General features: G+C 45.6%; 2 protein-coding genes across 2 annotated transcripts; one reads left to right on the forward strand and one right to left on the reverse strand.

Annotated features, from left to right (window-relative positions):
* Window positions 1-7,086: 7,086 nt before the first annotated feature.
* Window positions 7,087-70,045, forward strand: RELB (RELB proto-oncogene, NF-kB subunit). The gene is made up of 11 exons (XM_069746820.1): window positions 7,087-7,258; window positions 17,614-17,649; window positions 41,479-41,753; window positions 43,431-43,591; window positions 44,446-44,537; window positions 58,893-59,024; window positions 59,260-59,364; window positions 59,632-59,847; window positions 60,670-60,735; window positions 60,816-60,890; window positions 69,257-70,045. The coding sequence occupies exons 1-11, from the start codon at window positions 7,237-7,239 to the stop codon at window positions 69,562-69,564; spliced, it is 1,488 nt and encodes a 495-aa protein (XP_069602921.1). The 5' UTR covers window positions 7,087-7,236; the 3' UTR covers window positions 69,565-70,045.
* LOC138661874 (proton-coupled zinc antiporter SLC30A1-like) lies at window positions 69,989-77,755 on the reverse strand. Its single transcript, XM_069746821.1, has 3 exons — window positions 77,546-77,755; window positions 74,863-75,246; window positions 69,989-71,677 (listed from the first exon to the last, which is right to left on the reverse strand). Exons 1-3 carry the CDS (start codon window positions 77,601-77,603, stop codon window positions 71,106-71,108), a joined length of 1,014 nt encoding a protein of 337 aa, XP_069602922.1. The 5' UTR covers window positions 77,604-77,755; the 3' UTR covers window positions 69,989-71,105.
* Window positions 77,756-144,179: the final 66,424 nt, after the last annotated feature.

Genomic DNA, 144,179 nt, shown 5'->3' on the forward strand with positions numbered 1-144,179 from the left:
CATTTTTCGCAGGTTTGCCGCTATATCATTGCACTGGGAACCTCCACAAATAAACGCACAAAAAAAAACGCGAAAAAATCAGATTTCCTGCGAAAGTATTCCGGATTTGCAAATTCTGCAAACTTTCCTGAACGTGTGCACATAGCCTAAATCTATGTGATCCCTTTACATGGTTAGGTTAATAAGGAGGGGCCACGTTGTCCCGTCACCGCTGCAACTGTAACACCCCAGGTAACCGGTTGTTACAGTGGCACTGCTGTCCTCACGGGGAGGGTGATGTCACACTTGGAAGCAGGGAAGGATCCATTTAACAGGTAATCAACACACACCACACCATTCTGACTTCAGGCCAGAAGGGGGAGCTCTACACCCGACTTCAGGGGAGCTGCTCTCTCTAGTCAGGAGGAGTCAGTTGCTAGGCAGTTAGGAAGAGTTAGTAGTTGGTGAGAGGAGAGCCACGTGTGAGGAAGAAAAGCTGGAGCCCTGCAGAGGAGTGATTCTGCAGCTCCTGGGAAGGAAAGACAGAGCAGGGCAACTGATAAAGAGACTGAAAGTGAAAAGAGGCAAAGGTGAAGTTAAGACCAGAGGAGAATAGCTGCAATTGAGCTACCTCTTGACAGAGCGCAGACACCGGTGGCCGGAAAACCGAGGTTGTGAGGGGCTCTAAGACTCACAGCAGAAACCGTCAGGACAACTGAACTACAGGTCACTTGCCCACCCTAACACCTGAAGACACAGTGGCGTATAGGGCCCGAGTCTTGCTAGAGACCCTGTGAAAAGGCTTGAGCTACCATACAGGTTAGTGTCCCACTTACACAAAAGGACAGAAACCTCGTGAGGACCTTGTTGGACAGCTATAGTCAGCAAGGAGCTACACCACAGCGCTAGAGGGAAGGTTTCTAACCCCACCTGGTAAGGGGGAAATTCCAACTTCCAAGCCGGACGGACCACCACAGCACATGTGATCCGGTATCCTGGACTGTGGCTGCCTGAATTGCTGCAGCCAGCCAGTTGTGATGCTGGCATTGATGGCATGTCATTAGAAGCAGAGCATAGACTAGTAAGGGCCCAAATGACCGACGTAGCTGGAGGAGTAGGTAAGTTAAAGGCTATAAAGGCACAGATGATTGGCCTCTGGGAGACCAAAACATCCAACACCACGGAGACACCATCACGTGTTTCTCAACGTAGTGATTCCAGAACACTGCCCCCATCCCTTATGGGAAATATGCAGATGCATCTAAAGAAGCTGCGGAGACACCATCACGTGTTTCTCGACGCAAGCAGTGAATAGCCAGGCCTTTCCCCGGGAAGGAACAACCACGGGAAGGGCAGCATCCTATGAAGGAAAGCCACCTATGCCAAGCATGGTATCCATCCACAGACAGCTGTTTCGGGGTTTTTGCCCCTCATCAGTGTGGAGTAGGAATCTGGCTATTAGGAGCAGTGCCTAGTAAAAAGGCTATAAAGGCACAGATGATTGGCCTCGGGGAGACCAAAACATCCAACACCACGGAGACACCATCACGTGTTTCTCAACGCAGTGATTCCAGAACACTGCCCCATTCCTTATGGGAAATATGCTGTTTCGAAACAGCTGTCTGTGGATGGATACCATGCTTGGCATAGGTGGCTTTCCTTCATAGGATGCTGCCCTTCCCGTGGTTGTTCCTTCCCGGGGAAAGGCCTGGCAATTCACTGCTTGCGTCGAGAAACACGTGATGGTGTCTCCGCAGCTTCTTTACATGCATAGGTAAGTTAAAGGGGCGTACTATTCAACCAAATCTGACACTAGATGTGGAGGGCCGTAAGTGCACTCTGATAAGAGGGTAAGGAATGATATGTATTAAACTTCTTTAAAGGGGATGTCTAGTGAAAAGAAGTTCTCACCTATCCACAAGGTAAATGGCAGCTTAGTAATCGGAGGAGGTCCCATAGCCAGGACCCGCACGAATCGGCAAAATTTGGAACTTTTATCCCTGTGCATGCTCGATCAATCGCCATCAGGCTGTGGGAAAAAGCGGAGTGCTACACTCCCTAAGGGAACGAATGGAGCAGTGGTTAAATGTGCGCATCCTAATGGGGAGAAAAGTGATATCGTCTAAGGCAGGGGTGGGCAATTAATATTCCTATCTGGCCACATGAGAGACCGTCACTGTTGTGAAGGGCTGAACCAATAGGCTTGGTGGTGTCTAGTGAAATAGGAGTTGATCTGCAGTACTTGGCAGCCGCTGCTACACACAGTATAGAGCTGTGGAGTCAGCGCCATTCAATGCTCTCATCCAGCTGGGGGAGCAGAAAAGAGCTGATCTATCCTCCCCTACAGACAACCCATTTAAAGAGATTGTTTCATCTAAAAATACAAAGTGCTTGTAAAAAAAAACCAAATAACTTTGCAATATACCTCTTTATTAAAAATCCTCTCCGTTCTCAAGAACTGAGACGTTAAAGTCTATGAGCCTGCTTTTGTCATTTGCATTTTTTAAACCACTTTTCCTTTTTTTTTTATCCTTTTGTCTTGTTGTATTCTTTAATAGCGTAGGCAGGGGTGGATTAAGGGTAGCCAGGGTCCTGAGCTGTTCAGACTCTGTGGACCCCCCGGTCATGTGACGGGGTCATGCGACGGGGTCATCATACACCTGAACCAGATTATTCCAGAAAAATAGTTGCTGAGTGAAACTCCACTTCTCACCTATCACATATTAACAGTTCCCATCACCAGATCACACATATAACCGGCTGCTTTTGTTTTGGCCAAAAGATTTTTCAAGCCGCCACCATAACGCGGTAGACACTTTTGGCCGGGCCCTACTCTACTGTAACCTATTAAATATTTGTTAAAATATGCAATACAATTTAGGTATATATATATTTTTTTTCAATTTTTAAAATTACCAATAATATCACATACAAGGAACAAATACAACACCATGTCCAGACCACATATTACCACCAGTGACCGAATAATACCACATACAAGGAACAAATACCACCGCACCATGACCAGACCACATATTACCACCACAAAGTGACCAAATAGCACATACAAGGGACAAATACCGCAACACCATGACCAGACCACATATTACCACCACATAGTGACTGAATACTACAATACTGACCAGTAATAAAAAAAAAAACAATATTATCACCATAAGTGCCATTATACACAGGAGATCTGTACTTAGTATGCAGTGTCTGTGTAGAGGTAATACAGAGATCACTGGTGATATTATACACAGGACCTCTGTATATAGTATACAGTGTATAGTGTCGGTGTATAGGTAACACACTGACTCACCAGTGACGTCTCTAGGTGAAGTCCTTCATCTTTCATCCAGCACAGACCGCCATCACTTCATCCAGCCAGGACTCGTCTCTGCAGGAAATAACACAGTTATCTCGAGCTCCGCTTGCAGAACACATTACTTAATTTTTCACAACGTCTACATTACACCACATAAAGAAAAAGAGGCGACATAGTGTCACTCTACACAGTAACAGGACCGCCCCCATTTAAAACAGTATACTAAAAAAATAAAATGAATACATAACTGCAATAATAATAATATCCCTTAATTAGCCCTTATGGTTATAATAATATCCCCCATCCTGGCCCCGTGTATCTCATTCCTGGCTCCAGCCATATGTTCTCGCATCCGGCCCTCATGAGTATCCATTCTGCCCCATATGATCTCACCATCCTGACCCATCTGTCTCCATCATATCCATCCTGCCGCATGATCCTGCATGATCTGTCTCCAATCCTGCCCCATGTCTTTTATTCTGCCCTGTGTCTCCAATCATGCCCCATATCTACATTCTGCCCATGTCTCCAGTCCTGCCCCCAGTGTGTCCAGCATCTCTGCCCCCAATGTGTCCAGCATCTCTTCCCCCAGTGTCCAGCATCTCTGCCCCCAATGTGTCCAGCATCTCTTCCCCCAGTGTCCAGCATCTCTGCCCCCAATGTGTCCAGCATCTCTGCCCCCAATGTGTCCAGCATCTCTGCCCCCAATGTGTGCAGCATCTCTGCTCCCAATGTGTCCAGCATCTCTGCCCCCAATGTGTCCAGCATCTCTGCCCCCAATGTGTCCAGCATCTCTGCCCCCAGTGTCCAGCATCTCTGCCCCCAGTGTGTACAGCATCTCTGCCCCCAGTGTCCAGCATCTCTGCCCCAAATGTGTCCAGCATCTCTGCCCTAAATGTGTACAGCATCTCTGCCCCCAGTGTCCAGCATCTCTGCCCCCAATGTGTCCAGCATCTCTGCCCCCAATATGTCCAGCATCTCTGCCCCCAATGTGTCCAGCATCTCTGCCCCAATGTGTCCAGCATCTCTGCCCCAAATGTGTCCAGCATCTCTGCCCCCAATGTGTCCAGCATCTCTGCCCCCAGTGTCCAGCATCTCTTCCCCCAGTGTCCAGCATCTCTGCCCCCAGTGTCCAGCATCTCTGCCCCCAGTGTTCAGCATTCTGGCCCGGGTCCCCCGGATTGCCGCTTTCAATAAAAAAAACAAAAAACGAGTTCTTCTCACCTGACTGCGGTCCCTCCTCGCAGTTGAAGCACGCACTCGCCAGCGACTGACAATCACGTCAGACTCCGGCGACGTGCGCGCTGCGGCTGATGTCAGCTGCCAGCCTCCGATTGGCTGGCGGCTGTTAACTATTGACATGCGGGCGCGGGCCCAGACGTCAATAGCGCTAAACTGCCACAGCGCCGGTAGGGGCCCGGTGAGCAGATGAGACGGGGCCCGATGCGGGCCCCCTCTGCCCACCAGGCCAATACGCCAGTCAGGGCAGTAATGCCCTGATGGCGGCGGTCAATCTGAGCGGTAGCCCTGGGCCCCCCCACACCACTGGGCCCTGGGCTGCCGCCCAGATTGACCTCATTGTAATCCGCCCCTGAGCGTAGGCAGTTCATGAATTTTGCGCAAAATAAAAATGCTTTTTATTTTTGTCTTTACCAAGTTTTGCAACCTTTAGCACAAACAGTTGCACGTTCCACTAAAATGTGGCAAAAACTGCAACAAAATTTCAGGCGTACAAAAATAATAAATAAATCACATACCAGTGTATATTTGAGTCATAAGTTGCAATTCAAGAATCGGCTGAAAATATCTGGAAACCCTGACCACAATGATGAACACAATACAAAAAAAAGACGCTAATTAAAAGAATAAAGGCACAATTGGAAAACGAGCAAAAAAAATGTAAAAAAAATTAGACAAAAACGGCAATAATATAATCACGACTTCTAGTTTGCTCTACCTTATTGGCAGTGGCTGGTTTCCTAGGCATGAGTGTGCGCTTACAAGCTGTTTGCGCTCTGTAGATGGTGGACCTGGACAACTTTGATGCGCTTGTGCTTCTTCCACTCCTGCCGTTACCTTGCAGAACTGTCAATCTTCAAGAGCGGCCCTCCCCACAACCTTCAGCAACCAGGGGTCTGGGGAACTGTGCGCCCCTGAAGATAGAAGACCCCTTCAGGCTACGTTCCCATGATGAGCCCGTAGCGAGTTTCTCATGTTGCAGATTTTCTGCACCTATTTAGTCAATTTGGTTAATTATATTTTTTTCATTGCGTTTTTTTTTTAAACGTTTTATTGCATTTTTGACGCTGCAGATTTTGCCGCTTGTTGGTTTGTCAGGTTTTTGATGCTTCCTGGTATTTGACCAAATTTCATAAATATAGTCATGCGCGGATTACACGGGATTGATGTGCCTCCACTACAGAAATTCACTAAAAACGCATCCAATGCAAGTCGGTGACAAAAATCTGCATAGAACGCTCTGCATATCCGCAGGAGAGACGGACACGGTGCGGATTTGTAACACATTACGCTGAGTGAAAAACAAATAAAAAGCGCAGTGGGCAGATTTCTATAAATCCCATCCTCTGTGCTAGGACTGTCGGCCGCCGCCGCGGCGCTACGGATGCAGCAAAAATACGCAGCGTTAAAAACTCACTAAAAGCTCAAGGTGGGTCTGACAGCAGAGGTATAAGCCAAGCACAACTATTACAAAAAATTAAATTAAAAATGTTTTTATTTATTATCCCAAAACACAAGAGAAACATTTGCTGTGGCCAATACTGTACAGAAACACTGAAAAAAAGTTATTTTTCCCTTCAAAGTGGACGCTGTAAAATCCAAACCTTAAACACCCCCAAACATTGTGCAATATCCTTTTTCGCCATTCCATTTTTTTTATTTTTTTTTAGTTTTTCGTATATTAAACTGTGAAAGAATAAAAACCTTAAAGGGAACCTGTCACCCCCGTTTTTTGAGATTGAGCTATAAATACTGTTAAATAGGGCCTGCGCTGTGTGTTCCTATAGTGTATGTAGTGTACCCCGATTCCCCACCTATGCTGAGAAATAACTTACCAAAGTCGCCGTTTTCGCCTGTCAATCAGGCTGGTCTGGTCGGGAGGGCGTGGTGACATCGCTGGTTCTTCCTCAGCTTTACGTTGGTGGCGTAGTGGTGAACAAGCAGCGCGCGATCTGCGCTGTCATCCCTTTCGTCGGTGGGGGCGGCCATCTTCCTGGGGCCGCGCGTGCGCAGATCGAGTGCTCTGCTGCACGGGGCTTCAGGAAAATGGCCACGGGATGCCGCGCGTGCGCATTAGAGATCGCGGCGGCCATTTTCCCAAAGCCGAGATGCAAACACCCTCCCGACCTGACCAGCCTGATTGACAGGCGAAAACGGCGACTTTGGTAAGTTATTTCTCAGCATACATGGGGAACCGGGGTACACTACATACACTATAGGAACACACAGCGCAGGCCCTATTTAACAGTATTTATAGCTCAATCTCAAAAAACGGGGTGACAGGTTCCCTTTAAGCAAGAATCCCAGAGAAAGATAAAAGCCGTGAGTGTGAGGAGGCCGGCCGCCTGGAATAATGAGGCTCAGTCTCCGCCCTCAGTGCACCAGCGCTGCACTCGCCGTCTCTCTAGCCCACGTGGTCACAAATACGGGAAGTCACGTGGTCTCCCCCACTCAGAGGGGGGAATTCCTGGCTCCGCCTCCTCCTGCCCTTTTCATGACGTCACCGGGAGCCTCCACCAATCAGCGCGTCGGCCACGGCACCGGGGAATTCCAGACTTTGGAGAGGAAGAAATCCGGAGAAGTTTTTTTTTTCCGGTGGAGTTGTCACTTCTGCACTGGGGGCGCCGCGCCCACTGCCCGCAAATCCCCGCTCTGCAGTGTGCCCACCTGTCACCTGTGCAGCCAGCAGCATGAGGCATCCGGACAGGACAGGTAGGAGTGCGCGCCGCACCGGAGCTTACTGTGCAGTCAGAGCATGGATAGCTGTAGAACTACACGTCCCAGCCTGCCCTGACAGCTGCATGATACATGATGTCACTAAATATCATGGGGGTCACAGTCAGGATTGGGAGGGGTTTTCACCTTTCAGCCAATTAATGTCATTCTTTGTAGAGTGTAAAGTCCTACAATGTCCCCATATACTCTGTGCACCGATTCTTTATGGATTCCCAGATCTCTGCCCCCCCCAGGACCCCTCATTGTTGACGTCTGGGTCATGTGATGCCCCCAGGGGCGCACGGCTGACACCTGTCGGAGTCCTGCACCTGCCTGTGATCACATGACCAGGGCTCACCGTCACCTCCTCACCGTAATCATGACGACGGCGAGCAGCGAAGACCGCCGGGGAAAGATGTATACACTATACAAAGGATGATGCCCTCACATTGTGCCACTTAAAGGGATCTTGGGGCGAGTGCTTCTCAGTGGTCGTTGACTTAAATCATAGGCATCAGCCTCCTGCAAGATATATAGTGGGCTCATTGACGTCCGGAGACGGTCGTGGGTCAAGGAACTGCTCCACAAGACGGACTCTTGGGCACAGACTTTTTCCTGCGCTATGAGACGTAATACTTTGTTCTGGAGGGGTTCGGTTCCCATTAATACAGACGATGGCCACGACAGCAGATCCCTTTAATATATACAATGGCCATGACAGCAGATCCCTTTAATATAGATGACGGCCATGACATCAGATCCCTTTAATACAGATGATGGCCATGACATCAGATCCCTTTAATACAGATGATGGCCATGACATCAGATCCCTTTAATACAGATGATGGCCATGACGCAGATCCCTTTAATACAGATGATGGCCATGACAGCAGATCCCTTTAATATAGACGATGGCCATGACAGCAGATCCCTTTAATATAGACAATGGCCATGACAGCAAATCCCTTTAATATAGACAATGGCCATGACAGCAGATCCCTTTAATATAGACAATGGCCATGACATCAGATCCCATTAATATAGACAATGGCCATGACAGTAGATCCCTTTAATACAGATGATGGCCATGACGGCAGATCCCTTTAATACAGATGATGGCCATGACAGCAGATCCCTTTAATACAGATGATGGCCATGACAGCAGATCCCCTTAATACAGATGATGGCCATGACATCAGATCCCTTTAATATAGATGATGGCCATGACATCAGATCCCTTTAATACAGATGATGGCCATGACAGCAGATCCCCTTAATACAGATGATGGCCATGACAGCAGATCCCTTTAATACAGATGATGGCCATGACAGCAGATCCCCTTAATACAGATGATGGCCATGACAGCAGATCCCCTTAATACAGATGATGGCCATGACAGCAGATCCCTTTAATACAGACGATGGCCATGACAGCAGATCCCTTTAATACAGATGATGACCATGATATCAGATCCCCTTAATACAGATGATGGCCATGACAGCAGATCCCTTTAATACAGACGATGGCCATGACAGCAGATCCCTTTAATACAGGTGATGGCCATGACAGCAGATCCCTTTAATACAGATGATGGCCATGACAGCAGATCCCTTTAATACAGATGATGGCCATGACAGCAGATCCCCTTAATACAGATGATGGCCATGACAGCAGATCCCCTTAATACAGATGATGGCCATGACAGCAGATCCCTTTAATACAGATGATGGCCATGACAGCAGATCCCCTTAATACAGATGATGGCCATGACAGCAGATCCCCTTAATACAGATGATGGCCATGACAGCAGATCCCTTTAATACAGACGATGGCCATGACAGCAGATCCCTTTAATACAGACGATGGCCATGATATCAGATCCCCTTAATACAGATGATGGCCATGACAGCAGATCCCTTTAATACAGACGATGGCCATGACAGCAGATCCCTTTAATACAGATGATGACCATGATATCAGATCCCCTTAATACAGACGATGGCCATGACAGCAGATCCCTTTAATACAGACGATGGCCATGACAGCAGATCCCTTTAATAAAGATGATGGCCATGACAGCAGATCCCTTTAATACAGATGATGACCATGATATCAGATCCCCTTAATACAGACGATGGCCATGACAGCAGATCCCTTTAATACAGGTGATGGCCATGTCAGCAGATCCCTTTAATACAGATGATGGCCATGTCAGCAGCAGAGCCTCCATTGGGCCCCTGTCTTCTCTGTGTGGCCCCAGGCCTGTACACACACTGTGGATGCTGTAGGGGCGCACGTATACCAGGAGCCCAGAGTGCAATCATACCCGGATATTAGGGCCCGTTGGCACAAAAGACTGTTATTATTAAAGGCCTGTGACAATTGGGGGCTGTTGAACATTTTGCATTAGGGCTTACGAGATTCACGTTACGCCACTGATCACATATCTGCCAACACAGACAATGGTGCCAGACTGGGGCGCCTAGGACCCTCGGGTTAATTCTAGGGTCCCACCATCTCCTGGATAACATTCCCTTGACATTTTCTGACCTTGTGCATCCAGTAAGGTATAGCATGTATAACATACCTCATTCTCCTGATGAGCGCGTTCATTATTCTCACGGTGGCGGACATGTGCCTCACGGTGGCGGACAGGCGATAGCAAGCGAACCTTAATAGAAACAGGTAGCACACGTGAGAAAAATGGATGCACAAAGGAGGTCTAAGGGGAACTACAACTGCCAGCAGGTCCTGAAAGTCTGCAGATGTCATGGCAATGCTGGGATTTGTAGTTTACCGCCACATCGTGGGGAACAGAGGATTTTCAGTAGGAAAAAAACCTTCCGGAAAGTCATCTGCGTTTGCTAGACGAGATAAACGAATATTCAGCATGGCGGTCCCGCGGGAACGTGCGGTCCGGCTCCTTTTTTCGGACTTCATTCTTTAGGTCTTATTTGAACCTTGTCCATGTGAAAATAATTTTTGCATGCACCGTTCTCTTCCATATGATGGATGAGACTACTTATGGGGTCCATCTTGTTTCCGTTTTTTAGAACAGATGTAAAACTTTTTCATTCAGTTTTTGTCCGGTTATAAAAAAAAAAAAATGGATATCAATTGGACCCCATAATAATCAATGGGGGGCCCACTGCTTCCGTTTGGGTCACTGTCTGTTCCTAGAATGTAAGCCCCCCCGCCGAAACACACAGAAATATGCCGGGGGTCTCGTGTCCACATATACCCTAACCCCCACTTTATTCTTCCTATGTTACTGGGGAGAAAATCTTGAGGTAATGGTAACCGGTGTGCTATTGATAGACTAGCCGGCTCTGACCAGTGGTTGTGCGCCCTTTTATTGACAAATTTTGATTGGCTGGTAACGGTTTTGGCGGTATTTTTCTGTGATATAACCCCGTGTCAAGCTCCGGTCACCTCAGTCTGCGGGCGCACGAAGAAAGCAGAGCCCACCCTCCCTCCCTTTATTTATTTGTTATGAGTTGTCGTATGGTTTTATTCGTGGGGTAAAATCACTCAGTTATGGGTGGATTTGTTTTTTTTTGGAAATTTGGAACTTATTGGAATTTTAATATATGGAACATTATTTATTGGTTATTTATTAATTATTTATGTAACCCAAAATAAAACCTCACGGCCATTTTATTCCATTACTTTCGTCTCTGTGTGTATTTATTTGGGAATGGGTTTTATGGGGACATGATCTGTCGGCACAGACACGTAACCTGAGTCTCCTGATAAATGTCTGTCAGCTCCTTCGTCTCAGGACGGGTGAACTTGTGTTTTGTGGTTAGAACTTCAGTTTTCGCGTGAGAATCGGCAGCCGTTTCTCATTTGTGAGGGAGACGCGGAGCACAGATGTAAATGTTACGAGCGGATGAGAAATCTTTGCCTGCGCAGCCATTGTGACACGTGCAGAGACTTTAATGTCCTGTTAGCTATTAGTGATGCTGAAATTGTGGGAAGTTCGTCCTTCGTCTGCTTTGTAGACATATTTAAAGGGAACCTGACAGCTGATACATGGTGCCCGATCTACGGGCAGCTTGTGTCACACACCGGCTGCCCGATTACGGCCAGGTATACGCAGGGATAGAGCGGTCACTGACATATGGCTGGAATCATGCCGCCAGAATCTGATACATGCTGCCCGTGGGTCAGCTGTCAGGTTCCCTTTAAGGTTATCACCCATCCAAAGGATCAGAGGGATCTGACTACTGGGACGCCAAGAACAGGACTATAAAATACCCCCATCGTGACATGCCCCCCACCACCGCTCTCTGTGGAACTGCCGGAGATAGTTTAGTGCTGAACCTTTTGAAGGGGTCGTATTGTTTTTATTCACATGGACCTGGGGTCTATCTGAAACCTAATACAAAATCCGGCACTCAAAAAGTCACGAAGAACGATTTTTCCTCCTACTCATTAAATAATAGAAAACTTCCAGCACTTTGGATGACACTGTGATGTTATCCTTATACTGTCTGGTTTTTTTTTTTTCCTACAGACCCCTTCATTTGAATAGGCGAGCTTGATTCATGACTCGAGTCAAAATCAAATGATTCTCCGTTTTTTTTTTCCCACAAAAAAATACGGACTTGTTAACAGCCCCACAGACTATAATGTGTACGTTTAATGGATGTTTGAAAGCGTCCTAAAGCTTTTTTTAAAAAAAAAATTCTGTTGACTTACATCTAACATCTGGTTTCAGTATTTTTTCCCAATAAATGCTTAAAATAAAACCAGAAAAAAAATACCCCCCCCCCCCCCAAAGAAAAGAAAAGTATGTTTCCTAACAATACTATGTGTAAAGCCACCCAAAGGGAAGCAGTGTTGTGGCCGTGGACCAAAATAGAAAACCCTACAGTCTTCATACTAAGGCTAGAGGCACATGAGCTTATTTTTTGTCATCCGAGAAAATTGGATCAGTTATGCTAATTACACTCTGATCAGTGTATGATCAGAATATGATCAGTGTATGATCGGAATATGATCAGTGTGTGATCGGAATATGATCAGTGTGTGATCGGAATATGATCAGTGTGTGATCGGAATATGATCAGTGTGTGATCGGAATATGATCAGTGTGTGATCGGAATATGATCAGTGTGTGATCGGAATATGATCAGTGTGTGATCGGAGTATGATCAGTGTGTGATCGGAATATGATCAGTGTGTGATCGGAATATGATCAGTGTGTGATCGGAATATGATCAGTGTGTGATCGGAAAATGATCAGTGTGTGATCGGAATATGATCAGTGTGTGATCGGAGTATGATCAGTGTGTGATCGGAGTATGATCAGTGTGTGATCGGAATATGATCAGTGTGTGATCGGAGTATGATCAGTGTGTGATCGGAGTATGATCAGTGTGTGATCGGAGTATGATCAGTGTGTGATCTGAGTATGATCAGTGTGTGATCGGAATAAGATCAGTGTGTGATCGGAGTATGATCAGTGTGTGATCGGAATATGATCAGTGTGTGATCGGAATATGATCAGTGTGTGATCGGAGTATGATCAGTGTGTGATCGGAGTATGATCAGTGTGTGATCGGAGTATGATCAGTGTGTGATCGGAATATGATCAGTGTGTGATCGGAATATGATCAGTGTGTGATCGGAATATGATCAGTGTGTGATCGGAATATGATCAGTGTGTGATCGGAGTATGATCAGTGTGTGATCGGAGTATGATCAGTGTGTGATCGGAATATGATCAGTGTGTGATCGGAATATGATCAGTGTGTGATCGGAAAATGATCAGTGTGTGATCGGAATATGATCAGTGTGTGATCGGAATATGATCAGTGTGTGATCGGAGTATGATCAGTGTGTGATCGGAATATGATCAGTGTGTGATCGGAGTATGATCAGTGTGTGATCGGAGTATGATCAGTGTGTGATCGGAGTATGATCAGTGTGTGATCGGAGTATGATCAGTGTGTGATCGGAGTATGATCAGTGTGTGATCGGAGTATGATCAGTGTGTGATCGGAGTATGATCAGTGTGTGATCGGAATAAGATCAGTGTGTGATCGGAGTATGATCAGTGTGTGATCGGAATATGATCAGTGTGTGATCGGAATATGATCAGTGTGTGATCGGAGTATGATCAGTGTGTGATCGGAATATGATCAGTGTGTGATCGGAGTATGATCAGTGTGTGATCGGAGTATGATCAGTGTGTGATCGGAGTATGATCAGTGTGTGATCTGAGTATGATCAGTGTGTGATCGGAATAAGATCAGTGTGTGATCGGAGTATGATCAGTGTGTGATCGGAATATGATCAGTGTGTGATCGGAATATGATCAGTGTGTGATCGGAGTATGATCAGTGTGTGATCGGAGTATGATCAGTGTGTGATCGGAGTATGATCAGTGTGTGATCGGAATATGATCAGTGTGTGATCGGAATATGATCAGTGTGTGATCGGAATATGATCAGTGTGTGATCGGAATATGATCAGTGTGTGATCGGAGTATGATCAGTGTGTGATCGGAGTATGATCAGTGTGTGATCGGAATATGATCAGTGTGTGATCGGAATATGATCAGTGTGTGATCGGAAAATGATCAGTGTGTGATCGGAATATGATCAGTGTGTGATCGGAATATGATCAGTGTGTGATCGGAGTATGATCAGTGTGTGATCGGAATATGATCAGTGTGTGATCGGAGTATGATCAGTGTGTGATCGGAGTATGATCAGTGTGTGATCGGAGTATGATCAGTGTGTGATCGGAGTATGATCAGTGTGTGATCGGAGTATGATCAGTGTGTGATCGGAGTATGATCAGTGTGTGATCGGAGTATGATCAGTGTGTGATCGGAATAAGATCAGTGTGTGATCGGAGTATGATCAGTGTGTGATCGGAATATGATCAGTGTGTGATCGGAATATGATCAGTGTGTGATCGGAGTATGATCAGTGTGTGATCGGAGTATGATCAGTGTGTGATCGGAGTATGATCAGTGTGTGATCGGAGTATGATCAGTGTGTGATCGGAATATGATCAGTGTGTGATCGGAATATGATCAGTGTGTGATCGGAGTATGATCAGTGTGTGATCGGAGTATGATCAGTGTGTGATCGGAGTATGATCAGTGTGTGATCGGAGTATGATCAGTGTGTGATCGGAGTATGATCAGTGTGTGATCGGAGTATGATCAGTGTGTGATCGGAATAAGATCAGTGTGTGATCGGAGTATGATCAGTGTGTGATCGGAATATGATCAGTGTGTGATCGGAATATGATCAGTGTGTGATCGGAGTATGATCAGTGTGTGATCGGAGTATGATCAGTGTGTGATCGGAGTATGATCAGTGTGTGATCGGAGTATGATCAGTGTGTGATCGGAATATGATCAGTGTGTGATCGGAGTATGATCAGTGTGTGATCGGAGTATGATCAGTGTGTGATCGGAATATGATCAGTGTGTGATCGGAATATGATCAGTGTGTGATCGGAATATGATCAGTGTGTGATCGGAATATGATCAGTGTGTGATCGGAGTATGATCAGCGTGTGATCGGAGTATGATCAGCGTGTGATCGGAATATGATCAGCGTGTGATCGGAATATGATCAGCGTGTGATCGAAATATGATCAGCGTGTGGTCGGAATATGATCAGCGTGTGATCGGAATATGATCAGCGTGTGATCGGAGTATGATCAGCGTGTGATCGGAATATGATCAGTGTGTGATCGGAGTGTGATTGGATTTTCTTGGATGTGGAGAAGATACAGACATTTTTTTCTCCATCTTCTCCAGTCAGTCTGTTGAAATCGGACTGCACTCAGATCTCCTCTTCCCCTAGTGTCCTTCCCCTTAAACCACGGATTGATGATAGTATCTGTAACTATATATGATATTAGATTGCTGCTTCCAAGTTAATAAATAATATTGATCAGTTCCTCTAATTCCTCCTCCTTCTTTCTTTTCCAGAATCCAATCAGCCATCTCGAGATTTGTGTGGGGGGGTGGTAGACCCTGGATCGACATGGGTACTTTATATAGGCACAAAGGCTCAGGGGGCGCGGGTCTTCCGAATTTCAAATGGTATCACAGAGCAGCGCTATTGACACGCATGCTAGACTGGCAGGTCCACAGTTCTGACAAACAATGGGTGGGAATAGAACAAATTAGCTCTACAATTCCACTCCATAACCTCCCCTGGATCAGGTCTGAAGCTGCCTTCCTTAAAGATACACTTAGAGGATGGGATCTGGAGACCCGCAGAGGCTCTCTGTCCTTAGGCAGTGGACCGCTTACGCCTCTCTTCTCTAATCCGGAGTTTCCCCTGGGGGTGGAAAGGGCTCGTTTTCTTGGGTGGGAGAGAGGGGACAATACCAGATGCTTTCATATCCTCAAGGGTTTGCCCATGGCGGCTTTCGAATCAGTGCAGCCGTTAGAGGGAGGGGGCCCTTCTGATTGGTTGGAATACCCCCAACTAAAATCCTTCCTCTCGTCTCCAGAGGGCGCAGGCTCATACTCCTCCCTTCCTACGCCATTTGAAAAGCTTTTCCTGTTGGGGTCGCCGCCTGCGCATGCTGTCTCCTTACTATATGCTCTTGTGAACCAAAATACCAAAGCCGAGTTCCCCAAGTATGTGGCGGGGTGGAGGGGTGAGTTGGGAGTTGCTGTATCGGAGGCGGAGTGGAGGAAGGCGTTCGTATATTCACATAAATTCTCTATTGCCTGTGCCGCACAGGAAAAGAATTACAAAATTCTCACCAGGTGGTATTGCTGTCCTGATGTCTTACACGCCGCTTTTCCCTCCGTCTCCGATAGGTGCTGGCGTTGTGGAGTAGAGAGAGGCACCGTGCTACACATTTGGTGGGGATGTAAGCATATTAAGCCATTTTGGGATTCTGTCTCTAAGGGTATGTGTCCACGTTCAGGATTGCATCAGGATTTGGTCAGGATTTTATGTCAGTATTTGTAAGCCAAAACCAGGAGTGGAACAATTAGAGGAAAAGTATAATAGAAACATATGCACCACTTCTGCATTTATCACCCACTCCTGGTTTTGGCTTCCAAATACTGACATAAAATCCTGACCAAATCCTGATGCAATCCTGAACGTGGACACATTATCAAGCCATTAGCGGTCATTTGGTGACCAACTCCCCCCAGGTGGCTTTATTATCTATCCTCCCGGGCTCGTTTCGCTTCCAGAAAAAGTGTCTCCTAAGATTCTGCTTAACTGCTGTGCGCGCACTGTGATCCCGAGACATTGGAAGTCCTCCCAATCTCCTAATGTGTCTGAATGGGTCAAGGAGATGACCAGCCTTCAAAGTATGGAGGAATTGTCCGCTGAGGTTAACGGTTCAATGGAGAAATATCTGCAGGTTTTGGAGTCCTTGGATTTTATATATGGACTCTCAGGATTTTCAATCCCTCTTTTCTAAGCCATAAGGAACAATACGGGTTAGACGGACGTCATTATAGGGGTGCAAGTTGCCCCCTTCTATATCAGACTCCATGGTTCCTCCCCCTCCCTCCTTTTTTTTCATCCTCTCTCCCCCCTATATACCTCTTCTTTCTCATTCTTTTCTTTCGTGTTTATACCATTATTACTTGGAGTGACCTAGCTCCTCTTGTTTGGGTCGCTCTCTTTCAGCGGATACCTCATATGTATCACCAAAGGTCATACCTTCTCTCTGGATAGGGGATACCTACATCCGCCATGGATTTTTTTCTTTTTTTCTTTTCGGACTTGATTGAAAATGATTTTGACCTGAAAGTTATACTATTTCGGGACTTGTTGGTTACAGGTCTTGATATACAGTTGTAAATTAAATTTCTTTTTGTACTCAATACTTTTTATGTTGCTGAATCCTTTGTCACTTGTTTGTTTTGAAGTTCTTTTGAATAAAAAACAAATTAAACATAAATAATATTGATGAGTAAATTGACTCTTAAGGTGCCGCCTATCTGACCAGAGGATCCATCAATTTGAGCTTAGAGATAAGTGGTTGTCAGACACATCTGGAATCAGCATTACCTGACCTGGATGGACTATTGATCCTCTACCAGGTCTCTTGGTGGCTAGATTGCCAGGTATTCTTGTCGGGATTGGTGAGATCTATCAGAAATGTAATGTCTGTGACCCTCGGAGCAGCCTCTTCTTCCGCATGATCATATCATGGCTTCCTGACTCTCGGACGTCATTTTGTAATACCCCATTGCGGTTCGTGTGTTTCCACCTAGATGTATCCGTCAGGCCTCTAATTCCAGTTTCTGGAGCCGGGACATAGGTGTAAGGATTTATTTTTTGCACATTATTGGTTCCAGTCAATATTAATTGCTAATATTCTCCTTATATTTCAGGTTCTAATGGTCTTTCCCAACAAACCCCAACACTAGGTAAGTGCCCGATGGCTTATATAATCCTATATGTAGAGTGGCTTGCAAAAGTATTCGCCCCCTTGGCTTTTCACCTATTTTGTTAAATTACAACCTGTGTTTAAATATTTTTGCAATTCGATTTGTGTGTGATGCATCAGCACTAAGGCTATGTGCGCACGTTGCGGATTAGGCTTAGGAATTTTTGGTGCGGATTCTGCATCTCTTGGCAGAAAACGTAGGTGCGGATTTGACGCGTTTTTTTGTGCGGATTTACTGCGTTTTTTACCCCTGCGGATTTCTATAATGGAATGGAATGAGTACAAAAACGCTGCAGATCCACAAAAAAGAAGTGACATGCTACTTCTTTTAATCCGCAGCGTTTCCACATGGAATTTTCCACACCATGTGCACAGCGTTTTTTTTTTTCTGATTGATTTACATTATACTGTAAATCACTTGCGGATCTGCACCGCAAAAAACGCTGCGGATTCGCAGGAAGTCCGCAATGTGTGCACCAAATGGAAAGAACACAGTACCACAACAAACCTGCCAAGAGAGGGCCGCCCAGCAAATGTCTCAGTCCGGGCAAGGAGGGCATTAATCAGAGAGGGAACACAGAGACCAAAGGTAACCCTGAAGGAGCTGCAGAGTTCCCAAGCAGAGACTGCAGTATTTGTCCATACAACCACAATAAGCCGTGCACTCCATAGAGGTGGGCAGAAGAAAGCCTTTACTTACATACAAAAATTGTAAGGCTCGTTTTAAGTTTATTAAAAAAACATGGGAAACTCCTCAGATCTGTAGAGGAACATGCTGTGGTCAGAGGAGACCAAAATTGAACTTTTTTGCCACCAAGGTAAACGCTATGTGTGACACCAACCCAACACGGCTCATCACCCAAAGACCACGATCCCCACAGTGAAACATGGTGGTGGCAACATCATACAGTGGAGATGTTTTTCAGCAGCAGGGACAGGGAAAATGGTCCGAGTCGAGGGGAAGATGGATGGTGCAAAATACAGGGATATTCTTGATCAACACCTGTTTCAGTCTGTAAGTGATTTGAGACTGGGAAGGAGGTTCACCTTCCAACAAGACAATGACCCAAAGCAGACTGCTAAAGCAACACTCGAGTGGTTTAACCCCTTAGCGACCGCCGATACGCCTTTTAACGGCGGCCGCTAAGGGTACTTAAACCACAGCGCCGTTAATTAACGGCGCTGTGGAAAAAGTGTATAGCGCCCCCCACAGGCCGATTTTCTCCGGGGTCTCGGCTGCCGAGGGTAGCCGAGACCCCAGAGAACATGATTCGGGGGTTTTTTAACCCTCCCCGCATTTGCGATCGCCGGTAATTAACCGTTTACCGGCGATCGTAAAAAAAAAAAAAAAAAAGCGATCTCTTTTTAATTTCTCTGTCCTCCGATGTGATCGCACATCGGAGGACAGAGAAAAGGGGTCCCAGGTGGCCCCCCAATACTCACCTAGCTCCCCCGATGCTCCTCGTGTCTCCCGGTGGGCGCCGCCATCTTCAAAATGGCGGGCGCATGCGCAGTGCGCCCGCCGGCCGGCACCGGGAGAATCTTTGGGGTCTCGGCTGCCTGGGGTAGCCGAGACCCCAAAGAGCATGATCGGGGGTCGGTTTTAGCGACCCCTGTTTTGCGATCGCCGGTAATTAACTGTTTACCGGCGACCGCAAAAAAAAAAAAAAAAGTAAAGTGTAATTCTCTATCCTCTGATGTGATCGCACATCAGAGGACAGAGAAATAGGGAGATTCGGGGACCCTAGCATACTCACCTAGGTCCCTGGATCCTCTTGCTGCTCCTCCTGGCCGCCGGCAGAAGAACATGGCGGACGCATGCCCAGTGCGCCCGCCATCTGTCTCCATCCGCCGGCCGGCAGGAGAACAGCGGTTAGGGCTAAAATTAGGGTTAGGGTTAGGGGTAGGGTTAGGGGTAGGGTTAGGGGTAGGGGTAGGGTAGGGGTAGGTTAGGGGTAGGGTTAGGGGTAGGGTTAGGGGTAGGGTTAGGGTTAGGGTAGGGGTAGGGTTAGGTTAGGGGTAGGGTTACGGCTAGGGTTAGGTTAGGGGTAGGGTTAGGTTAGGGTTAGGGGTAGGGTTACGGCTAGGGTTAGGTTAGGGGTAGGGTTAGGGGTAGGGTTAGGGGTAGGGGTAGGGTTAGGTTAGGGGTAGGGTTAGGTTAGGGTTAGGGGTAGGGCTAGGGTTAGGGGTAGGGTTAGGGCTAGGGTTGGGGCTAAATTTAGGGTTAGGGTTGGGGCTAAATTTAGGGTTAGGGTTGGGGCTAAATTTAGGGTTAGGCTTCTTTCACACTTACGTCGGTACGGGGCCGTCGCAATGCGTCGGCCCGACATACCGACGCACGTTGTGAAAATTGTGCACAACGTGGGCAGCAGCTGTAGTTTTTCAACGCATCCGCTGCCCAATCTATGTCCTGGGGAGGAGGGGGCGGAGTTACAGCCACGCATGCGCGGTCAGAAATGGCGGATGCGACGTACAAAAAAACGTTTCATTGAACGTTTTTTTGTGCCGACGCTCCGCCAAAACACAACTGATCCAGTGCACGACGGACGCGACGTGTGGCCATCCGTCACGATCCGTCGGCAATACTATGGGCAAAAAACGCATCTTGCGGGCACATTTGCAGGATCCGTTTCTTGTCCAAAACGACGGATTGCGACGGAATGCCAAACAACGCAAGTTTGAAAGTAGCCTTAGGGCTAGGGTTAGGGTTTGGGCTAAAGTTAGGGCTAGGGTTGGGGCTAAAGTTAGGGTTAGAGCTGGGATTAGGTTTAGGGTTTGGATTAGGGTTGGTATTAGGGTTAGGGTTGGCATTAGGGTTACGCTTGGGATTAGGGTTAGGTTTGGGATTAGGGTTAAGGTTAGGGTTGTGATTAGGGGTGTATTGGGATTAGGGTTAGGTTTGAGGTTAGGGTTGAGATTAGGATTAGGGGTGTGTTGGATTTAGGGTTTTGATTAGGGTTATGGTTAGGGTTGACATTAGGGTTGTTTTGGGGTAAGGGTTGTGATTATGGTTAGGGTTAGTGATTAGGATTATGGATCAGGTTGGGATTAGGGTTAGGGGTTGGAGCTAGAATTGGGGGGTTTCCACTGTTTAGGTACATCAGGGGGTCTCCAAACACGACAGCCAATTTTGCGCTCAAAAAGTCAAATGGTGCTCCCTCCCTTCTGAGCTCTGCCGTGCGCCCAAACAGTGGGTTACCCCCACATATGGGGCATCAGCGTACTCGGGATAAATTGGACAACAACTTCTGGGGTCCAATTTCTCTTGTCACCCTTGTGAAAATAAAAACTTGGGGGCTACAAAATCTTTTTTGTGAAAAAAAAAAATATTTTTTATTTTCACGACTCTGCATTCTAAACTTCTGTGAAGCACTTGGGCATTCAAAGTTCTCACCACACATCTAGATAAGTTCCTTGGGGGGTCTAGTTTCCAAAATGGGGTCACTTGTGGGGGGTTACTACAGTTTAGGTATATCAGGGGCTCTGCAATCGCAACATAATGCCCACAGACCATTCTATCAAAGTCTGCATTCCAAAAAGGCGCTCCTTCCCTTCCGAGCTCTGCCGTGCGCCCAAACAGTGGTTTACCCCCACATATGGCACATCAGCGTACTCGGGATAAATTGGACAACAACTATTGCAGTCCAATTTCTCCTGTTACCCTTGTGAAAATAAAAACTTGGGGGCTACAAAATCTTTTTTGTGAAAAAAAAAAATATTTTTTATTTTCACGACTCTGCATTCTAAACTTCTGTGAAGCACTTGGGCATTCAAAGTTCTCACCACACATCTAGATAAGTTCCTTGGGGGGTCTAGTTTCCAAAATGGGGTCACTTGTGGAGGGTTTCTACTGGTTAGGTACATCAGGGGCTCTGCAAATGCAACATAATACCCGCAGACCATTCTATCAAAGTCTGCATTCCAAAACGGCGCTCCTTCCTTCCGAGCTCTGCCGTGCGCCCAAACAGTGGTTTACCCCCACATATGGGGTACCAGCATACTCAAGACAAATTGGACAACAACTTTTGGGTTCCAATTTCTCTTGTTACCCTTGTAAAAATAAAAACTTGGGGGCTACAATATCTTTTTTGTGGAAAAAAAAAATATTTTTTATTTTCACGGCTCTGCATTATAAACTTCTGTGAAGCACTTGGGCATTCAAGGTTCTCACCACACATCTAGATAAGTTCCATGGGGGGTCTAGTTTCCAAAATGGGGTCACTTGTGGGGGATTTCTACTGTTTAGGCACATCAGGGGCTCTCCAAACGCGACATGGCGTCCGATCTCAATTCCAGCCAATTCTACATTGAAAAAGTAAAACGGCACTCCTTCTCTTCCAAGCTCTGCGGTGCGCCCTAACAGTGGTTTACCCCCACATATTGGGTATCAGCGTACTCAGGAGAAATTGCACAACAACTTTTGTGGTCTAATTTCTCCTGTTACCCTTGTGAAAATAAAAATTTGTGGGCAAAAAGATCATTTTTGTAGAAAAAATGCGATTTTTTTTTTTTCACGGCTCTACGTTATAAACTTCTGTGAAGCACATGGGGGTTCAAAGTGCTCGCCACACATCTAGATAAGTTCCTTAAGGGGTCTAGTTTCCAAAATGGTGTCACTTGTGGGGGGTTTCCACTGTTTAGGCACATCAGGGGCTCTCCAAACGCGACATGGCGTCCAATCTCAATTCCAGCCAATTCTACATTGAAAAAGTAAAACGGCGCTCCTTCACTTCCAAGCTCTGCGGTGCGCCCAAACAGTGGTTTACCCTCACATATGGGGTATCGACGTATTCAGGAGAAATCGCACAACAACTTTTGTGGTCTAATTTCTCCTGTTACCCTTGTGAAAATAAGAATTTGTGGGCAAAAAGATCATTTTTGTGTAAACAAAAGCGATTTTTTTATTTTCACGGCTCTACGTTATAAACTTCTGTGAAGCACTTGGGGGTTCAAAGTGCTCACCACACATCTAGATAAGTTCCTTAAGGGGTCTAGTTTCCAAAATGGTGTCACTTGTGGGGGGTTTCCACTGTTTAGGCACATCAGGGGCTCTCCAAACGCGACATGGCATCCAATCTCAATTCCAGCCAATTCAACATTGAAAAAGTAAAACGGCGCTCCTTCACTTCTAAGTTCTGCGGTGCGCCCTAACAGTGGTTTACCCCCACATATGGGGTATTGGCGTATTCAGGAGAAATTGCATAACAAAATTTATGGTTACATTTCTGTTTTTACACTTGTGAAAATAAAAAAAATGGTTCTGAATTAAGATGTTTGCAAAAAAAAGTTAAATGTTCATTTTTTCCTTCCACATTGTTTCAGTTCCTGTGAAGCACGTAAAGGGTTAATAAACTTCTTGAATGTGGTTTTGAGAACCTTGAGGGGTGTAGTTTTTAGAATGGTGTCACACTTCATTATTTTCTATCATATAGACCCCTCAAAATGACTTCAAATGTGATGTGGTCCCTAATAAAAAATGGTGTTGTAAAAATGAGAAATTGCTGGTCAACTTTTAACCCTTATAACTCCCTAACAAAAAAAAATTTTGTTTCCAAAATTGTGCTGATGTAAAGTAGACATGTGGGAAATGTTATTTATTAACTATTTTTCGTGACATATCTCTCTGATTTAAGGGCATAAAAATACAAAGTTTGAAAATTGCAAAATTTTAAAAATTTTCGCCATATTTCCGTTTTTTTCATAAATAATCGCAAGTAATATCGAAGAAATGTTACCACTAACATGAAGTACAATATGTCACGAAAAAACAATCTCAGAATCAGCGGGATCCGTTGAAGCGTTCCAGAGTTATAACCTCATAAAGTGACAGTGGTCAGAATTGCAAAAATTGGCTCGGTCATTAAGTACCAAATTGGCTCTGTCACTAAGGGGTTAAAGGGAAACGTGTAAATGTTTTGGAGTGGCCTAGTCACAGGCCAGACCTTAATCCAATTGAGATTCTGTGGTCAGACTTGAAGATTTCTGTTCACCAGAGGAAACCATCTAACTTGAAGGAGCTGGAGCAGTTTTTGCCTTGAAGAATGGAGAAAAAGCCTAGTGGCAACATGTGGAAAGCTCATAGAGACTCATCAAAAGCGACTTGCAGCTGTAATTGCTGCAAAAAGAGGCTCTGCAAAGTACTGACTTTAGGGGTGAATAGTTATGCACACTGAGGTTTTCAGTTATTTTGTCCTATTTGTTGTTTACTTCGCAAAAACAAAAGAAAACCAAACATTCACATTTGTAGGTGTGATCATTACATGAACTGACGCTAACCCTCAGAAAAAAATAGTTGTGAGGTAGCAACATGCCAAGAGGGTGTGCATATTTTGGAAAGCCACTGTACCTATGTACCGTAAACATCTCTCCTGACATGGTTTGGAAGACATTGTCTTTGGTTTGTGCCACAGGTGCCCAATCTGTAGTACAGGTAAGCTGGAAGGTGTCTCTGGTGGGTACTTAGGACATTTCGAGTCTGTTCACATCATTTTCATACAGTATCAGAATTTTTTTTTCAGTGTGGCTTCCATCTAAATCTATTTGTGAGGATCTACTTTTTTGTCTTTTTTGTGTGTTTTTTTTTCTAAAGGAAAGGCAAATTGAGACCGTGTTAATTTGGTGTCCTATTGAACAGCAGTATCCTGTGCAATGAAATTTTATGATAGATAAATGCTATCAGATTGGTGGAGGGTCCTACTTTTGGAACCGCCAATATCAACTGAGATAAGGCTTGATTTCTTTGGAAGTGGCCCAGCTCAATACTTTCTGTAGTGGCCATAATTGGTACTGCGGCTCTCTCACCTGTACATGTATAGGACAGTGAGAAGTGGCAGACACATGTTGGGAAATGAGGGAAAAGGTGGTTTCTGCATCTGTAGGGCTGTTAGAATACTGAAAAGCAAACATAAGATTCCCCTATAAAAATGATAAATTTATTAGATATTGTGAATGATATGGGGGAATTTAATGGAAGCTTACAGTACTCCTTCAGCATTTGTAGCTGTAACAGGACACCAGGCACAGCAGGTGGTCCAGGATCACCAGCCTAGTATCCAGGCTCATACAGGTTGACCACCTGTGGAGTTCACTCTGTGTGACTGCTTCATTCAAACTTCTAACAGTCAGGTAGGGTTTCATAAGGAGAATATGGAGTCTTCGTACGTCCAAGGCACACACATTTTAGAAATCTCTGGAATGGGCTGAAAGCCTTCTAGGGTTTCGATCCGTTCAAGCACCCCAGGGTGGCCCAAAAATAACCTCTATTCATATATTCAATTAGGCCATGTATAGGAAGATTGGTACTTATCGGAGAATGTATTGAGTGGGTGCCTCAATGTGTTTCCCCATCTGGTGATTTGATATAGATAACACATGTCAGTTCATGATATTCAGTTTAGTGTGTCAGACACATGCTGGGAGATGAGGGAAAGGGTAGTTCCTGCACCTATAGTGCTGGTAGAATACTGAAGAATAAGAATTGGTCACTGAAAAAGAGTAGATGGAATGTTACAAAGCATAGGAATCAGGGCAGTTCTTGAACATGTTAGACTCGTATGTGCACTTAAAGCAGTTTTAACTTGTTGGGGTTGATGAAGATTATGTTTTACTACAGCTTTTGTGTGAAAGGTGAAGTACCCTCTAAATTTGATGGCTGCATCGGGAATCAGCCCATCATTTGTTAAGACAGACCCTAACTCCAGGCCAAGCTTCTATAATCCATTGTTCTGTACTGCACATCATTCATGAACGACTAGTGTAAAGATTACCCTTCCCAGAATGCAATTCACCAGATCCCTCAAGTCCTTCATGCAAAAATTGCGGTGCCATACTATGGGTGGCAATCCACCAATTTAATCCTATAGTCTTCTGCGTTGGGGGACAAAATGCCATAAGATCTTCATGTCCATGACCAGCTTTGGTTGGCATCCTATGTTATTGACCAGGGTGCCCCACCTATGCCACTGCAAAAACAACTCCTGGCTAATTTTGTAGGTCTGAAATAGCTGTAGCGGAGAGCCCGGCCATAAGAGACTAGAATCCTAGAATGTTAGAGTTGGAAGGGACCTCCAGGGTCACCGTGTCTGACCCCCTGCTCAATGCAGGATTCACTGGACCATCCCAGACAGATGTCTGTCCAGCCTCTGTGTGAAGACTTCCATTGAAGGAGAACTCACCACCTCTCGTGGCCGCCTGTTCCACTCATTGATCACCCTCACTGTCCAAACTGTCAAAAAGACCTGCTGATGACGGGCAGATGACATGTAATGGACGGCCATGACGGAATGGTTTAAGTGTGTGATAATGGAGGAATCAAAACATAACAACCTGTTGGGAAAGCAATAGTGTATGTTTCCTAAATTAGCCGGGGAGTTACCCTCCGAGGACAGGAAAGTCTGAGCCAAAAATGATTGCACCACAAAAAGAGATTACATCCTCATTCTGTAGCCGGCAGAGACATTCAGGGCAGAAGTATTCACTAGATTGTGGTGTTAGAAGGGTTCAATACTGGTGGCCGTTCAGTATCAGATCAGTGGAGTTCCCAGTCTTGGCACCGGCACAATCATCTGATTGCTCCGGCTTTGGTACATCAGATATGGCACAGCTCCATACATTGGTACTGCAGATATGGCACAGCTCCATACATTGGTACTGCAGATATGGCACAGCTCCATACATTGGTACTGCAGATATGGCACAGCTCCATACATTGGTACTGCAGATATGGCACCACTCCATACATTGGTACTGCATATATGGCACAGCCTCATACATTGGTACTGCAGGTATGGCACAGCTCCATCTATTGTTATTTTGGTTTTGGCACAGCTCCATACATTGGTACTGCAGATATGGCACAGCTCCATCTATTGTTATTTTGGTTTTGGCACAGCTCCATACATTGGTACTGCAGGTATGGCACAGCTCCATCTATTGTTATTTTGGTTTTGGCACAGCTCCATACATTGGTACTGCAGATATGGCACAGCTCCATACATTGGTACTGCAGATATGGCACAGCCTCATACATTGGTACTGCAGATATGGCACAGCTCCATACATTGGTACTGCAGATATGGCACAGCCTCATACATTGGTACTGCAGATATGGCACAGCCTCATACATTGGTACTGCAGATATGGCACAGCCTCATACATTGGTACTGCAGATATGGCACAGCCTCATACATTGGTACTGCAGATATGGCACAGCTCCATACATTGGTACTGCAGATATGGCACAGCCTCATACATTGGTACTGCAGGTATGGCACAGCCTCATACATAGTTATATCGGATATGGCACAGTTCCATACATTGGTACTGCAGATATGGCACAGCTCCATACATTGGTACTGCAGATATGGCACAGCCTCATACATTGTTATATCAGATATGGCACAGCTCCATACAATGGTACTGCAGGTATCGCACAGCCTCATACATTGGTACTGCAGATATGGCACAGCCTCATACATTGGTACTGCAGATATGGCACAGCCTCATACATTGGTACTGCAGGTATGGCACAGCCTCATACATTGGTACTGAAGGTATGGCACAGCCTCATACATTGGTACTGCAGATATGGCACAGCCTCATACATTGGTACTGCAGATATGGCACAGCCTCATACATTGGTACTGCAGGTATGGCACAGCCTCATACATTGGTACTGAAGGTATGGCACAGCCTCATACATAGTTATATCGGATATGGCACAGTTCCATACATTGGTATGGCATATCGTTGAATGGACACCACTGTGGTGGCACTTGGGGACATTGAGCCTCTGCTCTCCTTACAACTGATTTCTGGGGGTCCCAGGAAGGTGAAAACCTTTTATTTTTACAATCCTTAACAATTATTTTGTGACTTTTTTGTCTTTTGGATTTTTGTGACGTTCTTGTCTCAGAACCTTGTAGGTGATGTAGCAGCGGCATACCCTGATCTTTAACAGCATAACTTGTCGTGGCACAAGTCGTCATGAAGGTCCAACCTTGGGGTATGTGCACACTGAGTCTTTTTGCTGACATTTTGGAGAAGAAAGTGAGCAAAAACTCCCAAGTTTTTGCGGACGATTTGCAGCTCAACTTATGCTCCAAAAACCCCTCAAAGAACTCCGTAAACAGGCCATTCAGGGTTTGTGGATGCGACAGCTTTTCAACGTCAGCATACGCTCATTGTTTTTGGAGCCGAAGACGTTTCATGAAAACACTGGTAATGTTTTTCCCGAAACGCCTTTTATGAACTCTTGTTGAACGTCTTTTTTTTTTTTTATCTACAGTCTAAGCAAAAAATGGTGGCGGCTTCTGCCTTGGACAGACTGTTTACTTCTAGAAGCCACTTCACGGCTTTCGAAGATTGAAGGAGTTAATGAAAATGACAAAAGACGGAACTTGTGCACGGCGAGTTGTTTTGACATTGCTGTCCGTGTGTTAACTCTTTTTGTAGTGATTTTTTTAGCGCTTTTATACAGATGAAAACTGCTTGAAAAAGGCGCCATGTGCACATACCCTTACCACGGCGGCCGCCAAGAGCGACCTACAGTCAGTGCCATTATAAACCATCTGCTTCCAGGTGTCTTTGTTTTGGCCATCACTTTTGAGTTTAGAGTTGGAAAGACACTTTTCCCACTATTCCAATTCTACCTGATATACAGTTAGGGCCAGAAATATTTGGACAGTGACACAAGTTTTGTTATTTTAGCTGTTTACAAAAACATGTTCAGAAATACAATTATATATATAATATGGGCTGAAAGTGCACACTCCCAGCTGCAATATGATAGTTTCCACATCCAAATCGGAGAAAGGGTTTAGGAATCATAGCTCTGTAATGCATAGCGTCCTATTTTTCAAGGGACCAAAAGTAATTGGACAATGGACTCTAAGGGCTGCAATTAACTCTGAAGGCGTCTCCCTCGTTAACCTGTAATCAATGAAGTAGTTAAAAGGTCAGGGGTGGATTCCAGGTGTGTGGTTTTGCATTTGGAAGCTGTTGCTGTGAGCAGACAACATGCGGTCAAAGGAACTCTCAATTGAGGTGAAGCAGAACATCCTGAGGCTGAAAAAAAAAGAAAAAATCCATCAGAGAGATAGCAGACATGCTTGGAGTAGCAAAATCAACAGTTGGGTACATTCTGAGAAAAAAGGAATTGACTGGTGAGCTTGGGAACTCAAAAAGGCCTGGGCGTCCACGGATGACAACAGTGGTGGATGATCGCCGCATACTTAATTTGGTGAAGAAGAACCCGTTCACAACATCAACTGAAGTCCAGAACACTCTCAGTGAAGTAGGTGTATCTGTCTCTAAGTCAACAGTAAAGAGAAGACTCCATGACAGTAAATACAAAGGGTTCACATCTAGATGCAAACCATTCATCAATACCAAAAATAGACAGGCCAGAGTTAAATTTGCAGAAAAACACCTCAAGAAGCCAGCTCAGTTCTGGAAAAGTATTCTATGGACAGAGGAGACAAAGATCAACCTGTACCAGAATGATGGGAAGAAAAAAGTTTGGAGAAGAAAGGGAACGGCACATGATCCAAGGCACACCACATCCTCTGTAAAACATGGTGGAGGCAACGTGATGGCATGGGCATGCATGGCTTTCAATGGCACTGGGTCACTTGTGTTTATTGATGACATAAGAGCAGACAAGAGTAGCCGGATGAATTCTGAAGTGTACCGGGATATACTTTCAGCCCAGATTCAGCCAAATGCTGCAAAGTTGATTGGACGGCGCTTCATAGTACAGATGGACAATGACCCCAAGCATACAGCCAAAGCTACCCAGGAGTTCATGAGTGCCAAAAAGTGGAACATTCTGCAATGGCCAAGTCAATCTCCAGATCTAAACCCAATTGAGCATGCATTTCACTTGCTCAAATCCAGACTTAAGACGGAAAGACCCACAAACAAGCAAGACCTGAAGGCTGCGGCTGTAAAGGCCTGGCAAAGCATTAAGAAGGAGGAAACCCAGCGTTTGGTGATGTCCATGGGTTCCAGACTTAAGGCAGTGATTGCCTCCAAAGGATTTGCAACAAAATATTGAAAATAAAAATATTTTGTTTGGGTTATGTTTATTTGTCCAATTACTTTTGACCTCCTAAAATGTGGAGTGTTTGTAAAGAAATGTGTACAATTCCTACATTTTCTATCAGATATTTTTGTTCAACCCTTCAAATTAAACGTTACAATCTGCACTTGAATTCTGTTGTAGAGGTTTCATTTCAAATCCAATGTGGTGGCATGCAGAGCCCAACTCGCGAAAATTGTGTCACTGTCCAAATATTTCTGGCCCTAACTGTATGTTTCAAAAATGGAAAAAAATTAAGTAAAAATGAGGCATCTCTTCTGCACTCAGTCACTCTTTTCAGTTCTGCTCCCGGAGCCGTTCTCCAGCCTTATGTCATATACGATAAGTGAAGATCCACATCGCTGTCGGCACCTGAACTTCAGGGGTACTTTCCTACTTTCCTACTCCGTGTCACAAGCTCCTGTTACATAATTAAGGGGATTTCTGCACTTACCGTCTCGGCATCATAGATCTTCTTCGTATGTTCTTGACTTGTAGCATAGTTAGGTAAGGCCAGAAAGGGGATTTTCTGTACATGGGAACTGGCAAAGGTCCTGGAAATTTGGAAGATGGAACTCACCGACATGTTGATTGTGTGACAGCAAATGTTTCATTATTGGTTTTCGGTGTGTTGCGTCTCCTTGTTTTCCCCGGAGAACTCCTTTATCTCCTATTTGCAGGATAAGTGATAACTTATGGGGTCCGGCCGCTGGAACCTACACCGATTGGCATACCAGGGCACTTTTATCCCCATTAGAATACAATGCATAGTGGTAAAAAGTTCTCCATCAGGGATAAAAAATTTCCGTTCTGCCAATCGGTGCAGATCTGATCATTAAATTTGTAAGCAATTTTTGAGATAATGAAACTTTTCCTGTTTGTCTTTGGAAACCGACCACCGCTGCTAAACAGTAGTACCTGTGCAGTGCGTACAAGTTCTTTTCTATTGAGCTTGTAAGCATTGTTTTGATGCTGGCCATGATCGCTAGAGTGCACTATTACCTCCTAATCGATGCTGGCCAGGATCACTGGAGTGCACCAATTCCTCTTAATCGATGCTGGCCAGGATCGCTGGAGTGCACCAATACCTCCTAGTCGATGCTGGCCAGGATCACTGGAGTGCACCAATTCCTCTTAATCGATGCTGGCCAGGATCACTGGAGTGCACCCTTACCTCCTACTCGATGTTGGCCAGAATCGCTGGAGTGCACCATTACCTCCTACTCGATGCTGACCAGGATCGCTGGAGTGCACCCTTACTTCCTAATCGATGCTGACCAGGATAGCTGGAGTGCACCATTACCTCCTACTCGATGTTGGCCAGGATCGCTGGAGTGCACCATTACCTCCTACTCGATGCTGACCAGGATCGCTGGAGTGCACCCTTACTTCCTAATCGATGCTGACCAGGATAGCTGGAGTGCACCATTACCTCCTAATCCTGGCCAGCTTCAGAGGAGTGCTTACATGCTAGACAGCAGTGGTGGTCGGTCTTCCAGGCAATGAGCTGTAAACAAAAGTAAAGTGTTAAACTCTCAAGAACGGCAGCAAATTGTAAAAAAGTAAATTGCAGAAGTGATTGTGTTTACCAGCTAACAAAGTACATTTTAATTAATAGATCTCGGAGTAATAATATGTTCCACAATTGAATATGATAAAAAATGTTCTTGTGTGAAGATAATCTTATAAATGTGTCCCTGCTTTGTACTGTGTAATGGCCATGTCCGATCAGGTCAATTCCTGACCAGGGGAGAAAGCATAAGTCACTTATAATAAGAAAGAATACAAATGACAGCAGGAGCTTAGAATTTGTTTCTGTGGTAACATAATTCCCTGCCTGTTTTAGCACAGGAACGAGTGTTTTTGCTGCATCTCCAGCCCTCCGAGCTCATTATAGATCAAGTCAGTGATATAGTAGTCAGAGATGTAGTATATTTCGACTTCAGCAAAGCATTTGATAAACTACCTCACACTATCCTTTTTGAAAAAATGACCAAGCATGGGATTGACAAGGCTACAGGTAGGTGGATTCATAACTGGCTCCGTGATCGTACTCAAAGAGTGGTAATAAATGGTTGCACATCCAACTGGAAAAGTTTCAGGTACCACAAGGCTTTGTCCTGGCCCCAGCGTTGTTCAACATTTTTATAAATGATCCATATAAGGGAACTGAAGGTAAACTAATCAATTTTGCAGACTATACAAAGCTAGGAGGGATAGTTAATAGTGATGAGTAAGTATACTCGTTACTCGGGTGATCTCCGAGTATTTGTGAGTGCTCGGAAATTTAGTTTTCTTCGCCGCAGCTGCATGATTTGCGGCCTGAATACATGTGGGAATTCCATAACAAACAGGCAACCCCCACTTGTATTCAGGCTGTCTAGCAGTCGAAAATCATGCAGCTGCGGCGATGAAAACTAAATCTCCGAGCAAGCTAAAATACTCAGAGATAACCCGAGCATGCTCGGAAATCTCGAGTAACAAGTATACTCGCTCAGCACTAATAGTTAACACTAGGGATGACAAAGAAAGGATTCAGAAGGATCTAAATAAGCTTGAACAATGGGCAGCGACTAATAGAATGGTATTTAACAGGGAGAAATATAAGATTCTACATCTGGGCAAGAAAAACAAAAATGACATCTATAGAATGGGAGGAATAGAACTAAGCAACAGCACTTGGGAAAAAGACTTGAGCATACTAATAGATCACAGACTGCACATGAGTCAACAGTGTGATGCAGCAGCAAAAAAAGGCAAACATAGTTCTAGGATATATTAAGAGAAGCATAGAGTCTAGATCACGTGATGTAATTATCCCCATGTACTCCTCCTTGGTCAGGCCTTATCTGGAATACTGTGTCCAGTTTTGGACAACACATTTTAAAAAAGACATCAACAAACTGAAGCAAATTGCTACCAGGATTTGGAGCAGACGGCAAAGTATGCCCTATGAGGAACAGTTAAAGGATCTGAGAATGTTGGGCTTGAAAAAAAGAAGGCTATGAGGAGATTACATAGCCATCTACAAATATCTGAAGTGCTGTCACAGTGTAGAGGGATCATCATTATTATCATTTGTACATGAAAACACGAGAAGCAATGGAATGAAACTGAAAGGTAGAAGATACAGATTAGATATTAGAAAAAACTTTGACTGTGAGGGTGATCAATGAGTGGAACAGGCTGCCACGAGAGATGGTGAGTTCTCCTTCAATGGAAGTCTTCAAACAGAGGCTGGACAGACATCTGTCTGAGATGGTTTATTGAATCCTGCATTGAGCAGGGGGTTGGCCACGATGACCCTGGAGGTCCCTTCCAACTCTAAAATTCTAGGATTCTATGATTCATTGATAGCTCCGGAGCCACTGATCTCATATGTCATTGATTTAATTTATGATGAGCTCAGAGGGCTGGAGATTCAGCAGAAACACTCACTCCTGTGATAAATCGGGCAGGGAAATGTGTTAACTCAGAAAGTAGCAAATGCGATCCTCACTGTCATCTATATACTTTCTTATCATGACTTAAGTGACATTAAACATTAAGTGACTTAATGTTTCCTCCCCTGGCCAGACACTGTGGTATTTGCTGACCATGAACTGGAGCAGCTCTACATGGTCAGGCACAGACATCTCACAGCACATAGAAGGGGCATATTTATAAGATTTTCTCGGCACAGGAACATTTTTTAAACGCATCAAATTATGGAACTTATTTTTCTTCCAAAAAGTATTGATTAAAATGTACTTTGTTCGTGGGACAACCCCTTTACAGTTAAAGGGATTGTACATATTAGGCTGATTTATTATTTATTTTTTTGAAAACTTCACCGCACCTGACCATAGTTTGTATGTGGTATTGCAGTTCAGCTCCACTGAAGTGACTGAAGCTTTGCTGCTGTACCACACACAACCTGAGAACAGGTGTGGCACTGTTGTATAACATTGTAGAAAAGTACATATGGCAGCATATCGAGTTGATAGTCTCTTGTATATAATTGATGGTGGCTATATAAGGTTAATGGACGGGCTGCATTCCTTATGTGTTAGTGAAACCCCCATTTTAAGAATTGGCACCCTTCTAGTGACACGCATCATCTCAATTACTAGGTTACGATGAGGTAAAAGCCATACGAGTCCTGGAAATATCACAGTCCCTGGAAAGGCGATCCTGACTCAGTGGAAAAAGTAAAACAGTCATCACTTTTCCAGAGATGACAGATCGTGTGCGGTTCTGAAATAGAGTCAGAATAAAGGGGAATTCTCATCTTTTCGGAGGAGGATACCAGTTAATGAGATTTTTTTTATCAAGAAATCCTTGCAAATTATGTATCACTCTCAGTTCTCACTTTTACAAAAAGGGAATAGAAAGTAAAGAAAAGGGGTATTCCCAATCCAAAATGTCATGCCATATCAACAAGATATGCCATAAACGCCACCTCGGGCACCCTGACCTCCATTAAAGCAGTGGCCGCTTGCATTGTTCATTCCATAATTCCCATAGACTTCAGTGGAGAAGGCCTCACACAAAAAATCCCAACTGTTTCTGACTTTTTGCCACTTACTTTTTGTTGTCCCAGTACTTTTTTGCAGATTCCCCATTCACTTGCATACTATGCTCACTGTATAATGAGGGGTGATTGTTACCGCTCCCAGGACCGCCCCAATGACTGAAAGCAAGCGGCTGCAGGGAGAACATAAGTCCATTTTCTTCTTGCAGCCGCTGCTCTAGTAAACAGGGATGATTTCTCTATCGCCTCTCTTTGGGGGACACAGGAACCATGGGTGTATGCTGCTGCCACTAGGAGGCTGACACTATGCACAAAAAAAGTTAGCTCCTCCTCTGCAGTGCACACCCCACCGACTGGCATTATGCCCTTCAGTTTAGCTTAGTGTCAGTAGGAAGTGTACACGGGTCTTTTATTAGACCCTTATCTACCTCAATGTGCTTCGTTTTCTTACAGGTTTTCAGGAGGGATACAGGGTAAAGAGTCACACCTGTAATCCCACAATACGGACTATGAGTACGGCGTGTACTGCCAAACCGTATCCTCATATCCTCATAGATCCGACAGCAGGACCATGATCCTAGCACACAAGCGTGCTTAGAAGTTCGGTCCTAGCTCCGTCCCCCACCCACTTGCCCACCAGAGCCTGTCTGTTGGAGGAGACGAGGACGTCCACCATCAGCTCCATTGACATCTGATACCTTTCTCGATTAAGGTTATTAACGGACGGCGTGGGAGTTTTTGAGGTGACTATTCCCCCACCCCCCCCACCCGTCCCAGTTAGGAAATTAGGGATCTCTCGGCCTCTTTATTTTATTAAGGACTGACAGTTACTTGTTCGGCGGGTCCCATGGGGCAGTGATCGTCGCTGCACTGCAGCGGTCTTGCTGATCACTTCCCCTCCTTGTTTCCATCGGGGGGCTGCTCTATCTTCCTTCCGGTGCGGCGACTTTTTCAGCCGCGCTGCCTTTTTATTCTTCCAGCTGGCCGTCACTCTCTCTCCTGCTCCGGCGGCCTCTACAGGCAGCCCCGCGGCCTACTTCCTCCAGCGGCCACGTTTCTCAGTGGCGTGGCGGCCTTCGCAGGCCGCCGTGAGGTTTTCCGTCAGCGGTCGCCATCTTCCCTCTGGCCGCACCACTCGTTCCTCAGCGCAGCGGCCCTCTCCGGCGGTCGCGGGCTCTAATTTAGGCCCCGGCTTCTGCCTGGGCCTACTTCCGGTTCCGCGACTCCGCCCACTTCCGGTTTGCTCGGGCGGGCTTTTCTCCCGCTCGACAATCTTTTTCCCCGCAGTCTCCGCCAACCAGCACCATCTTGGTGCTCCCGGGTGCACGGCATATTCCACCCTCACCACTACACCGCCACTTGGCGCCACACATCGCCGCTCTGCCCCTTGCAGAGCACGCATTATGACGTCCTTCCATCTGCATGTTCCACAGCCTTCCTGCCTAAAGGGGCTACTTCTCCGGAGGTCCACCGCAAGCCGACAGCTTCCTCCATCCGTTTTTCGTCTGCCGTGAGTATCTCTGCACTGCAGACTGACACTCCCCTCTGCCCCCCTGTCCCCTAACCCTCTGGCATTTTCTTCAGGGACCCTTCAAGATGTCTACCTCTGAGGGAGGCTGCTCTCGTCCTCCTACTTCTTCCTCTACTTCTGCCTTAGTCAAATATTTTGCCTGTTCGTCTTGTAACTGCAAACTTCCCTCAGGTCAGTCCTCTCCACTCTGTCAGGTCTGCAGCAACCCGATTGTTCCCACCGCCCAGGATCCCCCGGCTGCTCCGCTTGAGAGTGATACCCACCCCAGGTTGGGCTTCCTCTCTGTCACAATCGGTAGCGGATCTAACTCGGGTGTCTCAAACTCTGGTGTCCGTGCTGGATCGATTACCCCTGCAGACTCCCGCAGTAGCCAGCGGGTCACAGGAGCCTCCGTCTGAGCCCTCCATTCTAAGCCACAAAAGGTCCAGACAGGAACGCCGGTCTGAGTCCTCTTCTCGTTCCATCTCGCCCCACGGTCCTTCTCTGCGGTTGGCTTCCTCCCGATCCTCCTCCCCTGAGTCAGGCGAGTCGTTCTCTGATGCGCCCTCGGAAGATATTTCGGAGCTGGATTCTAACCAAATCGCTACCATCAGGGATATGGTTCAGAATCTCATTTGAGCGATAAATCAGACCTGTGGCATCAAAGATACCTCTACGGAACCCGCAGATCAGGCGGTTTTGTTTGGACGGGCTAAACGACCTTCCAAGTTTTTCGCTCCTCAACCTGAATTCGAGGAGTTCATGACCAGAGAAAGAGAATCCGACCAGACGTTTTCAGAAGGGAAAGCGTCTTGGCGTTTTTATATCCCTTTTCTCCAGAACTTACCGCCAATTTGACTGATTCTCCCTCAGTGGATCCTCCAGTTTCCAGGCTGTCCACCAACACGGTCCTTCCACTGTCCGGAGGAGCATCTCTGAAGGATTCTAATCATAGAGTCATAGAATCCTTTGCAAAGTCAGCCTTTGAAGCGGACGCAGCTACTCTATGCCCGGCTTTTGCTTCCACTTGGGTTTCAAAATCCATATCCAAATGGGCCAAACAACTCCGTTGGGGCATCCTGGACAGGGCTCCACCCGGACAGCTGGTGGAGCTTGCTAACCAGATTTCTCATGCGAGTAAATACCTGGTCTCCGCCTCCCTGGATGCCGCGTCTTGTGCGGCTCAGGCGTCCAGCAATGCTGTTGCCATCCGCCAGATCGTTTGGCTCAAGGCCTGGCAGGCGGATTTGTCTTCTAAAAAGTCCCTTACCAGCCTACCCTTTCAAGGTTCACATCTCTTTGGTTCTAAACTGGACCAAATCATTAAGGACGCCATCGGGGGCACAAGTTCTCTTCTTCCCAGTCTAAACCTCGTCGCCCTCCTCCTAGACGGCAATTTCGGCCCTTTTGTCATTTCGCGGCGTCAAACTCCTTTTCCCAGCAGCAGCAGAGGCCACAGGCACATCAAGAGAAGAAGACGGTATCCTTTAGACCCACTCCTTCCTGGCGTTCCCGCTACTCCCAGGGTACATCTTCCAGGTCCAGGACTGGAAGATCCACCTCGGCATGACTTGTGGCAAGACCCCGGCCCACTTCCCAGGCTGGGCGGCAGTCTCCTCTTCTTCAGGGACGTCTGGATCTCCTCGGTAGAGGACGCATGGGTCAGGGAAGGTGTATCCTTGGGATACAAGATAGAGTTCGTTTCACGACCCCGCGATCGTTTCTTCGAATCCCGACCTCCAAGGGACCCCGCTCTAGTTCCGGGTTTCTTCGCAGCCATCGCTTCTCTCCTCAAATCCGGAGTAATTGTTCCCGTCCCAGAAAAAAAATAGTTCACAGGTTTCTATTCCAATCTTTTTGTGGTACCGAAAAAAGACTGCAAGGTTCGTCCCATTCTGGATCTCAAATTGCTGAACAGGAGAGTTCGTCTGAGACACTTCAGGATGGAATCCCTTCGTTCGGTAATTGCTTCCATGGAGGCTCAAGAATTTCTGTGTTCCATAGATATTCAGGACGCCTACCTCCAGGTCCTGATATTCCCGGGACATCACCGATTCCTGCACTTTGCGTTGCTCCAGGACCATTTTCGGTTCGCCACACTGCCGTTCGGTCTCGCAATCGGTCCCAGGGTTTTTCACGAAAATTATGGCGGCGCTGATAGCCATCTTGAGGGTCAGGGGACTGGTACTTTTTCCGTACCTCGACGACATCCTCATCAAGGCTCCGTCCGTTTCTCAGGCTCGTGAGAGCCTGTCCATCGTCCTCAACACTCTAGCCCGCTTCAGGTGGCTTGTCAACAACAAGAAATCCTGTCTTGTTCCTTCCCAGCGCCTCGTTTTTCTAGGCATGCTCTTCGACACTCGTCAGGCAAAAGTTTTCCTTCCCGAGGACAAGAGATCCATCCTTCGTCGGGACGTATGCTTGTTCCAGGGTCCTCGGCTTCCCTCCTTCCGATCGGCCATGAAGGTTCTGGGGAGGATGGTAGCAACATTGGAAGCGATTTCACTTACGACCTCTTCAGCAGGCCATCCTGTCACAGTGGGTCAGGTCTGTCTTGTCCCTGGATCGTTCGATCCGATTATTTCCTCGGGTCAAACGGTCCCTCAACTGGTGGCTGACGTCACCTCTCATCTCCCAGGGCAGGTCCTTCCTTCCAGTTCACTGGCAGATGGTGACGACGGACGCCAGCCTGCTTGACGGGGGCGCGTTGTTTCGCCACCTGACTGTTCAGGGTCTTTGGTCGGCGCAGGAGTCTTCTCTGCCAATCAACGTCCTCGAGATTCGGGCCATCTTTCTCTCCCTTCGTCACTGGGAAAGGATTCTCAGGGGTCTTCCTATCCAAATCCAAACTGACAATGCATATGTCAACCATCAGGGGGGGGACTCAGAGCTCCTTGGCCGAGGTATCCAAGATCCTCCTCTGGGCAGAGGCAACGGTTCCGGTGATATCTGCGGTGCATATCCCCGGCGTGGACAGCTGGGCTGCCGACTTCCTCAGCCGCGAGGGCCTCACGGCAGGGGAATGGTCCTTGCATCAGGAGGTATTCCTTCAGATTTGTCTTCGATGGGGGACTCCGGACGTGGACCTCACTGCGTCCCGAATTAACAGGAAGGTTCCTCGGTTCATCTCCAGGTCTCATGACCCTCTCGCAGTGGGCGTCAACGCTCTGGCCATTCCTTGGTTGCAGTTCGAGCTCCCATATCTGTTCCCACTTCTTCCCTTGCTTTCCATCCCAAGCTGTTGAAGAAGATCAAGGCGGAGGGGGTGCCAGTCATTCTGATCGCTCCGGATTGGCCCAGGAGAGCTTGGTTTGCGGAGATCGTCAATCTTCTCGTGGACACCCCCTGGCGCCTTCCAGACAGGCCCGATCTGCTGTCTCTGGGTCTGATCTGCCACCCGAATTCTCGGTCGCTCAGTTTAACGGCGTGGCTATTGAGTCCGCAGTTCTAAAAGCGTCTGGCCTTTAGGACCGGGTGATTCACACCATGATCCAGGCTAGGAAGCCTTCGTCTTCCAGGATCTACTATCATACCTGGAAGGCTTACTTTCGTTGGTGCGAGTCCAACCACGTTTCACCTATGTCCTTTTCCCTGCCTTCCATTTTGGCCTTCCTTCAGGCGGGACTGGATTCGGGCCTTGCTCTTAGTTCCCTAAAGGGCCAGGTTTCTGCGCTCTCTATCCTTAAGGCCTTCCTTCAAGGAGTAGCCCATGCTGCCCCTCCATATAGGGCCCCTGTGAATTCATGGCATTTAAATCTTGTTCTGGACGTTCTGAAGGGTTCCCCCTTTGAGCCTCTCAGGGAGGTTTGCCTGTCAGTTTTATCTTGGAAGGTGGCCTTTCTCGTGGCCATCACTTTTATCTGTCGCGTTTCCGAGTTGGCGGCACTTTCTTGCCAACCTCCTTTCTTGGTTATCCACCAGGACAAGGTGGTCCTCAGGCCTCCGCTTTCCTTCCTTCCTAAGGTGGTTTCCACCTTCCACCTCAACAAGGACATTGTTCTGCCTTCCTTTTGCCCAGCTCCGACTCATCCTCTGGAGCGATCGTTGAACAAGCTGGACCTCGTCAGGGCAGTGAGGATCTACCTGGCTAGAACGGCCGCTTTCCGGAAGATGGATTCTCTTTTCGTAATTCCCGATGGCACGCGTAGAAGCCTGCCGGCTTCCAAGGCGACAATTGCTCGCTGGATCAGAACGGCAATTTTGGAGGCTTAACGGGTCATAAACAGAGTGTCCCCTCCTGGGATAAAGGCTCACTCTACTCAGGCAGTCGGTGCCTACTGGGCGGTGCACCACAGGGCTTCCGCCCTACAGCTTTCCAAAGCAGCAACCTGGTCTTCCATCCACACATTAGCCAAATTTTACAAGGTCCATACCTACGCTTCGGCGGACGCCAGCCTAGGCAGACGGATCTTGCAGGCGGCAGTGGTGAGTCCTCTGACCTGATGGAAGTCTGTTTTTCCCACCCCAGGGACTGCTTTGGGACGTCCCATGGTTCCTGTGTCCCCCAATGAGAGGCGATAGAGAAAACAGGATTTTTGGTTGCTTACCATAAAATCTGTTTCTCAGAGCCTCCATTGGGGGACACAGCACCCTCCCATATTATTCAGTTCCTGTTGTTCTGTGTTCTATGACTGTTCTCATGTTTAAAGTTCTCATGTTTGTGGATATGTTTCATCCTTATTGTTTTTCTCCTACTGCTTTCTCACTTACTGAAGTGCATAATGCCAGTCGGTGGGGTGTACACTGCAGAGGAGCTAACTTTTTTTTGTGCATAGTGTCAGCCTGCTAGTGGCAGCAGCATACACCCCATGGTTCCTGTGTCCCCCAATGGAGGCTCCGAGAAACAGATTTTACGGCAAGCAACCAGAAATCCTGTTTTTAACACTATTAACCTGCAGATTAATCCTCTATCTACAGGTAAAGAACATTTCCCGACATGACACAATTCCCTTAAAATGGGTTTCCAAGACAGTAGCTGGTTAGTGAAGGTGTAACAGCAAGCACCCCACCCACCGATGAGCTGTTATCAGCTTTGGCAGCAGCTGAATGGACGCAATGTGTGGAGCTAGGACACCATGGCTCTGTACATTCTGTTCCCAGGTACTGTAGCTGAGCCCCCATTACTATGAATAAGTGTTGATCTGCAGTACCCAGTATTGAACCCTACAGAGCTCCATACACTGTTCACATCTGCCCGCTGTTAACAACGATTGTTGATGGGGACCACCCCATTAATCTGATATTGATGACCTTTCCTAAGAATCGATCACTCGTGATCGGAGGAAAATTGTCCGGTTAAGCACCTTATGAATTAAATAATGAATGAAATAATCTGTTATTACATGACATCGGGATGCTGATGGTCAGTGCACCGCCGTGCACTACCTGACGGTGCACCGCCGTGCACTACCTGACTGTGCACCGCCGTGCACTACCTGACGGTGCACCGCCGTGCACTACCTGACGGTGCACCGCCGTGCACTACCTGTCGCTGCCTTGTCTGATTGTGCTGGCGAGGATGAAGCTGTGTGTGACCTGGGCTTTGTGAGCCATAAGTTGTTACACGCAGGCAAGAAATGTTTTTGAGCTGTGAAAAGTGAGAGAAAATGGGATTCCCCAAGCAACGCACCGAGTAGTGTGATCTCACCTCTGAACCCGTCGTGTGTTATGACATCACATGCATTTCTTTTTTGTCCATTTTTTATAGAAGATGTAATGGATTACATCGATAGTGAATCCAGTCCCAGGTGGACATTTGAATCCATCCTCCACACAGTCATTGTCTCCTCCTCGACACCCCCAGCGGAACCTATCACCCCAAATTGGGTCCAATGCCCGAATACTCCTGAACCAAAATTAATTATTGTGGAACAGCCGAAACAGCGAGGAATGCGGTTCCGGTACCAGTGCGAGGGGAGGTCGGCGGGCAGTATCCTCGGAGAAAGCAGCACCGAAAACACCAAGACAGTCCCTGAAATTGCTGTAAGGATAATGTTGCTGTATTTTTAAACATATTTTCCATTGTTGACTAAAAATGATAGTGAAAAATTATTATTACTAATAATAATTATATATTTTTTATTGCATTTTACTACAACGCTGCATTTTTTTTTTGTTTTCTGGCTTTTTTTTTGCTTTTTACAGTACCAACAAAAGGTAAAAATCTCACGCAGGCGCTTGGTTTTTTTTTTTTCCTGTCTGGATTGGAAAATGCTGTGGTTTTGAAATCTGCAGCCTGTCCAAGTCTTTCAGTGTTTGCAATGAGAAAGTGCAAAAAAATGCTGCAGAAACCCGCACCCGTGTGTTTGTGCAGCATTTTTGGTGAATAAAACTAGCTTTATTAAACATGTAACGTAGACAAAGGTTACTTGTTAACTACACTAGCAACTATAATAGCTACTGTCATTCAGCAACTTCCTGCCCCCCGTTATTGAAGGAAGAGCAGCTCTGCAGCACAAACTTCTGCTTTTAACAAGTGAAAATGTATGCAGAATCAGGTGAGGATAATTATTTCTGAAACCTATTAAGTTTCTAATTCTAAGGGGTTGTCCCATTATTTTCAGCACGACTGCTCCTCTCCTCAGCTACCTGGGGGGAGGTCCATTTGATTCTGCATAATTGACGGTTTGGACCCCAAACTGTTTTCCCACCCCTAACTGTGCTATATGTGGCAGCTTAGCATCGGAGGAGCGCAGAAGAACTGAAGCTTTCCGGATTAGGCGCTAACGATGAACACTAGCGGCGTCAAAACAGAGTAGTGCAGCGCTTACAAGCTCCATAGAAAAGACCTTGTCAGTGCTGCACATGTGAGCCATCAACAATAAATTAAAATAAAAAAACTCAGTTTTTAAGAACCGAGATGAATTTTAATAACAAGTGAATTGACAACGTGCTCATATTTATGAGCAATTTTACTAAAATTACAACCCTTTAAATAAGGGGTACAGTGTGACACGACATCATGGCTGCCTTAGCGCATGTGCATGAGCCGACGATGATGTCATTATGTGACAGCTGCATGTAAAGAAGCTGCGGAGACACCATCACGTGTTTCTCGATGCAAGCAGTGAATAGCCAGGCCTTTCCCCGGGAAGGAACAACCACGGGAAGGGCAGCATCCTTTGAGGGAAAGCCACCTATGCCAAACATGGTATCCATCCACAGACAGCTGTTTCGGGGTTTTTGCCCCTCATCAGTGTGGAGTAGGAATCTGGCTTTTTTACTAGGCACTGCTCCTAATAGCCAGATTCCTACTCCACACTGATGAGGGGCAAAAACCCCGAAACAGCTGTCTGTGTTCTTTACATGCATCTGCATATTTCCCATAAGGGATGGGGGCAGTGTTCTGGAATCACTGCGTTGAGAAACACGTGATGGTGTCTCCGCGGTGTTGGATGTTTTGGTCTCCCCGAGGCCAATCATCTGTGCCTTTATATTATGTGACAGCTGGCACAGTCCTTCGTCTCCTGGCGTGCCGGTTTATGGTCCCGCACGTTGTATTGTTGAGGTGGTTGCCATGTGCAGGTTTGGTTTCTATTTCTTGGGTACACGGTTACGCTGTTTCTCATGCTGTAATTACTTTTACTGCTGACCCTCCTGTGGAAAGCACCTGAGATTTCTTCACCTTCCTGTCACCTTTCTGGTATTGTCACCTCTTAGCTTTTAAACTGCGAAGGAATTCATGGCGTTGAAGTCAAGGTGTGCCTTGTTTGGAAAGACCCCCCTTATCGGATCCACCCGCACGGACTGGTGGGCAAGGACTGCCGTGACGGTATATGTGAGATTACGCTGCATCCTGACGAAGGACAAACCCGTCATAGGTGAGCGAAGACGAGGAGGGGGCCACATAATAATCATATGACCGTCTGAGCAACGTACCCATACTTTATACTGCACGGGTAACTGAGAAGAAGACTATGGTTCAGCTCAAATAAAGGGATTCTGCTGCCATAATTAAAACTTAAAATCTGGGTATTATTGGCTTAAAAATGACATACTGAGTCATACTTACCTGATTTTACCCTATGAGGACCCAGCACAGGCTGCTCTGGACCGGCAGTCATAATGTTGCTGTTCTTCTGTCACAAGCCTGTGATTGGCTGCAGCACTCATGTGCTAACATGCTCTGCTAGCCACATGACTGCTGCAGCCAATCATAGGCCTCATCTGTCTTGTTACAGAAGAACAGTGATGTCATGGCTTCCCCATTTTGATCACAGAACACCGGATTGGCCTCAGCTGGATCCCCGGGGGTGAGTATATGGTACCTCAATTTGTTATTTTTAAGCCCATATTAAAGTTTTCTTTGTTAAGACCAGACACCCCCGTTAATTTATTGATTAATTTAAATCTGTAACTGCAGAGAAATGCATACCTTTAAAAAGGTAGAAAATACCTTCAATTCCTCTTTTAAAAAAAATAGTTAAACTACTTTATAGCATTCTAAATCATGAATGGACGATCCCTTTAAGTGACAAAGAAAATCCATGCTGCCACCAATAACCCCCAAAGACAAATTTCTTCTTCATTGCCTCTGCAGTAGGAGATCCTAAGTAATCGGGGATGTGAGTGCTTGGGATAGTGTTGCCTATAAAGCCCTCAATACATTGATATTTATTATTTGCACGATATGGTTAAATCCCAAGGACAGTTTGTTTTTTATTTTATCTTCCAGCTTTAATAATCTGGGAATCCAGTGCGTCCGCAAGAAGGAAATTGAGACGTCAGTCAAGAGAAGACTGAATTTGGGCATAGATCCATACAATGGTGAGTATTGAGTACCGGGTCTGGACTGAATGTGTAATGCAACGGGTATTCTAGAATATGTATAGTAGTATATAGCTCAGCCCATGCAGTATATAACACAGCCCATGTAGTATATAACACAGCCCACGTAATATATAGTACAGCCACGTAGTATATAGTACAGCCACGTAGTATATAGCACAGCCCACGTAGTATATAGCACAGCCACGTAGTATATAGCAATGTGGGCACCACATCCCTGTTAAAAAAAAGAATTAAAATAAAAAATAGTTATATACTCACCTTTCGTCAGCCCCCAGATCCAGCCCAGGCATAGGCAGCATCAATAGTAAAAAGATGGTCACACAGGGTTAATAGCAGCGTTAACAGACTGCGTTATGCCGCGGTGTAACGTAGTCCATTTAACAGACTGCTATACTGCTGTGGGGGTGCTGACTGGATGGGAGTAGGGAAGGGCGAATTCACTGCCGGACTGTGCCCGTCGCTGATTGGTCGCGGCCGGCCGCGACCAATCAGCGACGCGGGATTTCCACTACAGACAGACAAACAGACGGAAGTACCCCTTAGGCGATGCATTGCGAAATTACCTAGAAGACTTAGCGGTCTCGCGAGACCGCTAAGTCTTCTGGGTAATTTCGCAATGCATCCTGGGAACGGAAGATGACTGCAGCCGCGTGCCCATCGCCACAGCGCCGTTGGATCCCAGGGGGTGAGTATGTAACTATTTTTTATTTTCATTTTTTTTAACGGATATGTGCCCACACTGCTAAATACTGCGTGGGCTACATGGCTGCTATATACTACGTGGGCAGTACTATATACTACATGGCTGCTATATACTACGTGGGCAGTGCTATATACTACATTTGCTGCTATATACTACGTGGGCAGTGCTATATACTACATTTGCTGCTATATACTACGTGGGCAGTACTATATACTACATGGCTGCTATATACTACGTGGGCAGTACTATATACTACATGGCTGCTATATACTACGTGGACAGTACTATATACTACATGGCTGCTATATACTACGTGGGCAGTACTATATACTACATGGCTGCTATATACTACGTGAACAGTACTATATACTACATGGCTGCTATATACTACGTGGGCAGTACTATATACTACATGGCTGCTATATACTACGTGGGCAGTACTATATACTACATGGCTGCTATATACTACATGGGCAAAATAACAAAAAATTGGAGCAAACAACCAAAGTATATAAAATATATCAAATTTCACTTCGCCCCCTGAGGAAGCTGTTGTGAAACGCGCGTAGGGGCGCGTGGGTATCCCCATGGACGGGAACATAGGTAAGGTCCACTTATGGTCTTGGGTGTTTTCTACTGCATAGCCACTGTGCTGTTTAATATGGAGGGATCAATTTACCCGTGACCTAGGAGATTGTATCAGCTAGCCTTTGTTATTCAATGCACTGGGCATTCTATGGCTTTTGTTTCATTGTGTGACTCACACATGATATAGTGGCTTTATGTTCTTGTCCAGGGGGTGCCATCACTTAAGGTGCACCATTAACCCTTTATTTTTGCTCTGTGTGGTATATTGTATTGATATGCTATTTTAAATTGAATTTAATAAAATTTGATATATTTTATATACTTTGGTTGTTTGCTCCAATTTTTTGTTATTTTGAGACGTTTTAGGAGCTCCAGACGATACCATTCATCTTGGTTCCGGGCACTTTTTCTGGGCCTGTTGTGTGGTATCATAATATGATATCTGCATTTGAGATATTGTTTCTATACTACGTGGGCAGTACTATATACTACATGGCTGCTATATACTACGTGGGCAGTACTATATACTACATGGCTGCTATATACTACGTGGGTAGTACTATATACTACATGGCTGCTATATACTACGTGGGCAGTACTATATACTACATGGCTGCTATATACTACGTGGACAGTACTATATACTACATGGCTGCTGTATACTATGTGGCCTGTGTTAGATACTGCGTGGGCTGCGTTATATACAACGCATCGGGTATTCTACAATATGTATGTATGTATATAGCAGCCACATATTATATAGCACAAGCCACGTAGTATTTGTATGCTATATTCTACATGGCTCCAATATACTACGTGGCCTGTGCTATATAGTATGTGGCTGCTATATACATACATATTCTAGAATACCCGATGCGTTAGAATCGGGCCACCATCTAATATATATATACACAGTACAGACCAAAAGTTTGGACACACCTTCTCATTTAAAGATTTTTCTGTATTTTCATGACTATGAAAATTGTACATTCACACTGAAGGCATCAAAACTATGGATTAGCACATGTGGAATTATATACGTAACAAAAAAGTGTGAAACAACTGAAAATAAGTCTCTAGGTTCTTCAAAGTTGTCACCTTTTGCTTTGATGTTATGCATTATGCACAGTGCGGGGCTGGGATTTACAAGCTGGGTGGCCGCACAGGCGCAGTCTGCGAGACTGCATCTGAGGTCAGACGGGCAGCGCTCACTGCGCCTGCCCCAGGCAGAACAAAACAGCGCATGCGCCGGATTTGATTCGAAAACAGCGCGGAGGGGGCGGCACCCGGCGCCGAAGAAGCCTTGAGTGACGGCAGTGTGGCGTGTGCAGCAGGGGGGTTAAGACCTGCCTCCAGGACTAAAGACAGGTATTTTTGCGAAATTATAAAACGCTTTATTTCTGCTTTGACTACACCAATAACTAAAAGAGCCACCTTGTCAGAATGCAGCATTACTGCTGCACAAGGTGGCTCTTTTAGTTTCTAACGGCTGGAGGGGGTGACAGTGGCCCTTTAAAATGTGGAGTGGTGACATTACCTCCAAAATTAAACTATGCTCAATTCCCTTTAAAGGTGATTATCTTTTCAGGCCTGCTCTGGATGAAATTCTGGAGAAGGCCACCAATAGAAAAAAGGCCCTTCCAGAACAGATGCCAGTCAGAAGAAGGTTTTTTCGTGCCTCCCAGTCTAATACCCCTCAAACAAGAGGTAAAGGGAAAACTGGGCGATGGAGTTATGCTAACGAAAAATATCCTCATTCCCCAGCAGCAGCAGCAACAGCAGGATAAATGACTCCGTCCCGGTGGGGGGGAGGCTCGCAAATTTCATCCATCATTGGCGGGCCATTACCAACTGTCAGTGGGTTCTCAATGTTATTCAGGAGGGCCTTCTTATAGAATTCATATCTTCCCCCCCCTCGGAATCTGAGGATTACTTCTCCGACCTCTCAGGGAGCACATTCAGTGATGATGACAGGCCTTGGGTGTCTCCTAAAATCAAATGCGATCTCCCCAGTACCCACCGAAGAATGGGGTTCGGGTCACTACTCTCGTCTCTTCCTGGTAAAAAAAAAACATCAGGCGAGGCGCGAGTCATAATAAACCTAAAAGATCTCAACCGTCATATCCTATACCGCTGTTTCAAAATGGAATCGGTGAAGTCTGCTATCCCCCTGATAGGTCAAAATTATTTCATGGCAGCCATCGACCTAAAGGACGCCTAGTTTCATGTGCCGATCCATCCCCGGCACAGAAAGTATCTCAGGTTTGCAATACAGTTCAACCAACAAGTGAATAATTTTCAGTTCAACGTACTCCCTTTTGGCATTTCTTCAGCGCCGAGAGTATTCTCCAGGAAAATGGCGGAGGCCGTGTCAGGGAGTCATACAATTAGGTTCTGTAGAAGGACGTAGATCTGGGGATTTATTATGATGGAATATAGGCTGAACTGGATGGACAAATGTCTTTTTTCGGCCTTACTAACTATGTTACTATGTTACTATGAGTCTGTATTGTCCCATGCATGAAGAAAGTAGGTGTAGATTCCAGCTTCTTAAAACTTGAAACGCTTTATTAGTGCATCCAAAATATAAAATATAGCAAGTCCTTACTTATAGGTGGATGCAGACAGAGAATATAGACTACGTGTTTCGATCTAACCGATCTTACCCATTTCTAATCACTTATGTGCGGGTGATACTATTAAAGTACTATGTGACCTATCCTGATAGGATTTTAGGTCACATGATCTCAAAAGTGGAAGGTCCTAATACTCTAGCACTGCACAGTTCTAATATGTGTAATAACGTATGCTAAAATCAACTTATATTAAAACTAACAATAGTGATAAAGAATCTAATTTCTCTTGTTAAGCCCAAGAGGGGATCTGGTCTGCAAATTATAAATCCTATACGCCTCTCTTGTCAAGAGGCGTCTCTTAAAGGGAACCTGTCACCCCGAAAATCGCGGGTGAGGTAAGCCCACCGGCATCAGGGGCTTATCTACAGCATTCTGTAATGCTGTAGATAAGCCCCCGATGTTACCTGAAAGAGGAGAAAAAGACGTTAGATTATACTCACCAAGGGGCGGTCCCGGTGCTGGTCCGGTCGGATGGGCGTCTCTGGTCCGCTGCAGCGCCTCCCATCTTCATTCCAAGACATCCTCTTCTGATCTTCAGCCACGGCTCCGGCGCAGGCGTACTTTGTCTGCCCTGTTGAGGGCAGAGCAAAGTACTGCAGTGCGCAGGCGCCGGGCCTCTTTGACCTTTCCGGCGCCTGCGCACTGCAGTACTTTGTTCTGCCCTCAACAGGGCAGACAAAGTACGCCTGCACTGGAGCCGTGGCTGAAGATCAGAAGAGGACATCTTGGAATGAAGATGGGAGTCGCCGCAGCGGACCAGAGACGCCCATCCGACTGGACCAGCAGCGGGACCTCCACTGGGTGAGTATAATCTAATGTCTTTTTCTCCTCTTTCAGGTAACATCGGGGGCTTATCTACAGCATTACAGAATGCTGTAGATAAGCCCCTGATGCCGGTGGGCTTACCTCACCCGCGATTTTTGGGGTGACAGGTTCCCTTTAATATCTCCTCCCCGACTAGGGCATTTAACTTTCTCTATACCCTGGATGGTCATGGCTGCAGCATTGCCATTATGACAGGTGGCAAAATGCTTAGCTACCATAGATACATTTCTATTGCAACTACTATAATTATTAATATCTCTGATATGCTCTGATATTCTTAATTTGAGTTTTCTCGTGGTGCATCCAACATATGCAACTCCACATTCTGAACAATTTATTTTATATACCACGTTTTTTGAGTGACAATTTATGAAATCTTTAATTTTATAATTTTCAAAATTAGTAAATGTTTTACTCTGTTTACCAAATGCGCACGTATTGCAAGCAGTCGTGCCACATTTAAAAAATCCCTTACATTCTAACCATATGTTCTAGCTTTTGATATATACTGACTAGGGGAAATCTTGTCACCAATCGTGGGAGCTTTTCTAGCTACTACATTAATACCGTCTTTAAGTATATTAGACAGTATGTCATCCTGTTCCAAAATAGGTAGACTTTTATGTATAATAGATTTAATTTCCTTAAAATGGGCACTGTATTGTAGACATGCATATACGTTTTTTTCTGTTCATTTTTTTTATTTTTTTGACCTGCATCCGTTTTATTACCAGATATTAGAAGTTTTTCCCTATCTTTTTTTTTCCCACTATGTTACGGGCTCTTTTCAGGTACCAATTTGGGTATTTGCGTTTATTTTCCAAATTCTCATATTCCTTTTCTCTCTCCTCTGTCTAACTACAGTTTCTCTTTATTCTTGTAAATTCACCTACCAGGATGGATTTTATTGTATGGGCTGGATGGCCACTATCAGCATGTAGAATACTGTTCCCACTAATGGGTTTAATATATGTTCTACTGCTGATTGATCCATCATTTTCACCCCCAGTTCTAAATCAAGGAATGATATGCGATTTCTATGGAATCTATAGGTGAACTTAATACCCAGATCATTACAATTCAAATATTCGACAAAGTCTGGTATGACAGACACATCACCCCCCCAAATAATGAGGGTGTCGTCGATGTATCTGCTTTACCAGACGAGATCAGCCAAAAAAGGATTATTAACTGTATAAATAAAAAAAGATTCCCAAAACGCCATGGCGAGATTCGCTAATGATGGGGAGTACTTAGCTTCCATCGGGACTCCAGTTCTTTGTCTATATACACTATCATTGAAAGAGAAAATGTTATGCTTCAGAAGAAAAAATGTCACTTGTAATATGTAATCCACCAAATCCTGTGAATATATCCCACTGTTTTTCAAATGAAATTCCAGCGCTTTCATAGCTACATTATGTGGTATGCTTGTATACAAGGAGACTACATCGCAGCAAAGCCACGAAAAATTCCCATGCCAAGTTTTTTGGGAAAATATTTCCAGTGCCTCCTTTGAATCCTTAATATAACCTGGCATCGACGACACCCTCATGAGGAGGTTTCTGGGGGTTCTATTGCACTCAGTAAAACAAAAATTTATCCCGGAAGATCATCGTCGAGTGTTAATAAAGAAGATCGTAGATCTCAGAGAGGACAGATCTCCGACTCTACGGAAATGATGTCGGTCCTAGGCTTCATGACGTCATGTATTCAGTCGGCTGCCTGGGCTCAGGCCCATTCCAGAACCCTTCAAGCCCACATCCTTGCAAACTGAGATGGAAATCTGGGTTCCCTGAACAAAAGAGTACATACTCCAGGGCGCATAAAAGCATCTCTAGTGTGGTGGTTGAACCCAAAAAACATCCGCAGGGGTGTGAACTGGTCACAATCCCCTTCCTTGTAACGATTACAACCAATGCCAGCAAGCGGGGCTGGGGGGCAGTAATCTCGCATACTCCCTTCCAGGGATGCTGGAATCAAGGAACAAGCACCAGATCCTCCCATTTCAGGGAGTTGAAAGCAGTGGAGGAGGCCCTCCTAGCCGCAAGCGGCCTAATATCCTGGAATCAAGTAAAAATTTACTCAGACAAGACGACAGCTGTTGCTAACCTCCGAGATCAGGGGAGCTCAAAGTTCAACAGTTTAAAAAACATCTCAAATCGAATATTCTGTTGGGCAGAAAAACACCTTCTCTCTCTCACAGCCGTCCACTTGAAGGGGTCTTCCAACCTGCAAGCGGATTTCCTGAGTCGCCAGGACATTCAGCCAGGAGAATGGAGCCTGAACAGAAGAATCTTCAAGATGTTGGTAGACAGATGGGGTCTACCGTCTACCAGAGGTAGATTTATTTGCCCACCTCAGACCAAAATTCACAGGTCAAAGCCTTTTTTTCCCAGAAGCTGGTACAATCATATCATCGAACTACAGATAGACGGTCCGGTTCACCTGCCGGTAGATGCCGTCCTTCTCCTCCAGGGGCCCTTGCAGCACCAGAATCCCCAAAGATTGAACTTAGCGGCCTGGTTACTGAGGCCCAGGTCCTGATGCTGTAATCTCTACTTTGCAAAAATCCAGGAAGCCTGTCACTAATGCAATTTATTCTAAAGTGTGGAAGACTTTCTCGGCTTTCTGTCTACCTAATAATCCAGATCCACTCCATCCGAACATATCTCAAATATTGGACTTCCTTCAGCGTGGGTTAGAGGTGGGCCTTAGGCCCAGCACTCTAAAGGTTCAAGTTTCTGCTATCAGTGCTGTTTGTGGCCAGGATCTGGCCAATCACCGTTGGATCAGAAGATTCATGGTATCAGCTCTAAGATCGCAGCCTAGGAAACAACCCATGATACCCTCATGGGACTTGAATCTAATCCTCAGGGGGCTCACACAAGCACCATTTGAGCCTTTAACTTCCTGTTCTCCTCAACACCTGTCATACAAGGCTGCCTTCCTGGTAGCGATTACTACAGCAAGATGTGTGGGGGAGCTGCAAGCCTTATCGGTTAGAGAACCCTACTTGATAATAACAGATGACTCTATAATTCTCAGGCTTGATCCATCTTTTCTGCCGAAGGTGGTGTCTGATTTTCATCGTTCTCAAAACATTATTCTTCCTTCCTTCTGCCAGAACCCGGCAAACCCAAAAAAAGAAGAGTTCCATTCTCTCGATGTTAGACGGACTATTTTATATTATCTTGAACAAACTAACTCTTTCAGAGTTGATCAGAACCTGTTTGTCCATCTGTCGGGTCAGAATAAAGGAAGGAAAGTGGCAAAAATTACTATTTCTAGTTGGATCAAAAGAGCCATACATGAAACCTATCTGGCCCAGAACTTGACTCTTCCAATCAAGGTCAAGGCCCATTCTACAAGGTCTACTTCAGCATCATGGGCAGAAAGAGCAGGCAATTCCATCAAGCAGATCTGCAGGGCTGCAACTTGGTCTTCACCACATTCCTTTACCAAACACTACAGATTGGACTTATTGTCCAATAGGGATCTAGTCTTTGGCCGGAAAGTTGTCCAGGCTATTCCCCCCCCCCAGTGCAGAATTGGTTGATACTCCTATGCTGTCGTGGAAGGTGACTAGAGAAAATAGAATTAGACTTACCGGTAATTCGGTTTCTAGGAACCATCCATGACAGCTCTAATTCCCTCCCTTTCCTTGGATTAATCCTGGGTTCATTAAGGTAGCTAGTGCTATGGTATCCGTTGCAAGTCACTGGCGATTTGGAGGGAGGAGGGGCTTTTAACCTCTCGTGCTTCCTGTCCCCCATTAGGGAATGGAGACATCCTATGCTGTCGTGGAAGGTTCCTAGAAATCGAATTACCGGCAAGTCTAATTCTATTTTTCCTTCATGCTCTTTCTTCTGTGCACCATCATTTGTTTGTGGGATCCTGATCCGTCACTATCACCAACTAAATTTATTTCCTTCTTGCTCTTCTATCCTTTTTTCTTGCTTGAGAGCAGAGAGGGATAATTCTAAGGGAAAGTGAGGGTGAGTTGACGAGAGCGGGGGCGCCACATTGCATATTTATCTAGGGTGCCAACCTCCCCAGTCAGGTAGGGACGGTTTGATTAGGGTGAGTAGAGGGAGGACTATATTAGGCTTTATCGTGCCACCCCCCATCACTGAATCATGTTCAGATTTATCCGGTTTTTATTGTTTTGTTTTTTTGTTGTGATTTGAGTGTTACCGTCTTTGTAGGGCTCCTGATGTTAAGCACGTTGTTATCTAGTGTTGATCACTTTATTGGGTTCACCTCCCCCCTTTTTTTTCTCCCTAGTCCTTCCAATTACCACGGCACAAATGTTTTGTCAATTAAAGATTTTTTACCGTCTGCACTCTGCACCTCTATAGGGAACAGCAGGGTGCATTTAGGGTAAGCTGTTGGTGAACGGGGGCGCCAATTTGCGTTCAAGCTAGGGTGCCAACCTCCGCTTTAAGGAAGGGTGTATTAGGGTCCGTTAGGGCCTTATAGGGATTTGTATATGTAGGAGCACCAAATCATAAGTTTGTGCAGGCCCGGTGCCTTTAAGTGTTGTTTGTCGTTTCTCCTTCGCCTCATTGGGGGACACGGACCGTGGGTGTGTGCTGCTGCCACTAGGAGGCTGACACTAAGTGATACAAAAAAAGTTAGCTCCTCCCCTGCAGTATACACCCTCCTGCTGGCTTCTTTAAGTGTTGTTTGTCATTTTGTATTTAACAAAGATAATAAATTTTAGGCATTAGTTTGTGAGCTTGATTTGAATTCTATACCTGTGAATCCAGTTTATGGTTTATGAAGACAAAAGGGCCAATAAGTTGCTAAGCATCTCTGGGAACTCAAGTGTAATAGAAAAGGGGTTGCCGCGCTAATACCAGTGTGCCGATGCACAAACTCAGTGACTGTATGCCTGTAGTCATTGCACGTTCCGGAATTAATAGAGCGGCACTTACTTGTTTGTGCCTAGAGTCTTTGGCGATGTGGTTGGCTGAAATAAGTCCACAGTTGGGGGGCGTCCTCCCTTTGCACCGAAATGGCTCCTGAATCCCCGTCTGCAAGAACTGGTGGTTTGCCTCGGCCGAAGGCGCCGCCGTGTAGTAGCGTGGTAGTCACCTGCCCGTAGAAGACGGACATGTACAAGGGCCAAGCACGACGCGTTTTGAGGGAACAGTCCCTCTTTCTCAAGGTTGTTGTACCTGTACTATCGCTAACCCTTTATGCCCCCATGCTTTTCTTGCAGATGTGCCAATCGCACTATCTTGGGCACGCTGCTTACCAAAAACTTGCACCTGATAAATTCTGCATTACCACTGAGCTACATATGTATATTGCATAAATGTATAATTTTGGGGAAAAAGAGGAATAATCTCTCCTATGTTAAACACTTATTATATATGAGGGGCCATTTGTTTCTCCAATCTCTAAAAAACCCCTTTCGCAACAAGCAGCCATTTTAATGTACCGTATGTGCAATGGAGAGACACCCTGTCATTGCTCCAAATTCAGTGCAAATATTAAAAAACCCAACCCAAACCTAGGGAGTATTTACACACAACATTCGCTAAACCTTCCACATTCAATCTTATCAGTGAATACTCTAATGCTTTCCACACCTTTGAAACATTAGTAACTTCTGATATTAGAAAAATGAAGGGTGGGAATCCCAGATATGCCCCAAGTAATCTTGCCAGAGAGGAAAGAAATGCTCTAGTCGAAGAGGAATCCCTCTTACAAAAGGGTTTAAAGTTTGCCCCTACATCGAAATCAAGTCCCTTTATGCTATACGTATGTATGAAAAAGTTCCTCCGAAAACTTAGCCATTAAAAAATATTTCTTGAAAAAAGAACAGACAGGTGCCAAGTGTGCAGAATCAGAGTTCTGGGGAGTATTTACACACATTAGCTAAACTTTCCGCATTCAATCTTATCAGTGAATACTCTAATGCTGTCCACACCTTTGAAACATTAGTCACGTCTGATATTAGAAAAATGAAGGGTGCGAATCCCAGATATGCCCCACGTAATCTTACCAGGGAGGAAAGAAATGCTCTGGTCAATTTTCAGGACAATAATGATATTGTGGTCCGGAGTGCTAATAAAGGAGGAGGTATAGTGATCATGGATCGTAGTAAGTAACATACGGAAGCATTGAGGCTCTTAGACGATGATGTTACATATAAGAAATTATTAGGTGATCCCACTACTCAGTATATAAAAAAATTGAACTTTCTAGCCCTGAAGGGAAAAGCTTTAGGCATCCTGAATAAGAAGGAATTCCAATTTATTAATAAAACACCAAGTGTGGCAGTATTCTATCACATTCCGAAACTGCAAAAGAATTCCACATGCCCACCGGGTAGACCCATCGTATCAGGCATAAATTGCCTGACGGCTAATCTATCGGAGTATGTGGATATACACTTGCAGAAGAGTGTTACACTACTCCCAGCCTATCTAAAAGATACAGGGGATACAATACAGGTGTTAGAAACTACCAGCTGGGCTAGTAATTATAAACTGGGTACGTTAGACATTAAGTCTTTATACACGGTCATCAACCAAGAGAAGGTTTGCTTATCAGCTGAATATTTTTCACAACAATTATACTCCTACAATCCTACCCAAATTGCATACATTGTGGAGAGTATGAAATGTATTCTCCAACACAATTATTTTATTTACTGTAAACCGTTTTATTTACAAACTTGGGGCACGGCCATGGGTACAAATTTTGCCCCAAGTTATGCTAATTTCTATGGGGAAAAGTGGGAGTCACATATATATCAGAATGGCCAACTATGAAAGGGCCTAATTATGTGGCGACGCTTTATTGACAACGTGTTATTTATATGGGAGGAGACACAGTCGGATCTTAATATTTTTCAAAGATCCCTAAGAGCCAATTTACACGCATAAAACACAATTGTACAAAAGATAATGATTATGTTGAGGAATCCAACTATTTAAAGAACCAATTTGTAGAAAGAGGGTACTGTGAGACATCTCTTGAGAAAGTAAGGCAAGATGTTAAGGCCGTTCCAAGAGGGAATTTGACCCATGGAACAAAAACAATACCTGAACCCTTAAGTACAGCACAAGAAATTGGGAAAATACCATTCATCACTCAATATCATGTGAACCGGAAAAGATTCACTAATATAATTAAAAAATATTGGCCCATTTAAAAAAAGGATAGAATTGTGGGAGAATTAATATCTGATAAACCGAGATTTGTTTTCAGAAAGGCTAAGAATATTGGGAATATCATAGCCCCAACGATTAGAATGGGAATGAATGGTGGGCATATAAAACCAATAAGGTATCAAAGTTCAGGTGATGGGGGATTCACTTCTTGTGGGAGTTGCCCTTGTTGTGTATGGACAAAATGTAAAAAGTGGGTTCAAACATTGTTTTGGAATACAGAGAGGACCGAATCATTTATTATTAAAGATAGCATATCCTGCAAACTCTATGTGGGCCGTACTAAGAGACGATTGAGAGATAGGATAAAGGAATAGTATTGCCAAGGGGTTTGTGGGACACCCTTTGTCACGCCATTATGCAGAAAAACACAGCCGCACGTGTAATGGAAGGTCTTTCTGCGGTATCCAGATTGTCCAAAAAAAATCCCAGAGGCGGGGACTACTTGAGGAGCATGTCGAAAGTGGAGTCAAAGTGGATTTTTACATTAGACAATTTGGTCCCGAAGGGACTCAATTATGAAATAGAATTGTATGCCCTATGGGGGAGCAATATTTGGTGCTAACATTTTAATGATTCTAAATGATTTTTGAGTGGTAATAAATAGGGTTGAGCGACTTTTACTTTTTTAGGGTCGAGTCAGGTTTCGCGAAACCCGACTATCTCTAAAGTCGAGTCGAGTGAAATCGGCCGATTATGGCGAAAAGTCGGGGATCGACCAAAACCCAATGCAAAGTCAATGTGAATTTTTTTTTTTCTCTCTCTCTCTCTCCCTCTCTTTCTCTCTCTCCTCTCTCTCTCTCTCTCTCTCTCTCTCTCTCTCTCTCTCTCTCTCCCTCTCTCGGGTCGGGTTTCATGAAACCCGACTTTGCCAAAAGTTGGTGACTTTTGAAAATGAACGATCCGTTTCGCTCAACCCTAGTAATAAATTTAAATGTGGGTATATATAAAAACAATTAAATTAACATGGTTTTTATGTATAATTTATTTTTTGTAAACATTTTTTTATAAATATTTTTATAGGTTATGGGGGTTAATATAGTAGTTTTTTTTATATATATTCATATTTTTATATTGTTATTGTGTAATTAATAAAATATAACTTTTAGAACGTCATATGGGGTTTTTTAATATTTGCACTGAATTTGGAGCAAGGACAAGGTGTCTCTCCATTGCACATACATGAAAATGGCTGTTTGTTGCAAAAGGTTTTTTTTTAGAGATTGGAGAAACAAATGGCCCCTCATATATAATAAGTGTTCAGCATAGGGGAGATTATTCCTCTTTTTCCAAAAAATTTAACATTTATGCAATATACATATGTAGCTCAGTTGTGATGCAGAATTTATCATGTGCAAGTTTTGGGTAAGCAGCGTGCCCAAGATAGTGCGATCGGCACATCAGCAAGAAAAGCATGGGGGTATAAAGGGTTAGCGATAGTACAGGTACAACAACCTTGAGAAAGAGGGACGGTTCCCTCGAAACGCGTCGGGCTTGGCCCTTGTACATGTCCGTCTTCTACGGGCAGGTGATGTCACCGCTAACCACGCACCCCGCTCAGAACGCTACTACACGGCGGCGCCTTCGGCCGAGGCAAACCGCCGGTTCTTGCAGACGGGGATTCAGGAGCCATTTTGGTGCAAAGGGAGGACGCTCCCCAACTGAGGACTTATTTCAGCCAACCACATCGCCAGAGACTCCAGACACAAACAAGTAAGTGCCGCTCTATTAATTCCGGAACGTGCAGTGACTACAGGCGTACAGTCACTGAGTTTGTGCATCGGCACACTGGTATTAGCGCGGCAGCCCCTTTTCTATTACACTTGAGACATTTTGCTGGGCAGATTTGCACATCCTATCTGCCCGGGTGCCAGCGGCTTATACATTACAGCGAAATAAGACAGCGCCAGTGTGTTTTTGATTTATACAATCTCTGGGAACTCTTTCAAGATTGTTGGAAGACTATTCCCGGTGACTACCTCTTGAAGCTCATCAAGAGAATGCCAAGAGTGTGCAAAGCAGTCATCAAAGCAAAAGGTGGTTACTTTGAAGAACCTAGAATATAAGACATAATTTCAGTTGTTTCACACTTTTTTGTTAAGTATATAATTCCACATGTGTTAATTCATAGTTTTGATGCCTTCAGTGTGAATGTACAATTTTCATAGTCCTGAAAATACAGAAAAATCTTTAAATGAGAAGGTGTGTCCAAACTTTTGGTCTGTACTGTATATGTGTATACGTGTATATATATATATATATCTCGTTTATATACACTATAGTGAGTGACAAGTATCATGGCTTCTGCTTGCTGTTTCTCCCCTATAGCGTCTGTATATTCTCTAGTGAGTGACGAGTATCATGGCTTCTGCTTGCTGTTTCTCCCCCATAGCTGGCATGTGGCGGCACCATGAGGAGGTGGATCTGAATGTTGTCAGGTTATGCTTCCAGGCTTCGTATACTACTCCATCTGGACAGCGAATGTGTATTGGCCCAGTGCTGTCCGAGTCGGTGTATGATAAAAGTAAGTATCCTGATAATTAAAGGGTTATTTCCCATCTTCATATATGGGTACTTTGGGAGAGAGCCTGTAAACGCAAGAAATTCTGCAATTTACCGCTTATTAAAATTTTCCGCAGGTGTGATCACATGGAGACTCGAGGTCCATTGTTCTTGTGATTGGCAAAGGGGGGTCCTTGCATTTGGACCCTCCTGCATTGTCTTGTGTCGGACCTAATATCTTCCATCCATCTTCACAGAATCCACTAACACTTCGGAGCTGAAGATCTGCCGGATGAATAAAGATCACGGCCGTTGTGACGGCGGAGAGGAGCTGTATATCCTGTGTGACAAAGTGCAGAAAGGTGAGAGATCGGCACATGTGATCCCAGGAGATCCATAGCTTGTCAGTGTCTTCATGACATATGCAGTCATCATGGCTGATTTTCCTCCAGGGCCATTCTAGTGTCTACTATGTCAGATGCCCATGGAATAAGATCTGTGATCACAGGCCCCTTTGACACTGTCCTGAGATTTCTGTGCCTGGAGATATAATACCCCGATCAGATCAGTAAATGTTGAGCAGACTATCCTGCTTGTATGTTACCTTGACATTTGGTGCCTTCTTCCAGAGGATATAAAGGTTATGTTCTCGGAAGGGGAATGGCAAGCTTGTGCCGATTTCTCGCAAGCCGATGTCCACAGGCAGATCGCCATCGTCCTGAAGACGCCTCCGTATCATGATCTGCACATCAAGGACCCGGCTCCTGTGCAAGTATGTCTGCAGAGGATCGGAGACGGGATCCGCAGCGAGGCAGTGATCTTCACCTACATGCCGCGACCAATCAGTGAGTAATTACAATTCCTTCATAGCAGGATATTCTTGAGGATCACATGTAGCACAAAATGCTGTTGATTTTTCTTCCCGAATTTGCAAGCAGAAAGTCTGCGTCGGCAGCAAATTGGATTAAATAAATAATATTGGCCTGTAGATTGACATGCCATTGACGTTGACGGATTATAAATCTGCAGCTTGTCAATTTGTGTTGTGTATTGGTGACGGTTTGTTGCCTATTTTTTTTTTCCCCATCAGTTCAACAAAAAAGTGAAAATCCACAACCATGGAGGTATGTTGGGGATTTTGACTTCCTTGTTTGTTGCCCATTTCCCGCAATTCTCCCGCAAAAGAATAAAATATGGATGAACCCGCTCCAAAATCTCCATCCTTGTTATGTAGATTTGCCAGTGTGGATTTTCCTGCTGATTGCAGATTTTCTGCAGGAATTTTCCTACAGTATTTCCAATACATGCATATTGCACCCTGGGAAATTCTGGGAAGGCTAGGAGAGCGTGAATCTGTCATTTCTTAACTTTATTAATCCCAGACTAAAATTCACTCCAGTTTGTCAAGTCGACAGCACGGCAGCCAATCGCTGGACTCAGTGCCGTCTACTCGGACGGAGCTCACTGATTGGCTGTGGCGCTGACTACCTGACATCAGCGCTGCAGACAATAACACTCGGTGATCAGCGGAGACCCAGCACTGGACCCGGGGAGGGGGAGTAAAGGACGTTCTGTTTATTGTGTGGGTTTCAGAAAAAATCGTTTAACTCTCCCAAGATGTACAGATCGTTCACGCATCTCCTCATAGTTACTAATCTTTTCTCCAGATGCCTATGGATTAGGCAAAAAGCGGCAACGGCTCTCGTCACCCTTTGAGGACATTAATGGGCCAGGTATGTATAACCATAGGGGATTTATCCACAAGGCGACAATCCGGGGAAGTGACAGAATTGTCTGAATTTTCTATTTGCAGATCCACATGGGATTGAGAGTAAAAGCAATCGGCAATTCAGACCTGACTACACGGAACACTGCAACCGCATGGCAGGTACGCCCTGCCGTCTAGGCACGTAATAACGATTATTGCTGGTAAAATTAGTCTTCTCGGTCTGACCATACTCATAGCTGTCATCAAAGTCAAAGATCAGTGTGACGTGCCCCAAGGCCATTATCACTGCTAAACACAATGCCATACCTTACGCCGAGTCATAAAGTGCTTATGTACTGCATTGGGGAACTGCCCAGGGTGGGCTGTATTCTGGAAATATAAATATTGCATCTAGTGACTACAGAAGGCCATCTTTCACAGCAACCACCCCTCACCTTATTCTCATGCTCAATCTACAAGTGTAGAGTTCTGCAAAATACTGGCATCGGGCAGTATAGCTAGAAATATCTGGGAAGGTCTTCCCAAATACTAAAATTAAAATACCCCCCCAGCCATACATAATAGATAGCTGTCAAGCTCTTATTTCAAGGATAAAATAAAACCCTGTTGTCAAGAAACCCTTCCAACAAGGGAGGACAGTGCAGCAATATCACACACAAACGTTCCATGTCCCAGCAGTCGGACCCTTCCCTAGCGATCGGGAAGTTATCTCCTATTCTATAGAAAGGGGATTACTTGAAAACACCCCTTTAAGCCGTTCCATCTACATGGAACGTTTGCGTGTGATATTGCTTCAGAGGTTTTTGATTTGCACTGTCCTCCCTTCTTGGAAAGGTTTCTTGACAATATGATGATTCTTGCAATCTGCTGCAGAGGGATGAGAACAGTTTATTGGGATATTCCTCTCTCTTTCCCCTATTAACGCAATATTGCAAACAGCAGTAAGGTCGGACATGCGTTCCCCATGCAAAAATCAAATAATTGCTGCAGCTTACGGCTACGACGTGACTACTTCCTCTAGGTCCTACCCTAAAGTCTGCGCAAATGGGCCTAGAGCACATTTATTACATGCACTCGCACTGCCACCTAGGGGTTAAAGAAAAGAAGTGTTCGGCAGATAATGGAATCTTACTCTGTCGCCTCATTGGGGGACACAGGACCATGGGTGTTATGCTGCTGTCCACTAGGAGGCGACACTATGCATAATCTGAAAAAGATTAACCGTGGCTCCTCCTCTGCAGTATACACCCCTGGACGGCGTCAGCCTTCTCCAGTTTTTGCTTAGTGTCGCATAGGAGGCACACCTAAGATTTTTTTACTCCGTTTTTTTCCGGATTACAGATGAAGAAAAGTGGGTCTCCTGTGAGACTCCCGGCATGGCTCCTTCCTCGGCCCCCTATTACGAGGCGCCCGGTTGAAGTCGAGATGGCTATTCCCCATGTCGCTCCTTCCCCAGTCCATCGGGTGCTGGTTCGAAGTCAAGAACCCCCCTCCTTCCCAAATTCCTTTTGGTTTCTGGGTTGAGATCGAGGCGAGGATGAAGCCCCCTGAAGGTCATAGCTGCACCCTCCCTAATCCCCATCTGGGGGCATTAGGTTGAGACACCTCAGGTAGGGCCTGTACAGGCACCATTCTGCAGCTCCCAGCAATGGGCCAGCACACTGCGCCTGCATCCAGGGACCCCAGCCCAGCTGCGGGCTCCTGTTGGGGCCGGGGGGAGTGCAGGCAGGCATGGCACAATAGAGACACGGGCTCCCTGCGCCCTGTATCTGCGGCAGCATCAGCTCTATACTGCCTCAGGGAGACCCCAACCAGGCTCCCCCTTCCGCTTATAGCCCCACCGCCATCCTGCCTTTAAATCCGGGGGGGGGTCCGGTTCAGATCCGACCCCCTCCCGGACTTCCGCGCCAGCCTGGAGCCTTTCTGGGCATCATGCATCTAATTTAGGCCCCGGCTTCGGCCTAGCTGTAGCCGCCGCCTCCTCTGCGCCCCCCGGCCCGCCCCCCGGATGACAAATATGACACTCTACAGTGTCACAGAGGGGGTGGATCGAGACAGAAAGGGCGCGTTTTTACACAGCTTTGCCGCCTTTTTTTCCTCAGCTCTTCCCCCCCTTCTCTCCCTGCCTCTTTTTCAGTCTCCGGGGGGCACAGGCCTGTGGTTCTTCAGCGCTGGACCTAGGAGCAAACTGGTGGGGTAAGATCACAGCTGGGTCGTTTTACACGGCTGTGAATCCATATTCCCTATAAGGCTCCCTTATAAGGTTCCTCTGCATAGCTACCCCTGTAAGGTGCTCTGCATAGCCAGCCATTTGCACTCTGTGCACTATGCCGGGCTCAAGGTCCAAGAGAACCAGGCAGGACTGCTATTATGCATTCTGCACAGCCTGCGGGACCGCTCTCCCCAGCGGCAACACGTACCCGCACTGCCAGGGCTTCACTCAGACTACTGTGTCAGAGCCCCAAGAGGCACCTGCTAATGCCTCAGTGTCTAATGCCACGCCAGAATGGGTCACTCAGATGTTGCAATCTATGACGCAGTCTATAGATAACCTAACCTCCACATTGCTTTAGGCTCTGCAGAGTCATGCCGCGGCTATGACCGCTACCCAGAAAAGGGAGAGCTTGACTCAGGGACAGTACGACCCTGGCACATCCACGTCTAGGTCAGGACGCAAGCGGACCCACAGGTCACGTTCATCTGCGTCATCCCATAGCACACGGTCATCCCCTTCTAGGGAGAGACACCGTAGTTCTAGGTCACCTAGACCGTCCCCTTCCAGGGACAGACAATGCAGATCTCCGCAATCCCCGACCAGAGAAGGCCTCCGCCCCAGCTCACCCAGCAGGGGACACCTCAGTGATACACTGGATTCGGAAGGCATCTGTGACTCCGACTCAGACAAGGGTCCCTGATCCCAATCCCTCCTAGCAATACAGCGCTAGTTGAGGACATAATCTCTTCCATCCATCGGGTGCTGGACATTTCTGGTCCGCCACCAGAGGCCCAAGAACACAAGATTTCCTTTGAAGGACCTCTGAAGCCGCCTAAGGTTTTCTCTAACCACCCAGAGTTTAAGGCGATCCTTAAAAAGCGGCTTTCACAGCCTGAGAAAAAATTTGCTAATAGCAAATATCTAGAGGTGAGGTACCCCTTCCCACAGAAAGATACCAAGGAATGGACAGACCCACCCGAAGTAGACCCCACAGTCTCTAGACTAGCAGCACAGACCCTCCTTTCACTGCCAGATAGCTCAACCCTCAGGGATGCAGCAGACCAGCTGCAGGGGCATCCCTGGCTCCTGCGTTCGCTTCAGTTTGGGCCGCCAAGGCCATTCTGGCCTGGGCCAAAAATTTACAAGCTGGCCTCCAAGCATCCGCTCCTGAGCTGTCGGACCAAGCGGTTCAAATAGCAGTCGTTGCAGATTACATGCTTCATGCAGCTCTGGATTCAGCAAGGGGTGTAGCGAGGATACCATCAAACGCAATTCGGCGTATCCTCTATCTGCGGGAATGGAAAGCGGATGCAGCCTCAAAGAAGTCCCTCACGCACCTTCCCTACCTCAATGGGTGACTTTTTGGTGAACAGTTAGACACGATGATATCCAACGCCACCGGGGGTAAGAGTACCTCTCTTCCCCAACTGAAACCTCAACGCACTTACAAGAAGCGTAACCAAACTCGATTCCGATCCTTTCGGAATTCTTCGGGCTGGTCCGTCTCGCGTCCAACACAAAATCGTAACCGTTCCCCACACAGTGACAATTCACGATCAACGCAAAGGTCGGACAAGACCTGGCAGTCAAAAGCAGCCCATTCTAAGCCCAGAGGAGGAAAATCTCAGACTTTCTCCTCATTATGACTCACGGACTCCGGAACATACCACACCCGTAGGCGGCCGACTTTTGCTCTTTCATCAAGTCTGGCTGCCTATTACAGAAGACAGGTGGGTCAGGGAACTAGTGTTTTCCAGAAACAAGATAGAGTTCACCTCCAACGCACCGGACCGATTCTTCCTTTCTGTCCCCCCAAAACCACCGGCCAAGGCTCGTGCCTTCCGACAAGCGGTCTCCTCGCTTCTTCAAGCAGGAGTCATAGTACCGGTCCCCACGGCCGAGCGCTTCCGAGGGTTCTACTCCAATCTATTCGTAGTCCCCAAGAAAGGAGGCAGTGTGCGGCCCATATTGGACCTAAAACAACTCAACAAATATGTACGGGTCCGTCACTTCTGCATGGAGTCTCTTCGGTCCATCATTGCGTCCATGGACAAGGGAGAATATCTCGCTTCCATAGACATACAAGACGCATACTTCCATATGCTGATTGCACCTGCCCATCAGAGGTTTCTCAGGTTCGCAATTGACCAGGACCACAACCAGTTCGTGGCTCTCCCGTTCGGACTCGCCACGGCCCCCAAAGTGTTTACCAAAGTCATGGCAGCCACCATGAACGTCCTGCACTCCAGAGGCACAGTAGTCGTTCCATACTTGGATGATCTACTCATCAAGGCTCCCACCTTCAAGGGCTGCAAGCTCAGCGTCTCAATTACAATCAACACTCTGAGTCGCATGGACTGGTTAGTCAACTTAGAAAAGTCATCACCAACCCCGAGTCAGTCTCTGACCTTCCTGGGAATGCTATTCAACACTTCCAGGGGTCTAGTGATCTTTGCCAAGGACAAAGCACTGGCTCTCCGCCTAGGAGTTCGCACCCTCCTCCATAAACCCCCTCGATCTCTCCGGTTTGCCATGAGAGTCCTCGGGAGGATGGGGGCAGCAATAGAAGCCATCCCATTTGCCCAGTTTCGCCTCAGGCCTCTCCAATTAGCCATCCTCAAGTCCTGGGACAAAAACCCTTTCTCGACAGGGAGTTCCGGCTAACGTCGTCAACCAAGAAGTCCCTGCACTTGTGGCTCAAGCCAACCTCGCTAACAAAGGGGAAATCCTTTCTCACAGGTCAATGGAAGGTTCTGACCACCGATGCGAGCCTGACGGGTTGGGGAGCAGTGCACCTACACCACAGGGCAAGTGGTCCCCAGTGGAAGCGACCATGCCCATCAACATCCTGAAAATTTGTGCCATCCTCCTGGCATTGAGGGCCTTTCATCACTTACTGGCAGCCTCTCACATCAGAATACAGTCGGACAATGCCACGGCTGTGGCATATGTGAATCACCAAGGGGGGACCCGCAGTGCCCAGGCGATGCGAGAGGTGTCACATATCCTCCACTGGGCAGACACAGGGTCGGTTCTCTCGGCAGTCCACATTCCAGGTGTGGACAACTGGGAAACAGACTTCCTCTGCCGACAAGGAATAGACTCAGGAGAGTGGTCTCTCCATTCCGAAATTTTTCGGCAGATTTGCCATCGCTGGGGGACCCAGGATGTGGACCTAATGGCATCTCACTTCAATGCCAAGGTCTCCAACTTCATGGCCAGAACACACGATACGCGGTCGCTCGGAGCAGACGTGCTGGTTCAGGACTGGACCCAGTTTCAGCTTCTGTACATTTTTCCACCTCTCCCCCTGATATCCAGGGTGGTGAGGAAGATCAAGCAAGAGGGAGTTCCAACCATCCTAATCGCACCGGACTGGCCCAGACGTACATGGTACGCCGACATCGTACAACTTACAGTAGACGCCCCGATCTTCTATCACAAGGCCCATTCTACCACCAGAACTCAGGGGCTCTCAATTTGACGGCGTGGCCCTTGAGACCTGGGTTCTAACCCAGGCAGGGCTCTGTCGGACGTAATTGGAACCATGATCAGAGCACGGAAGCCAGCCTCTGCCAAGATCTATTACCGTACCTGGAAAGTTTTCTTTACCTGGTGCGAATCTCGTGGCCAGACTCCACTCCCTTATTCCTTACCCAAAGTACTTGGTTTTCTCCAATCGGGTCTGGAGGCCAGGCTGTCCCTGGGCTTGCTTAAGAGCCAGGTGTCAGCCCTCTCAGTGCTTTTTCAAAGGCGCATTGCTACCAAGCCGCAAGTAAGGACTTTTCTTCAGGGGGCTCCTGATTGGTTCCCCCTACAGACGACCACTAGAAACGTGGGACCTCAACCTGGTCCTGACAGCATTGCAGGAACCACCCTTCGAACCCCTTAAGGAGGTCCCGCTCCCAGAAGGTGGTTTTCCTGGTGGCAATCACCTCGCTACGCAGGGTGTCTGAACTGACAGCACTCTCCTGCAGACGGCCCTTCCTGGTTTTTCACCAGGACAAGGTAGTTCTCCGTACGGTCCCATCCTTCCTTCCGAAGGTTGTGTCCCACTTCCACCTCAATGAGGAAATTTCACTGCCATCCTTTTGTCCGGTCCCGGTTCATAGAGTGAAGAAGGCTCTGCATACACTTGACCTTGTCAGAGCATTGCGTATATATGTGTCAAGGACTGCGTCCTTCCGGAGGTCTACACACGTTTACTAAACACTACAGGGTTCATACCCAGTCCTCAGCGGACGCGAGCCTGGGTAGATGTGTTCTGCAGGCGGCGGTGCCCCAAGTGTAGCGGCCTGTCTGCACAACATTCGTCCATTGCTTCCCACCCAGGGACTGCTTTGGGACGTCCCATGGTCCTGTGTCCCCCAATGAGGCGACAGAGTAAAGGAGATTTTGGTGTACTCACCGTAAAATCTCTTTCTCTTAGCCTCCAATTGGGGGACACAGCTCCCTCCCTGTTGCCCTTCTGGGCCGTTGTTACTGTCGAGTTCTCATATTGTTTGCTTGAGCTCGTACATAGTTGCCTTCTTATAGGCATGGTTATGTTATTCATGTCACATTCCTCCCACTTCTTTTGCACAAAACTGGAGAAGGCTGACGCCGTCCCGGGGTGTATACTGCAGAGGAGGAGCCACAGTTAATCTTTTTCAGATTATGCATAGTGTCGCCTCCTAGTGGACAGCAGCATAACACCCATGGTCCTGTGTCCCCCAATTAGAGGCTAAGAGAAAGAGATTTTACGGTGAGTACACAAAAATCTCCTTTTTTGGAATGTTTAGATCTTTATTAGAAAGTCGTTCTATGTTTGTGATGTAATTATTCAGATTGATAGATCTTATTTCTGCCAGGTGTTGTGCATTATAGTTTGTCATGTGGCATTTGTTATTGGGGCTTATCCTGGGGGGTGACACCTGCCATTTGGATTGAAGGACCATTTCAGTTAATGGGGGCACAAATGGGTTCTAGACTCTTAGTAATATGCAAGGAAACGGATTCTAGGTTTAATACGTTCGCCCTCAACATCACTAGTAGTTAAAAATGCAAAGTGTTCTTAAATATAAGCAACTTTGCTATTCACGTGTTACTAAAAATCCTCTCCATTCTCAAGGTTACCATCTAGGTTACTGGCTACGTCTGCAGCCTTTCAGCTGTGGTCGATCATGACCACTTCTGTTTTCTACAGAGCTTGTAAGCACTGATTTAATGCTGGAGCATAGGTATAGCATTGCTTCTGTGCTGCCTCAATGCTGCAGAAACAAAGCTACATCTGCGTGCAGAGCTCAGACCAGACGCGCAGCCATGCCATTGGTCTGTACAATCAATCTTCTGGAGCGCATCACTTCATAGCAAAAAGGAACCCAGTATGAAGAGAAGCGGTGCACACCTGCATATGAAAGCATAAGACAACCCTTTTAAAGTGAAAAATGTAGTGAAATGTTGAAATTCTTTGTGCTTGCAGCCACCACTGGAGGGAGCTGAGTAGGTTAGTTTTGTAATTGAGTTCAGTGAGACTGTACATCCATCACATGACCTAATTGACCCTATTGACTTACAATGGGGGTCCTTCAGCTTCCTTCATGGCATCCGTCATTCCACCTGAAAAAAATAGCACTGCCTGCCTCTCTATGCAAATACGACAAAAGCTGCAATGGAATTGGACCTCCAGTATAAATGTGAACTGAGCTTAAAGTGTACGCTTTCCTAGATTTTGTTAGTGCTTCCTCCAATTGCCGCTGCTTCACGGAATCTGAAACCGTTTTTCTTTTTCTTCTGTGTCCCTCCGTTCCGAAAATATATCAAATTTCCCTTCAAGCAAACTGGGCGTTTACTACAGAACTTCTCTGGGGGCGTGTGCTTTTTCTCTTTTCATGCTGGCCAATCAAAACACAACTGCACCCAGAGAGGTTCTGTGGTACACGCCTAGTAGGCCAAAGGGAAAATTTGCACCTTTATTTCCGAGGGGCACAACTTTGGAATGGAGGGGCACAAAATAAAAATAAAAACTGATCCAGATTTAGTGGAGCAGCGGCTACTGGAGGATGTGCAGAGTGTAAATTAAAAAAATCCAGTGAAAGGCCCCCTTTAAGGAGTTATTTCAGATCAGTTTTCTAGATCTCTGGAGACCCCAACTTTAAAGCCCCCACGGATCTGCAAATTTTGCAAATAGGTGATGACTGTAAATGTTGTGAATAACATTTTAATGTAGTGATCTTCACACAGTAAGGCCAATATAACTGTATGGATTATAGCAGAATGTATTAAATATTTGTAGTAATTATATTTTATCCATTTTCATTCTATTTTTAAGATTTTTTTCCCATTCATGAACCCTTCTCTAACCTCGAAAACATGGCTGTGAACATGATGGCCACCGATGAACCTACGCTCCATGAACCTTTTCTTGAAGATTTCCCTACCAACTTCAATGCCATGATGCCATGGATTCAGGGAGAATTCAATGATTTAACAGATCCAGTCAATTTTGAAAATTTAGCGCACGCTCAGGTCGACACCGCAACAGCCAGCTTGGTGGGTGACAGCCTTGCCCTCACTGGCGAGCATGGACAAGATTTTGCCGATGTTGCTTACCCGGAGGACCCAATGGATAGGTGCTGACCTCTCAGAAGTCAGTCATTTTTCATGAATGGACTTTATTTTAAAACCCCAATAAAATCCAATCCGAGGTATTCTGAACGGAGGAAGGAGCATTGGACAACCTTGGGTTTGTCTTGGAAGATGATAGTTTTTCATTTTTAATTGTAATGTAAATATACAAGGTAATGGTGTATCCACTAACATGACAGCATTAACGTCCCCCCACAGCTCTCCACCACGCAAGAAAAATAGATGATTTATTGGACTCGGCGAGTATAAACCACCGTACAATGCTGGGATCGTGGTGACGGAGGATGGTGGTGATGCACTTTATTCATTTACCCTACGCTATCTAACAATATGGCTGCAAAGTGGTTTTGTGTTGGGAAATGGGGTTTTATATCGAAAATCTTGTAAGTAGTGATTGAGAATTTTTAAGAAAAGCAGCAGTCAATGCACTAAGTTTTAATGTAGATATTAAAAATCATATTTTTAAAAAAAACATTTTGGGTTACATGCCTGTGGTCTGAGGGTAGTCAATAGAAAGCTACGAGGGGTGAAGATCTATCGTCCTTGTGAAAAATGGAGGTCGCTCTACAGCCATTGTTATGGTTGGTTATTAGAGTTGAGCAAAACAATTTACAGGACACTGGTGCGGTGGCCACGCCGGTAGTCCTTGGCCACCGGATTAAAGTACCGCAAACTTCCTGTGGCTTAAACTGTTCCTTTTCTGATTAGTAGACCATGTGGCGTCATGCCACAATGTAATAAACTGAAAAGTACTAGTCAGTAGAGGCGCTGGGGATACCGAAGGTAGTGGGTTCACAGGGTCCTCGTCTGGTGGCCATGGATTACCAATGTGGCCATCAGACCGGAGCCTTGCAAAATTGTTACATTGCGATTGTGCATAATGTCGCAGGGATCTACTAATCATAAGAGGTGCCGGCGATGTCGATTGTAGTAGGTTCACAGGGTCTTGGTCTGATGGCCATGGACTTCTGATGTGGCCATCAGATCGAACCCTTGCAACATTATATTGTAACTCCTCATAATGTCAGAGGGACCTACTAATCAGAAGAGGCATCGGGGATGCCGAATGTAGTAGGTTCACAGGGTCTTGGTCTGATGGCCGTAGACTACCGATGTAACCATCAGACCAGAGCTTTGCAACATCATTAAATTGCAACTCTGCATAATTTCACAGGGACCTACTAATCTGAAGAGGCTTTGGGAATGCCGAATATAGTAGGTTCACAGGGTACTGCGTATGATGGTCATGGACCATTGATGTGGCCATCAGACCAGAGAGAGCCTTGCAACATAATTACATTGCGACTCTGCATAATTTCACAAGGACCTACTTATCAGAAGAGGTGCTGGGGATGCTGCAGATAGTAGAAGGTTTGTGGGGTTAATTTTGTCCATAGACTACTGATGTGGCAGCTGACCCAGTGTCTTGCGAATTTTTATGCTCAACTCTATTGGTTATGGGTTCAACTTTTTCACATTTGATAAGTTTCCACAACTGTCCATTACCGAGTGGTGAATCTCATCCATTGTCTTCAGGTGCAGACGTTGGCCAAGACCAAGTCATTACTTAACGTATGTGGAGAGCAGCAGCAGGAGTGGTGGGCACAAGCTGGTCCACAAGACAAAGCGCACGTTCCTGGGCTACCAAACTCCGGTTGTATGGTCAGCTCTCTTATGCCATGACGCTTAAAAAGTACTTTGGCCTGGGCTAAAATGGTCTTGTATTCCTCCATCCCGGAACAATGAACATGGAGAGATGCCACGCTATGGTCTGGGGCAAGGGACCATATATGAAGTTCATGATGTCCATTATTGTCGCAGATTGAATCCAGATCTTGCTTTAGACTTTGTAATTTAGCAGAGGGAGGCACAGCTTGGAGGAGAAGGCAGCCATTCTGAACGATGTCGGAGTAGGCTGAAGCAATCATGATTGCTATAGACACCAAGGAGAGAGCGGGATCCAGGTAGTGCACGGCCGGGTGACTGAGCAGGTGAAGCAGCAAGCTGCTGGCTAGGAGGAGCGATGATGGAGCGAGGGAACAGAGCATGCGCAGGACCAGATACCACCGAGGCTGATATGGCTGCAGTCCCGCTAAGCACAGACCTGGGAGGATGGGAAAAGAGGAAATGCAGTCACATGGCTGAACGTGAGCCAGCGACAACACGGACAACTACATGTAATGCTCCTGGGCGCAATGTACAGGGCCCCATCTAATTTATAATGCTGCTGGGCTATTATGTGGTGGACTGGCATTTAGGCCCGCCTGATAAAGACACCGTGTGCACATTCCCTTATGCCCTGATTTAGAAAACAGACATAAAACAGTGTGGACAGTTGCAACGCAAAGGTTGCGTGAGAATTTGACAACTTTTGGAGTTTTCACTCCAGTTTCGGGCACCTCCACCAAAAATGAATGGAGGTGGGGAGTAAACAGGGCGGGACATGGGGGTGTCTACAACCCTTCCATCAAATTTATCAAAACAAGCAGTGGTTCTTGCACAAGAAATGCTACTCCAGTCCCTGACTAGAGTAACATTTCTAGCGAGGCGCACACCACTGCTGAGCAATGCTGAATTCATTAAGGGATATGCACTAGTGAAGAGCAAACATGCTCGGATAAGGTGTTATCTGAGCATGCTCAGGTGCTAACTGAGTGTCTTCGGCGTGCTCGAAAAATATGTTTGAGTCCCAGCTGCTGCGTATCTCAGTGCCGTTCGACAGCTGCAACACATGCAGGGATTGTCTGTTAGGAAATCTCCTCGTGTGTTTCGGCTGTCGAACAGCACCGACACATGCAGCTGCGGGGACTCAAACATATTACTCGAGCATGCCGAAGTCACTGCTGGCACCCGAGCATGCTCAGATAACACCTTATCCAAGCATGTTCACTCATCACTAATATGATGAGTTTGGTGCATTTTATTACTGCATGTCTTTTACGAAGACTGGCGTAAGAAACACCATTTTTCATGAATCGGGACCTTCTATTTTTGGACAGGCACTCTAAGGCTATGTTCACACAGAGGTTTTTGAGGTTTTGGCCATTTCTATGGGAAATCCACCAGATTTCACTCAACAAATTGTGTATATATACAATTTATTACACAGATAGATATGCATTTTGTTGTGTGAAATCTAATGACAGATCTGCTTATACACTAATTGGTATTTCTGAATATATTTATTTATATATTTAAATAAATAAATATATATATAAACAGTACAGACCAAAAGTTTGGACACACCTTCTCATTTAAAGATTTTTCCGTATTTTCATGACTATGAAAATTGTAAATTCACATTGAAGGCATCAAAACTATGAATTAACACATGTGGAATTATATACTTAACAAAAAAGTGTAAAACAACTGAAAATATGTCTTATATTCTAGGTTCTTCAAAGTAGCCACCTTTTGCTTTGATGACTGCTTTTCACACTCTTGGCATTCTCTTGATGAGTTTCAAGAGGTAGTCACCGGAAATGGTTTTCACTTCACAGGTGTGCCCTGTCAGGTTTAATAAGTGGGATTTCTTGCCTTATAAATGGGGTTGGGACCATCAGTTGTGTTGATCAGAAGTCTGGTGGATACACAGCTGATAGTCCTACTGAATAGACTGTTAGAATTTGTATTATGGCAAGTGGCCATCATTACTTTAAGAAATGAAGGTCAGTCAGTCCGAAAAATTGGGAAAACTTTGAAAGTGTCCCCAAGTGCAGTTGCAAAAACCATCAAGTGCTACAAAGAACCTGGCTCACATGAGGACCGCCCCTGGAAAGGAAGACCAAGAGTCACCTCTGCTTCTGAGGATACGTTTATCCGAGCCACCAGCCTCAGAAATCGCAGGTTAACAGCAGCTCAGATTAGAGACCAGGTCAATGCCACACAGAGTTCTAGCAGCAGACACATCTCTACAACAACTGTTAAGAGAAGACTTTGTGCAGCAGGCCTTCATGGTAAAATAGCTGCTAGGAAACCACTGCTAAGGACAGGCAACAAGCAGAATATACTGGTTTGGGATAAAGAACACAAGGAATGGACAATAGACCAGTGGAAATCTGTGCTTTGGTCTGATGAGTCCAAATTTGAGATCTTTGGTTCCAACCACCATGTCTTTGTGCGACGCAGAAAAGGAGAACGGATTGACTCTACATGCCTGGTTCCCACCGTGAAGAATGGAGGAGGTGTGATGGTGTGGGGGTGCTTTGCTGGTGACACTGTTGGGAATTTATTCAAAATTGAAGGCATGCTGAACCAGCATGGCTACCACAGCATCTTGCAGCGGCATGCTATTCCATCCGGTTTGCGTTTAGTTGGACCATCATTTATTCTTCAAAAGGACAATGACCCCAAACACACCTCCAGGCTGTGGAAGGGCTATTTGACCAAGAAGGAGAGTGATGGGGTGCTACGCCAGATGACCTGATGGTTTGGGGTGAGCTGGACCGCAGAGTGAAGGCAAAAGGGCCAACAAGTGCTAAACATCGCTGTGAACTCCTTCAAGATTGTTGGAAGACCATTCCCGGTGACTACCTCTTGAAGCTCATCAAGAGAATGCCAAGAGTGTGCAAAGCAGTCATCAAAGCAAAAGGTGGCTAATTTGAAGAACCTACAATATAAGACATATTTTCAGTTTTTTCACACTTTTTTGTTAAGTATATAATTCCACATGTTTTAATTGATAGTTTTGATGCCTTCAGTGTGAATTTACAATTTTCACAGTCATGAAAATACAGAAAAATCTTTAAATGAGAAGGTGTGTCCAAACTTTTGGTCTGTACTGTATATATTTTTTAAATAATTATTGGACCTGATGAGGCTAATGAACTTACTTTGATAATCCATGGCAGAATGGCTGGTAGAGTTAAGCTTTGCTTACTTTATTATGTTTTGGATTACACAACTATTTGGATTTTCAAAGTAAGTCCACCGGTGTCATCAGGGCTAAGAGATCTTTTTACATAACGTCTATACTGTATGTACATATTTGGTCATCTAATATCTCAAAGCTTCATTGTTGCTCTGTCAACTACAAATAAAGGCCCCCATACATATTAGGCTAAAGTTGGTCACACTGGATGATAGGGGCAGCATCGGCCGGCAATCCAATGTGCATGGGGACCACCCGACTCTTCCTCGACAGGTGATTTAAAGGGAGAAAACTCGGGAGCACAACCGAGCCAAGAGTGCGTGTGTTGGGGGAAAAAGTGGAGCGCTATCTGATGTGTATGGGGGGCTATATTGCACCAAGGTACTGTACCCACCCAATTACCCTACCACCAGTCTTACCTTGAAAAGCTCCAGTAACAGCCATGTAAATGACATTGAACAGCAGACCAAGGACTCCAGCCACAAAGATGAGTGCCGGACGGTGAGAATGGTGCGGATTGACGAGATGTCCGAGTGACCCTAGGGTGAGCGACAGACAAAGGGAGGAAAGAAAGAGCGGGGAGAGTAGCGAGAAGAGAGTGGGGAGCCGGACCTTGGCATGTGGGGGCAAGGAGGGTAAATGGGTGAGGATGAGACCGGGACACAGAGCAATGACGAGAGAGAGGGTGTGAGCGGAGTCTGCCAGCGTCAGCAGGGAATCTGACAGCCTGCTAAGTACAATCTGCGCTATAAAGACAGCGAGCGAGACTGCAAAGAGCAGAAGGTGCGACACCATGGCGGCAGCTGCGCCGAAAGCGGTGGAAATATGAAGAGGAAGAGTTAAAAAGAAAAAAATAAATAGTCATAAAAAAAAGACTGACATCAAATACAACATTAGACCAAAAAGTCGTACGGTTGATCCTATATTTGCTAAGAAAATCACACGGCGATCAGCGCATCACATAGACATGGCTGATGAGGTCTTAATCAGTCACAGGTCACTTGGAAAGGAAATTCCTTCTGTGCCAACCACTGAAATGTATTGCTCTGTTCCTAGTTAAAGAGGTTCTTCAGCAGCTAAACTTAATTATACACATATTATTCACCGATAAGGGTATTTGATATTTTTTAGTCAATGTTGGACAGAAGTCTCCCTCCTGGGCGACACTTTTTTTTTAGTCTGTTGGTGTTGTTCAGACTAGAATATTTTTCACACGGACCAATTCTCTGTTCGGATGGAAAAAAAAAATTACGGATGCTTTTTCATTCACTCATTTGAACCCGGCCATCGGCTTAATTCACATGTCAGTGATGGCACACTGTTACATTAGGGTGACATTTTTTAAAGTTTTTTTTTTTTTTTGCAGCAAGAAAAGTAGCAGAATTTGGCACAAACATTGGTGACTTTGACAGCCTCTATTTGTATTTCTCAAAAGTGGAAGCGGTCAGATTTATGAATCACTGATTTTTAAAGTCACAAAAAAGTCAAAATCTCCAAATAAGCCGGGGGTGGGGTAAAAATTGGGGCAATATTTTTATAGACAAGTGTAGTATCTTAATATGTACCACATTTATCAAACCTTGTGCAATACTTTTATACATTGCAAATAACAGCAACACAGTCACTAGCAAAACTGAACTCGTTACGAGGCACATTTGGTGCATCGCTCAACAACAGGGCACCACCAGAGGCTGGTACACATTTCGGTTGTAATTTACACCAATTTGTGACCTAAGAGAGAGGGTTCAGAGAGAGAATTTGGAGAGACAGAGGGTTCGGAAAGAGAGACAGAGGGTTTGGAGAGAGAGTTCAGAGGGGGAGAGAGAGGGTTTGGAGAGAGAGTGGTGAGAGGGTTTGGAGAGAGTTTAAAAATGGAGAGGGTTCGGAGAGAGAGTTTGTAAAGAGAAGTAGAGAGAGTTCAGGGAGAGAGTTCAAAGAGAGGGTTTGGAGAGAGTTCAAAGAGAGGGTTTGGAGAGAGTTCGAAGAGAGGTTTCGTGGAAAGAGACGGTTTGGATAGAGAGTTCAGAGACAGAGAGAGAGGGTTCAGATAGAGAGTTTGGAGAGAGAAAGGGTTTGGAGACAAAGTTAAGATTGAGAGAGTGAGTTTGGAGAGAGAGAGGAAGAGACAGTTTGGAGAGAGAGCTTTGGCGCCCCCCTAGCCCTTTCTATGACCATTTTACAGCACCAAAGTTGGGGTACTCATGATTTCTATGGAGTTCGGGTAGAGTTCTGGCACTTGAACCAAACTCGGGACTAAAGTTGGCTTGACAGAGACGTATTCGCTCATGCCTATGCCACACACTTTTCAAAAAGTTGACAGAGTGGCGTAAAAAAATCAAACGTAAAATATTTGCACAACTTAAGAGTTACATAAAACGTTTGCAATATTTGCATGCAATTTTACGAATTCTGAACTGGGCTCTATGGGGCCATTCACATGTCCTGGTATTTCTTTGCCTTGACCGTTGGCCTGCACAAAAAAACAAGATGGAGGCCTGCGCTATTCTGGCCAGATTTACAGAAAGAATTTTTGTACACAAACAAATTGATTAAAAAATAAAAATGAATGGACAACATGCGATTCCATCAGTCTGATGTACATTTTCACTGACTGATTTCTTGCGTTGTCCCGCCTGGTACTGCTAATGACTGGTACATGGCTATTTGAGGGAAGGCTAATGGGTAACGTTTTTCCAAGTTGGTGTGAGGAGGCTTACAAGCCATGCAATGCTCCTCTGGAGTATATTTGAGGGAAAGAACAGGTACCTGGAAGCAACAGAATTCAGAATACTGCAACTTTGGAAAAAAACAGAATTCAATCAGTGCTTTACTAATCACTGCACAACATGCTGCAACTAGTAGTACTACAACTGGCAGAGAATTGCTGGTTGCTAGGATCTCTGTAAAAAAGAATGAAAGGACATGCGAGCACATTCCTGAGTCTGTGGCAATGCTGAAGGGGCAGTGTGAGGGGAGACAAGGGGGCTTTACAGCAGCAGCTGATGCCTTCTTCTCATTGCTGTCACGTCTGTCTCTTTCCTCCATGCATTGCTGTCTCCAGGGTTGCGGAGAATCACCTGTCCCATTACTTCATTCTCTTACCTTTCTCGCCTTCTTCCAGTGTTGGCCTCTTTCTTGCGTCCGCGGTGCCCCCCTCCATGGATCATGTGCTGGTCACACTCCCCCCTTGGTGTGATGTCTCTGGGTCACTGTCAGCGGGGTTCCTCCACCCCTCACCTCTTGGGTCTTTCCTCCCAGCTGTGGCCGACCATGTGCCTGGTTCCCTCCTCTCCAATAGTTGTTTTATTAATCATATGTCCCCTCTTTAAGCCCCTTTCTCCCCCCCCCCCTCCCAGTCCATGCAATCCCTTCTCGTTCAGCTGACAACGGCCTAACAATGGCCATTTATATACACTAAAAGGAAGAAAAAAAAAAATCCAATGGCCCGGTGACCAAAGATAAAATGAACCCTATCCCCTCATACTAGCAATAAAGTTTAATTCCCTGTGTCTGCATGATCAATTACCAGGAGTTGCGCCTTATCGACCTTCAGCTGTTCTAAGTCTAGGGATTTCTGTCGGTCAGCGTTTCTTAGCAGTCATTGTACTGTACACAGCAAATGTAAAGTGAAGATCTGCTAAAAGGGGACATATCAACTCATGGGGAAACCTGATAAAGTTAAAGAAGACCAAATATAAAGTTTTTTCCCAAATATATACAATTTGAAAAATTAAAGCATTTCCTTACCAATTTGGTGATCAAAGCGCTGGCCCTTTAAGAGGACATTGCTGTCTCACTATTTGACAGCTGTGTGAGACTTCCTGTTTGTGAGTTGGGAGATACCACTATGAAGAGGGGGGAGCCTGGCAGAATGTAGCATGTAAACAGCAGAGTCTGTTAGCTTTATGCTGAATGCTGTTCTACAGTGGATGAAAAAAATCTATACACCGCTGTTAATATTCCAGGATTTTGCTATGTAAAAAAAAAAAAAAATCATACCTAGAAAAATAATGTCAGAACTTTTTCCACCTTTAATGCCTCGACATAAGCTGTACAATGCATTTGAAAAATAAACAAATCTTTTCAGGTGGAAAAGGAATAAAAAAAGAACAAAATAATGTGGTTACATAAATACACACCCTTATACTAATACTTTGTTGAAGTGCCCTTTGAATTTCTGGTAGCATTCAGTTTGTTTGGGTCGGAATCTATCAGCACGGCATATCTAGGACTGGCAATCTTTGCTCACTTTTCCTTCCAGTAGGAAGTCAAGTTGTGAGGACATCTGTGTACAGCGCCCTCTTGAGGTCACGGACAGATTTTCATTTTGATTCAGGCCTGTGCTCTGGCTGGGCCATTAAAAAATTTTGATCTTCTGGTGAAGCCATTCTTTTGTTGATTTGGAGGTTGATTGGGGTCGTTGTCCTGCTGAAATTCCTCTAATATCTCTAATATCTTCAGCTCTTTACTGAAGATTTTGATGTAAAATTGACTGATTTTTGGAACTGTTCTCAAGTCTTCCACCTTGACTAAAGCCCCAGTTCCAGCTGCTAAAAAGCAGCCTAAAAGCATAAAACTGTCTCCACCATGCATCACTATGGGTAAGCTGTTCTTTTGGTGATGTGTAGTTTTGCCTTTGCAATTGGTTGGAATTATGTCCAAAAAGTTCAGCCTTGGTCACATCGGACCATAACGTTTTCCAACATGCTTTTGGCAGACTTAATGAAGGTTTTGGCAAAACGTAGCCAGTTTTGGATGTTAATGTTTGTCAGAAAAGTCTTCAGTCTTGCCACCCTACCCCACAGGTCAGACATATGAAGAATATGTGAGGTTGTTGTCACTTGCAGTACACAATGAGGAATTGTCAGAAATTCCTGCAGCACCTCTACTGTTGCTGTAGGCCTCTTGGGAGCCTCCCAGACCAATGTCCAATTCTAGGCAATCTCACTGCTGTGTCAAATTTAAGCCACCTTTTGATGACGTCTTCGCAATGTTTCATGGTATATCTAATGCCTTGGAAAAAAATTTGTACCCATCTTCTTACTGACAGTTTTGCCCGACGATATTCCTTTGCTGTGTTGTAAGCTGTTTACCGACCATGGCTTTTTTTTTTAAATGTAACTAATAAAATGTCATAAAAATCCACCTAGAACAGCGAATAATTCTATGGTGTTAATCAGAATCACAATAAATGATAGTAGTCAGTGCACAGCTGCCATGCAACATGACGGTAAATGTGATTGTCTAATTCTGAACACAACCACATACCCAATTAGAAAAGGGTGTTCACACTTATGCAACCACATTATTTTAGTTTTGTTACTTTTAATTTTCCCCTAACAATGATTTGTCTTTTTCTCAATGGATTTGTACAGATTATGGGCGACATTAAAAGTGGAAAAAATTTTGAAACTATTCTTCTTTTGGCATGATTTTGTTTACATGACATAAACCTGATATTTGAACTGGGGCATGTAGACTTTTTGTATCCACTGTATAAAGTGGCAAAATTACATTGATTCTTGTACATTATGGAGTTGGTGCAGGAGGAGAATAAGAGCAGCTATACAGGTAATCACTACAGCTTTTGCTGGGTGGTTTGGCTGCTGTTGTTTCTGTGCAGGATATAGTAAGATACTCAGTTTAACCCTTTAGAAGCAGCTCTGTCCTCCTATTAGCAGATGAATCCTTTATAAACCGGTATGTCCTCTTCCTTTAGCTGGCTTACAAAACACATAGGACATCTGATTACATGTATGATAAATAGCAATATTAAGTCTCAAGTAAAGTTTAGACTCCTGGTTGAAAGGAATAAACTTTTAGCCTGATTTGCGTCTCACTGATTCACTGCTCATTGGGGATACATTTGTGAAATGATTCACCTTAATTGTAAATCTGTTTAGGAGAATTTATTAAAAAAAAAAAAGAAAAAAAAAAAAAGGGTATTTGATTTTACTACTATAATCAATGGACAAACAACTTGACAAAACAGGTGAATTTATGAGTCCCCCCTATATCACTCAGAACAAATAGGTCCTATTGTTAAAGGGGTTATCCACCTTTGGGAGAATTCTTTAACTTATATGTATTAAGGTCTATAATATTTTTTTCCTATTGGGTTTCATTAAAAGTTTGGCACCCTTTGCCTTCTCCAGCCTCTGTGGTGCTCCGTCTAAAGCTGGCTGCAGAATGGGTTAACTGAGAATCCGTCAGTCAGTGTACTATGATGGTCTCAGCGGGAGTGTGTAACTCTTTTATCTGCAGTTTCTCTGATTTAAGACCACAGACCACATTGAAAAAAAAAAAAGTTGGATTTTTAATTAAACTGAATTGGAAAACTGATTTTTAGACCCAAATTGGTGCATTTAAGTTAAAAAATGTACCCAAGGGTGGACAACCCCTTTTATTGTTGTGAAAATATGAGAAATGTGCCATTTATAGGAAACATGGTCCCTGCATGGACCCCTTTTTTGTAAGAATTCCACAATTGTCCCAACATCACCAAACTATTGGAACAGCTCCCCAATCTTATCCTAATAAGTCTACACTCACCAGGACTGAGAGGAGATGACATGACAGTTCTATTCTGCCATTGAATTGACAAAACAAGGCTTTATTCACACGTCAGTATTAAAATAAAAGCAAAAATCAGGAGTGTATCCTGCTGAGAGAAAAACTATACGGGCTCGCTCACACGACTCGACTGTGGGGCAGTAGATCTGCTAATTTTCTCAGGTTGATTAGGCAAAGTGGATCACGCATATTCATTCAAGTGTAGGGGTGTGAGTAAAACATTGGACTGCACTCGGATGTCATCCAAGTGCAGTCCGATTTACAGGGCTACAGACAATGGAGAAGATGGAAAAATTAATCTCTCCATCTTCTTGACACCTGTGCTGTGATTCATGAGAGAATCGGATCACAGTAATCTGACACTTGCTTCAAACTCTGGTCAGACCCAATGTGTCCCTGGTCTAAGTTCCTTGCACATAAGCTAAATATTTTTCCCCGCTGAGTTTTTCCATGAAGAGAAACCACAGCCTATTACAGTTCCAGAAAAGTGGGATGAGATTTTTTGAAAATGCAAAAAATTCACCTGGGGTACAATTTTGATGTATGTCCGTTTCTATTGTGCGGTAAACAGGAGGTTTTTCCTAAATATGCTAGTATTATTTAAAATGACTGCCCGAAAAGAGACAAAAAATGCAGTGGAAATAACACGATAAAAACATAGTAAAGACAATTACCACATTGGTGCAGAAAAGTTGCTGAAAATCAGAAGCATCAAAAATGCACCAAATTTGCAACATAGGATAATATCTACCAATGTGAGACATGTAGATCAGGAGAGCAGGCTGTCAGTCATTACATGTCTCACATTGGTAACACCTCCTTTCAGTTAAAATAAGCTCCGGAGGCAGAGACTTAAGATCTATGTCCGGCCCATATGAAGCAATGGCCGGGGGACCACCACGGTGCAGGAAGACTACACAAGATGAGGTGCCAACAACAAAGGGTAGATTTATTGGAGGGCAAGGAATGAAGGGAATGAGGAAGATGCAAATGGGTATACAATGGCAACAGACAATTTACAAGAGCAATAAACTTTATCTTTTCCGTAAAACAGCACGGTGCTTCAGCTATTACAGACTCAAAATATGTCTAACAAGCAAATGTAAACAACAAACAAGTGATGATGCTACTCTCCGTATAACCTCCTGGCCTTTACTAAGCATGCCACACGGCTCCCATGTTCTGACTACTGAAGCCTACTCTAGGCCCTAACATGTGCACCAAACAGGAACAGACTCACGGTGATGTTGGAGAATCAGATCCAGTCCCAGGGGGCCCCCAGCAGTCTAATGCGGTGGTGCGCACGGCTTTCTGTCAGCTCTGTGAAACGTGGTCTTCTCCTTGCTTCTGGATCCTAGGGATGCTCCTGGAAACTGTAAATCCCTTTCTTTATCTTCGTGGCTCTCTTGCAGCTATATCAGGACACAGTTCTTCTCTCTTTCAGCTATCAGCACAAAAAGTCCTCTCTGCAGCAGCCTCAGCTCCACACCTGCACTCTGCTCAGACTAGTTCATTACAACGACTCTTGCAGGGAAGAAGCAGAACATTCCATCACGCCAGACAAGGGGGTGCAGCCTCTTAAAGTGACAGCGTGTTCCTTACTGTCCATAACAGCACCACCCTCTTACACATAGATCTTAACAGGTCATTTACATATTACGACAAATGTGGATTTCTCTGGAATAAGACAGCAGATCGCAGATATAAAGGTGTCATCTTATTCAGCTTGCATCTCAGCTTTGGGAAAATGGCCGCCGCGATCTCTAATGCGCACGCGCGGCATCCCGCGGCCATTTTCCTGAAGCCCCGTGCAGCAGAGCACTCGATCTGCGCACGCGCGGCCCCAGGAAGATGGCCGCCCCCACCGACGAAAGGGATGACAGCGCAGATCGCGCGCTGCTTGTTCACGTGCCCACAGTGGATTAGTCACCTCAACATGCGGACACCACTACGCCACCAACGTAAAGCTGAGGAAGAACCAGCGCTGTGAACACGCCCTCCCGACCTGACCAGCCTGATTGACAGGCGAAAACGGCGACTTTGTTATTTCTCAGCATAGGTGGGGAATCGGGGTACACTACATACACTATAGTAACACACAGCGCAGGCCCTATTTAACAGTATTTATAGCTCAATCTCAAAAAACGGGGTGACAGGTTCCCTTTAAGAAAGTCGGGCCTCACTTTGCTGAATCTATTTCATCCCTACGTTTGTCTTTTCATCCTACTCACAGTCATTATATGTGGGGGGCTGCCTTTTCCTTTGGGGTATTTCTCTGAGGCAAGGTAGGCTTATTTTCTATCTTCAGGCTAGTTAGTTTCTCAGGCTGTGCCGAGTTGCATAGGCAGAGTTAGGCGCAATCCACGGCTGCCTCTAGTGTTGTTTGGAGAGGATTAGGGATTGCAGTCTGCAGAGTTCCCACGTCTCAGAGCTCGTTCTATTATTTTGGGTTATTGTCAGATCACTGTATGTGCTCTGACCGCTATGTCCATTGTGATACTGAATTGCCTATCACAACAGTACAGGAAGCCAAAAGTGCTAATGATTCTCAATAGAGGGAAAAAAGAATTTCTGAGACCATTTTTTTTTCTTTGCACTGTGTTTTGCCTTTTTTTTCCCCTAGACATTTGGGTGGTTCAGGACACAGGTGTAGCAATGGACATTAACCCCTTCATGACCAGGGGATTTTTCGTTTTTCCGTGTTCGTTTTTCGCTCCCCTCCTTCCCAGAGCCATAACTTTTTTATTTTTCCGTCAATTTGGCCATGTGAGGGCTTATTTTTTGCGGGACGAGTTGTACTTTTGAACGACATCATTGGTTTTAGCATGTCGTGTACTAGAAAACGGGAAAAAAATTCCAAGTGCGGTGAAATTGCAAAAAAAGTGCAATCCCACATTGGTTTTTTGTTTGGCTTTTTTGCTAGGTTCACTAAATGCTAAAAATGACCTGCCATTATGATTCTCCAGGTCATTACGAGTTCATAGACACCAAACATGACTAGGTTATTTTTTATCTAAGTGGTGAAAAAAAATTCCAAACTTTGCTAAAAAAAAAAAAAAAAAAATTGCGCCATTTTCCGATACTCGTAGCGTCTCCATTTTTCGTGATCTGGGGTCGGTTGAGGGCTTATTTTTTGCGTGCCGAGATGACGTTTTTAATGATAGCATTTCGGTGCAGATACATTCTTTTGATCGCCCGTTATTGCATTTTAATGCAATGTCGCGGCGACCAAAAAAACGTAATTCTGGCGTTTCGAGTTTTTTTCCCGCTACGCTGTTTAGCGATCAGGTTAATACTTTTTTTTATTTGATAGATCGGGCAATTCTGAGCGCGGCGATACCAAATATGCGTAGATTTGATATTTTTTTTATTGATTTATTTTGATTGGGGCGAAAGGGGGGTGATTTAAACTTTTATGTTTTTTTTATTTTTTTCACTTTTTTTTAAACTTTTTTTTTTAACTTTTGCCATGCTTCAATAGCCTCCATGAGAGGCTAGAAGCAGGCACAAGCCGATCGGCTCTGCTACATAGCAGCGATCTGCTGATCGCTGCTATGTAGCAGAATTGCACGTGTGCTGTGAGCGCCGACCACAGGGTGGCGCTCACAGCGACGGGCAATCAGTAACCATAGAGGTCTCAAGGACCTCTATGGCTACAATGGAGACGCATCGCCGACCCCCGGACATGTGACGGGGGTCGGCGATGACGTCATTTCCGGCCGCCCGGCCGGAAGCGGTAGTTAAATGCCGCTGTCTGCGTTTGACAGCGGCATTTAACTAGTTAATAGGTGCGGGCAGATCGCGATTCTGCCCGCGCCTATTACGGGCACATGTCAGCTGTTCAAAACAGCTGACATGTCCCGGCTTTGGTGCGGGCTCACCGCGGAGCCCTGCATCAAAGCAGGGGAGCCGGCATCGGACGGTATAGTACGTCCGATGCCGGTAAGGGGTTAAAGGCCTGTCTTCACGTGTGGATCAGCTCACGGCAAGAGTTCAAAATATTCAAGATTTTGTGGTTCAGAATTCTTTGTTAGAACCGAGAATTCCTATACCAGATTTGTTTTTTGGAGATAGAACTAAATTTCTGAGTTTCAAAAATAATTGTAAACTATTTCTGGCTTTGAAACCTCGCTCCTCTGGTGACCCAGTTCAACAGGTTAGGATCGTCATTTCTTTTTTGCGTGGCGACCCTCAGGACTGGGCATTTTCTCTTGCGTCAGGAGATCCTGCATTAAGTAATATCGATGCGTTTTTCCTGGCGCTTGGATTGCTGTACGATGAGCCTAATTCAGTGGATCAGGCAGAAAAAAATTTGCTGGCTCTTTGTCAGGCTCAGGATGAGATAGAGGTATATTGTCAGAAATTTAGAAAGTGGTCCGTGCTCACTCAATGGAATGAATCTGCGCTGGCAGCTATATTCAGAAAGGGTCTCTCTGAAGCCCTTAAGGATGTCATGGTGGGATTTCCTATGCCTGCTGGTTTGAATGAGTTTGTCTTTGGCCATTCAGATCGGTCGACGCTTGCGTGAGCGTAAATCTGTGCACCATTTGGTGGTATTACCTGAGCTTAAACCTGAGCCTATGCAGTGCGATAGGACTTTGACCAGAATTGAACAGCAAGAACACAGACGTCTGAATGGGCTGTGTTTCTACTGTGGTGATTCCACTCATGCTATCTCTGATTGTCCTAAGCGCACTAAGCGGTTCGCTAGGTCTGCCACCATTGGTACAGTACAGTCAAAATTTCTTCTGTCCGTTACCTTGATCTGCTCTTTGTCATCGTATTCTGTCATGGCGTTTGTGGATTCAGGCGCTGCCCTGAATTTGATGGACTTGGAATATGCTAAGCGTTGTGGGTTTTTCTTGGAGTCCTTGCAGTGTCCTATTCCATTGAGAGGAATTGATGCTACGCCTTTGGCCAAGAATAAGCTTCAATACTGGACCCAGCTAACCATGTGCATGGCTCCTGCACATCAGGAGGTTATTCGCTTTCTGGTGTTGCATAATCTGCATGATGTGGTCGTGTTGGGGTTGCCATGGCTACAAGCCCATAATCCAGTATTGGATTGGAAATCCATGTCGGTGTCCAGCTGGGGTTGTCAGGGGGTACATGGTGATGTTCCATTTCTGTCAATTTCGTCATCCACCCCTTCTAAGGTTCCAGAGTTCTTGTCTGATTACCGGGATGTATTTGATGAGCCCAAGTCCGATACCCTACCTCCGCATAGGGATTGTGATTGTGCTATCAATTTGATTCCTGGTAGTAAATTCCCAAAAGGTCGACTGTTTAATTTATCCGTGCCTGAGCACACCGCTATGCGCAGTTATGTGAAGGAATCCCTGGAGAAGGGGCATATTCGCCCGTCATCGTCGCCATTAGGAGCAGGGTTCTTTTTTGTAGCCAAGAAGGATGGTTCGCTGAGACCTTGTATAGATTACCGCCTTCTTAATAAGATCACGGTTAAATTTCAGTACCCCTTGCCATTGTTATCTGATTTGTTTGCTCGGATTAAGGGGGCTAGTTGGTTCACCAAGATAGATCTTCGTGGTGCGTATAATCTGGTGCGAATCAGGCGAGGCGATGAATGGAAAACTGCATTTAATACGCCAGAGGGTCATTTTGAGTATCTAGTGATGCCGCTCGGACTTGCCAATGCTCCATCAGTGTTTCAGTCCTTTATGCATGACATCTTCCGAGAGTACCTGGATAAATTCCTGATTGTGTACTTGGATGACATTTTGATCTTCTCGGATGATTGGGAGTCTCATGTGAAGCAAGTCAGAACGGTTTTTCAGGTCCTGCGTGCTAATTCTTTGTTTGTGAAGGGATCAAAGTGTCTCTTTGGTGTGCAGAAGGTTTCATTTTTGGGGTTCATCTTTTCCCCTTCTACTATCGAGATGGATCCTGTTAAGGTCCAAGCCATCCATGATTGGACTCAGCCGACATCTCTGAAAAGTCTGCAAAAGTTCCTGGGCTTTGCTAATTTTTATCGTCGCTTCATCTGCAATTTTTCTAGTATTGCCAAACCATTGACCGATTTGACCAAGAAGGGTGCTGATGTGGTCAATTGGTCTTCTGCTGCTGTGGAAGCTTTTCAGGAGTTGAAGCGTCGTTTTTCTTCTGCCCCTGTGTTGTGTCAACCAGATGTTTCTCTTCCGTTCCAGGTCGAGGTTGATGCTTCTGAGATTGGAGCAGGGGCTGTTTTGTCGCAGAGAGGTTCTGATTGCTCAGTGATGAAACCATGCGCTTTTTTTTCCAGGAAGTTTTCGCCTGCTGAGCGAAATTATGATGTGGGCAACCGAGCGTTGCTGGCCATGAAGTGGGCATTCGAGGAGTGGCGTCATTGGCTTGAAGGAGCTAAGCATCGCGTGGTGGTATTGACTGATCATAAGAACTTGACTTATCTCGAGTCTGCTAAGCGGTTGAATCCTAGACAGGCTCGTTGGTCGCTGTTTTTTGCCCGTTTTGATTTTGTGATTTCGTACCTTCCGGGCTCTAAAAATGTGAAGGCGGATGCTCTGTCTAGGAGTTTTGTGCCCGACTCTCCGGGTTTGTCTGAGCCGGCGGGTATCCTCAAGGAAGGAGTAATTGTGTCTGCCATCTCCCCTGATTTGCGGCGGGTGCTGCAAAAATTTCAGGCTAATAAACCTGATCGTTGTCCTGCGGAGAAACTGTTTGTCCCTGATAGGTGGACGAATAAAGTTATCTCTGAGGTTCATTGTTCGGTGTTGGCTGGTCATCCTGGAATCTTTGGTACCAGAGATTTGGTGGCTAGATCCTTTTGGTGGCCGTCTCTGTCGCGGGATGTGCGTACTTTTGTGCAGTCCTGTGGGATTTGTGCTCGGGCTAAGCCCTGCTGTTCTCGTGCCAGTGGGTTGCTTTTGCCCTTGCCGGTCCCGAAGAGGCCTTGGACACATATCTCTATGGATTTTATTTCAGATCTTCCCGTTTCTCAAAAGATGTCAGTCATTTGGGTGGTCTGTGATCGCTTTTCTAAGATGGTCCATCTGGTACCCTTGTCTAAATTGCCTTCCTCCTCTGATTTGGTACCATTGTTCTTCCAGCATGTGGTCCGTTTACATGGCATTCCAGAGAATATCGTTTCTGACAGAGGTTCCCAGTTTGTTTCCAGGTTTTGGCGAGCCTTTTGTGGTAGGATGGGCATTGACTTGTCTTTTTCCTCGGCTTTCCATCCTCAGACTAATGGCCAGACCGAACGAACCAATCAGACCTTGGAAACATATCTGAGATGCTTTGTTTCTGCCGATCAGGATGACTGGGTGTCCTTTTTGCCTTTGGCTGAGTTCGCCCTTAATAATCGGGCCAGCTCGGCTACCTTGGTTTCGCCATTTTTCTGCAATTCTGGGTTCCATCCTCGTTTCTCTTCAGGACAGGTTGAGTCTTCGGACTGTCCTGGTGTGGATACTGTGGTGGACAGGTTGCAGCAGATTTGGACTCATGTAGTGGACAATTTGACCTTGTCCCAGGAGAAGGCTCAACGTTTCGCTAATCGCAGACGCCGTGTGGGTCCCCGACTTCGTGTTGGGGATCTGGTTTGGTTATCTTCTCGTCATATTCCTATGAAGGTGTCTTCTCCTAAGTTTAAACCTCGTTTCATTGGTCCGTATAGGATTTCTGAGGTTCTTAATCCTGTGTCTTTTCGTCTGACCCTTCCAGATTCTTTTTCCATACATAACGTATTCCATAGGTCATTGTTGCGGAGATACGTGGCACCTATGGTTCCATCTGTTGACCCTCCTGCCCCGGTTTTGGTGGAGGGGGAGTTGGAGTATATTGTGGAGAAGATTTTGGATTCTCGTGTTTCAAGACGGAAACTCCAGTATCTGGTTAAATGGAAGGGTTATGCTCAGGAAGATAATTCCTGGGTTTTTGCCTCTGATGTCCATGCTCCCGATCTTGTTCGTGCCTTTCATGTGGCTCATCCTGGTCGGCCTGGGGGCTCTGGTGAGGGTTCGGTGACCCCTCCTCAAGGGGGGGTACTGTTGTGAATTCTGTGGCAGAGCTCCCTCCTGTGGTCACAAGTGGTACTTCGGCTGATTCTCTCTGGGAGCTTCCGTTTGTGGAGGAAAGTGGTACTGCGGCTTGTGAGTTTCCTCCCTCAGGTGATCTGGTGAGGTCGTTAGGTGCTTCTCTACTTAACTCCACCTAATGCTTTCATCCTGGCTTCCTGTCAATGTTCCAGTGTTGGACTTGTTTTTCCCTGGATCATTCCTGTGGCCTGCTGCTCTGCATAGCTAAGTGCTTCTTTGCTATTTGTTTGCTATTTTTTCTGTCCAGCTTGTCTAATTGTTTTGCTGGAAGCTCTGGGACGCAAAGGGTGTACCTCCGTGCCGTTAGTTCGGTACGGAGGGTCTTTTTGCCCCCTTTGCGTGGTTTTCTTTATGGTTTTGTGTAGACCGCAAAGTTATCTTTCCTATCCTCGCTCTGTTAAGAAAGTAGGGCCTCACTTTGCTGAATCTATTTCATCCCTACGTTTGTCTTTTCATCTTACTCACAGTCATTATATGTGGGGGGCTGCCTTTTCCTTTGGGGTATTTCTCTGAGGCAAGGTAGGCTTATTTTCTATCTTCAGGCTAGTTAGTTTCTCAGGCTGTGCCGAGTTGCATAGGCAGAGTTAGGCGCAATCCACGGCTGCCTCTAGTGTTGTTTGGAGAGGATTAGGGATTGCGGTCTGCAGAGTTCCCACGTCTCAGAGCTCGTTCTATTATTTTGGGTTATTGTCAGATCACTGTATGTGCTCTGACCGCTATGTCCATTGTGATACTGAATTGCCTATCACAACACCTGCCCTCCGGTTTCTGCTGTGGGGCATACAGTCCCACACAGCCTTAGACTCCCGGTGTCTAGTTCCTGTACTTCAGCGTGGAGGGAGCCAAGTCGCAGCTCCCCTCCAGCTCCTCACTTCTCCTTTGCTCCTTCACACTCGCTACAGACTAATCTAAAGTCTCCTCCAAGCCAGAACATATATAGGGAAGTTTCCCTGAAACTGGGTCTAGAGCTCCCCCTTCTGGCCTGGAGTCAGAACATGTTGCAGGTATGTGCTACCTGTTAAAGGGATCCTCCTCGCTTCCAGGCATGGCATCACCCTCCCCGAGTAGAAGGCAATACCACTCTGGTACCTGAACCTCTGGGGTGCCACAAGTGTCCCTCGGGTCATTGAGGTTCTGGGTTACAGAGTTATGAGCCTCTACACAGCCACTCACCTGATCCCATAGGTTTTCTATGGGATGCAGGTCTGTAGAAAGTGCAGCCGTTCCCTAATGATGAGACCTCGATGAGCCTTGCTACAAAGGCAAATAAAATAATGGGATGCATTAAAAGAGGCATAGATGCTCATGAGGACATAATTTTACCTCTATACAAGTCACTAGTTCGACCACACTTAGAATACTGTGCACAGTTCTGGTCTCCGGTGTATAAGAAAGACATAGCTGAACTGGAGCGGGTGCAGAGAAGAGCGACCAAGGTTATTAGAGGACTGGGGGGTCTGCAATACCAAGATAGGTTATTACACTTGGGGCTATATAGTTTGGAAAAATGAAGGCTAAGGGGTGATCTTATTTTAATGTATAAATATATGAGGGGACAGTACAAAGACCTTTCTAATCATAGACCTGAGACAAGGACAAGGGGGCATCCTCTACGTCTGGAGGAAAGAAGGTTTAAGCATAATAACAGACGCGGATTCTTTACTGTAAGAGCAGTGAGACTACGGAACTCTCTACCGTATGATGTAATGAGTGATTCATTACTTAAATTTAAGAGGGGACTGGATGCCTTTCTTGAAAAGTATAATGTTACAGGGTATATACACTAGATTCCTTGATAGGGCGTTGATCCAGGGAACTAGTTTGATTGCCGTATGTGGAGTCGGGAAGGAATTTTTTTCCCCAAGGTGGAGCTTACTCTTTGCCACATGGGTTTTTTTTTGTTGCTTTCCTCTGGATCAACATGTTAGGGCATGTTAGGTTAGGCTATGGGTTGAACTAGATGGACCTAAAGTCTTCCTTCAACCTTAATAACTATGTTACTATGGAGATGATATTAGGTCGGTGGTGTTCGTGTAGAGGCACAGTGACTGGATTAATGATGTTCTTCAAGTAGTAGGGACTTGTCACGGAGTGTAGAGCAGTTCTGTATGGACCTGCCGACCTGCCCACACTGTAACATCACCAAAGGCTCGTCTCCCTGATGTCTCCAACATCGTTGGCGGCCATCATTTCTGCTCAGTGTGATTCGGTTTTCTTCAGTGAACAGTAGTGAGGTCCCCTGGTCCCTCATCCAGCGTAGATGACACCTGGGCCTGGTGGTGCGGTCAGGTGCCCTTACAGGTCATCTAGCACACAGACTTCACTGATGTAAATGGTTTTGCATGGTCTGACGTGACACTTGAGGGCCTCCCGCCTCCCTTACATGTGCCTGGAGTTGTGTGGCCTTCATCATCCGGTTCTGAAGGACATTGTTCACCATGAAGCCATCATCAGTGTGTTGATGTGGCCAAAGGACGTCCACTTCTCTGCCTCTCTGTGACCCTTCCAGTCTCTATCTCTGTGACATCCTGCTGATGACTCTGACACTCTGAGCTCAGTGGCCACCTCTGTCTGAGAACATCCTGCCTGAAGCCTCGCAATGGCGACATACTGCTGATCAATTGTTAGGTGTCGTCTTGGCCTCATGATGTCAAAATGTGAAGAGCCTGATGAGGAGGAGGACTGATTAATACCAATTCTAACTGAACCCTGAAATGTATTGGCCGATTCATGGATCAAACACCTCTTGTGAATTTTACCAATAATCTCCTTGTTAGAGAAGAACAAGTTGTGCAAAAAGTCCTGAAACATTGTACAGTTGGACGTGTGCACTCAGAAGCTTCCAGACATTCACCTGAAATGGTTAGCGGACATTTTAGGTTCAGCTCGAAATTTCATCTGAAAGCCAAATATCCCTACCGTATTATGAGTAGTGTATAATGCCGCTTCCTGTAATAATTCTGTGGCTGCATTTTATAAATGAAGTTGTGCATTGTGAGGATTATGTGCCCCCCACTGTGAGATTATCGGGGTATTTCATGTCACCTTGGAGCTTTGTGATCGTGGTATTAGAAGCATTTATACTCCTGCTACACTTAATGATTTACTATAGCAGCACAATGCAGACATTGCTGTAACATTACAGCACAGAGTTGTAGAGTCGATAAAAAAAACGGTCAAAGTTCTGAAACTTTATGTACATGATGAGTAAAACGCTAGAGTTGGCTGTAGAAAATATTGCTCTCTCCTTAAAGGGAATCTCCACCTTTAATCATTATAAACTGTATAGGTCCATGTTATTCTGTGCTGATTAATATATCTATGAAGTACCAAATCCACTGTAAGACCTTCAACTTAAAAATTATGTTGACTCCCAGTAGTCACCACTAGGGGGAGCTCACTGCATTCTGTGTTGTTATTGAGTCTGAAGCTCCCTCTAGTGGTAAATGAAGGTAGATCAATGCAGGGGTTTTGGAACAAAGAATCAGAGAAGAAAAAAACAAAACTCCAAAAAGGATAAAGATGTATAAAGAAATTATTAACCAACTTAAATAAAAGAGAAACTGCCCAAATTTATGATACTTCTGGGATATTTTCTCGAGTGGCAGGGTGCCAGTAAGGATGGAAATGCATGGCAATGGGAAGTGGCTGCAAATGACCAACTGCAACACTACTAATTCATGGTCTGGTATAAAATCCCCATCCATAGTAGCAATAATCCTGACTAAGAGCCCAATAGAGCTCCTGAGGATGCTGAATTATTGTCTCTCAACTTGCCCAGAAGCCAGGATGGAGTCTGTCCGTGCGACACACCCTGAACGCCTTTCCTTTATTGACATAAAAATCCATAAGTCTATGTGCACACGGAATCTTTTTGCTAAGGTTTCGGAGCAGAAAGTGGCTATGGATACAAAAGGTTTTTCCAGGCGTTTTTGGAGCAGAAGCCCAACAGAAACTTTCCAAATTCCTGCTGAAAAATGCAAAACTCCTCAAAAACCGAGTTTCTGCTCAGTTTCCTCTCCAAAAAATTCAGCACAAAGACTCCATGTGCACACAGCCACTGAACGGAAACTGACTTTTCTGAGATTTGGAGGAGGAGTTGAAGAATGCCTCTAAATCTTCAAAAACTCAAAATTCCTCAACTTGGAGGCTTTGCTCAGCTTTTGCTCTGTAAACTCTGCAAAATAGGTCCGTGCACAGAACAGTGATCAGAAGTGGATCCCTTATATGTAGTCCCTGTCAAAGGAACCCAATAACGTGGACACACACACAGGACCAACCAGTAATAATTAGAAGAAGGCTTAGGGGACTCTTCGCTGGTGGAAGAATGCGACTAGACGGCAGTAGGAAAAAGGAATCAATGCCATTACTAATTGAGGCAATTATCAAATTCTTACATCACGGTCACTTTTTTCGTCGGTTTCTGCTTTCATTAATTGTCCAATTCTTCACCATAGGTCGGCGCTCTATAAAGAGTTTCCAAAAGAGTTGGCAAATACCCCAAAAGCCACCAAAACGTCCGTGACATGACGAAATGTTCCATCAGGCACTGTGCCGTACACAATAACATTAAAAAATCTTGAGAACGGAGAGGATTTTTTTTTTATAACAAGTAAATTGTTTTTACCATCAGTTTGCCCATTTTGCTGTCATATAAGAACATGCTAATAACTATTTGTTAGGCCTCAGGCACATCAGACATCTACATACTTTAGGTTTCGACCCTTGTAGCACTGAAAACACATCCAGTATGACGCCGTACATGACCTCGTATCACGAGTACGGATGAATAAGAAGCGGTGTGTGTGAGAAGAGGACAAAGCCTACACTGGTGTACCAGCACAATGTACAAAAGACTCCAGATCAAAAGTTTAAAGGGAATTTATCAGCAGGATTTCACCCCACAAACATTTTATATGTACAAATAATGTATGCTTGACAAGTCCAGCCATACCTTTACACGGCCGGTCTGTTCCTCCATTACTGAGAAATCAGTGCTTGAATGGATATACAAAAGGCTGAAGAGCTATGGTAGATCTAAAGCCTGTGTCACTCCAGCTCTATTCCCTCGCACAGCTCGGCCTCCTCCTTGACCGACAGCCTCTATACTGTGTGACTTCAGGCAAAGGAGCCATCAGCCAAGAAGGAGAAGACAACATTTGGAGAGAACCTATCGGCAGGTCATGCATAGCCAGTTTTTGCTTTGATTTTATTCCCATCGGGCCCAAGTCTTCCAAGTACTGTTTTATTTAAATCTGCCATATGGTTCCAGAAATACCGTCCTTTTTATTTATTGATAAATATTATGGTCTTTACAAGGGGGCGTGGCTCACAGGTTCCTCTGGGGCGTGTCTTTAGGCTGCTCTGCATTAATTACCCTGTGAGCCCCACCCTTTTGATAAAGACCATAAAATTAGCACTAAATAAAAAGATCCATAACTCTTGAATTGTAGATTTACAAAAGGCAGAATACTAAGTGGACCAGTGGGAATAAAATAAATGCAACAGGTCTTGTTTAAGGCCACATTCACACATTATGTGTTGCCATCCAAGAGAAATGGAACTATTTTTTTCCCCCGCAGCTGTCATCTTAGTTGCATGTTTCTTTTTCCTTTTTTTCACTGAAGCAGGTAGGCTGTCTGAACTTTTTTTTTTCATCTGTATCAGTTAGAACTGATGGAACTCTGACTTATAAAGTTTGTCTTCAGCATGTCATCCACGATTCCCCATTGACTTTTTTGTCCAACTCTGATCCACAAAACAGAGAATAGGATCTGCTCTGAGAATCAGATGTTTTTTTTAAAACTTAACTGTATGGATAACTAAAACTGTATGGGTCAGTGAGTGAAGAAAATGATATTTCGGGGTGTTGGCCCTCATCAGTGCAAAGTACGAGAACTGATTAGTCTGTATGGCAACTCTAGGGTGTGAGCTCTAGATAGCACTAGAGATTAAGTCCTCTTTCTCTGAAGAGGCTATCTGCATGTTCCATTTCCCAGAAGAGCATTGCATGGCCTATAAGTCTCCTTACACTGGCATGTCACTTCTACAAGGACAGACGTTACCCCTTAGGCTACTTTCACACTTGCATCGTTCGACGCACGTCACAAAGTTGCCTGCAGGATGCGTTTTTTCTCCATAGACTTTCATTAGCGATGCATTGCGACGGATTGCCACACGTTGCATCCGTCGTGCGACGGATGTGATGTGTTCTTGCAGTCCGTCGGGCAAAAAAAATGTTGCTTGCAACGTTTTTTTGTCCGTCGGGTCAGCTTTTTCCGACCGTGCATGCGCAGCCGGAACTCCGCCCCCTCCTCCCCAGACTTTACAATGGGGCAGCGGGTGCGTTGTAAAACTGCATCCGCTGCCCCGTTGTGCTTTTACTTCACAGCATGCGTCGGTACGTCGGCCCGATGCACTGTGACGGGCCTGTACCGACGCTAGTGTGAAAGTAGCCTTAGGCCCATCAGAGATCTCTAATACTGCCAAATCAGATCTCTCACTTTGCACTAAGGAGGGGCAACACCCTGAAACACCCGTCTGTAAATAGAGATACTGGTTTGGCTTTCATCCCAAGTCATGTGGAAAGACTCATTAAAAGGGTCAATATCGATTTTAGGATTGCTAATTCCAATAGGTGGCGCTAGAATTCAGGTCCTTTTCCTCCCTGAAGAGGTTATTTGTATATTTAAATTCCCAGAAGAGCATTGCATGGCTTGTAAGTCTCCTTAGACTAGCATGTCACGCTCCACAAGGAGAGATGTTACCCCTTAGACCCCTGCTTAAAAAACAAAACGACGGTATAAGGATGTGTCACGCTCACGTGTGGATGTGCCCTAAGAAAAATGAGCTGCATCTTCCGCCAAAGTTTGCAAGCGACAATGGATAGATGCAGCGTCAGATAGGACCGTGTGATTGATGAAGTGACTGGCCCTTTAAGCCTCCCCATAAACAAGGCATCCAAGCTGCAATCAATAGCTGTATCCTAATAAAGTCGAGGTAAATTGCAACCAAGCAGCGACCCTTAATGAAATAACATACGAGATAAGTATTAGCCAAGAGCTCTCCGTACCGCAGCTCCATTAGGTCTCATTGATTAAAGATTGATCTCAGCCAAGACCGAATCACCTGAAATAATAGGCGCTAGTTCCCGCTCCATGGAGCAGATGCTGGGTTTACACGCTCCACGGTGACCCTCCGATGCTGCTGTATGCTGGTCACAAGCCAGCAGGGACTATTTCCCACGGGTTTCCTCCCTCCAGTATATTACCAGGCTGCTTACATCACAACAAGTTGCACGCAAGTGGCCCCAATTCGCCAAGATCGGCATTTTGTACTCCGGTTTTGATGAAGGGTGCACTTATTAATGAAATTGGCACAAAACGTGTCACTGCCAGAAATGTACTCTATAAGGCTACTTTCACACTAGCGTTTTCTGCAATCCGTCACAATGCGTCGTTTTGCAGAAAAAACGCATCCTGCAAAAGTGCTTGCAGGATGCGTTTTTTCCCCATAGACTTGTATTGACGACGCATTTGCGACGGATTGCCACACGACACAACCGTCGAGCGACGGATGCGTCGTGCTTTGGTGGACCGTCGGGAGCAAAAAAACGCTACATGTAACGTTTTTTGCTCCTGACGGACCGCTTTTTCCGACCGTGCATGCGCGGCCGCAACTCCGCCCCCACCTCCCCGCACCTCACAATGGGGCAGCGGATGCGCCGGAAAAATGCATCCGCTGCACCCATTGTGCAATGCAGCAAACGCTAGCGTCGGAATCTCTGCCCGATGCATTGCGATGGGGAGATTCCGACACTAGTGTGAAAGAAGCCTTACAAAAAAAAAGAAAAAAAAAAAAGGGCACAAGTCACTTTTTTTAACAGCTGAAAAAAAAATTTGAGACATTTCAGTTTTACACGGGAATTCTGGCAAAAACTGATGAATCGGCCCCATTAAATCAGTAGGCAAAAAAAAAAAAAGACAGACAAAAGAATATTGCAAGGAAAATGTATCCCGCCAGTCCTCTATCTATGGCATATCATTCCCATTGGTCGATGTTGGACACATGACTTGAGGACAGTGGTGGGCGACTACTCAGACAAGCAGACCACCTTCTGCAGGGACAAGCATATATCCGATGCATTTGTGTCCCATATAGTTTGGGTAGAATACACGGCCACCTAGATATAAAAGTTTCTGCGCCTCCACTCAACTTCTTTAAAGAATCATTCAGGTATCCATTTTCGGATCACGGCTTCCATATATAGGTGGATCCTGAGTTCTGTATACAGGATAATGCAGTGAGCGCCCTCTAGTGGTGGCTGATAGCAGACACAATGTAGCAGCAGCCGTGTAATGGTAAAAGCTGAAGTCCTGGGATGACGGTCCACCATAAGAATTACACCAATCCAGCTCCGGGTACAATAGAGAAGCAATGAGACGTATAAGAAATCAGTTTATTTAACAATAGGAAGAAAACCCTTTTAAAACACAGCACGTAATTGTAGGGTGCATATAAGGGGTGACCATATAGGTAAGAAGAGGTGTGCAAAGCAACATGTAGTGTTCAGATAACGGGGGATGGGCTGTATTGCACATGGTTTTTGGTTTGCATTACTCAGATCGCACCTTTGAGGATCATTTTATTTAGCGTTTCCATTGTCGCCTAGTAATAAAAGGAGATGGCTAAAAACAGACGAACGTGTGCTTTCTTTAATAGAGTCGTACACACAGGCTTTGCATAAATATTATCGATTCTTTACAATAAATTAGGAATAAAATTACTAGTGTAAACATGCCGGCGTCTTCCATGTACCGGACCATTACACTGGATGGAAGCCGCCATTGTCAGTCCTTGCAGGGGTGGATGGCGCCTGTACAGGGTCTAGTACAGGGTAATGGCAGAGAAGACGGGGCCGGAGGCTTAGGAACAGTGCGAGGAAATGGCGGCTCCCACCGGACGCAGGCAACGCCTATTCCTTGAGGGTTCACTTCTGGCAGGAGGGGACTTTATTTATCAAAATAAACTTAAAATATCTACATCCAAAAAAACGGATGGAAACCGGACATTGTCAGTGGCAGGGAGCAGCTGTTTAAAAGAATATTTTACCTTAAAAACTTAAAAAGAACCCAACAAGTAATGTGGATCGTGCAGTAATAGCCCCCATTACATTGTCGTTTCCCAGGGTCCTAATGTGGCTGCATCCGTTCTCCCGTCTTTGCAAAAATAGGACTCTCATCCCAGGAGCGATAAACTTCCAATCTGAAACCTATCCCAAAAATGAAAGATTTCCTGACTTTTCAGTACTGGGATCACTTCTCCAGTGTGAAGAGATGGCTGTGTGTGTCCAGCCATAAAAAGAGATATTCCGATCTTTAGACGTTCTCCTATTCGTAGGATAGGGAATAACTTGCCGACCGGTGAGAGGTCGAATACCGGGCCCCCGACTGATGCCAATCGGCCCTCTCTGGATGGAGTGATGGTCTGCACAACGCCACTCCAGCTCTATGGAAATGCCGAAAACACCCGAGCACTGTAGTCTGCCATCAACAGCGGCCCCATAGAGCGGAGACGTGTACGCCAGGCCACCACTCCATTCAGACAGGGCTGCGCGGAGTCCCATCCTTGGCATGCTAGGAATCCCACCCGAGAATGGAGGGTCCCAACGTTCCCTGTGTAACTGGAACAGTACTGAGCATGTGTGTCCATTCACTTTCTATAAGAGTGGTGGTCGCACATGCTCATTACACAGGATGAATAGTGGGCCTTCCATCCTTGGTGGGGGCTTAGATGCTGGATCATATATTTATCGTCTAGTCGGACGATAGGTCATGAACGTAGGTTAAAGACATACCCTCTAGGAAAAGTGACGACACCAGTGGAGGCAGTAATAGCTGCCATATTTGGGATCTTGCAGCCTTCTGATACGAGTGTCTGGCATTTGCTCTTTATCCTGTGCAGGTCATGGATCTGTACCCATCGTCTACAATAAATCTCAATCTGCATAATAAGAACGTTCTCATCTAATGACAGCCAACAACAACAAAAAAAAATCTGCAAGGTTTCAACACAAACATGTATTATGCCAACGCAAATCTAGGGACGTATGTGACATCACGACGATACACTGCGGGGGGGGGGGGGGGGGCAGCTTCTCAGACAAACCATGGCGGGGTATATCCGACGTCTGCAGACATGATGGGGTAAGACGGGACAACCCGCATGGAGGAGAACTGCATTCTTCACCTTACCTGGCCGGCAGAGGAATAAGTAGGGACACAGTGGGGTGGACAGCCATCTGCTCGCTCCGGAACATTTACGAAGGCTGGTGTAACCGAATGCAACGCCTGTAGAATAAAACCAGCCCCGATATGTGGAATCGCAGCGCAGAAGCCGAATACTTCATAAAGAGCAATGAGCTGATGGCTGCACAGTCCACAGAATATGTGACTTTTAGGCCGCCGGGGACCACGAGATGAGACATCGAGATGCTCAACATATTCCAGCGGTGGAAACACTTCTGAATATACAAATATATTACCCTCTATTTGTAAATGCTCCAGCATTGGCATGCTGGGAGTTGTAGTTTTGCACCAGTTTGGGACAGTCACTGGTTGGAGAACATAATAGCTTATCTCCAAAATCTGACCATTTTTTTTGTCACTGGCAATACTACTTGGTGTTAACACAAAAAAAAAAGAATGCCAAACCATGTCAAAATTAAAAAAAAAAAAAGCACCACTCCATTTTTTTTGTATTTTATTTCATCACATATACGGTAAGTTCCCTGCCGCTGGTATTCTACTTACCACCCGCCATCTTCTGTTCCCGCTCCGTCATCTTGTGACCACAACTCCTGAGTCACAGGTAAGGGACCCAAGCTCTCAGCATAAGGGCTCTACTAGACGTCCGCCATCATCGGTCCGATCTTGGATCACCGCGCATCTCATGAACAGAGAGCGTCAGTCTCATAGAAATATATGCAGCCGTCACGCTCGGGTCAGGAGACAAGGCCAGTTCGTGTATGGAGATCAGAGATCGGACCGATGACCGCGGACGTCTATAAAAGCTTCTGGCCGTCATAGACTTGCATGGAGCGGTGACTTCCAGGTCGCCCAGCAAACACTCCGAGAGGTAACAAGCAGAGCGGTGCCAAGAACAGAGGAAGACGGCGGCTGCTGCTAAGTATGAGACTGGGGGCAGGGAACTTACATTAATGATACCACTCCAGTGGTGATCTAAAAAAAAAGCCAGAGTGACGCTTTAAACTCCAGAAAATATTAGGAGTATGTCCGTGTCAACAGCTGCACATCCTTCATCGAGGCGTTTGCTCTCTGATTTACAAGGATTTTTGCCTAAAACGCTACTTCTGTGTCCACCACAATTTAGGGACCTCCAATTTACTGGCATATTAAAAATTGGAAAAAGATGGTTACTTTGCTCAAAAGACAGTGTCACGTGGGGTCATAGGATGCGTCTGGTATCGCAGCCAAGTTCTACAGAAGTGAATGGAGCTGAGATACCGTGGGCAAGTGTGGGGCCGTTATTTCATCGTTTGTTTTCTTTCCACTTTTGCGCACCCCTTTACGATAACCATGAGGGTGAAGTTTTTTTTTTTTTTTCAGGGAATGGGTCCATCTGAACATGTAAAGAATCTTAGCAAAAAAAAACAAAAAAAAAACCACAGGCTTACCAATCACCATCACAGGTTTCTGAAGTTTTTGCAGCCCTATGCAACTAGCTAGGTCTAAATGAAAAAAAAAAGGTGATCAAGACTGTACCAGGGATGGTGGCGAACAAGGAATACAAACATTCTACATTTGGAGGAGGATGGTGGTTATGGTCCACTGAAAGAGAGGATGCCGGAAAGAACATGCTTTGGGAGGCAGAAGCTAAACCGACCAGAACAGTGTAAGGTAAAATACTAAAGAAAAACCTCAAACAAATGGAATAAATAGGGACTTGGTTCCATGAGTCGCTGATTCAGCCCTAGTAACAGCACATGGCTCGAAGCAGGCAGACCGGATATTCATTAGAGTTCGGAAGGTTCCACCCCTATATGCATAAACCCCTATATCACCCTATAATGTCCCGGTCATAAAGAATGACTTTTTTTTTTAGATATAGTCCGCCTGTTTGATTCCGTAGAGGCAAACGCTATTGTGCCGTGAGTAATGTAGTGAATTCTGTATCCGTACGTGTAACTCAAGCAGTGGGATGTATATAAGGCTGACAACCCGAATATAATGTAGATGACTGGATGTTCCGCTGAATCGTGAGGGTCAGTTTATTAGTCCGCAGCAGCCCCCATCTGCAGATTTCCCCAGAACCAGTAACAGTCCAATATTTGTTTTTTTCGGAAAGACCATTCATGTCCTTTTCTCCAGGAACCCGTAAAAAGTAACCTCGTCTCTGAAATGAGCCGATCTGGGGAACGTCAGCTTGAAGCTTTATGTTTACTCTGTACAAATTCCATTACCTGCAGGAACAGTGGGGTCTGCCCTTATTGCCATCATATGGGGCGGGGAAGCAAAAATTTAGGATCAGTTGAATGTTCTCAAAAGGGAACCCATTTACAGTGGGGCAAAAAAGTATTTAGTCAGTCAGCAATAGTGCAAGTTCCACCACTTAAAAAGATGAGAGGCGTCTGTAATTTACATCATAGGTAGACCTCAACTATGGGAGACAAACTGAGAAAAAAAAATCCAGAAAATCACATTGTCTGTTTTTTTAACATTTTATTTGCATATTATGGTGGAAAATAAGTATTTGGTCAGAAACAAACAATCAAGATTTCTGGCTCTCACAGACCTGTAACTTCTTCTTTAAGAGTCTCCTCTTTCCTCCACTCATTACCTGTAGTAATGGCACCTGTTTAAACTTGTTATCAGTATAAAAAGACACCTGTGCACACCCTCAAACAGTCTGACTCCAAACTCCACTATGGTGAAGACCAAAGAGCTGTCAAAGGACACCAGAAACAAAATTGTAGCCCTGCACCAGGCTGGGAAGACTGAATCTGCAATAGCCAACCAGCTTGGAGTGAAGAAATCAACAGTGGGAGCAATAATTAGAAAATGGAAGACATACAAGACCACTGATAATCTCCCTCGATCTGGGGCTCCACGCAAAATCCCACCCCGTGGGGTCAGAATGATCACAAGAACGGTGAGCAAAAATCCCAGAACCACGCGGGGGGACCTAGTGAATGAACTGCAGAGAGCTGGGACCAATGTAACAAGGCCTACCATAAGTAACACACTACGCCACCATGGACTCAGATCCTGCAGTGCCAGACGTGTCCCACTGCTTAAGCCAGTACATGTCCGGACCCGTCTGAAGTTTGCTAGAGAGCATTTGGATGATCCAGAGGAGTTTTGGGAGAATGTCCTATGGTCTGATGAAACCAAACTGGAACTGTTTGGTAGAAACACAACTTGTCGTGTTTGGAGGAAAAAGATTACTGAGTTGCATCCATCAAACACCATACCTACTGTAAAGCATGGTGGTGGAAACATCATGCTTTGGGGCTGTTTCTCTGCAAAGGGGCCAGGACGACTGATCCGGGTACATGAAAGAATGAATGGGGCCATGTATCGTGAGATTTTGAGTGCAAACCTCCTTCCATCAGCAAGGGCATTGAAGATGAAACATGGCTGGGTCTTTCAACATGACAATGATCCAAAGCACACCGCCAGGGCAACGAAGGAGTGGCTTCGTAAGAAGCATTTCAAGGTCCTGGAGTGGCCTAGCCAGTCTCCAGATCTCAACCCTATAAAAAACCTTTGGAGGGAGTTGAAAGTCCGTGTTGCCAGCGAAAAGCCAAAAACATCACTGCTCTAGAGGAGATCTGCATGGAGGAATGGGCCAACATACCAACAACAGTGTGTGGCAACCTTGTGAAGACTTACAGAAAACGTTTGACCTCTGTCATTGCCAGCAAAGGATATATTACAAAGTATTGAGATGAAATTTTGTTTCTGACCAAATACTTATTTTCCACCATAATATGCAAATAAAATGATAAAAAAAGCAGACAATGTGATTTTCTGGATTTTTTTTCTCAGTTTGTCTCCCATAGTTGAGGTCTACCTATGATGTAAATTACAGACGCCTCTCATCTTTTTAAGTGGTGGAACTTGCACTATTGCTGGCTGACTAAATACTTTTTTGCCCCACTGTATATGTTTATATGTGATCCTATAGGGCCCCATTTCTTAAGGCGAGATGAATAGGATGGGGTAAGCGGTGTAAAAAGGATTCAGGGTATGAAGAAAAGGAAAGCCAAAAAGCCGGAAAAATTGATCCTACAAGGAAAAAGAACAAAAACAAAAAAAAACATTTACTCAGCACAATGTGAAGACTTTACCAGAACGGACTGCCACTTGTGCCAGACATGGGTACCTTATAGGGTTATAACGTTCAGCGATGGGTCCAGCTCTGTGGAGGCTTCACGTAATAAATCTTCCAGCTCTGTGTCACAATACGTCCCATGAGAATCTGTAAAAAAAAAAAAAAAGGTGCATAAGGGAAGAAGAAGGAAACACTTAATGCAAAATGCAGACGATGGCATCAGCTACTATTCAGTTTCCATACGCTTGTTGGGGACAATACCTTTCGTGATGGCAGCATACCACCAAATTGTATTTTTTTCTTGTATAACAACCAAGCACCACACATGTATGATCCTCTATCAAGGGCTTTAATTCAGCAATATCGTAAATTTACGGATCAGAATTAAAGCTCTGGCAATCAAGCAGTTGACCCAAGTGCCTCAATGTCTGGCAAACACCCACAGAACCCCAAAAGATTTATTGCTTCTTCCTTTGCAGGCTACATAGTGGTGGGCATTACCAATGCTTCTACCAGCGAAGGCGATGGCTTGGTGCCGGCCCGAGATAGCAGAGCGGAGAAGTTGTATGACTGCTAGTGTTTTTCAAAGTAAGAATTCTCCCTTGCTCTTAAAATAAGGTCTCATACAAATAGATCACTAGACACAAGAAGGTTCTCAAGGGTCCTGCAGAATTCTCAGCATAAGGGCTCCTTTCCACTTGAGAGAAAAAAAAAACGGTCCGATTTACAGACCAAAAAAATAGATGTAACGTATGCGAGTGTCATGGGAGTGACATGCGATTTTTTTATCGCAACATCCGTATGGCATCCGTATTGCTGTCCGATTATTACGCACAAGTGTCCTTTGAAAAGCCGGTAATTCAGCGCAGTGTACAGTAAAATTACACTGACAGGTTAGAGTAGATGTATACACATAGAATAAGTACATATACATATATATATATGTCAGGGAGACACCTATATATATATATACAGTCATGGCCAAAAGTATTCACACCCCTGCAATTCTGTCAGATAATACTCAGTTTCTTCCTGAAAATGATTGTAATCACAAATTCTTTGGTATTATTATCTTAATTTAATTTGTCTTAAATGAAAAAAAACACGAAAAGAATTGTCCTAAAGCCAAATTGGATATAATTCCACACCAAACATAAAAAAGGGGTGGACAAAAGTATTCACACTATTTAAAAAATCATGTGATGCTTCTCTAATTTGTGTAATTAACAGCACCTGTAACTTACCTGTGGCTCCTAACAGGTGTTGGCAATAACTAAATCACACTTGCAGCCAGTTGACATGGATTAAAGTTGACTCAACCTCTGTCCTGTGTCCTTGTATGTACCACATTGAGCATGGAGAAAAGAAAGAAGACCAAAGAACTGTCTGAGGACTTGAGAAACCAAATTGTGAGGAAGCATGAGCAATCTCAAGGCTACAAGTCCACCTCCAAAGACCTGAATGTTCCTGTGTCTACCTACCGTGCGCAGTGTCATCAAGAAGTTTAAAGCCCATGGCACTGTGGCTAACCTCCCTAGATGTGGATGGAAAAGAAAAATTGACAAGAGATTTCAGCGCAAGATTGTGCGGATGTTGGATAAAGAACCTTGACTAACATCCCAACAAGTTTAAGCTGCCCTGCAGTCCGAGGGTACAACAGTGTCAACCCGTACTATCCGTCGGCATCTGAATGAAGGGACTGTATGGTAGGAGACCCAGGAAGACCCCTCTTCTTACCCTGAGACATAAAAAAGCCAGGCTGGAGTTTGCCAAAACTTACCTGAAAAAGCCTAAAACGTTTTGGAAGAATGTTCTCTGGTCAGATGAGACAAAAGTAGAGCTTTTTGGGCAAAGGCATCAACATAGAGTTTACAGGAGAAAAAAGAGGCATTCAAAGAAAAGAACACGGTCCCTACAGTCAAACATGGCGGAGGTTCCCTGATGTTTTTGGGTTGCTTTGCTGCCTTTGGCACTGGACTGCTTGACCGTGTGCATGGCATTATGAAGTCTGAAGACTACCAACAAATTTGCACCATAATGTAGGGCCCAGTGTGAGAAAGCTGGGTCTCCCTCAGAGGTCATGGGTCTTCCAGCAGGACAATGACCCAAAACACACTTCAAAAAGCACTAGAAAATGGTTTGAGAGAAAGCACTGGAGACTTCTAAGGTGGCCAGCAATGAGTCCAGACCTGAATCCCATAGAACACCTGTGGAGAGATCTAAAAATGGCAGTTTGGAGAAGGCACCCTTCAAATATCAGAGACCTGGAGCAGTTTGCCAAATAAGAATGGTCTAAAATTCCAGCAGAGCATTGTAAGAAACTCATTGATGGTTATCGGAAGCGGTTGGTCGCAGTTATTTTGGCTAAAGGTTGTGCAACCAAGTATTAGGCTGAGGGTGCCAATACTTTTGTCTGGCCCATTTTTGGAGTTTTGTGTGAAATGATCAATGTTTTGCTTTTTGCTTCATTCTCTTTTGTGTTTTTTCATTTAAGACAAATTAAATGAAGATAACAATACCAAATAATTTGTGATTGCAATCATTTTCAGGAAGAAACTGAGTATTATCTGACAGAATTACAGGGGTATCAGAACACACACAAAACTCCCAAAATAATAAGTGGACAAAAACTCAAAAACTAGATTTAACAAAAATACTGGTAAACAAAAACCAGAAAACTGAGTAGAATCCAAATAGAATAAGTTTATTGTACAAATACAAAAAAAAATTATGAAACCTAAAACCAACTGGACACCATATAAAGGGACCAGGTAAACCCACACTACAAAAGCCTGACATACGGTATGGAAAAATTCAAGTGTCAAAAAACCTAACTAAACTGTCAGGTGTAGTGTCCAAGCAAAGATAGAGGGCTAACAGCAATTGATACAACTGACAAGAAAATCTACTAATAAAGTGCAAATATAATCAATTTAATGATCCATAATCAATATGTGCTAACAATACTAAACAATTCCATCAGTGCCACTAATAGCTAGAAACAGCAGTGAGACCGAAAAAGCACAAATAACTCATAATATACAAAATATATATTTTATTAAACTCATGATATATAAAAACACATACAAGTAACAAGAAACCAAACTATCTCAGTTGAGAGGGACCATAAGGATTACTATTCACATTAAGCGTATAATCCTAGCATTATAAACAAAATGGACTAGGCTGGTTACATGACTTCCAATTCCTCAATGCAAATTGCAATAAAAAAAGAGGGTAGGAATCTAATGCCCAATACCTATCCGGCTCTATAGCAGCCAAAATTCCCCTTTTCAATACATCTACAATTAGATATGTTGGGGCTTGCTGCAAGCCGTAGCCTAAATAGAGCCAAACAAACAAAAATGCATTGCTATGCTTACATGGCTAAGTGAAGAGTCCCGGTCCCTCGTCCCCGACGCGCGTTTCGTCCTCACTTCGTCCTGAACAAGTGAGGACGAAACGCGCATCGGGGATGAGGGACTGGGACTCTTCACTTAGCCATGTAAGCATAGCAATGCATTTTTGTTTGTTTGGCTCTATTTAGGCTACGGCTTGCAGCAAGCCCCAACATATCTAATTGTAGATGTATTGAAAAGGGGAATTTTGGCTGCTATAGAGCCGGATAGGTATTGGGCATTAGATTCCTACCCTCTTTTTTTATTGCAATTTGCATTGAGGAATTGGAAGTCATGTAACCAGCCTAGTCCGTTTTGTTTATAATGCTAAGATTATACGCTTAATGTGAATAGTAATCCTTATGGTCCCTCTCAACTGAGATAGTTTGGTTTCTTGTTACTTGTATGTGTTTTTATATATCATGAGTTTAATAAAAGATATATTTTGTATATTATGAGTTATTTGTGCTTTTTCGGTCTCACTGCTGTTTCTAGCTATTAGTGGCACTGATGGAATTGTTTAATAAAGTGCAAATGCATGTATAATCCTCAGTATGGAGACACTGAGCCATAAAAAATGCTTAGAAAACAGGTATAATGGGTCTTACCAATGGACACGGCTAGAGTGTAGGTGATCCCCGGTCCCCGCCGCCCCAACGCACGTTTCGTACAGGACTTCCTCAGGAGGCGTGCGTTAGGGAGGGGGTCCCTGCTATTTGAACAGCCCCCCGGCCAATAGAAACAGTAAATCCGGTCATGTGTCAACCCTCGCAGCTGCCTAGCTAATCGCACAGATATTGCAGAGAGGATTACCCATACTAAGCGGCGCATGCGCCGTCTCGACAGCAAAAGAAGGGACCTTCATCCAACCGGCAGTGAGACGCGCCTCCCGTGCCGTCAGAATGACGGCACGCCGAAAGCACGCCCCCATCGCCGCCCACACAAATATCCGTCACTGACAAGACCACGCATGCGCACCAGGGTTCTACATGCCGCTCTGCAGAACTCAGAGTCACTAACACAATTCACAGTAAGTATGGTGCTACAATAAGTGTATCAGATAAAATGGCGAAACCAATTGGTTTCGCCATTTTACCATTTTATCTGATACACTTATTTAAGGAGTGGAATGTAGGTCAATGACCTGTAGTTACCTTCAGTCGCGGTGATGCGCCCTCTGCTGGATGTCCTTATATGAACTCGAGCCTGGGAACTTTTCAGAATATTTTCCCAGGCTCGAGTTCATATAAGGACATCCAGCAGAGGACGCATCACCGCGACTGAAGGTAACTACAGGTCATTGACCTACATTCCATTCATTCCCTGGGGTTTTACAGGCAGGAGCACAGCTGCATTAGCAGAGTTTCTGCTTGTAAAATTAGTTAACCCCTTCAGAAGGATTTAAAACCTGTCTTTATTTCATTAAAATATTTTGTAAAAATGTGTGTGTGTTTTTTAACCATTTCATACAATTGGATTAATAATGGATAGGTGTCATAATTGACGTCTCTCCATTATTAATCTGGCTTAATGACACCTTACAATAGCAAGGTGACATTAATCCTTCATTACCCCATATCCCACCACTACACGGGAATGGAAAGAGAGTGGCCAAGTGCCAGAATAGGTGCATCTTCCAGATGTGTATTTTCTGGGGTGGCTGGGGCAGATGTTTTTAGCCAGGGGGGGGGGGCAATAACCATGGACCCTCTCCAGGCTATTAATATCTGCCCTCAGTCACTGGCTTTACCACTCTGGCGGAGAAAATTGCGCGGGAGCCCATGCCAATTTTTTCCGCAATTTAACCCTTAAATATAATAGCTAGAGTGCCCAAATTTTGCACATACACACTACTAACATTAGTAGTGTGGAATATGCAAAAAAATAGGGGATATGAGATGGTTTACTGTATGTAAACCATGTCTCATATCATGTCGGGTTTGTGAAGGAGATAGCAAAAGCCGGCAATTGAATTACCGGCTTTTCAGCTATCTAGTGCTGCATTAAATATAAATATATATATAGGTGCCTCCCTGACATATATATATATGTATATATACCTATTCTATGTGTATATATCTACTCTAATCTAACCTGTCAGTGTGATTTTACTGTACACTGCGCTGAATTACCGGCTTTCCAAAGGACTCCCGTGCGTAATAATCGGACAGCAATACGGATGTCATACGGATGTTGCGATAAAAAAAATCACATGACACTCGCATGACACTCGCATGACAATCGCATACGTTACATCCGTTTTTTCGGTCCGTAAATCGGACCGTTTTTTTTCTCTCAAGTGGAAAGGAGCCCTAAGGTATAGGGATCCATACAACACATAAAATGAATATTGTTGTTGAGACCTTACTGACAAAAAACATTAAAGAGAACCAGTCAGCAGCATTTTGCTATGTAAAATACACACACGGCCATATTGGTGCTGTGATACTGATTAAAGTTATAACTGCGAGAAGAAATCAGTGTTGTGGATTTTGTGTAATGAGGGTTTGAAGTTTACTTATAATCATATTTTTGGGCCTGTGGGTAGGGTCTTCTGCTCTCCCACGGACCCTCCGCTGCTCCTGGTGTCTTTATCGTCCTTCTAGTTTAAAATTTGTACCAACAGCGTCCTGTGGTTGGCGCTTGCGCACATTGGTCTCCTGACAGTCTTTAGGAAAATGGTATGCTCAATGACAAGCCGAGATCTCAATCTGTCTATTCGCCGCCATCATTGTACTGAAGACCGCCACTAAGTAAATTTGCGCATGCACCGCCATTTTCCTGCAGACTGGCAGGAGATAAATGTGTGCAAGCGCTACCCACGGCTAGGATTGTGTCAGGATGAAGTTTAAACCAAGAGGACAGAAAGAGCAGCGGAAGAGCCGTTGCAGAGCCGTAGACCCTACCTACGGTCCCGCCCCGCTGCAGAAAATATAATTATAAGAAAACATCAAACCCTGACCACAGAAACTGGGATTTTTGGTACTCACCGTAAAATATATTTCTTGGAGCCTTCATTGGTGGACACAGGTAACCATGGGGACACAGGTAACCATGGGTGCATGCTGCTGTCGCTAGGAGGCTGACACTATGCAAAAAAGGAAACTAGCTCCTCCTCCGTAGTATACACCCACTGACAGACACAAAGTACCTCAGTTAGTGTTAAAGCAGTAGGAGAAGCAACGAAAAGCTCAACATATGTACAAATCCAACAAAGAAGGCACACAGACCAAATAATGGTACAAACAGTTAGGGATGGTGCTGTGTCCCCCAATGAAGGCTCCAAGAAAGAGATTTTACGGTGAGTACCAAAAATCCCTCTGTATCGCTTCATTGGGGGACACAGGTAACCATGGGATGTCCCAAAGCAGTCCCTAGAGTGGGAAACAGGAAGATCCAAGGAATAAATGAGCTCAGGTCAGTCAGTGGAAAACTGCCGCCTGCAGCACTTTCCTTCCCAGGCCTGCATCAGATGAGGCATGGGTATGAACCCCGCAAAAAACTCACAAAAGAGGGTAAAGATGACCAGGTTGCGGTCTTACAAACTGGAAGCAAAAATCTGGTAACGAAAAACCTAGGAGGCCTCCACCGCAGAGTGGAATGAGCCTTCACCCCCAGAAGAGCCTGCACCGCCGGAAAAGGCTGTTTGTCCTCATCGCGGAATACCTCACATCAATAGTGAAATTAGAAGCTAGGAGCCCATTAAGGTAACTTTCAGAGATGATGAACAGGGTATAAGATTGGCGAAAGGGAGCAGCCCTTGAAAAGTAGACTCGGAGAGCCGTGACGGAATCCAGCTTGAAGAGGGAACGGCTGCAGGAGACTGGGCAACCTCACATGGAACGGCTGCCCTTTCTACAGACCTGAATCCCATAGAAAACCTATTGGATCAGGTGAGTGGCTGTGCAGAGGCTCATAACTCTGTACACCAGAACCTCAATGACCTGAGGGACACCTGTGGCACCCCAGAGGTTCGGGTACCACAGTGGTATTGCCTTCCTCTTGGGGAGGGTGATGCCATGCCTGGAAGCGAGGAGGATCCCTTTAACAGGTAGCACATACATGCAACATCTTCTGACTCCAGGCCAGAAGGGAGAGCTCTAGACCCGGTTTCAGGGGAACTTCCCTATATATGTTCTGGCTTGGAGGAGGAGTTAGATTAGTCTGTAGAGAGTGTGAAGGAGGAAGGAGCAAAGGAGAAGTGAGGAGCTGGAGAGGAGCTGCCACTGGGCTCCCTCCACACTGAAGCACAGGAACCGGACACCGGGAGTCCGAGGCTGTGTGGGACTGTATACCCCACAGCAGAAACCGGAGGGCAGGAGATTAAAAGTCGCTTGTCCACAACTACACCTGAAGGAACAGCAGCATACAGAGCCCAGAGTCGCCGCAAGTAGGGACACCTGTAAAGACTTGTGCTGCCTGCCATGCAGGTACTGTCCTAGGACAGAGGGAGAGAGGACCTTGTGAGAAGACACAGGCAGCAAGGGACGCACATTACAGCGCAATATGGAAGGCTCCCAATCCCACCTGGCTAAAGGGATTTCTAATCGTTTCCAGGCTGCCCGGACCTCATCATCACCTGTGATCTATACCCTGGACTGCGGCTGTATACCACCAGTAAAAGGTAAAGAGACTGCAACCTTGTGTCCTCTAATTCTTTCTTGCACTACACCCTCTGTCATCTTTACCCACTACACTGGGAGCCCTGGGGATCAAGCTTCATGTGTGGGAAGCCATACCATTGCTGCTGCAATGCCATCATTCCCAGTGGACCTCTTTAATCAGCGTCGGTCACCCATGATTGAATACCACAGGTGGCATCACGAACATTCTTTATTCAAAACAACCCCTTTAAAGACAGTCCCTTTAACTTGGACGCCCAGGGCCACGGACCGGGTCACTGCCACCTTGACTACCCCTTAAACGACCACTGGACCCGGCCCGACTATCCCCTAGGCCAGTGTTCCCCAACTCCGGTCCTCAAGAGCGACCAACAGGTCATGTTTTCAGGATTTCCTTAGTATTGCAGAGGTGATTCAATGCTTGCCTGTCCAGGTAGTGCAATTATCACCTGTGCAATACTAAGGAAATCCTGAAAACATGACCCGTTGGTCGCTCTTGAGGACCGAAGTTGGGGAACACTGCCCTAGGCCCTAGCGGGCACTCCGTGCCCTTCAAGAAGAGTGGGACGCCATGCCTCAGCAGACAGTAACGCCACTTGTGACCAGCAGGAGACGTCATTGTCAGCTGTAATTGATGCTCAAGCACACAGGTCAAGTTTTTGAGACACTGACATCTTTTGGGGGTATGTCCACTACTGTTGTTGGCTGTTGTTTCAATAAATTGTTGAAATGAGGAAATCACCATTTCTGATTCTACTTAAAAGCCCGATAAAATATCACCTTTTTGGAAGTGCATTTGAACAGCATGGTGGATTGCTGTTAAGGGAACTAGAAAAAAAAAATCTATAAATCTTCAGCAGAGCGAGTGTGAGCGAGCTGAGTGTGGCCTGAGCGTAAGTGTGAATGGCGGTAAGTGTGACTTGTGATTCGGTGACTTAGGATTCAGGGAGTTTCCAGGGGAGGAATTACTGAATTGCTGTGTTTCTTATTAATACTTTGTATTTATTTTTTATTTTATTTATTTAACTTTTCTGTCTGGTGCAATCCCCATTAGGAAATGTGCTCCACTATTGTTAATGCCATTCAGTGCACATCTTGCCACATGTATGCAGTCCTTGAGCAGCCGATCGAGGGTGCATACTGCTGTGCGAGATGTGAGCACGTTGTGCATTTGGAAACCCAGATTCTGACTCTAAATGTGCAGCTGGCAACACTGAGATCCATAGACAATATGGAGAGGAGTCTTCTGCTCACGGAGCAGACGCTCAATGGGACAGATGAGGGGGGGATGGTGGGATGGAGCTGCAGGATGGTGAAGTAGCAAGCTGGGTGACAGTTAGGAAGCGGGGTAGAGGGAAGAGTGCCAGGGAGGCTAGTCCTGATCTGGCACACCCCAATAAGTTTGCTAAGTTGGCAGATGAGGGGGGTGCCAGTACAGGGGTAGCACTGCTGCAGCCAGGCATGTCCTCTGAAAGCCGGAGGAGTGACTGCTCCAGTAAGGAGGAAAATAGGAGAGCAGGGCAGGCCAGACAGGTGCTGGTAGTGGGCGACTCAATTATTAGGTGAACAGATAGGGCAATCTGTCACAAAGACCGGGATCATCGAACGGTGTGCTGCCTACCTGGAGCTCGAGTCCGACACATCGCTGATCGGGTGGACAGATTACTGGGAGGGGCTGGTGAGGACCCAGCGGTCATGGTGCACATTGGCACTAATGACAAAGTTAGAGGTAGGTGGAAGGTCCTTAAAGATGATTTCAGGGAATTAGGCTGCAAGCTGAAAGCAAGGACCTCCAACGTTGTATTTTCCGAAATACTGCCTGTACCACGTGCCACGCCAGAGAGGCAACGGGAGATTAGGGAGGTTAATAAATGGCTCAAGAATTGGTGTAGGAAGGAGGGGTTTGGATTCCTGCCGAACTGGGCCGACTTCTCAGTTGGCTACAGGCTCTACGCTAGGGACGGGCTGCACCTCAATGGGGAGGGTGCAGCTGTGCTGGGGGAGAAAATGGCTAGAAGGTTGGAGGAGTGTTTAAACTAGGAATTGGGGGGGAGGGTATTCAATTTATAGGAGGGGAAGATAGTGTAGACAGAGACCTGGGCACAAATAAGAAAGTTGGGGGTGGCAGTGGCATGGGGGGTGGGGTCAGAACAGTTAATAATTTAAGAAAGAGTAGAGGTACAGAGAGGAACATCAAGTGCATGTATACTAATGCCAGAAGCCTCGCCAACAAAATGGACGAATTAGAACTAATGTTGTTGGAGCATAATTATGACATGGTGGGGATATCTGAAACGTGGCTGGATGAGAGCCATGACTGGGCTGTTAACTTGCAGGGCTATAGTCTGTTCAGAAATGACCGTACAGATAAGCGAGGGGGAGGGGTGTGTCTATATGTAAAATCATCCTTAACCATTATTTTTAATCTTTAGAGACTCCATAATAACAGGGTCTGTACCACAGGACTGGTGTACAGCAAATGTGGTGCCAATATTCAAAAAGGGGACAAAAACTGAACTCGGAAATTATAGGCCAGTAAGCTTAACCTCTACTGTGGGTAAAATCCTGGAGGGCATTCTAAGGGACGCTATACTGGAGTATCTGAAGAGGAATAACCTCATGACCCAGTATCCGCACGGGTTTACTAGGGACCGTTCATGTCAGACTAATTTGATCAGTTTCTATGAAGAGGTAAGTTCCGGATTGGACCAAGGGAACCCAGTGGATGTAATGTATATGGACTTTTCAAAAGCTTTTGATACGGTGCCACACAAAAGGTTGATACATAAAATGAGAATAACACCTCTTGTGTCTCCCCTTTTCCTCATAGTTTGTAAGCTTGCGAGCAGGGCCCTCATTCCTCTTGGTATCTGTTTTGAACTGTATTTCTGTTATGCTGTAATGTCTATTGTATGTACAAGTCCCCTCTATAATTTGTAAAGCGCTGCGGAATATGTTGGCGCTATATAAATAAAAATTATTATTATTATTATGATAGGGGAAAATATGTGCAAGTGGGTTGAGCGCTGACTCAGGGATAGGAAACAAAGGGTGGTTATTAATAGAGCACACTTGGACTGGGTAGCGGTTAGCAGTGGGGTACCACAAGGGTCAGTATTGGGCCCTCTTCTTTTTAACATATTTATTAATGACCTTGTAGGGGGCATTCAGAGTAGAATTTCAATATTTGCAGATGACACTAAACTCTGCAGGGTAATTAATACAGAGGAGGACAATTTTATATTACAGGATGATTTATGTAAACTAGAAGCTTGGGCAAATGAGCTTTAATGGGGATAAATGTAAGGTCATGCACTTGGGTAGAAGTAATAAGATGTATAAATATGTGCTTAATTCTAAAACTCTGGGCAAAACTGTCAGTGAAAAAGACCTGGGTGTATGGGTGGATGACAAACTTATATTCAGGGGCCAGTGTCAGGCAGCTGCTACAAAGGCAAATAAAATAATGGGATGCATTAAAGGAGGCATAGATGCTCATGAGGAGAATATAATTTTACCTCTATACAAGTCACTAGTTCGACCACACTTAGAATACTGTGCACTGTTCTGGTCTCCGGTGTTTAAGAAAGACATAGCTGAACTGGAGCGGGTGCAGAGAAGAGCGACCAAGGTTATTAGAGGACTGGGGGGTCTGCAATACCAAGATAGGTTATTACACTTGGGGCTATTTAGTTTGGAAAAACGAAGACTAGGGGGTGATCTTATTATAATGTATAAATATATGAGGGGACAGTACAAAGACCTTTCTGATGATCTTTTTAATCATAGACCTGAAACAGGGACAAGGGGGCATCCTCTGCGGTTGGAGGAAAAAAGGTTTAAGCATAATAACAGACACGGATTCTTTACTGTAAGAGCAGTGAGACTATGGAACTCTCTGCCGTATGATGTTGTAATGAGTGATTCATTACTTAAATTTAAGAGGGGACTGGATACCTTTCTGGAAAAGTATAATGTTGCAGGGTATATACACTAGATTCCTTGATAGGGCGTTGATCCAGGGAACTAGTCTGATTGCCGTATGTTGAGTCGGGAAGGAATTTTTTTCCCCAAGGTGGAGCTTACTCTTTGCCACATGGGCTTTTTTTGCCTTCCTCTGGATCAACATGTTAGGGCATGCTAGGTTAGGCTATGGGTTGAACTAGATGGACTTAAAGTCTTCCTTCAACCTTAATAACTATGTTACTATGTTACTGTAGCGGGAACTTTTTTATATTTTCCATAAATTTCACCTGAAAGCCAAATATCCCTTTTTGTGAGTAGTTCATTGTATAAAAATACTCTGGTGAAAAAGGACTTTTACACCTCCAGGAAGGGTCCACACAGGGTCAGACTGGCCCTGTTGAAGAACAGAGGATTCCATGGCCCACACATCGAGACACAAAATGGACCAAAATAGTCCATGACACAATTTTTTTTTCCCACATTGGCACACTGGTGTCCGTATAATACGCTTGTCTGCACAAGCTTTTAAAGGGAATCTGTCAGTAGGATGAACCCTCCTAAGCCGTCTCTATGGACATGCGGGTCATAGGAAGCTGAATAACATGACACCTTGATATCTGTGATCTGATGTCTTAAGGTACCGTCACATTAAGCGACACTGCAGCGATATAGACAACGATGCCGATCGCTGCAGCGTCGCTGTTTCGTCGTTGTGTGGTAGCTGGAGAGCTGTCACACAGACAGCTCTCCAGCGACCAACGATGCCGAAGTCCCCGGGTAACCAGGGTAAACATCGGGTTACTAAGCGCAGGGCCGCGCTTAGTAACCCGATGTTTACCCTGGTTACCATTGTAAAAGTAAAAAAAAAACACTACATACTTACATTCCTGTCGCATCCCCCGGCCTCAGCTTCCCTGCACTGTGTAAGCGCTGGCCGGAAAGCAGAGCGGTGACGTCACCGCTGTGCTCTGCTTTACGGCCGGCCGGCGCTGACACTGGGGGATGCAGGGAAGCTGACGCTGAAGGACGTGACAGGAATGTAAGTATGTAGTGTTTTTTTTTTAACTTTTACAATGGTAACCAGGGTAAACATTGGGTTACTAAGCGCCGCCCTGCCCTTAGTAACCCGATGTTTACCCTGGTTACCAGTGAAGACATCGCTGAGTGTCACACACGCCGATTCAGCGATGTCAGCGGGTGATCCAGCGACGAAATAAAGTCCTGATCATTCCCCAGCGACCAACGATCTCCCAGCAGGGGCCTGATCGTTGGTCTCTGTCACATATAACGATTTCGTTAATATAGTTGCTACGTCACAAAAGCAACAATATCGTTATGTGTGACGGTACCTTTATTCCAGAGAAATCCACATTTTTCTAAATATGTAAATGAACTGTTAAGATCTATGGGCCTGACATGTTTCCTATAAATGGCACATCTAATATATAATTGCCTAGAATACTACTTCCTGCAATTTGTGCCAACTTCCGTGGCTTTGTCTGGAGCTAATGTCCAGAGCTAATGTCCGGAGCTAATGTCCGGAGCTAATGTCCGGAGCTAATGTCCGGAGCTAATGTCCGGAGCTAATGTCCGGAGATAAGTGACGTCAACAGTGTCCAGTGTCTGATTGGTTGCCGCCTGCTGCGAGCGACCAATCAGAAACGTGCCGTACTGTGACACACTCCGCCCGCCATTTTGGTGTGATTTTTGAATTTTTACCTCACAGCAAGTTTCTACTGCGTGGAGGCGGGCCCAGTGACGCTGCTCTTCAAGCTCCTGCCGAATTTCGTCGAAAAAATGATAATACCATTTACCAAAACTATATATATTTAGTTGTGAAGTGGTTCAGTGACATTTTCACACCAATTTTGAACTTTTGTTTGGTGTTTTCTCCATATACTGCCTATTATTCACTGACTGTTATACTGAGAGACTGCCGTTTATTAACCTCTTCTTTGCCACATTGGGTATATTGCTCTATTATTTTCCACATAAGGACATTGTCCATTATTGCCCAGCAATTTCTCTGCAATATAAACTGCCTATTTATTAATATCTGCATTCCTGCAAAGAACTATTGCCTATTATTAACTGGCTATTTTCCTACTACCTGACACTGCCTCTTATTAACCTGTTGTTTGCCACCACCACGCTTAAAGCTGTTTAGCTTAGCCAACATGAGCTCTAATAGTAAGGATACTAATGACACAGAGCCCAAAGCTGCTGATGGCGCACGTAAGATTAGGTCTGATAGAAAGTATACTAATAATGCAGAGCAAAAAGACAAGTTGTTGTCTGATGTCTTTCATCCCTCCCCTCATAAGCATGTTCATGGATCCTGTGTAACTGTACCTTAAATAACAAGAATTGTCAAGAGCTGGTGAGTGCAGCCATTTTTTGTTCTTTCTTACTATTATTTATTAATTGTATTATTCTTACATTTGAACAAATAAAGTATATATGGATTCTAGACTCCCGATTCTTTAGAATCGGGCTGCCATCTAGTTTCTTATATTTTCATAACAGTAAAGGGGCACAATTTTTCTTTTACTTAAATGCTTGAATTTGGGTCTAAAAATCAGTTTTGTAATTTAGTTTTAATTAAAAATCCAACTGTTTTCAATGTGGTCTGTGGCCATTAATCAGAAAAACTGCAGATAAAAGAGTTACACGCTCCTGGTGAGACCATCATAGCACACTGACTGACGGATTCTCGGTTGACTCATTCTTGCAGCCAGCATTAGACTGAGCACCACAGAGGCTGGAGAAGGCAAAGGGTGCCAAACTTTTAATGAAACCCAATAGGAAAATTTTTTATAGACCTTAATACATATAAGTTAAAAAATTCTCCCAAAGGTGGATAACACCTTTAACAAAAGGACCTATTAGTTCTTCTTCTTATGATTATTTATTATTATAGCGCCATTTATTCCATGGCGCTTAGTTCTGAGGGATATAGGGAGGACCCCTAAATTCACCTGTTTTGTCAAGTCTTTTGTCCATTGATTACAGTAGTAAAATCAAATACCTTTTTTTCCTTTTTTTTTTAATAGATTCTCCTAAACAGATTTACAATTAACTTAATCATTTCATAAATTTATCCCCAATGAGCAATGAATCAGTGAGACACAAATCGGGCAAAAAGTTTCTTCCTTTCAACCAGGAGTCTAAACTTTACTTGAGACTTAACATTGCTATTTATCATATGTGTAATAAGATGTCCTATGTGTTCTGCAAACCAGCTAAAGGAAGAGGACATACCTGTTTATAAAGGATTCATCTGCTAATAGGAGGACAGAGCTGCTTCTAAAGGGTTAAGCTGAGTATCTTACTGCACGGAAACAACAGCAGCCAAACCACCCAGCGAAGGCTGTAGCATTTACCTGTATAGCTGCTCTTAGGCTATGTGCACACGTAGATTGGACCTCTGTGGATTTTTTTGCAGCGGATTTTAGAAAACCGCAGGTAAAATTCAGTGCGTTTTACCTGCGGATTTACCGCGGTTTTTATGCGGATTTTGTGCAGATTCCAATGCTTTTTTACACCTGTGGTTTTCTATTATGGAGCAGGTGTAAAACCGCTGCAGATTCCGCACAAAGAATTGACATGCTGCGGAATGTAAACTTCTGCGTTTCTGCGCGTTTTTTCGCAGCATGGGCACAGCGTTTTCGATTTCCCATAGGTTTACATTGTACTGTAAATTCATGGGAAACTGCTGCGGACCCACTGCTGCAGATCCGCAGCAAAAATCCGCAACGTGTGCACATAGCCTAATTCTCTTCCTGCAGCAACTCCATAATGTACAGGAAACAATCTAATTTTACCACATATGCAGTGGACATAAAAAGTCTTCATGCCCCAGTTAAAATGTCAAATTTGTCATGTAAAAAAAATCATGCCATAATCTGTAAAAATGCATTGAGAAAAAGACAAATCATTTTGAGGGGAAAAATAAAAGTAACAAAAGTAATAATTGGGTATGTGGTTGTGTTCCGAATTAGTAACATAGTAACATAGTAACATAGTTAGTAAGGCCGAAAAAAGACATTTGTCCATCCAGTTCAGCCTATATTCCATTATAATAAATACCCAGATCTACGTCCTTCTACAGAACCTAATAATTGTATGATACAATATTGTTCTGCTCCAGGAAGACATCCAGGCCTCTCTTGAACCCCTCGACTGAGTTCGCCATCACCACCTCCTCAGGCAAGCAATTCCAGATTCTCACTGCCCTAACAGTAAAGAATCCTCTTCTATGTTGGTGGAAAAACCTTCTCTCCTCCAGACGCAAAGAATGCCCCCTTGTGCCCGTCACCTTCCTTGGTATAAACAGATCCTCAGCGAGATATTTGTATTGTCCCCTTATATACTTATACATGGTTATTAGATCGCCCCTCAGTCGTCTTTTTTCTAGACTAAATAATCCTAATTTCGCTAATCTATCTGGGTATTGTAGTTCTCCCATCCCCTTTATTAATTTTGTTGCCCTCCTTTGTACTCTCTCTAGTTCCATTATATCCTTCCTGAGCACCGGTGCCCAAAACTGGACACAGTACTCCATGTGCGGTCTAACTAGGGATTTGTACAGAGGCAGTATAATGCTCTCATCATGTGTATCCAGACCTCTTTTAATGCACCCCATGATCCTGATTGCCTTGGCAGCTGCTGCCTGGCACTGGCTGCTCCAGGTAAGTTTATCATTAACTAGGATCCCCAAGTCCTTCTCCCTGTCAGATTTACCCAGTGGTTTCCCGTTCAGTGTGTAATGGTGATATTGATTCCCTCTTCCCATGTGTATAACCTTACATTTATCATTGTTAAACCTCATCTGCCACCTTTCAGCCCAAGTTTCCAACTTATCCAGATCCATCTGTAGCAGAATACTATCTTCTCTTGTATTAACTGCTTTACATAGTTTTGTATCATCTGCAAATATCGATATTTTACTGTGTAAACCTTCTACCAGATCATTAATGAATATGTTGAAGAGAACAGGTCCCAATACTGACCCCTGCGGTACCCCACTGGTCACAGCGACCCAGTTAGAGACTATACCATTTATAACCACTCTCTGCTTTCTATCACTAAGCCAGTTACTAACCCATTTACACACATTTTCCCCCAGACCAAGCATTCTCATTTTGTGTACCAACCTCTTGTGCGGCACGGTATCAAACGCTTTGGAAAAATCGAGATATACCACGTCCAATGACTCACCGTGGTCCAGCCTATAGCTTACCTCTTCATAAAAACTGATTAGATTGGTTTGACAGGAGCGATTTCTCATAAACCCATGCTGATATGGAGTTAAACAGTTATTCTCATTGAGATAATCCAGAATAACATCCCTCAGAAACCCTTCAAATATTTTACCAACAATAGAGGTTAGACTTACTGGCCTATAATTTCCAGGTTCACTTTTAGAGCCCTTTTTGAATATTGGCACCACATTTGCTATGCGCCAGTCCTGCGGAACAGACCCTGTCGCTATAGAGTCACTAAAAATAAGAAATAATGGTTTATCTATTACATTACTTAGTTCTCTTAGTACTCGTGGGTGTATGCCATCCGGACCCGGAGATTTATCTATTTTAATCTTATTTAGCCGGTTTCGCACCTCTTCTTGGGTTAGATTGGTGACCCTTAATATAGGGTTTTCATTGTTTCTTGGGATTTCACCTAGCATTTCATTTTCCACCGTGAATACCGTGGAGAAGAAGGTGTTTAATATGTTAGCTTTTTCCTCGTCATCTACAACCATTCTTTCCTCACTATTTTTAAGGGGCCTACATTTTCAGTTTTTATTCTTTTACTATTGATATAGTTGAAGAACAGTTTGGGATTAGTTTTACTCTCCTTAGCAATGTGCTTCTCTGTTTCCTTTTTGGCAGCTTTAATTAGTTTTTTAGATAAAGTATTTTTCTCCCTATAGTTTTTTAGAGCTTCAATGGTGCCATCCTGCTTTAGTAGTGCAAATGCTTTCTTTTTACTGTTAATTGCCTGTCTTACTTCTTTGTTTAGCCACATTGGGTTTTTCCTATTTCTAGTCCTTTTATTCCCACAAGGTATAAACCGCTTACACTGCCTATTTAGGATGTTCTTAAACATTTTCCATTTATTATCTGTATTCTCATTTCTGAGGATATTGTCCCAGTCTACCAGATTAAGGGCATCTCTAAGCTGTTCAAACTTTGCCTTCCTAAAGTTCAATGTTTTTGTGACTCCCTGACAAGTCCCCCTAGTGAAAGACAGGTGAAACTGCACAATATTGTGGTCGCTATTTCCTAAATGCCCAACCACCTGCAGATTTGTTATTCTGTCAGGTCTATTAGATAGTATTAGGTCTAAAAGTGCTGCTCCTCTGGTTGGATTCTGCACCAATTGTGAAAGATAATTTTTCTTGGTTATTAGCAGAAACCTGTTGCCTTTATGGGTTTCACAGGTTTCTGTTTCCCAGTTAATATCCGGGTAGTTAAAGTCCCCCATAACCAGGACCTCATTATGGGTTGCAGCTTCATCTATCTGCTTTAGAAGTAGACTTTCCATGGTTTCTGTTATATTTGGGGGTTTGTAACAGACCCCAATGAGAATTTTGTTACCATTTTTCCCTCCATGAATTTCAACCCATATGGACTCGACATCCTCATTCCCTTCGCTAATATCCTCCCTTAAAGTGGACTTTAGACAAGACTTTACATAGAGACAAACCCCTCCTCCTCTCCGATTTTTACGATCCTTTCTAAACAGACTGTAACCCTGTAAGTTAACTGCCCAGTCATAGCTTTCATCTAACCATGTCTCGGTTATTCCCACTATGTCAAAGTTACCTGTAGATATTTCTGCTTCTAGTTCTTCCATCTTGTTTGTCAGGCTTCTGGCGTTTGCGAGCATGCAGTTTAGAGGATTTTGTTTTGTTCCAATTAGCCAATCACATTTACCGTCATGTTGCATGGCAGCTGTGCACTGACGACTATCATTTACTGTGATTCTGATTAACACCATAGAATGATTTGCTGTTCTAGGAGGATATTCATGACATTGTCTTGGTTGCATTTTAAAAAAAAGCCATGGTTGGTAAACGGCTTGCAACACAGCAAAAGAATCTCCTTGGGCAAAATTGTCAGTATGAAGATGGGTACAAAAATGTTTCCAAGGATTTTAGACATACCATGAAACATTGTGAAGACGTCATCAAAAAGTGGCTTATATTTAACACAGCAGTGAGATTGCCTAGAATTGGACATTGGTCTGGGATGCTCCCAAGAGGCCTACAGCAACATTAGCGGAGCTGCAGGGATTTCTGGCAATTCCTGGTTGTGTACTGCATGTGACATCAATCTCACATATTCTTTCTATGTCTGACCTGTGGGGTAGGGTGGCATACGCAAGCTTTTTCTTACAAACATTAACATCCAAGCCCAGCTATGTTTTAACAAAACCTTCATTAAGTCTGCCAAAAGCATGTTGGATAATATGTTATGGTCCAATGAGACCAAGGCTGAACTTTTTGGACATAATTCTAACCAATTGCAAAGGCAAACCTGCTCATCACCAAAAGAACACCATACCCACAGTGATGCATGGTGGAGAGGTTTTATGCTTTTAGGCTGCTTTTTAGCAGCTGGAACTGGGGATTTAGTCAAGGTGGAAGATTTGAGAACAGTTCCAAAAATCAGTCAATTTTACATCAAAATCTTCAGCTAAAGAGCTGAAGATATTAGATATTAGAATAATTTCAGCAGGACAACGACCCTAATCAACCTCCAAATCAACAAAAAATGGCTTCACCAGAAGATCAATATTTTTTAACTAGATGGTAGCCCGATTCTAATGCATCGGGTATTCTAGAATATGTATGTAGTTTATTTATGAAGATTTTAGAATAATGCATTGAATACACAGGAATCGGCCGGCCGCGACCAATTAGCGAAGCGTGGTTCAAATCCAGCGCCAATTCGCGGCTGGACTGCGCCTGTCGCTGATTGTTCGCGGCCAGCCACGTAGTATATAGCACAGCCACGTAGTATATAATAGCCCACGTAGTAAATAGCACAGCCACATAGTATATTGCACAGCCACGTAGTATATAGCACAGCCCACGGACTATATAACACAGCCACGTAGTATATAGCACAGCCCACGGAGTGTATAACTGCCCACATAGCATATAACACAGCCACGTAGTATATAACAGCCTACGCGTGCAGTATATAGCACAGACCACATAGTGTATAACACTGGCCACGTAGTGTATAACACAGGCCACGTAGTGTATAACACAGCCTACGTAGTGTATAGCACAGCCCACGTAGTATATTGCACAGCCACGTAGTATATTACACAGGCCACGCAGTACATTGCACAGCCCACGCAGTACATTGCACAGCCCACGCAGTACGTTGCACAGCCCACGCAGTACGTTGCACAGCCCAGGTAGTACATTGCACAGCCCAGGTAGTACATTGCACAGCCCAGGTAGTACATTGCACAGCCCAGGTAGTACATTGCACAGCCCAGGTAGTGTACATTGCACAGCCCAGGTAGTACATTGCACAGCCCACGTAGTACATTGCACAGCCCACGTAGTACATTGCACAGCCCACGTAGTATATTGCACAGCCCAAGCAGTATATTGCACAGCCCACGTAGTATATTGCACAGCCCACGCAGTATATTGCACAGCCTGTGCAGTATATAGTACAACCCGCGTAGTATATTGCCCAGCCCACGTAGCATATTGCCCAGCCCGCGTAGTATTTTGCCCAGCCCGCGTAGTATTTTGCCCAGCCCGCGTAGTATTTTGCACAGCCCGCGTAGTATTTTGCACAGCCCGCGTAGTATATTGCACAGCCCGCGTAGTATATTGCACAGCCCGCGTAGTATATTGCACAGCCCGCGTAGTATATTGCACAGCCCTCGTAGTATATTGCACAGCCCACGTAGTATATAGCAATGTATGTGGGCATCATATCCATGTTAAAAAAAAGAATTAAAATAAAAAATAGTTATATACTCACCTTCAGTTGGCCCCCGGATCCAGGCGAAGCGGTTACCGAAGCTCCTCGCGCACTCCGGTCTCAAGAATGCATTGCAGTCTCACGAGATGATGACGTAGTGGTCTCGCGAGACTGCTACGTCATCATCTTGCGAGATTGCAATGCATGGAGCGGTCACCGGAGTGTCGCGAGGAGCGGGTAAGGTGGCGGAAGGTGAGTATATAATGATTTTTTTTTTATTATTATTATTATTTTTAACATTAGTTCTTTTTACTATTGATGCTGCATAGGCAGCATCAATAGTAAAAAGTTGGGCACACAGGGTTAATAGCAACGGTAATGGAGTGCGTTACACCGCGGCATAACGCGGTCCGTTAGTGCTGCCATTATCCCTGTGTGAGCGCTGACTGGAGGGGATTATGGAGCGGGCACTGACTGCGGGGAGGAAGGAGCGGTCATTTTGCCGCCGGACTGTGCCCGTCGCTGATTGGTCGTGGCTGTTTTGCCGCGACCAGTCAGTGACTTGGATTTCCATGACAGAGGCCGCGACCAATGAATATCCGTGACAGACAGACAGAAAGACAGACAGACGGAAATGACCCTTAGACAATTACATAGTACTAGATGGTAGCCCGATTCTAACGCATCGGGTATTTTATATGTATGTGGTTTATTTATGAAGATTTTAGAATAATACATTGAATACACAGGATTCGGCCGGCCGCGACCAATTAGCGCCTGTCGCTGATTGTTCGCGGCCGGCCACGTAGTATATAGCACAGCCACGTAGTATATAACAGCCCACGTAGTATATTGCACAGCCACGTAGTATATTGCACAGCCACGTAGTATTTAGCACAGCCACGGAGTATGTAGCACAACCCACTGAGTATATAGCACAGCCCACGTAGTATATAGCACAGCCCACGGAGTGTATAACAGCCCACATAACATATAACACAGCCACATAGTTTATAACAGCCCACGTAGCATATAACACAGCTCACGTAGTATATAACAGCCCACGCACGCAGTACATAGCACAGGCCACATAGTGTATAACACAGGTCATATAGTGTATAACACAGGCCACGTAGTGTATAATACAGGCCATGTATACACAGGCCACGTAGTATATAGCACAGCCACGTAGTATATTGCACAGCCCACGTAGTATATTGCACAGCCCACGTAGTATATTGCACAGCCCACGTAGTACATTGCACAGCCCACGTAGTACATTGCACAGCCCACTTAGTATATTGCACAGCCCACGTAGTATATTGCCCAGTTCATGCAGTATATAGCACAGCCCACGCAGTATATTGCACAGCCCACGCAGTATATTGCACAGCCCACGCAGTATATTGCACAGCCCACGAGATATATTGCACAGCCCACGCAGTATATTGCACAGCCCACGCAGTATATTGCACAGCCCACGCAGTATATTGCACAGCCCACGTAGTATATTGCACAGCCCACGCAGTATATTGCACAGCCAACGTAGTATATTGCACAGCCCACGTAGTATATCGCAATGTGGGCATCATATCCCTGTCAAAAAAAAGAATTAAAATAAAAAATAGTTAGATACTCTGTTACGTGTTACGGGACCACTCAGCACTCAGAATATGTTGTGCAGTTAAATGTATGTATAATAGGTTTCATGTGAGATGCATCAGCCCACAGGCTGCGCCCCTGGGCAGAGGGGACAAGATATCAATATCCCCTTTCTGTCCTCCCCCCCCCACCTTTGTAATTCCCACAGTAAATATCGGCAGGCTCCGGCCCCCTGCGGCTATTGTAATGTATGTCTGGCCTGCTGCTTTTCTATTGGCCTGCCCAGGGCCGCCATCAGGGCATTACAGCCGTTACTGCTGTATGGGGCCTGGTCAGCAGCAGTACACAGAGGGGCCCGCAGATCCAGGGCCCCACTGTTGTGCTTCTACTGATCGGGCCCCATCATGCACTAAAATACTGTGCACTGCGGCGCACAGGTCGGCACTGGGGCCCGGGAGCCTTCTTGGAGCTGTGCACGGCCGTCCTACCTAGTTGGCTGCGCAGCTCCTGCTCGGCTGTAGCTAGAATGTATGGGCTCCCTGCAGGTTCTGACTACAGCCCATACATTCTAGCCGTCTCAGTAGTGAATGTGCTAGAATGTATGGGCTCCTGTCAGATCCTCTCAGCAGCCCATACATTCTAGCTGCTGCTTCACTGCTGAAGACACTAGACGAGGAACGACTGAGGTAAGTATAAAAAACATAGGTGAGGTGGGGTGGAGGGGGGGAGTGAGACTGCAGATGATGAAGTGTATTTGAGGGGGTACTGCACATGAAATGATAGGGGGCTGCAAATGATGAAGTAAGGGGGACTGCAGATGAAGTGAAGGGGGGATAGGGGACTGCAAATGATGGGGTGATGGGGGCTGCAAATGATGTGGGGGTGATGGGGACTGCAAATGATGTGGGGGTGATGGGGATTGCCAATGGTGTGGGGGTGATTGGGACTGCAAATGATGTGGGGGACTGCAAATGATGATGTGGGGGTGATGGGGACTGCAACTGATATGGGAGTGATGTGGACTGCAAATGATGATGTGGGGGTAATGGGGACTGCAAATGATGTGGGGGTGATGGGGACTGCAAATGATGTGGGGGTGATGAGGACTGCAAATGATGTGGGGGTGATGGGGACTGCAAATGATGTGGGGGTGATGGGGACTGCAAATTATGATGTGGGGGTAATGGGGACTGCAAATGATGGGGTGATGGGGACTGCAAATGATGTGGGGGACTGCAAATGATCATGTGGGGGTGATGGGACTGCAACTGATGCGGGGGTGATGGGGACTGCAAATGATGTGGGGGTGATGGGGACTGCAAATGATGATGTGGGGGTGATGGGGACTGCAACTGATGTGGGGGTGATGTGGACTGCAAATGATGATGTGGGGGTAATGGGGACTGCAAATGATGTGGGGGTGATGGGGACTGCAAATGATGTGGGGGGGACTGCAAATGATGTGGGGGACTGCAAATGATGATGTGGGGGTGATGGGGACTGCAAATGATGTGGGGGTGATGGGGACTGCAAATGATGTGGGGGTGATGGGGACTGCAGATGATGATGATGTGGGTGTGATGTGGACTGCAACTGATGTGGGGGTGATGTGGACTGCAAATGATGATGTGGGGGTAATGGGGACTGCAAATGATGTGGGTGTGATGGGAACTGCAAATGATGTGGGGGTGATGGGGACTGCAAATGATGTGGGGGTGATGTGGACTGCAAATGATGATGTGGGGGTAATGGGGACTGCAAATGATGTGGGGGTGATGGGGACTGCAAATGATGTGGGGGACTGCAAATGATGATGTGGGGGTGATGGGGACTGCAACTGATGTGGGGGTGATGGGGACTGCAAATGATGTGGGGGACTGCAAATGATGATGTGGGGGTGATGGGGACTGCAACTGATGCGAGGGTGATGGGGACTGCAAATGATGTGGGGGTGATGGGGACTGCAAATGATGATGTGGGGGTGATGGGGACTGCAACTGATGTGGGGGTGATGTGGACTGCAAATGATGATGTGGGGGTGATGGGGACTGCAAATGATGTGGGGGTGATGGGGACTGCAAATGATGTGGGGGTGATGGGGACTGCAAATGATGTGGGGGGACTGCAAATGATGTGGGGGACTGCAAATGATGTGGGGGACTGCAAATGATGATGTGGGGGTGATGGCGACTGCAAATGATGATGTTGGGGTGATGGGGACTGCAAATGATGTGGGGGTGATGGGGACTGCAAATGATGTGGGGGTGATGGGGACTGCAAATGATGTGGGGGGACTGCAAATGATGTGGGGGACTGCAAATGATGATGTGGGGGTGATGGGGACTGCAAATGATGATGTTGGGGTGATGGGGACTGCAAATGATGTGGGGGTGATGGGGACTGCAAATGATGTGGGGGTGATGGGGACAGGAAATGGTGTGGGAGTGATAGGGACTGCAGATGATGAAATGTGTTTGAGGGGGTTCTGCACATGATGAAATGATAGGGGGCTGCAAATGATGAAGCAAGGGGGACTGCAGATAAAGTGACGGGGGATAGGAGACTAAATGATGATAGTGGACTAAATGATGAAGTGGGGGTGATGGGGACTGCACATGAAGTGAGTGTGAGGGACGTGGACAGCAATTGAATTGAAGTTGGGGTGGGAAGAGCAAATGGTGTATTGAAGGTGGGGAGAGCAAATAATGAATTTTGAGGGTGGGGAAGAGCAATTGATAATGAATAGATGGTGGGAGAGAGAGAAGACATGGCAATGAATTGAGGCAGAAGGGGCATGTAACTATAATGAATTGGGGTAAGGGTTAGAGCGGGAGGTAAATAGTGGGGGTCGTTGAGGATAAAGTGACTGGCAATAAATTGGGAGAAAGAATACAGGTGCTAATTAATTTATATATTAAATGGGGAAAGTGGCTATATACAGATAGTGGGGGCGCAGTGGCGGATTATAATTTATATTTGGAATGGTGGGTTGCATAATAACCAATTATATATTAATGGTGGGTGAACGTCTGTAGTCAGATGTTTAGTGTAGAAGAAAGGGAAAAAATGGGGAATGTGCTCTGGAAGCGGTGCTCTAGATAACTGTTATTTTATGCAGAGACGAGTCCTGGCAGAAAGAAGTGATAGCGGTCTGCGCTGGATTAAAAAGAAACGCAAAGATGAAGGACTTTAGCTAGAGACGTCACTGGTGAGTATGTTACCTGTACACTGACACCATACACTGTATACTGTATACAGAGCTCCTGTGTATAATGTCACTGGTGATTGCTGTATTACATGTACACTGTACCCTATATACAGAGCTCCTGTGTATAATGTCACTGGTGATCCCTGTATTACCTGTACACTGACGCTATATAAAGAGCTCCTGTGTATAATGGCATCGGTGACCACTGTATTACCTGTACACACACTGCATACTAAGTACAGATCTCCTGTGTATAATGGCACTTATGGTGATAGTATTTTTTTAAAATTAATGATCAGTATTGTACTATTCAGTCACAATGTGGTGGTAATATGTTGTCCGGCCATGGTGTAGCGGTATTTGTTCCTTGTATGTGCTATTATTCGGTCACTGTGTGGTGGTAATATGTGGTCTGTTCATGTTGTGTTGGTATTTGTTCCTTGTATGTAGTTGGTCACCATGTGATGGTAATATGTGGTCTGGACATGCTGCGGTGGTATTTGTCCCTTGTATGTGATATTGTTCAGTCACTGTGGTGGTAATATGTGGTCTGCACATGGTGTGGCGGTATTTGTTCCTTGTAGATAGTATTATAGGTCACTATGTGGTGATAATATGGTGTCTGGTCATGGTGTTGTGGTATTTGTCCCTTGTATGTGGTATTATTGGTCATTTGAAAAATTGAAAAATAAATAAAAATACACCTAAATTGTATTGCATATTTTAACAAATGTTTAATAGGTTAGAGTAGAGTAGGGCCCGGCCAAAAGAGTCTACCTTGTTGTCGTCTCAGATTTAAAAAAACCTTTTGGCCAAAACAAAAGCTGCTGGCTATGTGTTTGATCTGGTGATGGGAACTGTTAATGTGTGATTTGTGAGAAGTGGAGTTTTGCCAAGAGACAGTAGTGGGGCTGTGGACAGTTCGAGGGGTGGAGGCGGGGCTGGGGTGGAGCCTGAGCGGAGTCTTAAGGGGGACTTGAAAATTTTTGCCAGTATGGGGCCCTGAAATTCCTAATGGCAGCCCTGGGCCTGTCCCCTGTATCTGTGTGATATATTCTGTGTCCTGTGAATAAAGTGTTGTCAGACTGGAAATACGTGGAGAAGCAGTGATATTTTATATGCTCCTAGGTAAACAAGGAATTCCAGCAGGCGTCCTTCATTCAGACTCCAGCCAAAGCAGAGTGGACCTCCTGAAACACGGGGTGGTACTGAAAGAGGTACCCCAGCTTGGTAGACCCCGTTACACTGGTGGCAGATAGCGGGATATGATACCCCTTCTACAGGAGGAAAGGAATGAATGGAAAACAACTACCAGAAGTTAAAGAGGACTACATTAAAAGATCTGGTGGAAGCCTGAGGGTTGATTGCCAGCAACAAAACAAAAGCGGATTTGATAGCAGCCATCATGGAACACGACAGTGCAGCACCCCCCAATGTGAACGTGGAGGAGACTGAATTCCAGAGGGAGGTAAAGAACAGACTGGCATTCTATGGCCCAAACCCTGCAGTAGAGATCATACGAGAGGTGATGGTCTGAAGGAAAAAATGGCTGAGCGGACCAGGATAGAGCTAGCCAAGATTGAGATGGCAGAGCGGACCAAAGTGGAGCTGGCCAAGATGGAGATGGCAGAGCGGAGAGAGGAGAGTCAGCGAGCAGGGGGAGCTCTGGCCTCCGCTCAGGTACCTTCAACAGTAAGCCACAAAAAGATTCAGTATAATGCCTTCCGACAGTTGGGGGAGGCAGAGGAAGACATTGATGGCTTTCTGCAGGACTTTGAGCGGCAGTGTGCCCTTCATCAAGTGAAGCCGGAGGAACAGGTTCAGATTCTGGCCAGCAAGCTGACAGGCTGGGCAGCGGACGCCTATCGCACGGTACCTGATGAGGACTGTATGGACTATGAACGGATCAAAGAAGTGATCTTGGCCCGGTATGCTCTGACACCAGAGGCATACCGCCAAAGTTCTGCGGACTTATAAAACGAGTAACCGATACCCACTCTGAATGGGCCTGTAAATTACGGCGGTCACTGCTACAGTGGGTACAAGGGAGCCAAGCAACCACTAAGGAGGACGTCTTCCAGCTCGTCTTGTTAGAACGATTCTTTAATGGACTAACCCCCAAGACACAGGAATGGCTTCGGGACAGGTGGCCAATGACTCTTGAAGAAGCCGCTCGTCTGGCCGATGAACATCATGATGCCAGGAGGCCTCAGTTGTCCGGATCAAAGATGGTCACTAGGGGTCCGCCCATGGACCTGGAGGGCCCCAAACCACCGAAGATTGTAGGGGGACCAGCTAGAAACCCAGCCTACCACAGTTCCCCTGGGGCGCGATGCCACACCTGCCGTCAGCTGGGCCACCTGCAAAGACAATGTCCCAACCGGACTCAGCATGCCCAGTGGCCAAAGGCGGGAACAGCTGCCTTCAGCCGGGCCACTGTACACTGCTACCAAGGCGAAGCTGACCCGAAATTGGGGGCTACGACTAACCAAGGGGTGAAAGAGATGGAGGAAGTGCTGCATGAAGTGGACCCCGTGCAGGCAGCCCGGGCAGATAATCGACAACAGCATCGACAGGTCATGTGGGTTAATGGGAAACGTATGCAGGGACTAAGAGATTCAGGGGCAACTTTGACCCTTGTGAAGCTTCATCTCATCCGGGACCAAGAGAAGATGGACCGGACAGTGGCAGTCCGTGTAGCAGGGGGAGCCATACATCGACTGCCCACTGCCAGGATTCACCTGAACTGGGGAGTCGGGGATGGCCTTGTTGAGGTCGGCTTGATGGAGGATTTGCCCGCAGACGTCTTGCTGGGAAATGACTTGGGGCCCATGTTGTCTGCCTTCTCGGTTGCCACTCTGGCTGAGACATATCCTGTGCCACCCGGAGACAAGCTAGAGCTGCGGAGGCAGAATCACACTCAGAGGAGGCCCAGGTAAGACATCCCAGCCCTACATGTATTCCCATAGCCAGGCACATTTCTTGGGCCACCCCAGATGAATTTAAGAGGGAGTTACTTGAGGATCCTTCATTGGAGGGATATCGTGGGAAAGCACAAGAGGGGAGAGGGGTACTGGAAGGGGAACAGTTTATATGGAAGCAGGAACTCCTCTATCAGATCACAGAGCAGCACCACACAGGGACGAGCCCCACTATAAAACAGCTGGTAGTTCCCAAGAAGTATAGGCAGGAGTTACTGCGAATCTCTCATGACATACCCTTGGCCGGGCACTTCGGCGTCAGTCCCACCAGGCATCGTCTGACACAAAACTTCTTTTGGCCGGGGGTAACCTATGATGTTCGTCAGTACTGCCAGACCTGTGACAGTTGCCAACGCATTGGCAAGAGGGGAGATCGATGCAAGGCCAAATTACACCCCCTCCTGTTATGATTCGGTGACCTTGGAGCAGCATGAAAACTTTCACTGGAATAGGTGGTCGCTATACTGACCGCAAATCCTGATCTTAACACCGCAACTAGAAGTAGCCGTGGAGTGTACATAACAAATTCTAGACACCTCGTCACAGCCAGAGGACTAAATACCCCTAAAGATGGAAATAGGAATACTATCTTGCCTCAGAGCAGAACCCCAAAGGATAGACAGCCCCCCACAAATATTGGCGGTGAGTCGGAGAGGAAAAAACATACACAGGCAGAAAACAGAATTTAGCACAGGAGGCCACTCTAGCTAAAATAGGACAGGATAGGACAGAGTTCTGTGCGGTCAGTATTAAAACCCTTCAAAAATATCCACAGCAGAATATACAAAAACTTCCTCCATCTAACTAAAGACGTAGGAGCGTATATCTGCAACTCCAGCGAATCCTACAATCAGAGCAGGAATATAATCAAAAACCAGCACACAGCCTGTGTGCCACAGAAAAAGAAACTGACACTTATCTTTGCTGAAATGGCAGCCAAGTAGGAGAAGCCAGACAGAGATCCATCATGTCCCAAAAAACATTGACAACTGGCAAGGACTAATGAGTCCTGCAAGCCTAAATACCCCAGTCAGAACTGCAATTAGCAGAAACACCTGTCCAAGACTGCAGCCCAGGAACAACTGCATTACCATCTGCTACCACCAGAGGGAGCTCAGAAGCAGAATTCACAACAGTACCCTTTCCCTTGAGGAGGGGTCACCGAACCCTCACCAGAGCCCCCAGGACGATCAGGATGAGCCAGATGAAAGGCACGGACCAAATCAGCAGCATGGACATCAGAGGCAAAAACCCAAGAATTATCCTCCTAGCCATAACCCTTCCATTTGACAAGGTACTGAAGCTTCTGCCTCGAAAAGCGGGAATCCAAAATCTTCTCAACAACATATTCCAACTCCCCATCAACCAACACAGGGGCCGGAGGATCAGCAGAAGGAACAACGGGCTCCACATATTTCCGCAATAAAGATCTATGGAAGACATTATGGATAGCAAAAGAGGCCGGAAGCGCCAGTCGAAAAGACACCGGATTAATAATCTCAGAAATCCTATAAGGACCAATAAACCGAGGCTTAAACTTAGGAGAAGAAACCTTCATAGGAACATAACGGGAAGACAACCAGACCAGATCCCCAACCCGAAGCCGGGAGCCAACACACCGACGACGATTAGCAAAACGTTGAGCCTCCTCTTGAGACAACACCAAATTGTCCATCACATGAGCCCAAATCTGCTGCAACCTGTCCACCACAGAATCAACACCAGGACAGTCAGAAGGTCAACCTGCCCAGAAGAAAAACGAGGATGAAAATCAAAATTACAAAAGAAAGGCGAAACCAAAGTAGCCGAACTAGCCCGATTATTAAGGACAAACTCGGCCAATGGCAAGAAAGCCACTCAATCATCCTGATCAGCAGACACAAAGCATCTCAAATACGTCTCCAAAGTCTGATTAGTTCGCTCAGTCTGACCATTTGTCTGAGGATGGAACGCAGAAGAAAAAGACAAATCAATGCCCAGCCTAGCACAAAAGGCCCGCCAAAACCTAGAAACAAACTGGGAACCTCTGTCGGACACAATATTCTCCGGAATACTATGCAAACGGACCACATGCTGAAAAAACAACGGAACCAAATCCGAAGAGGAAGGCAACTTAGGCAAAGGCACCAAATGAACCATCTTAGAGAACCGGTCACAAAAAACCCAGATAACCGACATCCTCTGGGAAACCGGAAGATCGGAAATAAAATCCATAGAAATATGCGTCCAGGACCTCTCAGGGACCGGCAATGGCAAAAGCAACCCACTAGCACGGGAACAACAAGGCTTGGCCCGCGCACAAGTCCCACAGGACTGCACAAAAGAACACACATCACGCGACAAAGAAGGCCACCAAAAGGACCTACCAACCAAGTCTCTGGTACCAAAAATGCCAGGATGACCAGCCAACACGGAACAGTGAACCTCAGAAATCACTCTACTAGTCCATCTGTCAGGAACAACCAATTTCCCCACAGGACAGCGGTCGGGTTTATCAGCTTGAAATTCCTGAAGAACCCGTCGTAAATCAGGGGAAATGGCAGAAAGGAACACCCCCTCTTTCAAAATACCGACCGGTTCCAAGACCTCAGGAGAATCAGGCAAAAAACTCCTAGAGAGGGCATCAGCCTTAATGTTCTTAGAACCCGGAAGGTACGAGACCACAAAATCAAAACGAGAAAAAAACAAGGACCATCGAGCCTGTCTAGGATTCAGCCGTTTAGCAGACTCGAGGTAAATCAAATTCTTATGATCAGTCAAGACCACAAAACGGTGCTTAGCTCCCTCAAGCCAATGTCGCCACTCCTCAAATGCCCACTTCATAGCCAACAACTTCCGATTGCCGACATCATAATTGCGTTCAGCAGGCGAAAACTTACGGGAAAAGAAGGCACACGGTTTCATTAAGGAACCAACAGGATCCCTCTGAGACAAAACGGCCCCTGCCCCAATCTCAGAAGCCTCAACCTCAACCTGAAACGGAAGAGAAACATCCGGTTGGCGCAACACCGGAGCAGAAGTAAATCACCGTTTAAGCTCCTGAAAGGCAGAGACAGCCGCAGAGGACCAATTCGCCACATCTGCGCCTTTATTCGTCAAATTGGTCAAGGGTTCAACCACGCTGGAAAAATTAGCACTGAAACGGCGATAAAAATTTGCAAAACCCAAAAATTTCTGAAGGCTCTTCACAGATGTGGGCTGAATCCAATCATGAATAGCCTGAACCTTAACCGGATCCATCTCTATAGATGAGGGAGAAAAAATAAAGCCCAAAAAAGAGACCTTCTGCACCCCAAAGAGACACTTAGACCCTTTCACAAACAGGGCATTGTCACGAAGGATCTGAAATACCATCCTGACCTGTTCCACATGAGACTCCCAATCATCTGAAAAAATCAAAATATCGTCCAAATATACAATCAAGAACTTATCAATATAAGTCCGGAAGATATCATGCATGAAGGACTGAAAAACAGATGGAGCACTAGTGAGCCCGAATGGCATCACAAGGTATTCAAAATGGCCTTCGGGCGTGTTAAACGCAGTTTTCCATTCATCACCCTGCTTAATACGAACAAGATTATATGCCCCCGAAGGTCAATCTTAGTAAACCAACTAGCTCCCTTAATCCTAGCAAACAAATCAGTAAGCAAAGGCAAAGGATATTGAAACTTGACCGTGATTTTATTCAAGAGGCAATAATCAATACAGGGTCTCAAGGAACCATCTTTTTTAGCAACAAAAAAGAACCCCGCTCCCAACGGTGAAGAAGATGGCCGAATATGCCCTTTCTCCAAAGACTCCTTAATATAGCTCCGCATGGCGGTATGTTCAGGCACAGACAGGTTAAAAAGTCGACCCATAGGAAACTTACAACCTGGAATCAAGTCAATAGCACAATCGCAGTCCCTGTGCGGTGGAAGGAAGCTGGACTTGGGCTCATCGAATACATCCTGAAAATCAGACAAAAACTCTGGAATTTCAGAAGAGGAAGAAGAGGAGATTGACATCAAAGGAACATCATTATGAACCCCCTGACAACCCCAACTAGTCACAGACATGGACTTCCAATCCAACACAGGATTATGCACCTGCAACCATGGAAAACCCAGCACGATAGCATCATGCAAATTATGCAACACCAGAAATCGACAATCTTCCTGATGGGCTGGCGCCATGCGCATGGTCACCTGTGTCCAAAACTGGGGCTTATTTTTAGCCAAGGGTGTAGCATCAATGCCCCCTAAAGGAATAGGGTTCTGCAAAGGCTGCAAGGAAAAACCACAACGCCTAGCAAACCCAAAGTCCATTAATTTCAAGGCGGCGCCTGAATCCACAAATGCCATGACAGAAAATGATGACAATGAGCAGATCAAGGACACAGATAACAGAAATTTAGGTTGTACAGTACTGATGGTAAATGAACTAGCGATCCTCTTTGTCCGCTTAGGACAGACTGAAATGACATGAGAAGCATCGCCACAATAATAACACAACCCATTTTGACGTCTGAATCCTTGTCGTTCTGTTCTAGACAGAATCCTATCACACTGCATTGGCTCTGGAATCTGCTCTGTGGACAACGCCACAGCGCGCACAGTTCTGTGCTCCCGCAAGCGCCGGTCAATCTGAATGGCCAGAGACATAGAATCACTCAGACCAGAAGGCGTGGGAAACCCCACCATGACATCTTTAACGGATTCAGAAAGACCTCTTCTGAAAATTGCCACCAAAGCATCATCATTCCATTTAGTCAACACAGACCATTTTCTGAATTTCTGACAATACAATTCTGCCGCCTCTTGACCCTGAGACAGGGCCAACAAGGTCTTCTCAGCTTGATCCACAGAATTAGGTTCATCATATAATAATCCCAAAGCCTGAAAAAAGGAGTCTATATTAAGCAAAGCCGGATTCCCAGATTCCAGGGAAAACGCCAAATCCTGCGGGTCGCCACGCATCAGGGAGATTACGATTTTTACCTGCTGAATGGAATCACCGGAGGATCGAGGTCTCAGAGCAAAAAACAGTTTACAGTTGTTTTTAAAATTCAAAATTTGGATCTGTCACCAGAAAACAAATCAAGAGCAGGAATCTTCGGTTCTAAAGCAGGAGTCTGAACAATATAATCTGAAATACCCTGTACCCTAGCAGCAAGCTGGTCTACACAAGAAGGTATTTGCTGAACATTCATGCTAGCACAAAGCTCCTCAGCCACCCAGAGTTTAAGAGGGAAGAGAACAGAAAGCAGACTGAAGGAAAAAAAAAATGGCTCAACCCCTTTCTTCCTTTCTTCTAAGAGGCATTTAACTCATTATGGGCCAGTTGTACTGTTATGATCCGGTGACCTTGGAGCAGCATGAAAACTTTCACTGGAGTAGGTGGTCGCTATACTGACTGCAAATCCTGATCTTAACACCGCAACTAGAAGTAGCCGTGGAGTGTACCTAACAAATTCTAGACACCTCGTCACAGCCGGAGGACTAAATACCCCTAAAGATGGAAATAGGAATACTATCTTGCCTTCTTGCCTCAGAGCAGAACCCCAAAGGATAGACAGCTCCCCACAAATATTGGCGGTGAGTCGGAGAGGAAAAAACATACACAGGCAGAAAACAGAATTTAGCACAGGAGGCCACTCTAGCTAAAATAGGACAGGATAGGACAGAGTTCTGTGCGGTCAGTATTAAAACCCTTCAAAAATATCCACAGCAGAATATACAAAAACTTCCTCCATTTAACTAAAGACGTAGGAGCGTATATCTGCAACTCCAGCGAATCCTACAATCAGAGCAGGAATATAATCAAAAACCAGCACACAGCCTGTGTGCCACAGAAAAAGAAACTGACACTTATCTTTGCTGAAATGGCAGCCAAGTAGGAGAAGCCAGACAGAGATCCATCATGTCCCAAAAAACATTGACAACTGGCAAGGACTAATGAGTCCTGCAAGCCTAAATACACCAGTCAGAACTGCAATTAGCAGAAACACCTGTCCAAGACTGCAGCCCAGGAACAACTGCATTACCATCTGCTACCACCAGAGGGAGCTCAGAAGCAGAATTCACAACACCCTCCCCATTGTGGAGGAACCATTTAGCCGAGTAGTGGTCGATCTGATAGAGCCGTTAGCCAAACCCAGTCCGTCAGGGAAAGGTATATATTGACATTGGTAGATTATGCCACACAGTATCCAGAGGCGGTTGCGTTACTTAACATACTGGCAGAGACGGTGGCAGCTGCCCTGCTCCAGGTTTTCTCACGGGTTGGATTTCCCCGGGAGATTATCTCGGACCAGGGTAACCAGTTTACAGCAGAGGTGGCCAACCAACTGTGGAAGCTGTGCAACGTAAAGTCCATTAGAAGCGCCCCGTCCCACCCACAAACCAATGGGTTGTGTGAACGCTTTAACGGGACGTTAAAACAACTCATTGGGACTTTTACCAGGACCTACAGGGACTTCTACAGAAATTCTTGCCTCACCTCCTGTTTGCCTATCGGGAGGTGCCACAAGAATCCTCGGGGTTCTCCCCGTTCGAACTGGTATACGGGAGACGGGTAAGGGGACCCCTAGACTTAGTGCTAGAACACCTGGAAGGGGAGGGCATCATAGAAGGGGTACCTATTGTACCCTATGTGCTGGAATTCCGGGACCGTCTACAGGAGCTGACCCAGGCTGTACGTGGGAACATGCAGGTGGCCCAGCGGCGCCAGCGCGTATGGTACGATCGGAGGGCCAGAGAGCGCACCTTGGAAATAGGACAGAAGGTCCTGGTGTTAGAGCCCACCAGGCAGAACAAGTTCCAAGCTGCATGGCAGGGGCCCTACCAGGTAGTGGGGAAAATAGCCGACACAACCTACAATGTCGCCGATTGTGATGACCCCAGGGTTATCCGCATGTTCCACGTGAATATGCTGAAGCCCTACTGGGAGCGCCCTGAAGAGGTAGTGGCCATCTGTGCACCTGAAGCAGAGGATTTAGCCGGACTTCCCTTGCCTGATGTTTTAGGGGAAAGGACTCAGTCTAAAACATGGGACCAGGTACACTTGGGTGAAGACCTAGGCCCCCAGGAGAGACAGCAGGCAGAGGAGTTGTTGAGGCAGCGACAGAGGATGTTTTTGGGGAAACCAGGGTACACTCGCCTGGCACAACACAAGGTGGAGACCCAGGTGCAGACCCCCCTGCGACAACCCCCCTTCCGCGTCTCTGAGTCTGTACGAGAAGGGATGCGACAAGAGATGTTGCGTTTAGGGGTCACTGAAGAGTCAGATAGTCCCTGGGCATCCCCCTGTTGTGTTAGTGCCCGAGAAGAATGGGATTACACGGTTTTGTGTACACTATCGTAAGCTCAATGAGAAAACAGTGATGGATGCATATCCCATGCAGCGTGTGGATGAGTTGTTAGACCGGCTGGCGGAGGCAAAGTATTTGACCACCATCGATCTATGCAAAGGCTACTGGTAAATTCCTCTTAGTCTTGACGCTATTCCTAAGTCGGCATTTGTCACCCCGTTCGGCTTATTCCAGTTTCGAGTTATGCCATTCGGGATGAAGAATGCCCCGGCGACCTTCCAGTGGCTGGCTGACCGGCTTCTGGATGGTCTCCAGGACTATTCTTGTGCCTACCAGGACGACATCGCCATCTACAGCGCGACATGGGAAGAGAAACTAAATCACATAGAGACAGTATTGGACAGGATCCACAAGGCCGGAATTACCCTGAACCCAAACAAGTGTCACATGGGCAAAGCAGAGGTTCATTATTTAGGGCATTGGGAGGGAAGTGGGAAACAGACCAGAACCAGCCAAGATTGAAGCCATAGCCAAATGGCCCACCCCATGCACTAAAACCCAGGTCATGGCGTTTCTAGGGACAGTGGGGTATTACAGGAAATTCTTTCCCAATTATAGCAGCGTAGCCAAACCCCTCACTGATCTGACCCGTAAGAACCAACCCCGCCAGGTAACCTGGACCCCAGAGTGTGAGGAAGCCTTCCGCCAACTAAAGGACACCCTCACCAATACCCCTGTATTGGCCGCACCTGATCCAACTAAATGGTTCCTTGTTCACACAGACGCTTCTATGTTTGGATTGGGGGCAGTAGTGAGCCAAGTCGGGCCAGACGGCCAAGAACACCGCCCCATGAAGTAAGCTACGCGGCCATCGAGGAGGAGTGCCTGGCGGTATTATGGGCACTCAAAAAGTTGCAACCATATTTGTATGGATGACAGTTTTCTCTCCTAACTGACCATAGCCCCCTAGTCTGGCTTAATCGGGTCTCCGGAGATAACGCCAGATTACTGCGGTGGAGTTTAGCCCTACAACCTCTGGACCTCACCATCCACTACAGACCCGGCAAACAAAACGGTAACACCGATGGACTAGGTCGACAAACAGAACTTGTACCAACCCCATAAACTTCGGTCATCCCCAAACCGATCCGTTAAGGATCAGACTGTATGCCGATTGAGTCGCTGAAAAGGGGAGCCGTGTTACGTGTTATGGAACCACTCAGCACTCAGAATATATTGTGCAGTTATATGTATATATAATAGGTTCCATGTGAGATGCATCAGCCCACAGGCTGCGCCCCTGGGCAGAGGGGACAAGATATCCCCCTTCTATCCTCCCCCCACCTTTTTAATTCCCACAGTAAATATCGGCAGGCTCCGGCCCCCTGTGGCTATTGTAATGCATGTCTGGCCTGCTGCTTTTCTATTGGCCTGCCCCCTGTATCTGTGTGATATATTCTGTGTCCTGTGAATAAAGTGTTGTCAGACTGAAAATACGTGGAGAAGCAGTGATATTTTATATACTCCCAGGTAATCAAGGAATTCCAGCCAGCGTCCTCCATTCAGACTCCAGACAAAGCAGAGTGGACCTCCTGAAACACGGGGTGGTACTGAAAGAGGTACCCCAGCTTGGTAGACCCCGTTACATACTCACCTTCCGTTGGCCCCCGCTTCGCACCGATGCTCCTCGCGCGCTCCGGTCTCAAGAGTGCATTGCGGTTTCGCGAGACCGCTACGTCATCATCTCGTGAGATCGCAATGCATGGAGCGGTTACCGTCCCAGGGTTGGTATGAGCGTAGGACCTGTGATGACGTCGCGGTCACATGACCGTGACGTCATGGCAGGTCCTTCTCGCATAGCATCCTTGACACCGGAACCTGCCGCTTGCACTGCCGAGGACAGGGGGCGACGTCAGAGGGTGAGAATAACCTTTTTTTTTATTATTATTTGTGACATTAGATATTTTTACTATTGATGCTGCATACACAGTATCAATAGTAAAAAGTTGGTCTCACAGGGTTAATAGCTGCATTACAGGAGTGCGTTACACTGCGCTCCGGTAACGCTGGCATTAACCCTGTGTGAGGGCTGACTGGAGGGGAGTATGGAGCGGGCACTGACTGCGGGGAGGAAAGAGTGGCCATTTTGCCGCCAGAATTTGCCCGTCGCTGATTGGTCGTGGCAATGGTCGTGGGCGTTTTGCCATGACCAATCAGCGACTTGGATTTCCATGACAGACAGAGGCCGCGACCAATGAATAACCGTGACAGACAGACAGACAGACGGAAGTGACCCTTAGACAATTATATACACTGTGTTCCAAATTATTATGCAAATTGAATTTATTATGCAAATTGGATTTACTGTAAGTGTCATAAAGATTTAATTGTTTTATTTTTCAAATAAACTCATGGATGGAATTGTGTCTCAGGACTCAATGGATCACTGAAATCAATCTTAAAGACATGTGATAATTAGTTTTCCTGGTGATTCAAAATAAAGGAAAACTACTTAAAAATGATGTTCCACATTATTAAGCAGGCCACAGTTTTCAAATAAGGCTACTTTCACACTAGCGTTGTTTGCTGTACGTCGCAATGCGTCGTTTTGGAGAAAAAACGCATCCTGCAAATGTGCTTGCAGGATGTGTTTTTTTTCTCCATAGACTTGCATTAGCGACGCATTGCGAAATTGTTCACAAGCAGAAATGGTTAAAGTGGGCCCAGACATACATGAACACTAATTTCCAAATAGTCTTGTTTACTGATGAGTGTCAAGCAACCCTTGATGGTCCAGATGGATGGAGTAGTGGATGGTTGGTGGATTTCCACCATGTCCCAACAAGGCTGTGACGTTAGCAAGGAGGTGGAGGAGTCACATTTTGGGCCAGAATCATGGGGAAACAGCTGGTAGGACGCTTTAAGGTTCCTGAAGGTGTGAAAATGACCTCTGCAAAGTATTTAGAATTTCTGACTGACAACTTTCTTCCATGGTCTTAAAAGCAGAAACGTGTCTTCAGGTGCAGTATCATCTTCTTGCTGACAATGTACCAGCTCATGCTGCAAAGAATACCTCTGAGTCATTGTCTGCTATGGGTATAAAAGGAGATAAACTCATGGTGTGGCCACCATCTTCACCTGACCTCAACCCTATAGAGAACCTTTGGAGTATCATCAAGCAAAAGATCTATGAGGGTGGGAGGCCGTTCACATCAAGACAGCAGCTCTGGGAAGCTATTCTGACTTCATGCAAAGAAATACAAGCAGAAACTCTCCAAAAACTCACAAGTTCGATGGATGCAAGAATTGTGAAGGCGAAGGGTTCCTATGTGAACATGTAACTTGGCCTGTTAGGAGATTTGGAGTTAAATAGATGTTTTCTTCAGTGAATGTGACTTCCTAATGCTGCAAATTCCACAAATGAGCATTTTCAGTTCTTTAAAATGCGGCGCCCCAGTGTCCTGGTCATCGCAGTGATGTCATTATCCTTTCAGGGGAGAAGTGACATCATGTCTGAAGGCAATGAAAGACAACCACATTCAGGTATTACACACATGCAACATGTTCACACTCCAGACCAGAACGGGGAGCTCTAAGCCTGTTTAGGGTGAACCCCCCAATATAACATCCTGATCTGGAGGGAAAAGAGTTCAGTTCCTGTCAGAAGACAGAAGGAGAGGCGCTCTGCTGGCATGACGTGCTGTAACTCCTGGGAAAAGACACTAAAAGGTGAGCATACTGCAGAGAGTGTGCAGGAAAGCAGAGCACAGGAGAGAAATACCAGAGGGAGATCAGCCAGGAACAAGCTGCTCCTTTCTGAAGCACAGGAGCCGGTAGCCAGGGACACCGAGGAAGCAACTGTCTCTAAGCCTTGCTCCAGAGACTGGCAGGGCAGTCAATTCCAAGTTGGCTGTCTGACTCTGACCTAAATACCTAAGAAGACACGGTGGCAACTTGTGGGGGTCGGGGCGTCTCTAGGGTCCCTATAAACAAGCCTCAGGCCATCAGTCTTACGGGTTTGTCCTTTCCACACCATCTGGGGGACAGAGAGGAAGACATAACATCCAGAACATCTACAAGAGTTGTGAAGACCTTACCGAGAAGCTCAGCAGGGAGGTACTACAACACACAGGCGCTAGAAGGAAGGCTACTGATTTCCACCTGGATAAGGGGACTCTGGAATTGCCTTCAGACCGACCGGACTCTGCCTGCCCTGTCATCTGGCGCTCCGGGCTGAGGATACCATCTGAAGTCTTCAGTAAACAAGGTAAAAGACTGCAAACCTGTCTCCTTGTTCTTTACTGCACCTCGCCCATATATAAACTCTTTTACTGGACACCCCTGAGGGCCACGGACCGGGTCAGTGACCGTGACATCCCCCGAACCGCAGGATGTGGTGCCAAGTACCCCATTGCCCTGCTCTGGGGGCGATCCATTTTGGCATCACGAACAGGATGTACTCAAGCCTGAAAAATCGGGTCATGTGTGCCTAAGAACTGTGATTTGCTTAAAGACTATGTGTTGCAAAAAATTGCTGCCAAAATCCGTCATTGCCGTGTGGAGTGCGAGGGGAGGAGCCATACCGTTGTGGGCGGAGCTAGCTGAGAAGAGCGCGAAGCAAGGAGACGGGTGCCGTGCTGCTGCCTGGGAAGCCGGAAGTAGAGACGCCGTGCAGCAGAGCCGCCAGAAGAGACACTGCAAAGTGCCGATTCCGGAGAGGAGTCCC

Source organism: Ranitomeya imitator, chromosome 2 (assembly GCF_032444005.1).
Source record: "Ranitomeya imitator isolate aRanImi1 chromosome 2, aRanImi1.pri, whole genome shotgun sequence".
Lineage (NCBI taxonomy): Eukaryota > Metazoa > Chordata > Amphibia > Anura > Dendrobatidae > Ranitomeya > Ranitomeya imitator.

What these genes read in the sequence shown, in the direction of transcription:
- RELB (XM_069746820.1), top strand. Translation starts at nt 7,237, where the DNA reads ATGAGGCATCCGGACAGGACAG. An exon ending in AGACAGTCCCTGAAATTGCT is followed by an intron (nt 41,754 to 43,430) that starts GTAAGGATAATG and finishes GTCACCTCTTAG; the next exon opens with CTTTTAAACTGCGAAGGAAT. An exon ending in GTGTGACAAAGTGCAGAAAG is followed by an intron (nt 59,365 to 59,631) that starts GTGAGAGATCGG and finishes GCCTTCTTCCAG; the next exon opens with AGGATATAAAGGTTATGTTC.
- LOC138661874 (XM_069746821.1), bottom strand. Translation starts at nt 77,603, where the DNA reads ATGGAGGGGGGCACCGCGGACGCAAGAAAGAGGCCAACACTGGAAGAA. An exon ending in ACTGGAAGAAGGCGAGAAAG is followed by an intron (nt 75,247 to 77,545) that starts GTAAGAGAATGA and finishes CTTTCGGCGCAG; the next exon opens with CTGCCGCCATGGTGTCGCAC. An exon ending in TGTTACTGGAGCTTTTCAAG is followed by an intron (nt 71,678 to 74,862) that starts GTAAGACTGGTG and finishes CCATCCTCCCAG; the next exon opens with GTCTGTGCTTAGCGGGACTG.